Genomic DNA, 113,427 nt, shown 5'->3' with positions numbered 1-113,427 from the left:
GAGAGGGAGAAGATCTTGTGAGGGGGGACTCAAGGGAGTGTGGAGGGGGTTCCATACGGTTGCTCCGGCGAACTCGCACCTTAGTCCATCCGGATTTAAGGCTTGTCTCGAGGTAAGTTCACCAAAGAAGAAGTCTCTTTGGTGTCAAAGGACCCGGCGACTCCGCCGCACCGGGGAAGGTGGAAGTGATTTTGTAAGGGATTCTCCGCCTAGCCATGGGGGATAAAGGAGAGACACTAGTTTAGTGCAATACTTGGGGGGTGCCTCCAAGGAGTGGACGTAGGTCAAGGTTTGACCGAACCACTATAAATCCGGTGTGTTCTTTCTTTTTACTATTTCTGCGTTTTAATTTCCGCGCTTTGATTGTGGTGATTTGGATTGTGTTTTGGTTTTAAAGTTTTCCAATTCACCTCTCTCTTTAATTAGCTTGGGATTAAGTTCAAGAGGGCCTAACATCCCTAACGATCTTTCAATGCATGTATGAGTGATGGGAGAATTTTATGGGGATTATTATTAAATATGGAAGTTGCATGTGGAGATAATTGACAATCCTTTTGATATGATGAACTTTATATTTTAATAGGTTTTACAAACTTTCTATGACGTTCTCTCACTTTCAAATTTCTTTTAACTATATACTTATATACTCATCTTCTTTTAATAACTCTACTTTTGCTTTCTCGGAATAACACCTTTCATAGTTATAAGAAATTCCTTCTTAGACTATCTGAAGTTGGAAGCACATTTACAGACCAATCCTTTCAACATACATTTAAATTTCTTTTTCTACTTAAATAAAGATGGGACAGTAGGTTTTTGATCAAATATAAGTAGTGGGGAGTTCATAATTTTTTGGACATTTTCCTCTCCAATAGTAGCAAATAAGGGATGGAAATGACTTCCTCCTAATAGAGGTGATGTAAAGGAAATTTCTCCTACTATGTATTTTGAAATCTAAGATCCCAAGCACAAGATTTTGATAATAACAAACATTATTGAATTTTACTTTATTTCTTCTAGCATTATTGTTACTTAGTTTCTTTGCATATGTCAACATTTCAAAAACATCGTACACCATAAATCAACAAAGGATCAAGACTCAAGACTGGGTATAATAGGTTTGATTTTTGCAAAACTCTATATTTTTGTTTATTTATTTGTATCTTTCTTTAGTTAAAAGTTTGTAAAAGGTGTAATCTAGCTTGACAACCATGCACACATACATGGAGTAGTGAAATTTAAAATTTTAATTTTTTTGAAGATCATACTATTTTTTCTCAATAGTGATATAAAATATATTCATCAAAAAATAATTAAAATGGATAATTAAGAGATTCAAATTGTTAAACTAATAATTTTCAATGAACTCAATCATGCAAGATGGTCAGTTTACATCTGAGCATTAAACCTAAATCAAATTTAAACAAGTCATTTGAAATTTAAGTTTTGAACTAATAGTATTGTACAAATAAGTTCATATTGTTTGAACAAATTCGTACTGTACAATATTGGAAATCATGTCTAAATTAAATCATGTTATTATTCAGTCAATTCAATTAATGAATATGATCATACAAAACGATCATAATCATACGGGTTAATTAGCAGTGTTAATTTTTTTTCATTCTAGGAATTATATTTGATTAACCATGTTTGAATTGAATTATTCATACAATATAATATTAATCATATTGAATGATTGGTAGATATGATTTTTTATCATAGATCATCTTAAAAAAGCATAAAAATATACTTATTGCATTTTACAATCAATTATTCATATTATATGATTAGTTCAAGATTCTTGAATTGATCATACTATTGTTCGTTCATCATATAGAATGAACAAAGATTTTTAAACTAATTATATTGTATGATTCACAAATCACACTCTATGAACACAGTTAGCTGTATTAAAAAATAAGGGTATTTTATTTAAACACCTCTTATTTCATTTAAGAGTGTCTTTGGCCAATTTTTTATGAGGGCTTCTCTTTAAGTTAGGGTTAGAAGAGAGAGCAATGGTCTTGAGAGAGAGAGAGAGTGGTGAGGTTTTCATAGAGAAGAACCTTATGAGGTCAAGGGAGTGTGTGAGAGAGGTTTAATGGTTGGTACATAAACATTCACTTTTTTCCTCTAAGAGTGATTATTTTGCTTAAGGGTAACTCTGAAAAGAGGCTCGTGGCATAAAAGGATCCATCTACTCTGTCAAACTTGGTTGGTAGAAGGGATTCAGGCTTCTCTACCACACTGGGAGGGTAAAAGGGATTCAAGTTCTCTACCTCACTAGGAGGGTGAAAGGATTTTAGCTTCCTCGCCACACTATGGAAGGGTGGAAGTGATTTTGTAAGAGCTTCTCCATATTACTGTGGGATTTAAGGAGGGTCACTAAAGGATTGATGTAAAATTTAGAGATGACTCTAGAGATTGGACGTAGGACAAGGTTTGGCTAAACCACTATAAAATTTCTGATGTGCTTGATTCATTTTTATTTAACACTTTTATCTTTTACATTGTTAATTTCCTGCATATTATATTCTTGGAAATCTAGCTTAAAAGTATTTTGATTGCTCAAGATTGATTTTTTTTAGTAAACAAAAATAGAAAAAGCTAAAAATAAAAAAGAATAAAATTGTCTTTATGTTTAATTTTGTACCAAGGAAAAAATACCAAATTTATTTGGTTGTTTATTGTTTGCTTCTACTAGTGTATTTGGTTAATTATTTTTTAAGGAAATATTTTTGAAAAAAAAACTTTAAAAACATAATTTACCCCCCCTCTTTGTGTGCCCTAGATAGTTTAATAAGGTTTAACAACCTCATCTGAACTTTTAATTTGTATTAGAGAAGGTTTGAGAATTAGTGATTTAAAAATCCTTGAGAAAAGATCTAAGGCACATTTTGGGAATATAAATACTATAAAGAGTTATTCAATAACTTGTCCACCATTATTAGATAATATTCCATTTGATTTTTAGAAAGTAAGAATATTTACCATTTTACAGTCTATAGATTTTAGAATGTGGCACATTATTTGATTTGGTTCTTCTATGCCATCATGTATAGTTAATGGGATAAAACACTAGATATAGTTTAGAAGATCAAAACTTAGCTCAACTTAATGTCAAATGCTTGAAATACTTCTTTTGTGTACTTAAAAATGAGGATAACATGATAGTCTCTAGTTGTATAACTGGGAAAGATATTTAGGATAAATAGTGCATCTCTTATAAAGGAACCAACAAAGTCAAACAATCTGCATGAATATGAACTCTTTCACATGAAATCTATAGAATTAATTTCTAACATGTATACTAGGTTCACAAAAATTATGACATCATTGCACGCTCTGGGGGTAGAATTATTAAACTCAACAAAGGTTAATAAAAAACTTTATTATATTCTTGATAGTTTTGATACAGAAGTAACTACCATCTATTAATCAAAAAACTTAAATATATATTCTATTGATAATCTACTTGGTTCACTCATTACTTATAAGTAAAATGTGAGTTAAAGATTGCTTGATGTAATTGATAGGAGGAAGTAGAGGACAATGGCGCTAAAGGCCAAAATTTTATATAAGAATAGCTCTATAGCTTATGGAGATGATGATATAGCATTAATCACCTGAGTATTTGAAATTTTTCTAAAGTAAAAAAAAGATGCCATCAAGACTGGAGCAACATAAAATATATTATAGCTAATAAAGTTTCTTCTAACATTATCTACTTTAAAAGCAAGAAGCCCAAACATCTGAGGTCTGACTATCCTAATTTAAGATGTCACCCTAGTAAAAGAAATATTCACTAATCATTTTTATCATGAAAGTATATTAATGAATAACTAACTATGGATCCAGTTCTCTTAAAGCTAGTGCGATAGAGTCTGGGATTTCAAAAAAAATTTAGTTAGTTTGTTTTTGAATTCGACGGGCCTCCTTTTTCGCGACTAGTTTGGCCGGAGATCAGCCGACACTCCAGCGACCTCAGGTGGCGCGGATGGAAGGTAAACAATTTTCATCTACAAAAGCTTGGGCTAATTACAGGAAGGGCCTTTCGATTTCGGTGTGGCAAGCTTCAGATGTCTTCAATGGAGGTTCTAGAGCTATGGATATGTTCAACAGGATTATCAAAGGTTTTAAAGAAAAACCTTTGATCATCAATGAGGGTGGATTATTATTAAAGAAGAAGAATCCCATTTCTGTTCTGGGAAAAGGGAAGGAGGTTATCATGAAGGATGGATTCGCCAGTCCGAAAGCTTTTAAAATCATTAAGGGAGATAAGAAGGTGATCAAAAATCTAAATCTGGAAGCTTCATCTTCAGTCGGGATGAGGATCTACTCAAACAGATGTTTTAATTCAGATTCTCTACCGACTTCACCAATCCTGTGTGATTCAATTGTGTCTCCACAGTTGGAAGGGAATATCCTTAATGGAGACAAGGTGGAAGAGGTATTGTTGCAACAAAAGGATGGTGATGACTCAAGAAGCGCACCAGAGGAGAACATTTCCAATAATAATAAGGCAACTCAACCTACAGATAAAGGGAATAATGTGGTGATTCAATCTATCTAGAATGAAAAATAGAACATTAAGGTTGATAACTTCAAACTAGGGTCATTCTTATCTGAAGATAGAAAGGTTGTTATGTTACATGATGAGAAGGAGATGGAGAATGCAAGAAGACTAGAGAAAGTTATAGTAGTGAAGGTTTTTGGCAATTACATTCCATTTCAATTGGTGAGTGCTGAATTAAGGATGCAGTGGAGTAGATTTGTGAACTTCCACATTACAGGATTGGGGCTAGGCTGGATGCTCTATTCAATTGAAGATGCAAATGCCTTGGAGAACATTTTAATTGGTGGTCTTTGGTTGGTTAGAGGCCAAGTTATGGGCTTGGACAAATGGTCGACTTCATTCAGTCCAACTTCTCTTAAAGGAATTTCAGCTCCTTTATGGATAAGGCTGCCTAATTTACCTCTTCAATGCTGGGACGAGGTGAATATATGTAGATTTGCTTCTCTAGTTGGCAAACCTTACCTCCTCGAAGGGAATATGTTGCAATGGAGTAGACGGGAGTTTGTAAGGGTATGCGTGCGTATTCCCTTTGATATGAAGTTACCATCTGGTATTTGGGTTGAAGGCTTGGCTGGAAAATTTTATCAAAGAATTGAGTATGAAGGAGTTTCAAAAATCTACTTTGAGTGTGGCAAGATAGGCCATACTTTAATAGATTATGCTGATTCAAACTCTAAAAAGGAAGCTGGATCAGGATCTGTTGAAGCAGTCAATAAAAGTTCGTTAGGGATGTTAGGCCCTTATGAACTGGCCCAAGGCTAACCAAGAGGGGGGGGGGGTTGAATTGGTATTTTAAAAAATCTTTAAACCAAATACTAGCAAAGCTCAAACCAAAATCACCACATTAAAAAAAAGTCGGAAAAATTAAGTGCGAAAGCAAGAAAAAGAACAAGGGCTTATAGTGGTTTGGTCAACTTGACCTACGTCCAATCCCCGGAGGCGCCCTCCGAGTATTGCACTACCAAAGTAACTCTCCTTTTGCTCCCACAGCAAGGCGGAGAAGCCCTTACAAAAACCTCCTTTTTGCCACCCCCGGCAAGGCAGAGAACCCAACTTCTTTTGCTTCCTCCTGAAGCAGACAGAGAACCTCGATCAATCGCAGAAGCTTACCTCTCCAAACCCTTCCAAGGATAAGAGAATCTAGTGCAAGAAGAAGTGGAATGATGCTTGGAGTAACCCTTGTGAATCTCCCTCAAGCTCCCCCTTACAAGATCCTCTCTCTCTCTCCCTCTCTCTCTCCTCTAGGCTTTCTCAAGTCAAGACAGCAGTAAAAGATTGTTCAAAATGTTGAACAATAGCCCTTAAATAGAAGAGCTTCAAAATAGCTCATTAATTGCAAGTTGTCGACATTATCGTCCAGGATGATAGTAATATCGTCCTGTACGGTCAGTGCAACTTGAGCCTAACCAGCTGGGATGATATGGGACGAATAGAAGAAAGTTGTTCCTATCGTCCAGGACGATCATACATCATCATGTATGATTAGTTCAAATCACAGACTATCGGCTAGAAAACTACGCTGAAAAGAGTTCTAAACGATTCCAAAATAGCTTGATCGTCCGGGCTGATCTCACGATCGTCCCAGACGATTAGTTCAAATCAGAGGAAAATCGTCTATAGCATCGCTCGAAATTTGAGCTGGCCAATCCTGATCATCCAGACCATCACCCGGAATATGAGTTGTCTGATATTGATTATCCTAGAGAAACTTAAGGTTTTTGAATGGATAATCCTGGCTGATCTTGCGATTGTCCAGGACAATGTGATCCTATCAATCATCTTAATTACTTTCCTTAATTACCTGATCAATTTAGGAAAAATTGTATCAAATCGTCCAGGCCGATACACGATCGTCCTGGCCTATTTCCAAAAATAAAGAATGCCTAAATAGATCATGGCGGCTGATTCTTTCTATTTTGAGTCTATCGTCCAGGCCGATCGACTAATGACGGCTACCTTAACAATATGTCCTGATTAAGGATTTCTATTTTGAACCTGATCATCCAGGATGATATAAATATCGTCTGGGAGGATGTGAGTAAAAATAGAAATTCTTTATCAGATAGAAAAATCACTCAAGTGTGTGTGTGTGTAGGGTTACTTAGGATCAGAACACTATAATGGTTACAATTGACTCAAGAAAGGGAAAAAGAAAATTACAGACTGACTCAGACCTAGTCTACCCAATCTTGAGCTGGTTCTAATTTTTTTCCGATCTTGTGGATCTGAAATGTAAGTAGAAAATTCAGTCATAGAGAAACAAGAGTGTTTGCTAGCATCAAAATCATAATCCATGAACAACAGATTTGTAACAATCTCCCCCTTTTTTATTATGGCAAACACTTCGACGATTAAAAATAGTTGTTCAAATTATTCAGAATAAACCAGTGAAAAATAAAACAGTGCAAACACCAATATACTACTCCCCCTTTTGACATCTCAAAAAGGAGGAGGAAACTAAAAAACAAAGTAAGCAACCCTAAATTTTTTTTTAAAAACCAAGGCATGAACATGAAGTAGTCTTCCATGTGATTGATTTTAAAGATTTGTAAGTTAATGATTTACTAATATCAAAAATCCAAAAAATGGTAGAATATCCGATCATGTTAATCCCTAAGTTCGGACTTCTTTCAGGGTAAAATAGTCTTTTGAAATAAATGAACTAACTCAAAAATTTCAATTGGATATGAAAAAGGATCCTTTCACCACTTGATTTCAGAAAAAATATCTTATAGAATAATGTATCAAAGTAATTATGTCACAACCGCAAAAAGTCGAAATCAAACCTTTGATTTTATCAAGTGATATATGAATTCTTCCAAGTTTTAATAGTTTTTTTTTTGAAAGGAGAGGAGATCTTGCTTTTCGTGGGTTCATTTTATGCATCTTGTCAATTTGAATGGTGCTTTGCGCTTCTTTTTTATAAACTTTGTGTATATATTTGTTTTCAATTTGGCGTCATTACGAATCTTTTGATTTTGGCATCATTGACCACTTTTTTTTTTTTTGCAAGCTACATTCTCTTCCAAAAAAAACTCTTAAATAATCTTAGTTGTGAGTATATCTTCTAGATATTAGAGAAGAAGAACTCACTCTCTAATATAGAGAAGAACAATCCACAAAACAAAATCAATAATCGTATGAATAAATGCAATGACAAGAGTAACGAGGAATTCTTGATGTGACAAAAAAACTTTTGATCATTATACATATAAGATATTATACATACAAGATAGATTTGCTGTAGCAAGGTTAGAAAAGATCTTAATTGCATACTCCAATTGTTAATTTGAGATAGAATATTGATTAGAAAAGAAAATTGTGCAACTAAAATAGGTTAGAGAAAGAGACACAATCAACGGTATATTTTTACCCTTTAATGGATTAAGAGATGTAAAACATTGACTACAAATTTTTAAAAATAAGAATAAGACATACGATATTATTTCAGTGATGATTAAAAAGGCATAAAAAAAATAAAGCAGCAAACAAAAACATAAGGAAATAAATGAAGAAGAGAATAAGAAAGAAGAAATAAAGCAAAGAAAAAGAAGGAAAAAGAAAAGCAAATAAAAATCAAGTCCATGCATTTATGTCAATCACACCCAATCTGGTCCTTAAAGAGCTGAAAGTGTAAAAGGCCAGTGGTTTAGTAAAGATGTCATCCAGTTGATTCTCAGTTGTCACATGGTGTATCTCAATGTCCCCCTTTGTCACATGGTCTCTAATAAAGTGATGTCTAATGTCAATGTGCTTAGTCCTTGAATGTTGGATAGGATTCTTAGAGATACAGATGGCACTAGTATTGTCACAAAAAAATTGATATGGTGTCTACAAGTAATCCTAAATCCAATACCTGCTATTTTAACCAAAGGACTTGGGCCACACAACCTCCTAAAGCAATGTACTCAGCTTCAGCAGTGGAAAGTGCAACAGAGTTTTTCTTTCTACTAGAACATGAGACCAAAGATTGTCCAATGAATTGGCAAGTTCTAGAAGTGCTTTTTTATCCACCTTATATCCTGCAAAATCAAAATCAGAAAATCCAATAATCTCAAAAGAAGTACTGTGCCTAGGGTACCAAATTCCTAAGCTTTGGGTCCCCAAAAGGTATCTAGAAATTCTCTTAACTATAGTTAGGTGGGATTCCTTAGGGCTAGCTTGAAATCTAGCACAAAGGCAAACACTAAACATTATATCAGGTCGGCTAGCAGTCAAGTAAAGTAAGGATCCAATCATGCCTCTATACTTCTTCTAATCAATAGACTTACCACTTGGGTACTTATCCAACGAAACACTAGAAGTCATGGGAGTATTAATTGGCTTGGCTTTATCCATCTCATATTTCTTCAAAATATCCTTTATGTATTTTGATTGATTTAGAAAGGTTCCATCATCTAATTGTTTTATGATAAACCCTAAAAAGTAGGACAACTCTCCCATCATACTCATCTCAAACTGTCTACTCATTGTTTTAGAGAATTCATCACAAAGTTTCTGATCAGAAGATCCAAAGAGTATGTCATCCACATAAATCTAAATGATGAGCAAATCATCTCCAACTTTTCTACGAAAAAGGGTGGTGTCTACGCTCCCCTTAACAAACCCCCTTTCCAGTAAGAATGTGCTAAGCCTCTCATACCAAGCTCTGGGTGCCTGCTTTAAACCATATAAGACCTTTTTTAATTTAAAAACATGACTTGGAAATTGGAAACTCTTAAAACCTGGGGGTTGTTCTACAAATACATCTTTTTTTATTTCCCCATTTAAAAAGGCAATCTTAACATCCATTTGAAAAAGCTTAAATCCTTTATAACATATAAAGTCTAATAGCACTCTAATGGATTCCAATCTAGCTACAGGGGCAAAAGTCTCCTCAAAATCTAACCCTTCTATTTGGTTATACCCCTTAGCCACTAATCTTGCTTTATTCCTAACCACCACTCTAGATTCATTCACCTTGTTCTTAAAGACCCACTTGGTTCCAACTACACTTTGTTCCTTAGGTCTTTCTACAAGCTCCCAAACATCATTCCTAACAAATTGGTTCAACTCCTCCTGCATGGCTAAAATCCAAAACTTGTTAGAAAGGGTATGGTTTATGTTGGTGGGTTCAATCATTGAGATAAAGGCAGAGTGGTTCACCTCCTTCGTAAGTCATGTATAGTCCTAACTCCAATAAAAGGGTCTCCTAAGATCAAATCTTTGGGGTGACTTATAGAGTATCTCCAATCTCTAGGCAAGGTGTGTGAAGGTCCAACCCTTTCCTCCAGATCTATATTTTCTACCCCTTAGGTAACATCTCCTACTCCTTCAGTGTTTTGGTGTTTTACTCCCTTCTCCAAATTTTCTACTCCAGTGGTAATCTCTACAACATCATCATTATCCTCAACTCCAGGCTTTCTAGGATCAGACTTATCAAATACTACATGTGTAGTTTCTTCCACCATCAAAGTTCTCTTATTAAACACCCTAAAAGACTTCCCAACACTAGAATATCCCAAGAACACTCCTTCATCAGATTTTGGATCAAATTTTTCTAAGTGAGACTTCCCATTATTATAAATGAAAACTTTACAACCAAAGACATGAAGGTGGGAAAGATTGGGTGTCCTACCCTTAAGGATCTCATAGGGTATCTTATCTAGCTTGTCTTTAACATTCACCCTATTCAACACATAACAAGATGTGTTAACCGCTTCAGCCCAAAAGTATTTTGGAAGTGAATACTTAGCAAGCATGGCTTTAGCGGCTTCTGCTAAGGTCTGGTTCTTCCTTTCAGCTACCCTGTTCTGCTATGGGGTCCTAGGAGCTGAGAAGTTATGGCTAATCCCCTTGTCCTCACAAAAATCTCCAAATCTTTCATTTTCAAACTCTCCCCCATGGTCACTTTGAATGGTCAAGATATCACAACCTAGCTTTTTTTTAATCCAAGTAAAAAAGGTTCTAAACTCCTCAAAAGATTCATTTTTGTGTGAAAAAAATCTAGTCCGAGTGAACCTCGAGTAGTCATCAACAATTACAAAACCATAGACTTTCCCTCCCAAGCTGGCAGAGCTAATGGGTCCAAACAAATCCATGTGAAGGACTTCTAAAAGTCTAGAGGTGCTAATGTCCTTAATTGGGTGAAAGAGGAGTGGACTTGCTTTCCTAATTGACAAGCATCACAATGGTGGTCTTTAGAAAATTTCAGTTTGGGGACACCTTTAATTAGGTCTTTTTAGATCACTTTCCTAAGGGTTTTCATACTAGCATGATATAATCTTCTGTGCCACAACCATGAATCATCAAACACAGTTTTTAAGAAAAAAGATGCAACTTATTCAATGTTATTTAAATCAAGCATGTACAAATTGTTGATCCTCTTTTCCTGCAAAATAGTGTTGTTATTTAAACTTATAATACATAAATTTGCAAAGAGTTGTATGATGAAGCCCTTGTCGCAAAGCTAACTGATGCTGAACAAGTTGTGTTTTAATCCATCTACAAGCAAAATATTTTCAATCATAAGGTTCTTGGAATTATCAATTATACCTGCACCTACCACCTTCCTGGTGGTGTTGACTCCAAGAATAACCTGGCCTCCTATCCTGATCTCCAGCAAAATGAATTGATTGGCATCGCCAGTCATATGTCGAGAGCATCCACTATCAAGGTACCACATACTCTCACGAGGCCTTTTATGAGAGCTTACCCACAAAATCATCAAATGTCATATTTAGGAACCAAAGTAGGTTTGGGTTCCTTCTTATGAAAAGTAGAATGCAATGCATGTGTGCTATGCTGTGACTCATGCAATTTGGGCCTCAGCACCTAATGTGTACTATGGTGAACGGTGCAAGTGTGTGAGATGTGTCCTAGCATGCCACATGAAAAGCATCTAACTCCGGGAAAAGGATTTCTTAAATGGTTTGGGTAGTGATGCATCTTCCTAGGTTTTGGCTTTTGATCAAGTGTAGGTGTCATCCAATTTCTCTTAAGTATATTTAATTCATTTTTAATCATCAAGTTAGTATCTTTTATAGCATCATTATCAGTTCTCAAATTATGCTCTATCTCTTTAGATTTCCTAAAATCAGATTCAAGTGAGATGTGTGAATCTTTCAATGAATCATGCTCTTTAATTAATTCAGAATACTTTTTTATTTAAATCATTAAATTTGTCAAGTAGAGTCATATGATTTGAATGAATTGTTGAATGATCTTTAATCAAAATTTTATGTTTTTTTTGTAAATTCAAAAGCTCCAATTTCAAGGCAACATGAGTTTTCTTAAGCTTTCTATATAATGTTTGAATTTTTTCAGAAACTTCAAGGAGTTAGTTGTAGGATAGTTCACATACCTCTTCTTGATCAAGATGATCATCTGCCATTAAGCACATTTTTGTTGTCTCATCTTCAAGTTCAATCTCAGATGAATCGGATATAGAGTCCACCCATAATGCCATTTGAAAATTTTTTTTGTCCTTCATAGACTTGGGTTTCTCCTCACCCTTTTCTTTGCTTGAGTGAGACTTGAGTGTAGGGCAATCATCTTTCACATGTCCAAGTTTCCTGCATTCAAAACAAACCATGTCATTAGAGCTCTTAAAATTTTTGTTTCCCTTACCTTTGTTCCACTTTTGATGATACTTTTGTTTCTTCCTTAGAAAGTTTTTGAATTGCCTTGTGATTAAGGCAAATTTATCGCATTCAGACCCGGAAGAGTCAGAGTTTGTGTTGTTGGCCTTCAATGCCACAATTTTCTCCTTTCTTTTCTCACCTGCATCCAAATTTCTTGGGTTCACTCCTTGCTCGTAAGCAATGAGTGAGCTAAGTAAGTTATCAATTGAATAAGTATTCAAATCTTTAGATTTAGTAATGGCAGTGATTTTAGTATCAAAAGAGGAAGGCATGCATCTCAAAATATTGTTTACTTTTTCATAATTTGAAAGTTCTCTTCCTAAGGCATGCAAAGAAGTTATAATTTGAGTAAACTTTGTATACATATCAGAAATTTATTCAGAAGGTTTCATATGAAAAAGTTCGTAATCATGCAAGAGAATATTCAAACGAGATTGCTTAACTTCATTGGTTCCTTCATAAGTAATGCACAACCTATCCTAAATCTCTTTTTCAGTAGAGCAAGTAGAAACACGCAAGTAGTCTTCAAATTTTAAAGCACAGAAAAAATAATTCAAACACTTTGCATTAAGTTGAGCTAAATATCTTTCATCAAAAGTCCATTCAGTAAAAGGCACTTCAGTTTTAATTCCATTAAGTTCACGAGAAGGTAGAGAATATCCTTCTTTAATAAGTATCCACATGCGATAATCAGTTGATTGTAAAAAGTAGACATGCGAGTTTTCCAAAAATCAAAAGGTAGATTGTCAAATAAAGGTGGTCGTGTAATAAAATATCCTTCCGTTGTATTATGATTCCCAAAGTTAGCCATAGATCAAAATTCAAAAAGTTTTCAAACTCAGTTTTTATGAATCCCGCTCTGATACCACTTGAAAGTTCGTGAGGGATATTAGGCCCTTACGAACATCCACTCCCCGGAGGCGCCCTTCGAGTACTGCACTACCAAAGTGACTCTCTTTTTGCTCTCACAGCAAGGCGGAGAAGCCCTTACAAAAACCTCCTTTTTGCCACCCCCGGCAAGGCAGAGAACCCAACTCCTTTTGCTTCCTCTTGAAACAGGTAGAGAACCTCGATCAATCGTTGAAGCTTACCTCTCCCAACCCTTCCAAAGACAAGAGACTCTAATGGAAGAATAAGTGGAACGATGCTTGGAGCAACCCTTGTGAATCTCCCTCACAAGCTCTCCCTTACAAGATCCTCTCTCTCTCTCCCTCTCTCTCTCTCCTAAAGGCTTTCTCACATCAAGATAGCAGCAAAAGATTGTTCAAAACATTCAACAATAGCCCTTAAAATAGAAGATCTTCAAAATAGCTCATTAATTGCAAGTTGTTGACATTATCGTCCAGGACGATAGTAATATCGTCTTGTACGATCAATGCAATTTGAGCCTAATCAGCCGGGACGATCTGGGACAAACAGAAGAAAGTTGTTCCTATCGTCCAGGACGATCATACATTGTCCTGTACGATTAGTTCAAATCACAGACTATCAGCCAGATAACCGCTCTGAAAAGAGTTCTAGACGATTCCAAAATAGCATGATCGTACGAGCCAATCTCACGATCGTCCCAGACGATTAGTTCAAATCAGAGAAAAATTGTCCAGAGCATTGCCAGGAATTTAAGCTGGCTGATCCTGATCTTCAAGACCATCGCCTAGAATATGAGCTGTCCGATATTGATCGTCTAGGAGCAACTTAAGGTTTTTAAATGGATCGTCTCGGCCGATCTTATGATTGTCCAGGATGATGTGATCGTATCAATCATCTTAATTGCTTTCATTAATTGCCTGGTCAATTTAGGCATAATTGTATCAAATCGTCAAGGCCAATACACGATCATCCTGGCCGATTTTCAAAAATAAAGAATGCCTAAATAGATCATGGCGGCTAATTCTTTCTATTTTGAGTCTATTGTCCTGGCCGATATATGTATCGTCCAGGCCGATCGACTAATAACGGCTGCCTTAACAATATGTCCTAATTAAGGATTTCTATTTTGAACCCGATCGTCCTGGACGATATAAATATCATTTGGGATGATTTGAGTAAAAATAGAAATTCTAAATCAGATAGAAAAATCACTCAAGTGTGTGTGTGTAAGGTTACTTAGCATCATAACACTTCAATGGTTACAATTGACTCAAGAAAGAGAAAAAGAAAATTACAGACCGACTCAGACCTAGTCTACCCAATCTTGAGCTGGTTCCGATTTCCGTCCGATCTTGTGGCCCTAAAATATCAATAGAAAAGGCAGTCGTAAAGAAACAAGAGTGTTTGCTAGCATCAAAATCATAATCCATGAGCAATAGATTTGTAATAGTCAAGTTATCAGAATCACGAGACAAATCGGTGGACTCTGATAAAAGAAATGTTGATAGTGGGAAAGCTGACTATGGTCCTTAGATTCATGTGAGATATGGAAAAAGAAAGCATATAATGGTTGTAGAAAAGAGGGGGTTATTCAATAAAAATTCTGTTCCTTCGAAGAAGATCTATGTACCTAAGCTTGGTCCAGTTTCTACAAGGAGAGGAGATGAATTAGAAGGTGACAGTCTTGGTTCTAAGCTGGCTGCTATCAAAGGCAATCTTGAAGATCAGGGAGAAGTTATCAAGGAAGGTTCTGTTGAGGATCTTTCAACTATAATCCTAGATAAACATCATGGGGAGGTAACAAAAGTTGAATCTGCTATTACTTTAAATAATAAATTTGATTTATTATCTTGTTTGGATGGAACAAGACCTACCGAGGTAGTAGGATTATTTGAGGATGGGTGTGCTGAAGAAGGGGAAATTGTAGGCAATAATATGGGTAGTATGGAAGGCATGGATGTTATTTGTAATGGGGAGCCAGTACAAAGCGAGGAGACAGGTAAGGGGCTGTCTACTTTGAATGTTGCTGTGGTAGAAAATTTATCCTCTGGTAAGAAAGTGAAGCTTATTAAAGAGCTTAAATATCTTGGTTCGGGTAACATTATTGCGTATAATAGGAAGATGGATGGTGGAAAAGCTAACAAGAATGGGATTAATATCCCCATTTTTAAGCAATGACTTTCTTGGTTTTCTGGAATTTCAGAGGAGTCAAGAAAGTGGAGGCTGCTCTATATCTGTAGGAGGTGGTAAAAGATAACAATGTTTTATTGTGGGCTTGATGGAAACAAAGATAAGCTCTTTAGAAAATATTCAGATTTTGAAGTTGTTGGGAAATAATTGGGAATCTTATATGGTTCCTGATGATGGTCTCTCTAGAGGATTGATTGTATTATGGAGAAAGGATTTAGCATCTTTCTCAGTAATTGAAGTCTCAGCACAATTAATTATTGGTAAAATGGATGTCCTTAACAATGGATGCTGGATCTTGGCTACTGTGTATGGGAGTACTAATGCTCTTGACAGGAAACTCTTATGGGACTGCTTAGAGAGACATTGCTCTATTGATTGGCCTACGGTAGTGGGAGGAGATTTTAATTGTGTTCTTTCCCAAGATGAGAAAAGAGGTGGGAAAAAATTCATCATGTCTCAAGGCTCAAAGGATATGAAGAATTTCATGATTAACAATGATCTACATGAGATTGGGTCTATGGGACCCAAATTCACTTGGTGCAATAATAAATTAGGAGGGGCTCAAATATTAGAGAAATTGGGCAGGTGTCTAATTAATTCCACTGCATTGAACTCCATTCATCTTACCTTGGTGAAACACTTATCTCGGATAGCTTCGGACCATTGTCCTATTCTTCTAGAAATTTTCAAACCAATGGAGTTTTTTAACAGAGGGATCCGTTATGAAGATATTTGGGAATCTTACCATGGGGCTGCTGCTATTGTGGAGAAAACATGGAAGAAACACAGTTGGAGTGACCCGGCAACATCTTTAAATTTGAAGTTCAAGAGAACTTTAAGAGCTCTATTCTTTTGGTGCAAAGCTAAGTTCGAAAATCTGAACTTATTGAGGGACAAGCTGAAGGAAGAGATTATGGAAATCCAAATGGAGGAGGCAGAAGGATGGATATCATTTGAGAGGCTACAGCTTCTCAGACATAAAATTAATGAGCTCAATATTACCCTTGCCCGGCTCAATACTTGGTGGAAGCAAAGAGAAAAGCAAAATGGATGGAACAAGGGGACTCTAACTCTACATTTTTACATGCACTTGCTAATGCTAGGAGGAACTTAAACTGGATAAGTCATATCAAAACCAATGCAAGCATGGTGACGGAGGATGGTGCTGAAATATAGAAAACATTCTCTGAATTTTTTCAAACAGAATGGCAGCATAGGGAATGTTTACTGGAGGGCTGGCCGAATCCTTCTATAGTTATTGGTGAAGATGATCAAGGCAGACTAGATGCTGACTTGACTTGGGAGGAGCTGCAGGTGGTGGTGGACAAGGCTTGGAGGAATATCTCCCCCAGTGTGGATAGAATTACATTCTCATTTATTAAAGTTTTTTGGAAATTAATTAAGAATGATGTATGGCAAGCTGTGAACCAATTTCTATCTTCGGGAGTAATGCACCATTCGTGGAAGGAGACACTGATTGTCTTAATCCCAAAGATCCATAATCCTCAAGTGGTTTCGAACGTCTGGCCTATTAGTCTTTGTATGACTATATATAAAATCATTATAAAGATGTTGTTGAATAGATTGGAGAAGGTAATTCATAAAATCATATCGTAAGATCAAGCAGTTCATTAGAGGCCGATCCATGTCAGAGCATGTGCTGCTAACTCAAGAAGTCTTGAACAAATTTCAGTATTCTAAAGCAAAAAAAGGTCTTTTGGCTATCAAACTTGACATGGAGCAAGCATATGATAGTATGGGGTGGCAAGCTCTAAGTCAAGTTCTTATTAACTTTAAATTTCCTAGCAAGTTTATGGAGCTATTAATGCAATGTATCTATGATCCTAAATATTGCATTTTGATTAATGGGAGGAAAACTAATTGGATTGAAGGCAAGAGTGGATTTAGGCAAGGGTATCCTTTGTCACCCTATTTGTTTAATTTATGTTCTCAAATTTTATCTGATGCACTAAATCTAAGGAGAAATGCATTTGGAATTTCTATTACTCCTAATGCTCCTAGAGTATCACATGTACTTTATGCCAATGATATCTTGATTTTCTCGGAAGCAAATGTTAAGGAGATTAAGGAGTTGAAGAATATTGTTATCAACTATTGCTAATGGTCGGGTCAAATGGTTAATCAATCCAGGTCTATGATTCTATTTGGCAAGCATATCAACCGAAGGAGGAAGAAGAAAATTAAAAAAGTTCTCAGGTTCAAGGTGGTGAAAGAGATTATTTATCTTGGTGTGAAGATAACTTTAAGAAGGATGGTGGCTTCAAATTTTAAAAATCTTTTTTAGGTAGCTTCTAACAAATTGAACACTTGGGGAAAATTGCATTTCATTGGAAGGGAAGTTGGTTTTAGTAAAATCTGCATTTCTTTCTCTACCAATGTTTTTATCTTCTCTTTCATTAGTACCATTGGGTATACTTAAAGAGTTTGACAAGATATGAAGAGGCTTCTTGTGGAATAAAAAGAATGGAAATGCAGGATTGCATTATGTTTCTTGGGAGTTACTTTACAAACCAAAGAATGAAGGTGGTCGTGGATTGTTCTCGGCGGTCTCCAAGGTAGGACCTCTTCGGGCAAAGTTTGCTTGGGATTTCTTCATGAAGCCTAACTCTTTGCTAAACCAAATTCTTATAGGCAAATATGGAGGTATCTATGGACAGTTCCGGTGAAAAAGTGTGTTCTCCTACATGGAAGATTATTACCATGGGGGCTATGTATCTTAGCTAGAAACATTGTTAGATGGAATGTTTCTAATGGTAATTCAATTAATTGGATGCTTGATTCTTGGATTCTAGATAAATGCTTATCAAAATGGCCGACATTTGTGAATAATCTAGAAACATCAAACTATAATCTAAGCTCATTCATTTTGGAGGGAGAATGGAACATGAATCAGCTCCAGATTTTCTTTGGGAAGCATTTGGTGGATCTTATTACTCAAATTCCTATTGATGCTGGAAGAATAACAAATCACATGGAGCTGAAATCAAAGAATTCAGGTAAATCTATAGTTTCCCTGCCATTTGAAGCGGTAATGGATCACAATGAAGAGATTGCTCACTGGACATGGATGAAAAAATTAAAACTGAGACCGATAATTGATCTCTTTTGGTGGAGACTTTACAATGAAGCAATCCCATCTAATGCTTTTCTATTGAAGAGGAGATTAAGCAACTTTTCTGGTTGCCCGAGAGGAAGAGAATAGCTACCATATTGCTGGGAGATGTGCTAAATTTTGGAAAGTGATTCATCTTCTTAACAGTTGGGGTTTTCAAGTCCCTGTGTTTGAAGACTTTAAAGTTTGCTTGGACGGGTTAGAGAGGTATGCAGGTATAAACTCTATAATTGCAAATATCTATTGTACAACTGCATTCCTTGTTTGGAAAAGCAGATGTAAGCTAGTTCATGGAGGTATAGATGATTCGGACAATGCTATAACAACTAACTCTGTGTCTATGGCTACGGTGAGCAACTTTATCAATCTTTTCCCAGACAACTGGGATGTCAACTAGTGAAAGCTATCTCCTTCTTGGCATCCTCCTCCACCAGGGTGGATAAAGATCAATGTTGATGCTTCACTTAAAAGTAATAACATAGCAGGGATTGGAGGCGTTTTAAGGGATGACAGAGGAAAATTTTTGATAGCATTTGGAGGCCAATATTTGCATTGGGATATAGCTCAAGTGGAGTTGATGGATGTTTATTATTTAAAGAATATTGTGTGGGATTGGATGTGTAAGGCTCAAGGTGTGATTATAGAAGGTGACAACTTTAATATTAACAAAATTCTTCAATTAGCTTTGAAGAATTGGAAGAATACTAGAATAATTGAAGAGAATTTGGCTTTTTTTACAAGATTTCAACCAAATCTTGTTTTCTTTATGCAGTAGAGTTTGTAACAAATTAGCAGATGTTTGTGCTAATCTGGCTTTAGAAAGGTCTTTTATTTGGAATGATCTTAGTGATGTAGAGATTCCTCCTTCTTTCCTATTTTGCTTGAAGGAGGAATGTGATTCTTTAGGATTTATTTGAGTAGGTTGTAATAAAGTTTTTATTTGATTTTTAATGCATAGTAGCATATCTCTTTAAGAAAAGAATTATTTTCATACTCAAACTATATAAGGAATATTCAATTCATTCATAAGAATAAAAGGAATATTTACTTATCATTTAATCATGAAATTATTTCATCTATTTTGTTTTTATCAAATATGTAAAGAACATTCAAATTACCCCTAAGGATAAAAAGAATATTCACTTATCTTTTGATTATAAAATTAAACCAATGTTTAAAGATTTGGTCCATGTCCACATAATTTTCACCTACCTTAGAAAGAAATAAAGATAAAGTTTATTTAACATTGGGCTCTAGACTCCCTAGAGAAGAAATCCTCTATAGTTAATTATATCTCCTAAGAGAATACTCTCGACTAAAGTGAAGACTAAGGATTTTTAAATACATGTAGATTTAAAGAAAGGATTGGGCTAATAAGATTTCAATTTATAGGCTTTAGATTATAAATTCTACAGTTGCATTTAGATTTTAAATTTAGATTTAGATTTTAAAATAAAATAATAGAATAGGAATATACAGAAACTAAGGTGTATACAATATGGACTTACATTTACCTAGAGTGATTTGCTAGCTAATAATCCTAAGCACAATTAATCGCCACACGAATACAAGATTAGATAGGCATTATCCTAGGAATTAAGAAATTATAGTTTAGAAAACTTTATAATCAAGAATTTATAATATGTATATGATCACCAAAGAAATGATGCATGAAATATAATGTAAAAAAATAACTTTTATTCATATATAATTTTAGAGTACAACCAAGGGTCTACTGTAAAAAAAGGTGGCCAAGCTCCACTAACAATAAGTTTAGATTTCTAGTCCTATTTAAAGTAGATTTGAATATGATTGTTTTTTTTTCTTTTTGGGTATTCAATCTTCTGAATGATGGATCTTCTATAGTATTTTAAAAGATAATGATCTTCAAAAGGAAAAGAATCATTACCTCTTCTTAGATGTGATTAACCATAAAGGCTTGCCTTTATGGGAAACTTGTAACTCCAAAATAAAATAAATCATATTTTATTTTCATAAGGTAGGCAAAAAAATATCTAGGAAAGTTGAGAAATTTTTTAAAATCATTTTTGTATTCAAATATACCTCTATAAAATGTCATGATATCCCTCCAAGGTGATATGATATTTTTTTTATTATATTTGCCTACACAAATGATGATTTTTTTAAACCTATTTTTGCATCTAAATACCTTTGTAGAATGTCACATTCACCTTTCAAGGTGATATAATATTCTCCCTGTTGTCCTTATTTGTAGAAAAAATAATTTTGTAAGAAACTCATTTTCATATTTAAATACTATTTTAGAATAGAAGGTTTGAGTGTCTAGGCATCGTGGAGTTGATGTAGAACTTCCTACTTTGTTGTCTTTTCATGAGATTTTTTTCCAAAATTTAAACTAAAATAAACATTTTAATAGGAATTTATGCACAAAATATTAAAATAATTTTTACTTAATAGGGGGGCAAATGACATTCTTAAAACTTTGAAATTCAAGAAACACTTATATAATTAATTTAAGCTTTCTTAAAATATAATGTTTATTGAAAATATTTGTCATCATAAAAAAGGGGAGTTTGTTGGATTCCCTGAGCTTGATGCATACTAGAGTTTTGATGAACACAAATATTATTGGCTATACTAATCAAAAGTCTAATTATATGTGCATGATATTACTTTATATACTAACATTGCAAGTTAAGGAAGGATAGCAGTACTTAGCATATAGGAGATGGAATTAGAATGAGGACCTAAGGAAGCTATAGAATAGAAAATAAGAAGACTATCAAAGATAAGAAGATCAAGAAGTAAAGTGTGGGTTAATTTGTATTTTTTTTCTTGAATCTTTTTGTACTTTAGGTATATAGTGGGTTGAATAGCCAAGGACACACATGAGTTTAAGTAAAAATAAACAACTCAAAAGTTAATTAAAATATTTGATTCTTTAGTTAATCATAAAGTATGATTCCAATCTTATTGTACGATAGATATGCCAATTTTATAAATTTTAATAAACATGTGGTATTAATTAACATAAATTTAAGATTTAATATTTGCATAACTAATATGCTATCGAGTCACATCGTACTTGATGATAAGTCATTTTAAATTAAAACTACCCATATTTTGATATTTACAAACAAAAAAAATAAATTTAAACTAATTATACTGCTAAACCTATTCATACAATACGTTTTCCCTTACTTACTTGTGATAAAATTATTTTTTTCAACAAAGAATCAGTTTATTTAATTCTTTAATATTATATTACTTCCTTTATGTGAGAGCACTTTAGGAAAATATCTTAGGAGATTCTTTATGTGGGAGACACTCATTTTAGTTGAGGAGGCTAGGGTTTGTATGCATCTCTACTATGTTGGGTGTAAAAGGTGGGAGGCTTCTCGGTAGAGAAGTGGTGTAGAGGGAATTCTTTGTTACCTTGTGAAGGAGAAGGGCTTCACCACCTTACGGGGAGAAGATGGAGATTGATAGTGGAATTCCCAAAGAGAGGACTTCAGGAGGGAAAGTTGATCAAGTTAATCAAACCACTATAGAAATTCAGCTTGCATTTTCTTTCTAGTTCTTTTGCTTTGTTACTTTTAGTTTATTTCAATCTCATTACTTGCTTTGCTTTGGTTGATTTTTTGTTTATTAGCATTTATTTTTTAAATAAAAAATATATATTTTCTCTTACTTTCTTGTCATAAAATTATTTTTGTAAACAAAAAATCATTTTTATTTGATTCCTTATAATTATACAGACTTCCATTGGTATTAAAATGCATTAACTAACCCCCTTGTCTTCATGTGTGCCTAAAAGTTTTTTAGGGAGGTGGCTTAGCTTTGATGATTTCCCTAGAGAAAGCATCAGCAAGTTTAGGCTCGCCCCTTCTAACTAGCATAGTCAATAAGTTTTAGTCCTCTTCTCTCGTTAATGTGCGAGTTGGTTCTTATATAGGTGTGAAATGACGTTCTCAACTATCTGGTCTCTTATGGTGAACTGTTAAGTTAGAAGAACCCTTAAGGGGGTTGTCCCCTTCGTAGACATTCTTAGAGCTCACCAAAGGCATCTTGAATCATCCTCAATATCCTTTCTTTCATTTCCATCAAGTCATGGTGAGTTTGTAGTCATTATTCTCTATGTTCATATAAGGTTCTTATAGATTCAGCTCGTTGAGTAGGGCTTATTTTCTCGTCATTGGCATCAATCCATGCTTATCACACCTAAGAGGATGTTGGATCCAAATGTTTTCGTGGGTGACACCCAACCTTAGTGGCAAGCTTACTATGGGGGTGGATGACCTGGGAATCTATGAGTGAATGTAGATAAGAGGGGAGAGGAGAAAAAACCAGAGAGAAAAAAAACTTGAGTGAATTTGTTGAGAACTCAAGAAAGCATTGAATTCCAGAGTAGCATAAAATTCACGAAAATCAATCTAAAGCTTAGGTAAAGTTCCAAAGGGCCTAGTAGGCGAGTAGGCTTGGTGGAGTTTGTGGGGTGAGTGCTGAGATGAGGGGACATGCAACTAGCAGGCTAGCTACTTTTGCCATTGACTTGTGTGAGAGATCCTCAAATGCCTGAGAGGAGAGATGTGAGTAAGATGTTATCGTTGGAAGGGAGAGGCTTCAAGTTGGACGATTGTGATAAGACAAACTGAGGGTCTCGTGAATATGTGACTTCATGTATTAGAGCTTTGGGGGGGGGGGGGGGGGGGGTGGCGGGGTGTTGTTCTTGAATGAGAACTGATCCACTCTAAGAAAGAGCAAGTGGCTAAGATGGTGGTCCAAGTACACAACCGTGTTACTTACTTGACAATAAATCTCCAGTTCACCCTGTAAGAGGTGAGGTCCTTGGTAGGCATGGAAGAGTAGAACTTGTTGATCATGTAGTGCGAGTTTTCCTAATGTGATGCCTCTTCAATTGTTAGATGTGATCTTGCTATGGACTTCCGTTGAGGGCAAAGTCCTATTATGACTTGTAAGATATCTGCTAAATACTTATGAAAATATATGTGAATATTCATACATAAATATATAAATATACTATGTATTTAATCAAGCTTATTTCAAAGAAGTTATTATTAAAATTTAATAATTATTTAATTTATTTTAAATTTCGAACAAAATTAACTCGTACTTTTTTCTCATATATATATATTTGCTGTTAAAATTTCAATGAATAAAACATTAATCGCTTCTTAACGAAGCTTAGTTGTTTTAAAGGCAATCGACCAAAACCAGACCTTCGGCTATCTTTCACATCGCCTTATCGCTTCCTGACCGCAACCGCGGGCCTCTCCCTGGAGTTCATGGCTCTGCTGCTCCCGTCAAGGCTGCAGCAGGCACTTAACTTTAGCGGTGCCGTCGTGACTCGGAGGGCTAGTAGGTTTCGCTGCTCGGCAATCGCTGTAGACGCTTCCTCCCGTCTTGCTGGTGGAGTCTCGGGGATTCGATGGGGGTCGAGCACCCTCCAGGGCCCCCGTTCTGAGATGGAGGATGTCGTCGTCCTCCGATCCGACGGCCTTTCTGGCTTTACCTTCGCCACTGTCTTTGATGGCCACGCCGGCATCTCTTCTGTCGAGTTTCTTAGGTTGGAGAAAAATTCTTCTATAATCTTTTTTGGAGATTAGTTTCCCATGGACACTTCTTCAAATACTTGTAATGAGTACGTTTATGAAGAATCTGGCATTTTGGCGTCTATCTAAAACAATTGGTATCTCAAAGACAGTTGTTTGCAGATGTGACCAATTAATTAAAAAGTAGAAAATATTTTACATCTAGGGTTGTTTGAGCTCTTTAGTTTATGGACTCTTTTACATCTCACCAATATAAACTATGTAATCTTTGAAAAAAAAATTCGTTCAAGACATCCTCATTCACATTAAAAGCTTGCTCATAACGGAATAGAGCTCTTAATGCTTTAGAATATAGTTTTGAAGTTTTTTTTTTTTTTTCAAGACAGCCCTCTTAATTTTGCAACACTAGCAATCTAGACAGTCAAAAGAAAAGTTGTCTTTTAAATTGTCTAAACTATCTTACAAATCATTGACATATTTATGTAAAAAATTCAGAACCGTTTAAGATTCTGAGCATTTTTTTTTGCAATAAAAGCAATTTTATTGGCCTAATCGTGACTTTTATTTATACGTGTTCAAGTTACCAATGGAAATAACAAAAAATCATTAACATTATGCTTTATAATTTTTTATATCTTGTTCGGCTTAGATTATTTGTTGTTATTGCAGGGATGAACTATACAAGGAATGTATGAATGAATTGCGAGGGGGATTATTGTTAGGCAGCAAGGATTTTCATGCTATAAAGGATGCACTTACCAACGCTTTTGAAAATGCTGATGGTAGACTCCTGACTTGGTGAGTGATTATTTATGGGGCTAGAAGCCATTTTAATTTGAGCCATATTCATTATTTTTTTCTTGTTTATTTTTATTTTCTTCTTGAAGGCTTGAACAGATTCAGAATGAAGATGAATCTGGTGCAACAGCTACAGTTATGTTTGTTGGGAATGATGTCTTGATTATTTCGCATGTCGGAGACTCATGTGTGGTATTTTCCTTCTAGTTTTGTTTATGCTAGGCAGTCTTCATATTTACAAAAAGTTTCTTGATTTATTATTTTTTTATGTTTATTGGAACTTGTGTCCTATGTATTGGTATTAGTCTACTCATGCCATTCATGACTAACAACATCTATTATGTGCGAAGTTCCTTGAGCATTTGTCAGATTAATGTTTTTGGGTACCTATGACATGCGAGGTTTATCTCAACCTTATATGTGCACAAAGTACACGTAGGGGCTAGTATTGATTTTGGGGTGACGACTCCTGTCGTGGAGTTCGCGCTGACTTTGCCTTTGGTCGAGCCTATTATTGGCCGTGACTTGGTTCATAAGGAGGCCGAATAGCTGAGGGTAAAAGTTGAAGGTGAGAGGAATTCTTTTTCAATCCTCTAAGGAGTCATGTCTGGAGATCGAGAGTTGTTTGCCTTACATAAGGCTAGTGTCCATTTAACCTTGAGCAAGTTCTTTGGTCACATGTCGAGCGAGTTCGAGGTGTTGGTGTCGACTTAGTGGGCACCTAGGTTATACACAAGGATTGTAAACTTGCATTACACACTTCTAGAGATATTGTTGAGTCTTTTGGACAATGAATTCCCTCCTCCTGATTCTTCCCTCTATTCCTTAGGGGCTACCACTGTGGGCTAGAGCATGCCTCCGGCTACAAAAACTTGGTTTGTGACCAAGGATGTGGAGATCTTGAAGGGAAAGCATGCTAAGGAGTTGGTTTTGCATACTCATCTTAAGAATTGCTTATTTCCCCTCTTGCGATGTCCATGATGATTCTAAACACTCCTCCCTCAACTGGTGACTTAGTTGTTGAAACCCCCATCAAGGGGTACACACGCTCAGTGCACTTGTTGAGCAAGTTAGCTAGATGGAGAAGATGCTTGACATCACCCTTCACCCTACCCCAATCTGAGGGAACACTTGAAGTCCCGGTGAAGGTGAGCGATGACGTATCCCTACTTCATGGGGAGATGTTGGCGTTAATGCCGGTGGTGATGTGACTCATTAGGATGAGGGTGAATCAATTCATAGGTGTTGGCATTTCATCCTACGATAGTTAGGAAAGGGAGGAATGGTGCCTCTCAAGTTATTATTTGACCCTATGTATAGGATATTTTTTGGGGACGAATAGGCTTGCCCCATTATGTAAATTAAAATTGTTATGTAAGTTTTTTTTAAGTAAAATACTTTTGTTTCATGCATACTCTTGTGACAAGCTTGTATGATTTTCTTGTTTAGCTTCCCCTGGCGATAGTATTGTCTTGCATATGGTGAGTATTTTGCTTTATTCTTTACGGTTTTTGTTGAATGGCAAGTCAATACCTTAGGTTTGGTCTTCACTCATTGTTGAGCGAGTCAATAATGACTTGTAATGAGGTGAGTCAAGGTAGACTCTATGTGCGGTGTCAAGGATGTATTTTAGTGAAGCGAGTAGAGGTCGACTATTAGTGAAATGAGTTGAGGGAGGCTCTCTAGCTTTCTTGATTAGTTCGATGTCTACTTTTTCCCATGAGGGCGACCCCCATGTATAACAAATGAAGAAAAAGATATCGAACCTTTTCGATGAAAATTTAGGCAAAATCTATAGCTTTAATGAGATATGTGACTAAAGCCTTAAAATCTAAGTTACTACCCTTTTATAAATACCCTCTCACCTAGAAAGTAGTAGCAATGTAACACCATTCTTGTGTTTTGCACTTGACGCTTTCTCTTCTTCTCTTCTCATCTTGCACTGGCACGTGCTTTCCCTTTTGAGATTGCAACTTTGAAGAAATGTCATAAGGCCTTCATTGAGTCTTTGAGTCAAAGTTCAATCATGTCTCGATGGTGACTAAGAGGTGCTAAATTTCATGGGCCTAAAAGCTTATTTGAGATTTTGATAATCATAAATACTAATTGTTTCGTAGATGCTTGACTAATAATTTTATACGTGCAGGCTTTCTGTCCATGCTAACAATCATATGTATACATTAGAAGAAGGCTGATACGAGATTGGACATAAATATATTAACATATGATGAAGAAGTTGCACTCAATCTTAGCTCAGAATCTGAAACTATCAAGACAAAAGAAGACTGTCAAAGAATATCAAATTTGTAATTTTATTTTGAGCCATCGTTTTTGTACGTGTCAGACACATAATTGATGAAACAACCAAGCATACACACATGAGAGTATAATTAAAATAAAATAATTTTAAGAAAATGCTTTAAAATAGTTAACCAATCCAACTTAGTCTTTGAAAGTCATACTATATAATGATATGATCATACTATATGGTGTACATGGCATTTTTGTTTTTTTGTAAGATCAAGTTATATCTATTCCTTGAACCTTCAATATTGAAAACTATGAACTAATTATACTGTATGATGCCGTCATATGCTCTTTACCTTAATTAGGGAAATTAAAAAATTAAATTAACTTTACTATATGATACTCAACGTACTATATAATGCTTAAGAAATAAAACTTAATTAAATTAACTTAATTAATGCTTAAAAATTAAATTAATTCTCGATTGAATAAATCATAGTGTATAACCTGATTGGACAATATGATTAAATTAAGATAATTTTTCGCAGAAATCACCTTAATTAACTAATCATATTGTATGGCGAGGTTGGAAAATTTTAATACAATTATTTAGGATTTTTAATCGAAGGCACATAATTTAAATATCTTATGCAAGCAAAAATTTGGAAAAGCTCTAAATTTTTGCGAGCAAAAAGAAACACTTCCTAGTTCACCAAAAAGATACAAAGACACTCTTGAAATAACAAAAAAACAACAATTTTATAACATAGTATGACACTTACAAACTTTGACGCTTACACAAAATAAAGACACCTAAAGGAGCTTGCATTCGTCGAGAAGAAAGATACAGGTGGGGTGGACACTTGCGGAGAGAAGAACGAAATAAGAAGTCCGAGACGAAGGAGGAGAAGATCGCAAGCTTTCCTAGAAGAAGAGATGAATAAAATAAGCTCGCAAGCTTTTCCACGATGAAACCAGCAGGTTTAGGCTCCAAAAATCACATCATAATACTCTCTTTTTTATGCCTTAAGACACCTTATATTTATAGGAGAAAAGGGGAAGCCAAACAGCCAAAACAGCCACCCATACTAACCAATCAAAAAATAGGAAACAGAAGACCAAAAGCCACTGCAGGACAGCGCCCAACAGTCACATAACTCTCTAAAAACTCTCTTAACTTCTATTATATATAGGGGAAAAGGCAGCCAAACAGTCCTCTTAAAACCATTAATTAAGCCAATTAAAATAGGGTAATTTGGAAGGCTAGTGGCTGTCCAGAAATAGCCCATAAACAACTCCCAAACAACCAGCTAAAGGCCACAATTAATCCCATAATAGCACCTGAAAAGACAGCACAAGAATCGGGTAAAACATCCATGGGAAAACAACCATGGAAGAAATCGAAAAAATAGCAGCTGGGGAACCGGAACAGTAGCACAAATAACGGGGAAAAGCAATCAAAGGGAATGTGATCATCTTGGCAATTGTACCTAGTTTTTATTTGATTTAATGCAATATGCAGTTCCTCAAAGAGAAGTCTCTGAAGTCCTAACTCAGGCTTTTGAAGGGCAATGGCAAGTGAGTGGTCACTTCCTCGGAGAGTGAGTCTGAGTAGAGTGGCAACAAAGAGTGTGTGAGCTCGAAGGAGAGACCACTAATGCCTCTCACATCTATGAGGAGGAAAAACAAGTCTTCTATCCCTTATGGATGATTTTTGACATGGGAAAGGTGGCATCTCGGTTTTCGTGGAGAAGGATATGCAAGCGATTCCTGAGGATGAGCTCATTTTTTGTCACAATGAACTTATTTGCTTGTAGACTATTTTTTCCATGGCTCATAACCATCGGGAGGCAATGAGGACACTTATTAACGTACTGGAGGAGATAAGGAAGGTGAATGCTTCCTTCTATGATAAGTTCATTGCGTGGCAGGCAGCTGAGACGCTATTGGAGTCCCTGACGGCTGAGCTGGCAAGTGTGAAGGTGGCTCACCAAGTGGTTGAGTTGGCGATGAAGTAACATATTAAAGAGCTTGCTTGACAAGAAACTCAATTCAAAGCTGTTTGGCAATGAAGTAACATATTATAAAATAAATGGGTGTCCTTCACTTCTCCAAAACACTAGGAGTTCCTTAGTAGGAAATACTGTTATGATGATGTATGACGGTGGTGTATTTTTCCTTTAAGTCTTGAGTTTGGCTTCTCTATAAATGACCAAGGTGGACATGGAACATCCTAGAGCTCGCTCTCTTGTAGCTAAGAAACCGTTGAGTTTTAACTCGGCTATCCTTGAGAACTTATTATTATTCATATTAGTCAAAATAAATATGAAGCTTATTGAAGATGCTAATATCTATTTGAATGAGGCTAAGCATTTGACTCAACTAACCTGAACTTGGCAAGTTTTGACTTGGCTAATTTTATTGAACAAATCAACAACAACAACAACAACACAAGCCTTTATCCCACTACATGGGGTCAGCTACATGAATCCTTTTTTTTCCATTGTGTCCGATTAAGAGTCAAATTCTCATTTAGATCTAATAAATAAAGGTCATTTCTAATTTTTTATAACAAAGTTTTTTTAGGTTTACCTCTACCTTTCTTAGCATATGTTAAATCTAATACATCTATTATCCTAACAGGTTCATCAAAAGGCCGCTGTTTTATGTGACCAAACCATCTAAGATGACTTTCTCTAATCTTATCTATCACTGGAGCTATTCCAACCTTTTCATGTATATGGTCATTTCGTATCCTGTCTCTAAGAGTAAAGCCACTCATCCACTTGAGCATCCTCATCTCTGCAACACTTAACTTAATATTATGCTTATCTTTTATTGGCCAATGTTCTGCGCCATAAAGCATTACAGGTCTAACCACCATCTTATAAAATTTTTTCATAAGTTTGAGTGATACTTTTCTATCACACAACAAGCCCGATGCAGTCTTCCACTTCATCCATCAAACTTGAATTCTACTAATAATATCCCCATCTATTTCACCATCACTCTGAACAGTTGACCCAATATATCTAAAATATGTACTCTTATTAATGACTTGATTGTTGAAAGTCACAAATCCTCCACTAGATCTATTACTATTAAAATTACACTCAATGTATTCAGTTTTAGATCTATTCAAACGAAAACCTTTAAACTCTATGGTTGACCTCCATAATTCAAGTTTACCTTCAACTTCCTCTTTAGTCTTAATGTCTTATCAAAAAGAAGAATATCATCAACAAAAAGCATACACCAGGGAACGCACTCTTGCAAATCTCTAGTAAGAACATCCATGACTAAAGCAAAAATTAAGGTTGATCCTTGTTGTAATCCAACTGAAATTGGAAAATACTTGGTCAAACCACCTTGTGTTTGAACACAAGTAAGAGCTCCAACATACATATCCCTAATGACTTGAATATAAGCATTATTAATCTATATCTTTTCTGGAACTCTCCATAGCTCTTCCCTTGGAAATTTATCATATGCTTTCTCTAAATCAATAAATATCATACAAATATCTTCCTTTTTCTCTCAATACTTCTCCATCAAACCTCTCAATAAATGTATGGCTTCCATAGTAGACTTATCTGACATGAAGCCAAATTGATTTTGAGAAACATTAGTATCACATCGTAACCTATGCTCCATAACTCTTTTGCATAGTTTTAAAGTATGACACATCAATTTAATTCCTCTATAATTTGCACCATCTTGTGCATCACCGTTTTTCTTAAAGATAGGAATCAACACACTCATTCTCCACACATCTGACATCTTTTTAGTCTTTAAAATAATATTAAAAATTTTAGTAAGCCAAGAAATTCCTTCATCTCCTTAAGTATTTCCACACCTCTATTGGAATATCATCAGGTGCAACAGTTTTCCCACACTTTATTTTCTTTAAAGCCTCTCTAACTTTAGTTTTAGTAATACGACGACAAAATAAAAAATCTCTATTTTCATTTAGAGTGTTAAAGTTACTAAAGCCATTCATATTTTCACAATCTTCATTGAAAAGCTTAGCAACATATCTCATCCACCTTTGTTGAATATCCTCTTCTAAAAAAGAACAATTTTATGGAATGCATCGTGACTATAAAATAATTATAAATTGATGGATGATGATTTTCCTTGAGAGTACTTGTTGGTTCATCGAATTATCTCCATTTCAACTTCTTGGATTGAATGAGTGAGTAAAATATTGTTTTAATGATATGGAGATGTATATCCATTTATGATTTGACTCATGCTTGATAAGGAAATCCCGAGTCATTGGCTTGGCATTTGACAAGGTAAAACAAAGATCATATTGTCATGCAAGTAGATATCTTTAGCTAACATATGGTCTTCTTAGGCGAGCCTCGCCTTATGTAAGATATTATGTCTTCACAAGATAACCACTTAAATGTTGTTTGACAAAAGTAGGATTTAATTTTACTAGAATTTAGTAAATTTTGTAAATCCAGAATTTAATAAATCCTGGGTATGTTAAATTCTGAAAATTGTTTGGCAAGCTAGTTTTTAAATCATGCTAATTCCTATTAAATAGTTTGGCAACATAATTCAGGATTTAATGTGGTTGGTTCTGTTAAAAATTAAATTTAATGTGGTATGAATATAATTGCATGTAAGTACAAGTTACTTTTTAATTTTAATTATAGTCAAGAAGTTATAATGATAAATAATTTAATTAGAAATTAGCTTAATTATTAAATAATTTAATTACTAATTATAGTATTATTTATTAAATTACTTAGTTAGGTGTTAATTTAATAAGTATTTAATATCTAATTATATCAATGATTATTTAATTAATTAGTTAATTTTTAAAATAACTAATTATTTAGCTAATACTTCTACTAATGATTTAATTAATTTTAAAGTATTATTTAATTAGTTTTAATTATTAATTATATTTTTAATTATCTCATTAATGATTTAAATATTCTAATACTAATTAATTATTTAATTATTATTTATAATATTATATAATAACTATTTCTATTTAGAAGTATATTAATTAGATTATTTAGTTTAATTTTAATTACTAATTAGTTAATTAATCTAGGTTTCTCTTTTCATCTTCTCCATTTCTTTGTTACTAGCTATTATGGCTTTTCCTCATCGCCATTTCTTAGTGCCTGCTTCGACTTCACGTGCTTCATGTAAAGTGAAGTTCGAAGGCTTCACATGAAGTACTATGCCGAAGAGTCGCCAAAGAAACTTCTTCACCTCCTTCGTCGATATTGGGTTGGAAATCACATGGAAGCTCGCTCGTTGCGAAGGTAACCATCTTTATCCCTTACACGCGCTTCTTTAGTAAATCCCCTAAATCCGCCAAACTACAGGATTTATTAAATTCTGGATTACGACAAAAAGAGTGGAATAGATATTTTATTCCGCTGTGAGATTTAGCAGGCGCTCAAATCTCATTTAACAGGATTTAGCATAAATCCTCTTAAATCATGTCACCATACAACCCATAAAACCGTGCTTGGTAACAAGTAGTAATTAACAGAGGTCTGACATCAGGTAGAAGTTCAGTGTTGGGTAGAAATCTGGCAACGAGCGAGGTCCAGCGTCAGGTAGAAATCCGGTGATTAGTGGAGGTCCGACATCGAGTAGAAGTTTGACGTCAGTTGACGGCTGGGCAGAACTCCAGCATCAAATGGCATTCGAGCAGAACTCCAGCATCACTTGAAGGTCGGGTGAATCTCTGACGTCACTTGGAGTTCGTGTGGATGTTATGTGATGAAATGTACCCCTGAAACTTAAGGGAAAATTCTATAAGATGGTAGTGAGGCCTGCAATGCTTTATGGTGCCGAATATTGGCCATTAAAAGAGAAGCATATTACTAAGTTAAGTGTGGCAGAGATGAGGATGCTCAGGTGGATGAGTGACTTTACCCTTAGAGATAGGATACGAAATGAGCATATACGTGAAAAGGTTGGAGTAGCTCCAGTAGAAGATAAGATTAGAGAGAGTCGCCTTAGATGGTTTGGTCACATAAAACGGCGGCCTTCCGATGACCCGGTTAGGAGAGTAGAGGTATTAGATTTGACTTATATTAAGAAAGGTAGGGGTAGACCTAAATAGACTTGGTTAGAAAATATTAGGAATGACCTTTCTTTATTAGATTTAAATGAGAATTTGACTTTTAATAGGACACAATGGAGAAAAAGGATTCATGTAGCCGACCCCACGTAGTGGGATAAAGGCTTGATGTTGGTTGTTGGTTTTGGTATTTAACTTGTAGAGGAAGTTAATTAGAATAGGGAGGTGATCTTGCCAAGTATAAACTAGCATTGTTCCTATTGGCCTCGACTCTCCTGTAGGCTTTATGTTTGGGGGCTTTAGCTTGCCTATAGGGAGTACTCCCACCTCTTTTAGACTTTAACCTGGATTAAGACTAGTTGGCTGACCTCATATAGTGCATTGATCGAGTCGTTCTCACTAGTTAAAACTTCCTGTGGTACGCCGTCGCTCATTAGAGTCTGAAGATGGTTAGGGTCGAATACGACTAGCTAAGATGGGATGTTGTCATGACCTTTATTTCATTAGTAGGTGTTCATTGCTTATGCATGAGTTCACTAAGCACACCTTTTTAGGGTCTCAACAAGTTTGTTTTTCATTACTTTAATGGGCGAGTTCTGTGTGTGTGCTCGAGGAAGCTCAATGAGTTCCTCAAGCGAACACAAGGAATGGGTTGAGTTCCTGAGTGTTATTTCCTTCATTTTTTTATAATTTATTAGCTTTACAATTGATTTGCCAAGATAGGAAGAACACAAAATAGAGTGCTCTATTATTAAAATGGTGGAATGTTCAATTCAAAATATAACCGCTTCCCTTAGGAGTAGAAAATTTTATGGTCATCGATGCTCCAAGTTTTGGATGCTTCTTTGTCCAAATGTGTTTACAATTATTATGATGTTGCGTTAGAATAGTTGCTTTTAATTTATGTATGCATTTTCTATGTAAAACTTACCTAAGTTTATTGTTTGATGCCATAATTTTCTTAATAATTCAAAGTATATAAGAATTACATCAAAGCACCGCGGCGTTAACATATCAACACTGCAAAGCCCCCAGGGATGAATATTGTTTCAAACCAGAGGATGATGCTGCATTGTAAACATTACAATGCCGTAGTGCTACTAGAGGATGAATTTTTGTCTAAAACAAAAGAGTGGTGCCGCAACGCCGATATTTTAACACTGCGGTGTTGTGATGCCAGTCGCAGTGCTGGTATTTCACCGCCGCCGCACTATAGTAGGATAATTTGCTCTAGAAATAGAAAGTATGGCACTACAGTGCCAAAATTCTAAAAACATAGTGCCAGTGCCTCAACGCCCAATTTCGAGCACCACTATGCTGTGATATCACTTCCTCACATGACGAATCAGGGCAGCAATAGTCGTTGGAGCCAAAAAAGATAGAGAGCTTGGCACTATGATGCTATGGCACAATAGTGCCGTAGTGCCTTGTCGAAGTGTTCTGTTGATTTAGGATGTGTAGTTATACTCGAAGTGCCACATTGATTCAGGTAATCATCCTAGTGTTACATATGAGTGCTGTAGTGTTGTGGGTCTGCCAGAGAAATTTAATAGTTATTTATGTATAAATGTGGAGCCTAAATTAAGAGGGGGTTGATTTTTGTCCTTTTTTTCTGCTTCTTTGTCAGTGTGGGAGTGGGAATTAGTGCAAAAGATTTTGCAAGTGAATTTGAGAGCATTTCTTTGGAGGAAGAGAGGACTCTAATACTAGATTGCATGCAATGGTTATATTTTTCTAACTTTTGTTCTCATTTTTTATTTTTAATTATCTATAGAGTGATGTTGTTTGTGTTGTCCAATATGCATTTCCATGGCTAAATCTTTCTGCTGAATTTATTATTTAATGGTAGTGCTTTGTGTAATGCTATAATATGTCTAATTTTTACTTGTGCAAAAATTATTTCCCCGTACTTTATTTAATTGTGTTCCGGCCAATTGAAAATTAAAAATTTAGTATGAACTAATGTTCTTGATGGTGATGTAGTCAACAACTAGAGATTTGAACAAAAACTTCAAAATATAGACATGTATTTTTAAAGTTTTTGGAATCACCAGGAGATGATGTTATTGCATTAAAGTAAGTTTATTAGAATAGACATAGTATTCTTATGGGCTCGATAGAGATCATGAATTAGAATTGCACTGATTCATAATTATATTTTGAAGACCTAATTAACATGCTCATTTTACCTATTAATCATAAATTTAATGTACTAATAAAATATATATATATATATATTTTAAAATATCTTTTGTTTTTTCCTGCTTTAAAATTTCAAGTGTGGTAGGATAATTTAAACAATTAATAAAAACTAATAATTAACTAAAAAAAATTATAATATCTATTCTCGTATCACCAAGTATTACAGTGTAGCATTTGGTCAAGTTTTTTAGTGCCGTTGCCATGATTGATGACATTTTTTTATTAGTTAATATTAATTTTAAAATCGTTGTATTAATCTGTTCTTTAATTTATTTTATTGTGACAACTATGATATTGTGTTATTATTTTATTTGTTGTGTATGTTATTTACAAGTTTCTTTTACAATTTCTATAAATATTAAATTGTTGCAGGAATTGTTTACTATGTTTTAATCAATATGCCTTGTGAGTGATGTCTTATTTGTTGAATTAATTATTGTATGCGTTGTAGAGAATTGTTATCATTAGTACCATTTGATCTTAAAATAGATAAAACCTATGAAAAAAACTAGAAAAACTCGAAAAAGTAAAAAACAATTAGGAGAAATGGTTAATTAACATAATGTAGAAGATCAATCTAGATCTCTTAATGACTTTGCAAATTCTTTAATTGATGTAGTTCATCATAGTATCAATATACTTATCATTCATGCTTAAAACTTTGAACATAAATCGACTATCATTCAAATGGTTCAAAATTCACAATTTGAGAGTTCACCTATAAATGTCACACCCTATTTTTGCCCACCTTAGTTAACCTAAGGTGTAACAGAGATGAAAAATCCGAACATATACATTTCTCACTAGCATAAATTTGCGCTAAATTCTCCAAGATCAAGTATGAAATTAATCTGTTTAGACTATCCCAACATTAATATTTTTTAGCCATAAAATTATATCTCAGGATCTCACGGTGGAAGAATGCACAACATACATAAAAAATAAAGTATAGAGCTTTACTAAAACTACAAATAAAATTTTATATACCCAATAACATAATTTACAGCTTATAGGTCCATCTTCTATCTACACCAAAAAATGAACACCCAAAACGATTATGTACACAAGGCAATCAAATCTCATGCCCAAAGCTCTGCTATCCCTATTCCCCTTCTAATACATCAACTGATGAGCTAAATGCTGAATGTAATACGTAATCTTAATACAAGAACAAGAATCAATTAACATGTATACTGATAATTTGAACTAATATAAGGATCATTAGTATAGTAAATATCAAGGCATAGAATTGTGCAATTTACTGTATGAACTCTTTCAGGTTTCTCCCATATTTCTTATTATATTCATTGTATACTATTTTAGGAAAGTCATGTGATCACTATAAGCTTTAGCGTATTTATGGTCCCTCACTTTAAGGTTGGATCTTAAAACTTCAACTCTTTAGAAGAGAGAGTCAGGTACCTCCTATACGGTTACTTGTCAAGTCTTTCGCCTTTACTTGTGGAGGTCTATCCCACATAATATGACTTTTCTTAATAACTTTCAAACTAGCATAGCAGACGTCAAGAATATTATCTAACATTACACAAAATATTATATTTATAAAATAAATTCATAATGAACCAATAATTATAATACTGAAGTTGTTCTTGTTGCCGAAAATTTCATCTTATGATTAATATAAAAAAATGCTATAAAAGTTTGATTTAAAAATTTGCCACTTTCTATACTATAAATTGGGTTTCTCACCTTGTTTTCCTGTCGAACAGGATGGATTTGATCCCTTAGGATATCCCGACTTCTTTTGTTTCATAAACAACCTAAATAAATCATGATTTTATCAAATTATAAAGTGTCTCTAATTTAGAAATTTAATTTACAATAAAATCTCAAACACAAGATTTTACCTCAGTTAAATTTCTACTCATTCATGTTTCTTGTTCTTACAACGCAAAACGAACACTATAAAACTTTTGCTTTTAATTTTTTTTCTCCCCTTCCCTTTTCTTCCCCCTTTTCTCTTCTCCCTTCCTGCTACTTTCCCTGTTTTCCCCCGCTTTTACAGTACCTGCCACAGTATCTCCCCACAACGGTATTGCTACAGTACCAGATCTAGGTTTTCTTTCTGCTTCACTTCAGCCTTCTTCTCACGCTCTTGGGAGGCTGTTGCTTCGGCTCTAAAGGTTACTGGAGGAAGGAATTAAAAGGGTTTAATGTGTAAGTTTATATAACTAATACTTATTGCCAATTAATTTCGGCCGCTAGATTACCGAAGTACATTAAGTTTTGCTATGGTATTTTTAATTAATGGGTGGTAATTTTCTTATGTTTTGATTTCCTAAAAATATTTATTTGTATATATCTATTAGGCTTATATTTTATATGCACTTAGGTAATTAAACCGTTAAGTAACTTAGGAGCTAGTATTAACTTGATGCCCTTATTTATCTTTAGAAAATTAGACCTGAGAGAGGTTCAACTTGCTATTATGACCCTTCCGTTTCCTGATAGATCTCTTACTTATCCTAGAAGGGTTGTTGAAAATATTTTAGTTAAGATACATAAGTTCATCTTTCCTTTAGACATCATAGTTCTAGATATAAATGAAGGCAAGGAGATTCCAATCATCTTAAGGTTGACCTTTCTTGGCAACTGATAAAGCTATGAATGATATTAAAAAAGGAGAACAGACAACGGGAGCAAGATCAGATAGTTACTTTTAATTTACTTATATCCAGGAAGTTATCTAATTACTCTAGTGATGATTAGTGTTTTAGATAGATTTTGTGGATGGGTGTTTGAAGAACAATTTAGCTAAGACATTGGATTTGGACCTAGTAGAGCAAGCATTGATTGAGAAAGAGATAGAAGAGTCTAAGGAAAGAAATGTAAGTGTTATGGCTATGCTCTTAAAAAGAAGAGAGAAAGTCAACCTAATTTAGAAATGTAAGTGTTATGGCGCGGGAAGTCTTAACATTTCTTTTGAAATTATGCTGATTTGTTTAATTTTTGAAATGTGGAAAGCGGTAATTTTATTCTTCAAAGTTTCATCTTCTATTATTATTATTATTTTGCTTTAACTTTGTTGACCTGCAGGTGTTATCTCGCAAGGGAAAAGCAGAAGTTCTGACCAGTCCTCACAGACCTTTTGGGAGTAATAAAGTTTCCATGGAAGAAGCAAGGCGGATCAGAGCAGCTGGTGGATGGGTGTGTGTTTCTTTTAAAGTTCATTTTCTTGCCATCAAATCTAATTTACATTTATTTTAATGCTCTTGAAGTATTTTTAAAATATGCCAATCCATGCTATCTATCTTTTTTGTGGTTTCCTAAGTTGATCGTAGCTGGCATATAAATAAGAGGTTGATACTCTATGCTAAAATGAACAGAAACTACAAGCTATAAGGTTCAACTTGTATGTTTGATAACTCATTTTCTCTTTTGTATTTTCCATAATTTGTACATTTGTTCTCAGTTGGTACTAGGTATGTATTGTATAATTGTTTTAACTATTTTCTGAATGTGTTTTGCAATATTATATTGATCTAAATTTTATATTTTAGAATCATTTTTTTTGTATTTTATTTGTTTAAAAATTAGTATAATTTTATTATGTATGCGAACTATTGAGCAAAATATTATCTGGAATTAGTATGTGATGTGAATCAAAGAAGGAATTGCGTGCGGAAATTAAAACAAAAGTTAATTAAAATTTGCCAATACAAATTTATTACCAATAAAATAAAGGATTAAATTTATTCTAGGTAATCAACTCGCTTAGGTGAAGATTTGCTTTGAGATAACCAAACAATTCATAACATTTCCAAATAAACGAATTACTTAAATGCTCATAACAAAATCCCACAATTAATAATGAAAAGGTTCACCTTGAGCACCCTCTCACTCGTTCACTCTTGGGCCTTAGCGGAGAAGAAAGAACCACACGAAGATGGAGAGCGCCACTATGGAAAAGGAGACGAAGGACTTCGTTACCGGAGAGGTAGCCGCCGGTGGAGGTGGTGGTGGATGGCGTCCGATGATCGTCCAAGCGTAGTCTTGAAACTGTCGGTCGATGATGCTCATGAGAATCGAGACGACTCGCTACAAGTATTCTTCAACTGTGGCGTCGTCTTCAAATCCTACGTCAAAGCACGGAGATCGTAGGATATTAATGCTTCCGTCGGCATTGAATACTAATCCCCACTCAAATTCAGGATGCGCCATTCAACATTGAAGAAGGGAGGGAAGGAGGTGAGAGAGGGGATTTGGGCCGTGAGCTATAGAGAGGATTGGGGGGAAAATCTGAAATTGAATTTCAGATTTTTTTTGTTGGGGGAGGAGAAGTTATTTGCTCTTAAAATTTCCCTTAAATATGTTGGAGAGAGGGGTGGCTAATGGGGGGAAATTAAGAGGGTAATTAGTGGGTGCTTAGGTGGCAAGTAGAGAGAGAAAAGGCTAGGTGGAGGGGCCGGCCAAGTAAGGAGAAAAAGAGGGGATTTGATTAATTGGTGGGCCCCATGGATATAATTAAAATCTGAAGTTTTAATTTCAGATTTTAATCAATTAGGGAAGTTTCAAATGAGGGGGGAGCGGAATTTGAATTTAAATCCAGGTAATTAATCTTCAATCAATTGCTTACTAATTTGAGGAGCCAAATTAGGAAAGCATTAATAGAGATTTGATGGCTGAATTCAAACTCCAAACCAAACTCCAAACCAGGGGTTCGGCGGGATCTACCAGGGCAAGGAGGGGGTCGGGCTGGCTGAGAGGCGCGGGGGCTGTGCTGGGTAATACTTTTCTATGGTACTTTCCAAGCCATTAAGTTTTGCTATGGTACTTTCCATCTGGTAATACTTTTCAGGTGTCTTCCACCATCTAGCAGGATTTGCCAAGCCTTAGAAGTAACTTTCTTATGTGTACCATTCATAACATCATTCCCATACTTAGCTTTGATTGTTCTATGGAACAAGGTATCCAGCTTCTGTATAAAGTTCCATGCCAATTTCGATCTCAACGAGCCAACTTTCATCACAGGAGATTGCAAACCCAGCCCTCCCATACTTCTCGGTTTACACATATCTCTCCAAGCAACATAATGTATACTACGGCTACCATCAGGTTTATGCCAAATGAAACTTCTACAAAGTTTTTCCAATGTATACAACACTCTTTTGTGAATCAAAGAATGTGTAATTAAAAAATTTGGCATAGATAACAAAGAGCTTGTAATGAGAGTAATCTTACCACCCATTGACAAAGACTTCTTACCCCAAGCATTGAGTCTATCCATGACATTGCTCAATAATTCTTGAAAGTCAGCCATCCTTAACCTGTCAAGAGAAATCTTTATCCCAAGATAACTGATCTCTTTAACCACTTTGAAGCCAAAAACTTTAGCAATCTTCTTCTTCATGGGTATCTGACAACCTGGCGTAAAATAATTTGTGACTTGTTGACATTAATCCTTTGCCCCGTCCATTTGCAAAAGTCTTCAACAATAACCTTCAAAGCTTTAGCTAATGCCATGGAGACATGTGAAAAAATTAGGACATCATCTGCATAAAGAAGATGTGTGATCTTTGGACCTCTAGGAGAGACTTGAATGCCAAGACTTTGTCCCCTCTGCTCTAAAGAGTTAGACAACAGTTGAGAGCACATGATATAAAGGTAAGGGGAGAGTGGACACCCTTGACGGAATCCACTATGAGCATTGATCCACTTGGAATTCTTTCCATTAATAATAATAGAAAATCTCACATCTACAACACACTCCATAAGAAGGTTAGAAAACATAGAAGGAAATCCATACCACTTAAGAATTTGACCAAGAGTTGGCCATCCCATGCTGTCATATGCTTGCTCTATGTCCAGCTTCAAAGCCATCAACCCCTTTTTCGTTTTTTGGAAATTTTGAACTTATGGAAGATCTCCTGAGCTAGAAGACAATGTTCTGAAATTGATCTTCCCGGAATGAAGGCCATTTGCTCTACAGTAATCATTTTGGGAATACAATTCTTTAATCTGTTAACTAGCATTGTAGCCGCAATCTTGTATTTAGTTTGGCATAGGCTAATAGGCCTATAATTAGATGGAATCAAAGGGTTTTTCACCTTAGCAATCAAAACTATAAGAGTATCTTTCCAATCCATTGTCATACGACCAGAAATTAGAAAGCACTTAATAGCATTCCATAAATCTTCCCAAACAATATTCCAATAACATTTGTAAAAAGAGGAAGTGATTCCATCCATACCTAGTGATCTATTACTCCCCTGTTGAAAAACCGACAGCTGCAGTTCATTCACCGAGAACTCAGTATTCAGAGCTGCAACCTCTTCTGAATTCAGTTTCTGGTGTTCATAAACCAATGGCCAGCCCGATAGTTCACGATCTCTAGACTTCCATTTTGCTTCAAAGTACTGAATGAAAACCTTCTCAATTTGGTCATCTTCTACTTGAACCTTATTATGCATATCTTTAATTTGATTCACCCTATTGCCATTCCTTCTCGCCGTAGCAAAACTATGAAACAGTTTTGAGTTTGTCTCCTTCCTCATGCCATCTTGCTTTTGCCCTTTGATTCCACCAAGTGGACAATCTTTTCAAGGTCACATTAAGCTCATGGATTTTGCTCCTGAGTGAAAAAAGATCATCAGCTGGCCAATCTACTCCCACGGCTTCCTTGTTTTGAAGATCCAAAATTTCCCTTTTCAGTTTTTCCTTCAACATATTCAAGTCTTTGCACTTATTTTTACTCAAAAAAAAAATAGTGCTTTTAAAGTTCTACTAATCTTCCTTTGTAGAATCATACCTTCATCTCCAAAGTCATTTTTCTTCCAAGAATGGTACACAATACTCTTGGATGCTGGATAAGATCTCCAAGTATCCTCAAATTTGATGGTTTTCAATTTGAGACGCACCCTTTCATCCAATTTGAAGACAATAAGACTATGATCCGATGCCACTCTTGCTAGATGTCTAATAACGGCTATAAGAAGTTTTTGAAGGGCAACCGAGTTCAATATACATCTATACAGCCTTTCCCAAATCCGAGAGGCTCCTTCCTTGTTATTGCACCAACTAAACCTTGGTCCAATATACCCCACATCATGGAAATTAAAATTCGTCATGAAACACTTCATATCTCTAGGTCCTTTAGAAAAAAGGAACCTCTTACCCCCCTCTCTTTTCCTCTTTGTTCAAAATACAATTGAAATCCCACCTATGATAGAAAGAATAGAATCCTCCATACACATTCCAAGCTGGCTCCAAAGACTCTCCCTCTCCTTACAGCATCTACTTCCATAAACAGTGACAACCTTCCAAATCCCCAAGTTAGGGACAGAAAGATCCCCAACTATCATTTGGGAAGAAGTCTCTTTAACCACAAAAGACAACCTTCTTATTCCAAAGCACCAAGATACCCCCTGAAAGACTAACAACAGGAAAATGGAAATACTCCCAATCATTCCCAATAAGGCCATCAACATTCTTCCTATCAATGCTTGTCATCTTGGTCTCCATTAGCCCAATAAAGAAAACGTCTTGATCTCTAACAACCTCCTTCAAATATAGAGCGGCCTTTTTCTTCCTAGCCCCCCTGCAATTCCAAAATAGTAAAGAAGACATTATATTAGTGCAGGGGATCCCTCCCCAAACATGAAATTTAGCCTTCCATCCCTCTTCTTCTTCTTATAATCTGGATCAAATGGCCCCAAAGATTTCAATTCTTTGGCAAGTTTAATTTTAGTTGCACCACTATGGCAAGCCGTGCCATTATTCACAGCACCTGAGTCAGCTACTTCCAAATCCGTGTCCTTCAAATTATCAGTCTCCTCATGTTTTCCCAAGGAGTCTACTTCACTGTCTTCGAGCAAAACAACATATCTATTACTTAAAGAAATACCTGGCAGCCTGTCTTCAACAACTTTCTCTTTATCTGACCAATTTTTTGGAGCCGAAACAGGATTATCCACAGCAGCAGCAGGCTCCTTCTCCTTTAGTATTTGCTTCTGCATAATAATCTTCTGGTTAATGTTTCCCCTGCTATCAGACCTGACCCCATTATCACCATTCCTTCCTCTACCAGCAGCTATTCCTTTAGTAAATCGTCTGTTCTTAAATTGGACATGTATCCAAGGGCCATACTCGGACTTAATCAAAAAAGGCTTGGCTTCAGCCTCAACTCTCTTTCCTTCCCCTGTTCCAGCTTCTGGTTTTCGCATCATTTGATCTTTAATACCCTGAACTACACCCTCAGGACATTCATTCTCATCATGTTCCGCTCAACCACATTGATAACATAACAGATTAATCTTCTCATATTCCACCCGTTGGAAGAATCTCCCAGCTAATCCATCTATCCACACTCCATTAGGTAGTTTCTTCTCCAGGTCAATCTTGACATAGACACGGGCAAATTCTCTTTTCCCCCATCTGAATGTATTTCCATCGAAATACATTGGTGAGCCAAAACGAGATGCAATTCTCGCTAAATTATCCTCATCCCAGCAGTATAATGGCAAGCACGAGAATCTTATCCAAATAGGAGCGGAAATCCCTTTAAAATAATACGGATCAAGAGCAGGGGACCATCTGTCCATGCCGACAATGTAACCACTAACAAACCACGGCCCACCATTCAGAATCTCTTCCACCGCCTCATCTGACTTGAAAGAACAAAGAATCCAATTCATGCCAATTGATGTCAAGTGGAATCCACCGAACTTACTCCGTTGCCTTCTCAGTTCAATACTGCAAACTGAGAAAGGCACATTGCTTCCCAATACTTTAATCACTAGCGAATGCTTCAACACTTCAGAATTCTTTGCTTCCAATTCTGGATTAAGCCTGACTGCAATCCCGTCTTCTGATAACTCAATTTGCTCTCTGTTAAAAGCAATCTTGATGTGCTTCGGCTTCGACCATGCTCCAATAACCTCACCAGTACCATCCTGTCTAATGTTACCGTCTAAATTGTTCATCAAGATTTCATCATTCACCTGATCCTTCCCAGAAACCTTCCCAACTTCAGTATTCTCATCAGTCTTCATAATTTTTGCAGTTTTCAAATCATTATCCATATGGTGACCTTTATTCACCCCAGAAAATACATTCACCTTCAAAATTAAATCATCCGTCAAGGAAGAATCAAGATTGGCCGAAATATCCGTACCTGCATTCTTTTTTAAATCTGCATTGTTCTTAGCTGCAACACATTCCACCATCGCCTTCTTCCCCTTGCCTTCCACCAGAACAGGACGACTCGGAGGTCTCGCCCCTTCTTTGATAACCACACCATTCATTCCTCTACCAACGGTACGTAGAGAACCGGGAGGTCGCGGAGCATCCATGACATCGGCAAAGAAACACTATTGATCATCCGACGACTGCTTCACCGGCAGCGGAAAAATGCGGGAAACCAAAATTCGAACAAGAAGACGGTGCTTTCTCTCTCTAGAAAACCAGACGTTCTCTCTTTGAATATTAAACTGTTTTCTTTAATGACCTCCTTCAAGGATTTTAAAAGCTAAATTCCATTCATTAAAGGCTTCTCCATCCCCTGTTTTTGAAAGCAAAAAGCCATGCAGCTGAACCAGCAACAAAGTTTGGATAAATCCTATGCTCCTAAGCTCTCTTGTACCAAACCATTAATCTATAAAAATTAACAAAGGGATTAAACATTATAAACTATAATCAATAAGTACTATTAATGAAAACAACGAATGTAAAACCTTTATTTTCTTGATTACATTCAAAAGTTTCATTCAATGAGATTTTTTTTGGAGGTTTAAACCTATGAAAAAAAGTGATTTGATTAGGTTTACATAGCAAAATAAAAATTCAATTATAGAGAAAAATTGAAATCAACATACTAATGTTTTGTATTGGAAGATCCTTGAGTAAGAATTTCCAAAAAGGTTCAATTTGTGGTTGACACTTCAACTGCTCCAAAGGCTAGTTTAGAAAACAACATTGTTAAATGAAAATCATTATTAATGTTAATAAAATTGATGGGATGATATGACTCATCATCTCAATCAATGGTTGAGCAACTTCTTGGACTTTTTCATATCCCTCCTCAGTATGCGTTCTCTTATTACATGTTATGAATTTCAGCACATGATACTCCACTTAACTTCCACTTCCGACAAGAACACGATTCAAGTTAACCTTATACTAACCTCCATGCATGGTACTTATATCGTAATTGTTACATCGGATTTGTAAATAATGCAAGAACTTGCTTCATGCATGTTGTTTTCCAAAATTACCTTAATTTTAGGCATAGCGTTCCATTCTAATTTAATGCTTTCTCCTTGTTCTCCAATATTCTTGACATAACCAGAGCCCTAATACTTTCGAGCATTGACACAATGGGCAATTCTCTAGCATCAATAATGAATGAGTTAAAACATTCACAAATATTATTGAGCGAAGTGTCGCATTTAGGTATAAAACTAAAATGAGACTTGGATCATCAGTTGGAGGCTTCTCACTTAATCATTTATATGTTGCTATATTTAATTTCTCCAACTTTGTTATCCTGAAGATCAATTGCTTAAGAGTGCTTTCCCTTGCTGTTGCACATAATGTATTCTTCAAAGTCATGCTAGTGAAGCCTACCAATTTGAAAATTTGATGCAAATGCATGACATAGAATCTATTGGTAACATCAGGTAAAATGCTTTTAAAAGCAGGTAGTAAACCTTTTTTTTCTTTTTTGAAATGAAGGTATGGTGTTGTTGATTCTCTAAAATCTGCATATCTTTGTCTAAGCAACTCTGAAATTATTCCCAACTGCTTCGACTTTTTGCTTCAAGCACTGCCCATGCAATAAGAAATATGCTATTATTACGATCAAGCCCCGCAGCTGTTAACATCTGACCTCCTTGTTGCCCTTTCATAAAATAACCATCAACACCAACTATTGGCCTATATCCCCTGATATAAAGCCTTTCTTGCATACGTCAAAGCAAACATAAAGTCGTATAAATTTTTTTCTTCCATACAAATCTCGGTCCTTAGTAGTAAGCACAAAAATAGTAGATTCTGGATTACTCCATGATACTTCATGACAATAGTCCCAAATTTTATTAAACTGATCTTCCTCCTTCACGTTGACAAACTAATGTGCCTTCTTTTGTCCTTTTTAGCTTGAGGTTTCTATACATGCAATTTCAAGTCATCCATCACTTTTTTTCTAAATATACTACACGTCATTTGAGGATTGAGTTTGATTTTATTCACATACCTCTTCGCAATAAATGTTGATGTCAAAGTCTTGCTATGGTAATTCCATGTGCATGTATTATCCTGTAAAGATTTAATCTGCCATGATTTGCTGCCTTTATGTATCGAGATTTATATACTAAAAAGGCAATTAGGCCACCTGCAGATAACCTTACAGCTTTAACTTTGCGATCTTCGATTGCGTTAGTCGTAACAATAATGAGTTAGCAAACATGTGTGCTAACTATGCTTTATTTGGTAGTTTTATATGGGATGAGTTCTCTTTCAATAATATTCCTCCTTCATTTTTTAATAAATTGAAGGAGGAATCACCTTTGTAATTGCTTTGATTTCTTCTTTTAATATATAAGCTTTGGCTTTTCTTCAAAAAAAAAGATAACCTTACAGCTTCTTTTATCATTCTTTATATAAATTTAACTATTTTCCTTGTCAAAATAAACCAATTTTCAATTGCTTTTTTGAACTTTTTACCACTAAATAGCAAGCCAATTTTAAAAAGGTTGGGAGAGGAATTTGTCATTGGATTGAAAGATGGTAATTTTCAAATTTCATCTTCATCACTACTATTTAGACTAGCATCATCATCACACTTTCTCCCTTTTAAAAATTTTTGTAGGATTTTCTTCATTGTTTCAATGATTTGTTTTCCTTTATGTTATGTTTTTTCACACTCAAACTAATCATCAACATCGTCGTCATCACCAACATCATCATTATCAAAACTATCATCATTAGCGTCACCATCACCCATCTCTACCTCTACATTACTGTTAATATCATTCTTGGCAGTTAAATCACAAAATAACTATCTAAAATTTGAATCTTTAAGCCACTCAGTTGGTATTTCATTTCTAGGATTTCTGACATAAAAGTAATATATGGCATTTTCATTTTTTTTTTCTTTTTTTTTTTTTTTTTATATATGGCATTTTCATTTGAATTTGAATTGGAACATTAAAAGTAAGTTCACTGAGTAATAATATTTTCAAAGTTTTCACAATTTTTTTTTGCATTTTCATCCTTTTTGTTACCTTGAATTATTCCTATTTTGACATTTACAGAAGTTGTCAAATTCAAAGAAAATGAAACAATCAAATCTGCAATATCAACTAAAAAAAAAAATTCATACCTCTCACTGTCTCCTAGATAATACTCATCTGGGCAACTCTTAGCTCTGGAGAAGTCGACAAGTTATGTGAGTTGAACATGGGAGAATCCATGGCTAAGTGCTCCTTCAAGGTTGCGGTGGGAATATATACTGAAAATTAATAGTAATATTCTAGTGAATAAAAATCATACAACTGCATTCTTTGGAAAGCCCTCCACATTCTTATGACTATATCATACAATATTAGAGTATGGCCATGGGATTGACGCAATATCTACTTCGGGATACGAGATAGATGTCAGGCTCGACTGCGGGATACGGGATAGATGTTGGGATATACTACGGGATCCACGCTCAATGCTTGTGGGGATCGACTGCGTGATCGATGCGATCCACGCTCACTGCTCTGGGTATTGACTGCGGGATCGACGTGACCGATGCTGCAGGACGCTTGGTTGAAACTACGGTCGAAGCACACTGCGGGACGTTGAGTTGAAGCCATGATCAATGCTATGTGAGACGTTGGGGGTCAAGGTCATAGTGGAGGCTGCTGTTTTGCAGGATGTTAGGGTCAAAGAAGGGTTCGATTGCTTGGTTTTTGATGCGCCTGAAGGGTTCGAAAAATGATTTGTTGCTATTAAGATGTTTCTTTGCTTATTCTGATTATACCGTCAAGCCCATCTCAGTTTTCCGTTTAAAATTGACGGCAGGATAAAAAAGATCCAATTTTGGGGGAGTTGAGAAGAATTGGGGATCATTTTGGTCCCTCATAAAGAGTTGAGTGGCCATTTTGATCATTTTCCTTAAAAAAATTGTATTATTGATTTGATAGTAGAGGATAATGTTAAAGCTAAACTTATGTTGTTAGAATTTGCCGTAAACCATTTTGTTGTGATTGAAACACTTTAGTTGAATCTTAAATGGAGTTAAAAAGAATAAAAAAAATTCATATAAAATTTTTTAGATGAGAATACCTGTATTTGAAATAGTTTGATATCCTTATAACATGCATAAGCTAAGGGCAACCTAATGATTGCTTAGTCTTGCTATGGGTTAAAGTTTTATTTTTCAAAGAAAATGAAAATCAAACAATTTTGTGAGAGACAAATTTAATTCAATTGGTTCTATCCGAATTCAAACATCTATCAAACTACCCAAATAATTAAACAAACAATAATCCAACATAAATTTATAAAAAAATCATAATTTAAATTAATCCTAAATCTACTAATCGTATTGCATCATGATTGGTCATCATATCAATAGATAAAATAAACAATTGAATAGAAATAACGGGTTAGATTTTACAAAATGTTGCATTGCAAGAATGTTTGAAATTTCCAAATTATTCTCTCAAGTAAATCATTAATAATCGGGCTGTGAACAAATATGGTAAGAATTATATTAAAGAAATTTATGAGACATTCATAAATTGCAAAACCATAAATTAAGAAATTGTCCGCAAAAAAAAAAAAATCATTATGCTTGTACAATAACCATAACTTTGAGAGGGAAAAAGGCAAAAAGAGTGTTAATTGTAACAAAAGGGAGGGAGATGTTTAAAAAAGTGAAAGATATGAAGAGAAAAAAATATCTTGATTATTTTATTTAAAAATATTTTGTTTCTTTATTATACACTTTATATTATTTATTTGTGACATTAACTAATGAATGCAAAGCATACTAACTTTAAGGTTCAGTTAAAATCTATTTATTCATGTTGTATTGTATCTTTACATTCCAGGTCAAAAATAAATGTCGAAAACACCAAAACTATCAGTAGACTCTTAAGTACATATAAATTAAAGGGGTAACCGGCAAGTAAATCCAAAATAATTTCTTAAATATGAATACTAAAATCTTCCACAGTCCATAAAAAACTCTTAAAAGAAAAAGCTGCTAATACCCTGACGCATATACCCGCGTACATAACCTGACTCTTTACATATAATACTCAAAATAACATGGCAAGGGGAGAGCTATAACCGTTTCTGCTAGTTCAGGCAGCCTGAAGGCTCTTAATAAGATCGGTGTTCTTAACAGTCCTGTTTAGCAATATAATTTAATTGATATTTATGTATGCATTAAAAACATGGTTTTTACTTCAGTTCATATAGAACACTAGGCTTTAATAAATCCAAATTTTAAATGAAAATTTTATTTCCTGCATCCGCATCAGCTTTGGACAACGGGGGAATGATCTTATTTTAAGAGAGGATTTACTTAGAGAGTCAAACTTTATTTAAAATAAAGGACTCGTTAGGTTAGGCTTTTCTCTTTCAGTAGAGGTTGATGAGCTACTGTTGAAAACTTACTTTAACAATCAATTTCATAGGCGCGTTTTAAAAGCACTTATTAAAAAATCAGCCTTTTTTTTCCAAACAAGCTGCTGCAAATCTGATAAAATGCTCAACCCAACAAGCACTTCGGTAGTTCTGTATGATGCATAGTGTTTTCAACCAAGGTTTTAAAAGGTGAAATCGAGAATCGAGGTGTTTTTTCTAAGCGAGACAAGATGTAAGCCTCAAAACTATTAAAGTAAATTAATTTAAAATTATAAATAATGATAAAAAATAATAAAATATTATGTCAACTATGAATTTGAAGATTTGTTTTTAAGATAATATTACTGGAATATAAGATTTAAAATAAACTCACTTAAAAATAAAACATCCCCTTAGGATCAAGACTCAAAGTAGGCTCATCATCACTTTGATTGTCTTTAGAAGAATCTTCATAATTAATGTCAAAATCATCCTCTAACTCTTCTTCATCTATAATATTTTTTCCTTTTATCTCCTATATCAGTTAATATTTCATTATCTCTAAAATGAAACAATAGTAACATACAAAATAATTTATAATATTTAAGAATACCTTTAAATTTTTTTGAAGCTCCAATCTCACTTTGTTTCTTTCTTTTATATACTTGAGTAGTTACTTCATTGTTTTCTTCATTGACATGATTTTCTCCTTCTGCTTCAACTTCAGATACATCAGCATTCTTAGGAGTAACCCATTCATCATCAAATTGTAACTCATCAACAAGCAAATGGTCAATTTCATTTTTAACATTTCCTTGATTTTGCGATTTGAGATGTCTATCTTTCAGTTTTTTGTTAAACATAACATAAACTAGTTTGTTCATTCGATCTGCCGCCAATCGATTTCTTCTCTTTATATGAATTTGATTGAAGATACTCCAATTACGCTTGCATGCAGAAGCCGAACACGTTAGGCTAAGAATTTTAACTGCAAAATCTTTCAATTCAGGAACATCATCTCCAAACTGAGCCCACCAATGTTTTACATGAAGACAAACATAATATTTTATGAATATTGGTTGAAGTAGAAGACTTGAATATAAATATTAACATTAAAATTATAAATACTCAAATTATAAACATACTAGGAGATCGTGTTTTGTAGCATGCTTATGCTGCTCTAAATCCAAACATTCCATTCTTCAAATGAAAATCCTCAAGTTGATCATTCACTTTGAGGTAGTCTTCTTCAGAAATGAATCTGTCCATACATGCATACAAACCAGTTTTCGCCTCTTTGTCAACATGAAAATCCTTATCATAATGAAAATGGGGAATTTAAATAGTACGCAACAGCATGTAAGTGTTGGTGTAATTGTCGATCACACTTTTCATCTATAATATCCCATATTTCTTTGTAGGCACTTTCTTGACCTCCCAATTCTTTTGCAATGTCTTCTTTAGCCCTATTCATTGCTTCATAAATAAGTCCCATAGCCGGGGCCCTCTCACCATCAACCATTCTAAGCGCCTTTACTAATTATCCTGTTGTCTTCAAAGCATGATTTGTACTGCGTCAAAATGAATCGTCTTTCATAACAATCTTTTTAACTTGTTTTCCTTCTTGTTTTTTGGCCCATAAACTTTTATCCCACTCTTCAGAAGCAAACATTGCTTCCAAAGGTTTTCTTAACTCCTTGAATCTCTGCAATGTTAAATATGCAGTAGCAAATCTTGTAATAGCAGGTCTAATAATTTCCTTGTCAGTGAATTTTCTCATCAAGCTGAGTACCCAAGAATGATTGTATATAAACTTACTAACGAATTTGGCTTTCAATATGACTGATTTATGTTGAGGCAACTGTCCCAACCTCTCAAGCATCAAGTCAATACAATGTGCAGTACAAGGAGTCCAGTAAAGGTGAGGCTTCTTCTCCATTAACATTCTTCATGTAGTTTTTTATGCACTTGCATTATCAGTAACAACCTGTACTACTAAGGCATCTTCCACTTCCTCCACAACTTCATTCAACATTTCAAACAATAATTGTGCACCCTTTACAAATCTTGAAGCATCTACTGATTTTAGAAAAATTGTTCCATATGGATTGTTGACCAAAAAATTAATAATACTTCTATGTCGAATATCTGACCAATCATCTGACATTATTGTCACTCCTGTCTCAATCCAAGTCTTCTTAATATCATCCACTATTTTTGAAGTTGTCTTAACCTCCTCATTCAGCATCCAAGTCCCCAGCTCATACATGCTTGGAAGTTGTAATCCTCTTCCATAGCTTCCAACAGATCGTAACATATTGATCCACGACGGACTCCTAACAACATTAAATGGAATCCCATTTTCATAGATGAATCTGGCAATATCCAAACAAACTCTGTTCCTGAGTTCTTTTGTTGCTGTAGGAGGCTGAATATCCTGAGTATTTATGTTTTCCTCGTTATCAATATTTGGTATAAATCTATCCATGGGCCCTCGACTGCCTCGGTTAGAATAAACTAGTTGGCTTCCAATACTGGAACCTTCATGCTGGGATCCATAGTAAGAAGAGTTTCCTATCATCTCTTCCATATTTCTTTGTGTGTTCTCCTTTGTGGTGGCAAACTTTTTTAAATAATTTATATATTCCTTTTTCACCTCATCAGGAACTTTTGCACATGGTCCCACATTGACATGAGTGCAGGCTAGATGATCCTTCAATCTCTTGATGCCACCAGTTATGCGTTTCTCACAGAAGTTGCATTTCATGTAAACATATCCCTTCTTTGCACCTTCGCCTGATACTTCAACTTGAGTTTCATATTTCCATGCAGGATCTTTCCTTCTTGTGCCACTAGTCATGCTAACAATAGGACATATTTTAACAATTATTTGTACTACCAATAATAAAATAACATGAATACAAAAATATACCAGTCTGCTGGGGATCCAAGGGGGCGTTGCCCTGGCAGGGTTCGACCTTGCTCAGTACCGAGCATGTACCGCTAAGTACCGAGCATGTACTTGCTCGGTACCGAGTGGTACTGGCTCGGTATCGAGCATGTACTGAGCGGTACCGAGCATGTACTGAGCGGTACCGAGCTTGTACCTGCTTGGTACCGAGCATGTACTGAGCGGACGAATGAAAGAAAGCCGAATCAGGAGTTATTCAAGCTTTCGTTACTGCACGTCAAAGTCAAGGCCACAACACCGCGTACCTGCTCTTCCGACCTAACCGATGCCTGAACATTTCCTGCACTCACAACTTCGGCTTCATTTCTTTCCCTGCGTCGTCTCCTTCCGACTTCGTCTCCTACACTCACGGCTTCGTCTCCTTCCTTCACGGCTTCGTCTCTTTCCCTCACGGCTTCGCCTCTAGTTCTCCTTTCAATTCTCACAGGAAGCCCTAATCCTATACGCGAATACACGAACACGAATCGGCTGCGTCGTATTTACATATATACCGAAGAAAAAATTTCGAGGCGGTGCCTCATATTGCCTCGAGGCGTTACGCTCTAATGCGTACGCCTCGTGCGAAAAAATCGTAGGCTTTGCTGAATGGTTCGAGGCGTAAGCCCCGATACGCATGACTTCCGCCTCGACTTGAGGAACGACTCAATGCGGACGCCTCGTCCGCCTTTTTAATGGTTGTTTTCAACAATCATATAGCATCACAAACTAACCTGTGGAGTTTCTTCTCTGATAGGCATCTTCTCAGGCTGTCCATAAGTTGCATATATGCTAGAAAATATCAGTGTTTTGGCTTCATGTGCTGCCATAGCTTCAAGCAAGATCAGTGTATTTTCGGTGATGTTGCGATAATACTTGTAGTAGTAATAAAACAGATAATTAAACCTTTAAAGTTGGAGATATTAGTAGGCACTTCAATGACATTAAGACAATAAATTTGTAGTTAAATAAATACTTCCACCGAAAAATCCTAACCACTAAAAATTATCATCAAAAGAAAAATCATTAAATTAAAACTGAATGCTGATAACCTCAACATCATCTTGGCAGTTAACAATTCCAGCAACAATTTCACATCAGTTTTTTCCGATCTCCATTGGGATTCAATTGGTTGCTTGCAGATAGAAACTCCGTTAGGATTCAATTGGTTGCTTGCAGATAGAAACTCCATTAGGATTCAATTGGTTGCTTGCAGATAGAAACGTGCTTTAAAAATTCATGATTCCTAAACTCATTTTGTGTCAAAATGAAATGATGGAATCTATTATTGGTAACTATTTTTCACATTTTCTAATGTGTTTGTAATGGATGAAGAAGTGTAGGAATTTCCCAGAGAAAATTTATGCCTTCAATTCCTTGTATGATTTATATTAAAGGATGAGAGAATAAAATAATTTAATATGATATGTTTAAAATCTTTTTTGAGATTATTTTGTCGATTTTTTATTGATTTGGCTTTAACAAATTAGGTGGCTTTAATGATAGAATAGTTATGGGTTTTCAAATCATTCTATCATTCAAATTCATAGTATGAGTAAAGGTTAGTCGAAATATTTAAGTTTCATAGGTTGGGTTATTTTTGAACGAATTTCAAGAAAGGAAATGGCTTTTAAAATGGTAAAATCAACAAAATAGATAGTACAATGTTATGGTGGAGATCATTCCATAAATTGTTAAGAAAATAAGTTATGTTCTCTCCATGTACATAAATTACAATTTGACAGATGCTTTTTTATGTTCTCTCCATTTTATATTTTTCACGTTCTATATTCATACATTTAGGCATTTAAATATAATGTCTATAATTGTTGGTTTGGTGAGTTGTTAAGCCTCAATCATGGATGAGTATGATATTAGGAAACTATCTATTTTTTTCCATGTAATGCTGTATAGGTTTCGAAAAAGGATTCATGTAGCCGACCCCACGTAGTGGGACAAAGGCTTGATGTTGTTGTTGTTGTTGTAATACTGTATAGGTTTATTGAAGAATATGAATGCTTTCTTAGACAGAAATCTTCTTAGGAAGTTCAAGACTTCTATTAGAAATGAGCTTATATTTCATCTTATGTGTTCCTTCTCTACTACTATGTTGTTTTGTTTTTTGTTGATTAGTTCATATATTACAATTTACAAATGTCTTATGTTCACTCCATATTATATATATACATATACATGTACATACATATACATATACATGTACATACATATACATATATATACCAACCACTTCATACTCTTCTTGTATATTTTTCTACCATCTTCAACAATAATCTCATAAGCCTCTCTCTTTTTGCAGAATTTAATTTTCCTCACGTAACTATTCTTGCCACTTTATGGTACATACATATTTTACTTAAGTCAGCTGCTGAAATATTTTCTAGGGCTCAAATGGATCAATTTTTCAGAATTATATCATTTTTGTGATATGTGAAACTCATGATTTACTATATTTTTAATTGGAACTAAGGATAAAGATCTCTCGGTGTCTACATATTTCTAATATAGTTTGATTAATTGTATATTTTCTTTTAGCAGATTTTTTTAATGCTTGATAATTCGTGGTTAAAATTGCATTTAAAACATTTTGAAAAGAAATGTGAACGAGTATATTACCAAATTGAATTTAAGTTTGCACTATTAATACTTGAAATTGTCATATTAATTAAGGGTACACTACAACAATAATAACATCAAGCCTTTATCCCACTATGCGGCCGGTTGCATGAATTTTTTTTCCTTTATTGTGTCTTATTAAGAATCAAATTCTCATTTAAGTCTAATAAAAAAAAGTTCATTTCTAATATTTTTCAAGTCTTTTTAAGTCTACTTCTACCTTTCTTAACATAGGTCGAATCTAATACATCTACTTTCCTAATCGGGTCATTGGAAGGCTAGCGCTTTATGTGCCCAAACCATCTTTGGAGAATCTCTAATCTTATATGTCACTGGATATGCTTGTTTCGCATTATGTTTCTAAGAGTAAAGTTGCTCGTCCACCCGAGCATCCTCGTCTTTGAAACACTTGATTTAATTTTATGCTTCTCTTTTAATCACCAAAATTCTTTTCCATAAAGCATTGCAGGTCTCACCATCATCTTATTGAATTCTCCCTTAAGTTTGAGTATATTTTTCTATAACATAACAGACTCGATGCATTTCTTCCACTTCAACCATACAACTTGAATTCTACTAATAATATCCTTATCTATTTCACCATCATTTTGGACAATAGATCTGAGATATCTAAAATGTGTACTCTTATAGTCTTATTAATGACTTGATGACCCAAAATCACATTGCTCTCACTAGATCTATTACGACTAAAATTATACTCCATTAATTCTTATTTTAGATCTACTCAAATGAAAACCTCAAGGTTGACCTCCATAATTCAAATTCAACTTTAATTCCCTCTCTAGTCTTATCAACAAGAAAAATATCATAAAAAAAAAACATACACAAGGTTACATTCTCTTTCAAATATCTAGTATGGAAATCCATGACTAAAGTAAAAAGATATGGGCTAAAAGCATATCCTTAACATAATCCAATTGAAATAGGAAAGTACTTGGTCAAACCATCTTGTGTTTGAACACAAGAAACAGCTTCTACATATATTTCTTTAATGACTTGAATATAAGTATTATTAACCACTTTCTTTTTTAGAACTCTCCATAGCTCCTTTCTTGGAACTTTATCATAAGCTTTCTCTAAATCAATAAATATCACATAAGCTTTCTATGCTATCCTTATTCTCTCTATACTTCTCCATCAAACGTCTCAATAAATTTATAACTTCCTTTGTAGACCTATCTAACATGAATCTAAATTGATTTTAAGAAACATTAGTATCATATCGTAACCTATGCTCAGTAACTCTCTTATAGTTTTTAAGTATGACACATTAACTTAATTCCTCTATAATTCACACCTCCTGTGCATCACCTTTATTTTTAAAAATAGGAATTAATACACTCCTCTACTCATCTAGCATCTTTTTTTTCTTCAAAATAATATTAAAAAATTTTATAAGCCAAGAAATTCCTTCCTTCTAAGCATTTTCACACTTCTATTGGAATATCATCAAGTCCACAACTTTTCCAACTTCATTTTCTTTAAAATATTCCTAACTTAGATTTTATTAATATGCCGATAAAATAAAAATCTCTATACTTTCATTTACGGTGCTAAGGTCATTAAAACCAATCGTATTATCATAAATTTTATTGAAAAATTTATCAAAATATATCCACCTTTGTTAAATATTCTCTTATAATATTTTTTTTTATCTCTTCCCTTAATGCAGTTCACTTGAACTAAATTCTTACTTACTCTATCTTTTTGCTTGTCTAATTTGTAAATATATCTTTCGCCCCCTAAGTATCTAATTTATTATATAAATCAATAAAAACAAATTTTTTGCATCGCCGATTGCTTTCTTAGACTCCTTGCGTGTTTTTTATATCTTTCCCAATTTTTTGAGTTTTCACATCTAAGCAAATCTTTATAATAAAGCTTTTTATTTTTGATCTTTTTTTGTACATTTTGATTTTATAAACTATTTTTACTATTAGGATATTTTCATTTTGATATTTCAAGCATATCCTTTACAACATTGGTAATATTACTTGCTACTTTTTTTTTTTCATATAATATTAGCTTTCTTATGTACACTAAAAATATTAAGATTTTGAATTTCTCTTAAAATTTTTTTGTTAGTGTTCTTTAAATGCATCCATCTAATCGTAGGGCATCTTTATTTTTTATATTCTTTCATTTCTTCTTAAAGGATTCATGTCATTATTGTTCGACAAATTTTACTCTGGCTGTCGACTACCTAACGCAACCCTCAACTTTTCTCATCCAGGACTTGGGACCTGGCAACAACAGTGTTAAGTTAATGTGTCATACTTTAAAACTATGGGAGCGAGTTATGGAGAATAGGTTGCGGCGTGATACTAAAGTTTCTCAAAATCAATTTGGATTCTTGCCGGGTAGGTTGACTATGGAAGCCATATATTTATTAAGAGGTTTGATGGAGAAATATAGAGAAAATAAGGAGGATCTACATATGATATTTATTGATTTAGAAAAAGCATATGATAAAGTTTCAAGAGAAGTGCTATGGAGAGTTCTTGAAAAGAAATGAGTTAATAATGCTTATATTCAAATCATTAATGATATGTATGCAGGAGCTATTACTTGTGTTCAAACACAAGGTTGATTGACCAAGTATTTCCCTATTTTGGTTAGGTTACATCAAAGATTAGCATTAAGCCCATATCTTTTTGCTTTAATCATGGATGTTCTCACTAGACATTTGCAAGAGGATGTACCTTGGTGTATGCTTTTTGCTGATGATATTTTTCTTGTTGATAAGACTAGAGAGGGAGTTGAAGGTAAACCTGAATTATGGTGGTCAACCTTAGAGTCTAAAGGTTTTCACTTAAGTAGATCTAAAATGGAATATATTGAGTGTAATTTTAGCAGTAATATACATAGTGAGGGGATTGTGACTTTGGGCGATTAAGTCATTAATAAGAGTACACGTTTTAGATATCTTGGATCTATTGTTCAGAGTGATGGTGAAATAGATGGAGATATTATCAGCAGAATTCAAGTTGGATGGTTGAAGTGGAGGAATGCATCGGGCTTGTTATGTGATAGAAATGTACTCCTCAAACTTAAGGGAAAATTCTATAAGATGGTAGTGAGGCCTGCAATGCTTTATGGTGCCGAATGTTGGCCGTTAAAGAGAAGCATAATACTAAGTTAAGTGTGGCAGAGATGAGGATGCTCAAGTGGATGAGTGGCTTTACCCTTAGAGATAGGATACGAAATTAGCATATACGTGAAAAGGTTGGAGTAGCTCCAGTAGAAGATAAGATTAGAGAGAGTCGCCTCAGATGGTTTGGTCACATAAAACGGCGGCCTTCCGATGATTCGGTTAGGAGAGTAGAGGTATTGGATTTGACTTATGTTAAGAAAGGTAGGGATAGACCTAAATAGACTTGGTTAGAAAATATTAGGAATGACATTTCTTTATTAGATTTAAACGAGAATTTGACTTTTATTAGGACACAATGGAGAAAAAGGATTCAGGTAGCCGACCCCACGTAGTGGGATAAAGGCTTGATGTTGTTGTTGTTGTTGTTGTTTCATTTTTTCTTAAAGTCCAAAACTAATAAGTGATGTTGAGTATATAAACTTTTACTCCGAATAATTTTTTCGTTCTTTGCAATCCAAACTATCTATTTTTCTTATAAGAAAATTTTTAATTTGAGTTATACTATATCAATTCTTATTAGTGATGAGATGCTCTTCTCATTTCTTAAATAAAGTTTTAACAATTATAAAATTATAAGCTAGAGAAAAATTTAATATGGTCCTACCACCTTCATTAGTCGCTCCAAACCCATAGACATTATGAATGTTTTTAAAATCTTATACCTCTCTACCGAACATGTCTATTTAAATCTCCTTCAATAAAAATTTTTCTTCAAGATGTATCTTTTGTATTAATTTTTCTAAATCATTTTAAAATTTTAATTTTGAACATATATCCAAACCTACTTGTGGAGCATAAGTACTTATAATTTTAGTAATTTTAACATCAACAACAATCTTTAAGGCTATAATTTCATCTCAAATTTTACTAATTTCTATAACATTATCCTTCAAGCGCTTATCAATAATCACATTTACACCATTTCTACTATGACTTCTACTTTAATACAATATTTTAAATTCTAAACTGTCAATATCTTTAGCCTTCTCTCCAACCCATTTAGTTTTCTAAATGCATAGAATATTTATCTTCCTATGATCATAATATCTATTAATTCCATTAATTTGTTTGTAAGAGAACCTATATTCTAAATTCCTATCCTAATTTTCCTTTAATATACTAGCTTTTTTGCCCACATCCATCCATGATGTGGGAACCCTTGCTTATTTAACATTATACCCTCACGTTGGTGTAACATCTTTTGCAAACTTCTCACTATATTTCGGCCATGCACTGCATCGTTTGTGGACTGGTTGACCTGGTCCATTCACTAAAACCGACCCAAAACTTAGCCGGCTCAACCCAGTAGGCGGGTGGCTCAGAACAGGGGCGGGAAGGCTAGGCGGTCAAGGATGTGGGCCCAGGTATGGGGGCGGCTGCCTTGTTGGAAATGGAGGGGAATTAAAAGAGGACGTTGGAAAGGGAGGAGAATTAAAGGAGGGGGCTGGAAACATAGGAGAATTTAAGGGGTGGATCACTTATTAAATGAGAATGTGGGGGAAAAACTTGGAGTAAATTTAGGTTTCTGGGCAAAAATAGAGAGTTATATTAGGCCTTTTTGTTGTATTATTTTTTTCTTCATGCAGATTTTGTGTATGTTCTTGTTGTCCACTGTTTTTGTGAGGGATTCTAGCGATTTCTAAAGTTTGGGAGAGAAGGTCCTCCTCTCAAAAAAAGGATCATTTTATCTTGTTTGATCGTGTTTGCTTTCTTATCAATAAAATCTATTTAGTTTGCTGAAATTTACTATTTGTTCACTGATTTTGGTGTTCAAGTTCTAACAATTACTTCTAAGGAATGCCCTAGCATTAGCACACTGTTTTAAAGAAGGAAATGAGGAATATTAATGGGGGCTTTGAAAATGAGAGAAGAATTTGAAAATTCAGAGAAGTGAATTCAATCTTCTTGTGGTTCATTTGGTTACTTAAATTAGTAAGTATATTTTGAAAAATAGGAAAGATTACATCATCTGTTATTTGCCATTAATTGGTTGCTTGTTGTTTGAAATAAACATTATGGTTCATCTTTCAACTTCAGGCCATGGAAAATTTCCTTGACACGTGTTATTTAATTTTTTGTAAAATCTTCGTGCTTGCACTACTTTAAAATGTGATTGAACTTTAAACCTTTTTGGTATTCGTCAATATTTATTTAACTTTCTAACTTTGTTTCAAGGTTTGATGTTCTCTTGGAAGAGATAATATGGTTTTTCCCCTGCCATGAAAAAAATTAATATCTGTTCATTTCAAAAAAAGAGAAAAAAATGGTTGACCGCTGGAAATTCTTTTGAGTATTCTCATTCCTGCACTGTGTAAGTTACAGATCTATGGTTGCATCTTTTTTTTCTGTAGATTGTTGATGGCAGAATTTGTGGTGACTTATCTGTATCCCGTGCTTTTGGAGACCTACGGTTCAAGACAAAGAAGAACGAGTTAGTTTTTTTTTTTTGACTTTGGCAGTTCCTTGGTTACTATGTACTGCTGTATAATTTTATAGCAATATTTGAAATCTTCTTCTTTATGTTACCGAACTTTACAGAATGCTGCTAAAAGGAGTCGAGGAGGGCAAATGGACAGAAAAGTTCATATCAAGGTATATCTGTTAATCTGACTTTACCGGCTTTCGTGATGATGATTATACCATTACACGAAAATCATATGAGTTGATAACATGCTAAGTAAACTGTTTAGACATGCTATATTAAGTTACAGATTTTGGCTATGATGCACAAATACGGACACCGCGATACATATATGACATGAAACAGACATGGGGCATGTCAATTATTTAAAATATAGGACGGATATGGTATTAATTTTTATATCTTAAAAAATGTATAAAATTTGAATAAGTATACTATTAAATATAATTTAGAAATAATAAATTATTTAATTAGAATTTGTGCTTAAAATGATTAATATTATGATGTTGAGAGTTATCAGTCGATGCTGTGTATTAAGCATCGAAAGAGGAGACGACAATGTTGTCGAGAGTCGGACATCAATGTTATGTAGTATCGGACGTCGATGTCAAGAGGGTGTTGGTCGTCAATGTTAAGACGACGTTGGTCAAATATGAGCTTTCAAGTTGTGGGTGTCAATATTACTAGCGTCGAATATCAATGTCAAGAAAATGTTAGACTTTGATGTTGAGATGATTTTGAAATGTTGATGCTATAACAACATTAGACGTCGATGTTGAGATGACATCAGACATGGTTCTGAAATCAAAGTCGCAACCTGCCAAAGAGAAATGAAAATGAAAATATTCAATGAAAGGGGAATTGAGTATGGATGATTGATTTGGTGTTGTGGATAGGAAATAAAAAATTTAGTTTTTATATTTTAAATAAACAAAAAATTTAAATATAAGAAATTATATAAAAAAAATTCATAAAATATTTAAGACACACGCGTGTCGAATTTGTATTTAATATTTTTTTAATTAGACACGTTTTCAGCGTCATGTGAAGGTGTGCCAGATGCGTATCTGTGTCGGATATGCGACGGACACTGCATGCCTCTTTGAGAAGCATTAGTGCATCATAGGATTTTGGCAATATGAAGTGACAAGGCACATGTCAAACAGTGGATTTCCATAAAATTAAAATATGGTTTCTGTGCATGTTTTTGGCATATGTTGGTGCATTTAGTAGTTTTGATTTATTATGTATGACTTTAATATTAAAAGGTGAGTATATTGGAAAGATATTCATATTGTTATAATTGTGGGTATTATTCCAAATTATTTGTTTCCATTTTGTATCCTCTTGTGTGCATTCATAAGTCCTTCAAGTCAATTCTATTGCTGAAAATTTATTTCTATTCAACATAGAAAACTGTAACTGCTTACCTAATTGATTTGTCCATGGTCTTGCTACCCTAGATGCTCCTTCTTGTGCATGTTTAGTCTCGAGCCCATGAATGGTGTTGCTTGCTGCTCGCCATGCACATGATCTCACTTCAAATCCAATGAACCAATTTGAATGCACTTCCGTTGGTCACGACTTTGAATACAATTCTTAGCAAGGATGTGAAAATCGGACGGAACATCGAATAAAAAAAAAAGGTGAGGTTCAAGGTTCACAAGTTCAACTAGGATTAAACCGGATTACATAATAAATATTAAAATTACTTAAATAAGAAAATACAACAACAACAATATTAAGCCTTTATCCCACTTACGTGGGGTAGCTATATGAATACTTTTTTTCCATTGGGTCATGCTAAGAGTCTAATTCTCATTTAATTTTAATAAAAAAGGTTATTTCTAAAATTTTCTTTCCATGTTTTTTAGGTATACCTCTACCTTTCTAACATAAGCCAAATCTAATACATCTACACTTCTAACCGGGTCATTGGATGGCCGACATTTTGTGTCCAAACAATCTAAGATAACTCTCTAATCTTATCAACAATTGGAGCTACTATAACCTTTTCATGTAATTTACTTTTTATTTTTTTTTTTAATTTTGTTTGAATATATATTAATAAATATTAATTTTTATCTATTTATTAATTATAAATAATCTAGCATAAATAATTTATAAATGCAAGTTTATATTGTGAATTTAGAATATAATTTATAGTCATAACTTTTATCTAAATATATAAATAGATTAGCAATAATTTATATCATTGTAATATTGTTCCCATTATAAAAAAATAATTTAATGATTTTTTAAAAATATATAATTTATTTGTTTTGAAGTATATCATTTTAATTGAGTATTTAATTCTATATCTTTTAAATGGTTTGTTTTGTTTTGTTTATATAACTTTTTTTTGCTTGCATTAGTAACTTGTATGGGGTGGTGGAACCATGTGAGTATGTTTTGTTATTGTTTGGTTGATAAATGATCATTATAGATTATTATAATTTTAAATATAATATATTTAAATTAATTTATGGAATTTAATGTTTCATTTAATATTTAAATTAATTTAATTTTTTAAATAGAAAATCAATTGAACTGATCGGTTCTTAAAAAACCTGAACCGGTTTAACAGTTTGCCAGTTGAACTGCCTGTTTGGGCGAGTTCACACTAGTTCCATGCTGAGCCTATTTTTCTTATGGACCGAACCGGCTATATGACTGGTTCACGATTGAGCTGGCCGGTCCAATCCGATTGTCAAAACCATGATTCTTAGATTCTCGATACCTTTCTCCAAAGTGTCATGGCTTTTATCACTTTTATATTAAGATAAAACTTTCATCCACAATTAATACTACCATCAGATTTAGTGGTACTATCTTCTATGGTTGAGAGCCTTTTATTTTCATGTTGATTCTAACAATAAACTTCTTTATCATAACACGTCTCATCTGAAAAACAATGATACCAACAAATTTTCTAGAAGACAAACTTCTGTTTATTTTATCCTTATTGGTAATCAGTAGTCTTGAACCTTCATTTTTCTCAAATGTCAAGCTTTCTAATTAAGCTAAGATGTGATATTTTCTTTATTTCGCATTTTTTCAAGAGAATAATATTTCTTTTGATTGTATTTTTTACTATGATATATTCTCTCTGTAGCAAAATGATATGTAGATCCATGAATATTTTGGCATTATATAAAAAAAATTGGATGAGTTACATCAATACTATCCTTTCATGGAGGCAAAACAAAAATATTCATTCTTCCTAAATTATCTTTGGTTTGCACCTTTTCCTTCAAGCTTTAAAATCTTCATTAATAAGAGAGTCCATAGTCCTTAATATTGTGACCGTTCTCCCTTGGTTTCTTCGCATCACTTAGCTCTTCACCTCTCAATCTTTGGTTTTCGATCAATAAATTTTGATGGTTATCTGCAGAGGTGGCAAGGGTAGTCGTGGGCATGGTTTAAAGAGTAATGGTGGCCATGGTGGTAGTCATAATACCTATTCCTGTTGCCCCTATTACAACCATACCATTTATCATATTGAATGTCATTAAGAGAAATTTTGTTACCTCTCCACTACTCAATATGTATCCTATCTAATCCTACTCTATCTACCACTCCTAGTGCCTCCTCTTCTGAATTGGTTACAATCTCTCAGTAAGACTATGATTGACTACTTAATAATCAGAGACATCAATCTTTGCCTCTCTCGTTGTCTCTTCTTTTGATCCATCATAGGTGTCTTTATTAATAGATCATGGATATTTTATTCAAGTCCCTTTTTTCATATGACAGTTGATCTTCACTTATTTTCATCTCTTTACTATCCTCTAGACCTTCTGTCATTACTTTTAATGGTTCCCTTTCTCTCATTTGTTATAGGGCATTATCTATACCTCTAAATCTCTTTATTTTAGAGGTTCTATATGCTTCTTAATTTCTCATCACTGAATGATCTAATGACTATAACATCGAAATTCATTAACTATTTCATAACATTTTCATTCCTCTTATTTTGTCTTTCAGGATCATAGCTTGAGAAAAATTCTTGGTGGGGGTATTGATGCTAGGGACATTTATTACATAGCTACTAATACTTTTTTGGCTCTCTATTTACTATTAATCCATATCATTTAGCTGTTAGTATGGTCTTGTGTTAAACCGGTCCATTTTTAGCTCTTTCGGACTTCAACCCAATTTTTGTAGTGGAGACTGATGCGTTAGGATGTGGTTTGGGGGCAGTGCTGACGCAAAACCACAGACCTATAGCATACTTCAGTCAAGTACTATTAACTAGGGCTAGATTGAAGTCAGTGTATGAAAGGGAGCTGATGACCATTGTTCTGGCTATTCAAAAATGGCGCCCGTACCTTTTGGGGAGGTATTTCATTGTTCGAAGAGCTGATGATCATTGTTCTAGCTATTCAAAATACCGTCTTTCAAAAAGCAGCCCATAGAACTTCCAAATAGAGTATGAGAGGAAGTATCTATGGATTTCATAGATGATCTGTCCTGTTCAGAACCATACCAGCTGTTGACCTGTAATGTGATATAAAAAAAATGCCAAAATCCCGTACATGTCCGAATCGCACGTCGTCGCCATCTCGCGCACGTTTGACGTCGCGTCTGGTCTCTTCTTCGCACGTTTTCGCTCGTGGTTAAATGCCGAAGAGGTGACGGCCGTTGGGTAGAGCTCTTCCATTCGGTCCCCTCTCCTACTCCTGTGTGGCCGCTCAACTCAGCACCTTCGACGACTTCCAATTCCTGGCAGATAGGAAGTTACGCCATTTCGATCGGAAGCAAGAACTGGGGCTCGCCGGCAGTGGTTTGTTCGATCCCGCTCCCTCGACGACTTTCTCCTGCCGAACCGAAAGTCACGACATTGCGATCGGAAGCCAAAACGGGAGCTCGCTTGCTCTGACGTGAACTTTCTCCCTCTTGAATCCCTCTCCGGCTCCATTGCAGTTCGACCGAACCCTTTGACGACGTTCCCTGCCTGCTGGAGCGGAAGCTACAACATTTTGATCGGACAGAAGAACAGGTGCTTGTTGGCCGTGAAGGTCACTTTCTCCCGATCGTGCGCTTCTTTGGCCCCCTAGTTGCCGTCCGCATGTGTTCGTCCACTTTCCCTTCCTATTTGATCAGAATAGGGGGAGCTCGCCGGCTGTGCAGGTGACTTTCTCCTTGCACATGCTTTTCGGCCAAATCCTGTAGGTCTGCCGAATTACAGAGAGAGGGGAGGGAGAGATGTAATTAGTGTTAATTAATTTTCTTTAATTATAAATATTTTTAATTAATTATATTTATTATTATTAATTATATTTGATTTTAATTAAATAATTATAATTAATTTTAATTAAAATTAATTTTAATTAATAATTTTTAATAATTTTTAATTATTTTAATTAATTATCATTTAGTAAAATTAATTAATATGAATTAATTATAATTTAATTATAATTAATTATAATTAATTAATGTCTAAATAGCATATAAAGTAAAAAAATACATGCCTTCTCCCGCCTCGATTCACGAGCCTCCACCATCGGTCCACCTCACAGAGCCCCAAGGTATAAATTTCTAAGTTAAATCCCGCCCTCGACGTGCTTGACGCGCCGGTGGATACCATATACGACTCTTGTAGCACGGTGGGGGAGAGTCCGATGCGATAGGCGTGACGAGGCGGGTAAGCCCTATACACGCTCTTGTAGCGTGGTGGGCACGGTCCTCGACCTCGACATCATCTCTAACGACTGTTACGCAAAGGTATGATGTTCCAAATCCCACTCTCGTTGTTTGTAGCGGATCGAGGAACCACCTATACGTGCTCTTGTAGCACGGTAGGAGGGAGCCCGGTGTGACGCATACGACTAGGTGGGTAAGCTCTATACACGCTCTTGTAGCGTGGTGGGGAGGGCTACTGGTGTTCTCGTACGGGTACTGTTGAAGGCCCCATACACGCTCGAGTAGCGTGGTGGGATGAAAATTTGTACGGCCGTGGTGTCTAAGGACACCTACCATACACGCTCGAGTAGCATGGTGGGAAGGCTCAGCTCCCATACATTTCCCCCAAACAAGGGATATGCTGAGGTACTGCCGAAATTTTCATTGAAATGCACAAGACTTGAACAATTTGAAGATATCATTTGAGCAGCAATACGAAGGACAACAGAGGATCCGTACTTGAACTGAAAGCATAGAACTTGGACTCAAACGAACAGTGGACTTGAGGACTTGTACTAGAACACAAATCAAAATGAATTCAATTCAAACTTGAACAAAATACAATTTGGAATTCAACATAATACAAGGACTTGACTCAAACTCAAGTGAACTCAAACTCAATTTGAAAATGAAATGAATTAAATCAGACTACTTGAACTTGCATTCTGGACTCAAATTGAACACTAATGGTCTAGACAATTTGAACTTGAGCGAGTTCTTGAATTGAACCAAGACTTGAACTTGAATGGAGTATGAACTCAAGAAGGCCACAAGGAATCCAAGCGTGGGTTGGACTCGAACAAGAATTTCAATTCGCACTTGAACTCATGCTATACAACATTAAATGGGAGTTGCAGACTCGATGAACCCGAGTCTAAGTGAAACTTAACTCAGACTCAAACATATACAAGGGACAAAGCTTGAATCATGTGCAAGGGAGCTCAAATTACAAGAGCATTCGTACGGTCAGAAGTGACTCAAACTACGTTACAAGGCCTCAATGCATGGATTCCTACAACAATCCCTACAAGTGCCTGTAGATTGAGAAGGTAACACTGCAAATGATAATAGAAGACCCGTCCCCTGTAAACAAGTACAATAAGCAAAACCACCTGAAATTGGTAAAAGGTGGATAAGATGCAAGAACAATGAGTCTTTTACAAACACTTCCAGGAGGTCGTAGTGTATTCAACAATTCTCTGCAAATGAATACTTTTGGGTAACAACAGTGGGTGTATCGTAAGTACATCAAACCACTGTGGACACAAGTACGAATATCTCCTACGACAATGGTGATCAAGATCTTCAAGTACGCCGAGTACGAGGGCAACTCGATGTATGGAGAAGGACACCCCTGGCAGAATGGAAGGGAAGTTTGAACAAATTAGAACTAAATTTCCTGGTTTTCCAAAGTTTCTTCTTAGTCTTATACTTAAGAAGAAAATCGTTTTGATGTCCACAAACATCGGAAGTAATAAGCCTACGACATTAAAGAGCTTGAAAAAAGTTCTCTTCAAAGCAATGATCATTAATTCCAAAGCCTAAAAAGACCACCCCGGTGAATGAGAAAGAGGGGAGTCAACATCAAGATAAGGAGATGCCTCATAACATTAAGACCATAACGCCACCGGATTCGCAACATTCGTACTAGCGGACAGAAGGCGTGTATAAGCTCTCAAATGAAAGGTTGTGTGCATCCAAATGGTAGTTACTTGCACAACTACAATTATTTCGAAGTACCCCTGCACGTGCACTATAAATTGTATACACATAGGTACACTAAAGGGGAAAATACAATCTCGCCCCGCATGGGCCCCGACAAGCGTGTTATTGGTACACATGTGACGTCTAGGGATGCTACAGGGTCGATAAGTGAATTCAGGTTCGAACCTGATCCTTCTATACGGATCAATAGGAGTTGACAGGGATCGAATCTTCAAACAAAATACACAGTTGAAGTGACCGGTGTATTTGTTTAAATACATTCATATTAGGCCTTCAAGGCCTATAATCAAAAGAATTCACTAATAAAGACATGAAGCCTACGAAACCCGATCATTCTATTTGAATCAATAGGAATCGACAGGGTTCGAACCTTCATACAAAATATACGGTTGTGGCGACCGTTGTGTTTGTTTAAATACATTCATATTAGGCCTTCAAGGCCTATAATAAAAAAAGTCATAAACAAAGGCATAAAGCCTACGAGAAACCCGATCCTCGAGCAACATCTTGGTCGAGTTGACATGGTTCAATCAATAAAAGGAAATGACCCCAAACACCCCGATGATGGCCGTGTTGAATGTTTATCTCAACCGGAGGGGCCCATTCAAATTCTAAAACTCCAAAAATGCCACTCAAAATCCCAAAATTCTAAGATATTTAAAATTGAAATCAAACCATCAATCACTCAAAGCAAAATCCATCCAACATCCGCAACAGTTTGCCGAGGTGGACAAATCTAAAAATTACTTTAGCTCATAATGAGCCAAATGTCTAGTCGAAAATATCTCTAGGATCCATTCTCAAACAATCTCCTGCCAACAAGGACGTGGTACGTGTCCTCTAACCGGCGATTTTGCCGTCAAATGTGGCACCGCAGAATAAACGGTTATGACGACCCGGGGCCCTCTGAACCGGGTGGTTTTACCGCTAAATGGCACCACGAAATATTGGTTATGGACAGCGTCGATACGCTCCTTATTGGTATCAAGTCCTTGAGATATGAATCAATAGGATATGATCGATAGAGCATAAAGCCCTCTGTTAGCTAAGGTGAATTTAAATTTGTCTCCTTATGTAAACATTCACCGTAGATCTATAAGGTCCTCTTGGACGAAGCAACCCATGGCTGCCGACATTTGAAAATTTCTACTTTTAAATATCAAACTTTTCAAATTCTCAACCATTTTCAAATCCTAATTCCATTGTTGCTACTATATGCCAGATAACACGTATCTCTACGCATCTGATTGACGACTAGCCTTAATCGAAAGTTCTCTCTTGTGATCGGGAGGGGTAGTTAACTATAGGGGCTTACGCCTATAGGAAACCAGAACTCAGATCATTAAGTCCTCACAAAATGAGGGCGAAATCTCTGGTAGTGTCTTATCTACAAACTCATCTGCCTTCCCAAAATTTACCCCAGAACTTAATTCCGTTAAAACTCCCTCGTCGAAAAGCAACACAAATCAGCGCGGCGGGGAGGCCGGGGCCGAATTTTCAGAGCCCACACCGGCAGAAGACTGTCGCCAGCAGGAGGAATGAGAAGCTTGCTCCAAGGTATTTTTGAAGTTTTGGAAAAGATTGGAAAGGTAGCATATAAACTAAAATTGCTAGCCACAACAAACATACATCCTATCTTTCATGATTCATAACTTAGAAGGGTAATTGGGGAGCAAGCCACTAGTTTTGAGATACTAGTAACTATAACAGAGGACTTGGAGGTGATATTAGAACTCTTTGAGTTACAAAGAGTATACCAGGGAGGAGTAAAAGAGCTATTAATCAAATGGAAGGATCTTCCAGAGTATGAGGCAACCTGGGAGCTTTATGAGAGGTTAACACATCAGTTTCCCTCTTTCCACCTTGAGGACAAGATGGTTCTTTGGAAAAACGGTATTGTTAGGTCAGTTCCTGAACCGACCCAGCCGGCCCAACATGGGCTGGCCTTAGTCTACAGGAGGCAAGTCTCCCATGTTGCCACCCAAGCAATAGGGGACCATGCCCTATTTGATTGCCACCCATTAATAGTGGGGTCCACGATTTGATTTAATCTATTTTTTGCTAGAGGATTAATCTATTTGATTTAATCTATGATGTAAGCAAAAATTTGGGAGAGGGCCCCAAATTTTTGCTAGAAAAATACTAACCTTTCTAGAAAATATAAAAAGCATAAAAAGAAGACAAATTAAACAAAAAACAGACTTTACTTATATAAATAAAGACTTACAAACTTTGACTCTTACAAACGACACAAACACAAATTAAAGACATAAACTCCTAAAGTTGCTTTCCTTGAGAAGAAGGATACAAGTGGGGTGGATACTTGCGACGAGAATAAAGAGGTTAGAAACCAAGACGAAGTGGAGACAAGCTTGCAAGCTTTCTCAAAGAGGGAAGGAAAGAGGGAAGTTGGACAAAGCTCGCAAACTTTTCCAAACAACAAACCCGCAGGTTTTATTTCCAAAAATCACATTATATATCATATTCTAAAACATCCCAAAACAACTCTATATATAGACATGAGAGGGGAAAACAAACAGCCCCACAACATTAATTTAAACTTATTTAAATAGGGAATATGAAAAGCCAACAGTCAACTCCAGGAAACAAAACACCATAAGCCACGGGAAAAGCCCCCCAAAAGTCACTGAAAAGCAACCTAGGCGGAATCCGAAGAGGCAGCCGTGGGAACGAAGGAGCTAAGGCATGGGAACCTAAGAGCCATCCACGGGAAACGAATAGACAAAGGGGAAGGAGAAGTGACAAAATTAATGAGCTACTAATAAATTAATAAGTAAAATAAAATATAGCTCATAATGAGCTAACTCTTAGTTCAATAAATGAACTAAAAACCAGCTCATAATGAGCTAAATCTTAGCTAAAAAATTAATGAGCTAGCAAGCTCAAGGGAAGTTAAAACCAAATTTCTTTGGGTTTGATTTGACACCCCCACCCCCCCACACCCCCCCCCCACACCACCCCCCCCCCCTTGTCTACATCAGACTCCCCTACTTGAGAACTCATCTCCCGATAAGTTAGCTTTGTTCTGAAGGCGTTGCATCAGAAGACACCAAGGCTTGAGATTGCTCACTTGACACCAAGACTCAAATGACAACATGACTCAAAACAAAACTTACATGATAACTAACATGACATCATGACACACACACGACAACCTGACTCATAAACCTAGGATTTCCTAACTTGCTCTGATACCAAATGATGTAAGCAAAAATTTGGGAGAGGGCCCCAAATTTTTGCTAGAAAAATACTAACCTTTCTAGAAAATATAAAAAGCATAAAAATAAGACAAATTAAACAAAAAAACAAACTTTACTTATATAAATTAAAAGACTTACAAACTTTGACTCTTACAAACGACACAAACACAAATTAAAGACATAAACTCCTAAAGTTGCTTTTCTTGAGAAGAAGGATACAGGTGGGGTGGATATTTGTGACGAGAAGAAAAATGTTAGAAGCCAAGACGAAGTGGAGACAAGCTCGCAAGCTTTCTCAAAGAGGGAAGGAAAGAGGGAAGTTGGACAAAGCTCGCAAACTTTTCCAAACAACAAACCCCCAGGTTTTATTTCAAAAAATCACGTCATAAATCATATTCTAAAACATCCCAAAACAACTCTATATATAGACATGAGAGGGGAATGCAAACAGCCCCACAACATTTATTTAAACTTATTTAAATAGGGAATATGAAAAGCCAACAGTCAACTCCAGTAAACAAAGCACCATAAGCCACGGGAAAAGCCCCCCAAAAGTCACGGAAAAGCAGCCCAGGCGGAATCCGAAGAGGCAACCGTGGGAACCAAGGAGGCAGCCATGGGAACCAAGAAGCCAAAGCACGGGAACCCAAGAGCCATCCACGAGAAACGAATAGACAAGGGGAAGAAGAAGAGAATTAATGAGCTACTAATAAATTAATAAGTGAACTAAAACATAGCTCATAATGAGCTAACTCTTAGTTCAATAAATGAACTAAAAACCAGCTCATAATGAGCTAAATCTTAGCTCAAAAATTAATGAGCTAGCAAGCTTAAAGGAAGTCAAAACCAAATTTTTTTGGGTTTGATTTGACCCCTCCTTTGTCTAGATCAATCTATTTTTGGTAAGGGGAATATTCTATTTGATTTATTCTATTTTTGGTAAGGGGATTAATCTATTTGATTTAATCTATTTTTGGCAAAGGGCGGGGGCGTGGGCGGCTAGGCTACAAATAGGCATTGAGGAGGAGGATAGAGCATGCTGAAATATTATTTTCTCTTGCGAGTATCTCGGGTGCCTTTGCTCTAGACTTGTCTAGAGATTTGTGAGAGAAACGATTCATTCTCTCGATAAGGTTCAAAAATTGTATCTTTTCTTTTGTTTGCTTTGCTTTTTAGTATTAATAAAAATCTACGCCTTATTTTGGGATGTTTCATATCGTTCTTATTTCTCTCACTGTTTTAACAATTCTTTATTAGGGTTACTGCGAATCTCAAAGTACACCCTATAGATTACTTTGAACTCAAGTATTTCCTATTGGCTATTATATAATATTTGATTGAAGTTCTGAATATTAAGCATGCTGTCTGTGCTGATTATGTGCTGTGCGTTCCGTTGATGATAGAAATCTATTATCAATATATTATATTTTTGTGGGAGTAATTTTGATTCTGCCTTCAACAAAGTAAAGAAAGAAAATATTTCTTATCAGATCCAATAAGCATTATAAATGTAGAATACAATCATTTCAACATGTGTGAAAAAAATTTTAGCAAAATCATATAGAGGTTTGTACCTTATTTTGTTAATTCTACCCATGAAACTATTCGAAAATTGTCATTATTAATTGCAAACAAACAATCCTATTTCTGCATGTTGAAATAAACATATTTTAAGTTGATTTCTATTTTTATGAGATTGCACTTCTTCTAAAGATTGTTTCTCATGTCTATATATAGAATAATAAATATAATATAATATTCAATATATATTATATATATATTCATGAGTGAGATTGTTTGCATTCTATGTTGCCACCCGATACGAACCGCAACGGGATTACGACACTAGGTACAGATACGACATTGCCAATTCTCTAAAAAATATAATTACGGTTTCGGCGCGCACATTGTCATTATAAGTTATAAATCATACATAAAAATTAAGAAAGCAATCAAAGCATAATATTTGAAATTACAAAAAAAAAAAAGACAAAAACATCATTTGTAACCTTGTAGCTTATAATATCAAAATATAAGTAAGCATTAAATGTCTAGTACAACAATAAGAGCATAAACATAACTTATCTAGCACATGAAGTTTTAATTATTCAATCGAAGGAATGATATGATTAGCTTCTTATGTGGTTTGTTTTTGAACTTCTATATCATCTTTAATAAATGTCATAACTTCTAATTTAGGCTCATCAAGCGAAATATTAGTAATTTCTAATATTCCTATATCATCAAGAGACTCAAATCCATCTAAAAAATGAGAGAAACTTGCCGTAGCCGTGGAAGTAAAAACTTTTTTCTGATTTCTTTTTGTTTTTCAACGAACACGCGTATTAGATACGCGTGTCCTTTTGAAATTAAATACTATTTTAATTGGATACGGCTTTGGCGTATCCGACATGTTTCGGTGGCATATCGGAGGCGTATCCGTGTATCAATGTATCGGATACAACACGCCTTCATACATAGGTGTATCGGTGCAACATAGGTTTGCATATTTTGTAGTATTAATTTATTAGGCAGCCTTTCTAATTTTAGGGGAGTATATTGGAAACATATCCTATTCTTTCCAATTATTTATAGTCATATTACTTCTTCTCTTGTGCCTATATCTACATTCTTTTAAGTCAAGAATATAAAATTCCTTTTTTGTTAATATATATGATCACCAATCTTCGTGGCACTTGGTTAAGAATTAATTCATAAATATCATACTTGATAAGTTATATTTCATAATGCGTCCCTATATTGTGTATTTAGAACATTTGATTGCTGTCATAAATTTTATAGTCTCGGCACAAGAAAATCTGTCTTATATTTGTTTAAAGGTTTGGTAAATTGACTCTAAATTTGAAATTTTTTGAAGCAATTCTACTTCAATGATTTGTATTTTCAAAGAGACGCGATACTTGGATAAGCAGTAAATTGACTCATCATATGTTTTTTGGTCAATTGACTCATCATATGTTGTTTTTTGTTAGTATTTTCAGGTGGACTTTTGTATTATTGATTACAACAACAAAAATAACATCAAGCCTTTGTGTATCAAAGGATTCATTTCATTATTATTCCACAAGTTTTATGCTGGCTATTGAGTACCTATACAATCCTATGTTTTTCTCATCTTGGGATTGAGACCTGACAATGATAGTGTTAAATTGATGTTATTGATAAAATAAAAATATAAAATGAAAAATGGGTGTTGCCATATATTGTGGTGGTTGGACCGCTGGTTCCTTGGATTGATTTTTGCTAGATTTGTGTTGATTGTGCATTGGAATATCCTTACTAGTACTATATATGGAATTCTTGATGATTGGCGGGTCCTGCATTGGGATGATTTGAGGTTTTAGCATGTGATTTCTATGGGCTTCCATGGTTTCTGAGTGAATCTGGCAGGCTGTGCTAAACTAGGCTATGGTATAATATTTTTGGGGAATTTGTTAAAATTGGGATTAATTTAAATCAAAATTGAGACTAATCATGTGCTAACATTGTTTACTAAACTAGGCTGTGAGCTGCTTGTAAATAGTGATGTGCGATATTTAATTAATAATTTTTTAATTGAATAAAATGTTTATTTTCTAATTCAATCATATGTGTGCTAGTTTCAGGTTTCAATTGTAGTACAATTGTGATTATCTAATTTTGAGGGAAGTAATTCATTGTACGAACATGAAGCTTTATTTTTCCTTAATTTGGTAATTCGCACACTCTTGTAGAGGAATTAAGTTAATATGTCATACATTAAAATTTTGGGAGAGTGTAATTCAACATATGTTATGTTGTTATACTAATGTTTCTTAAAATCAATTTTTGATTCATGCCGTGTAGGTCTATTATGGAAGATATACATTTGTTGAGAGGTTTGATGGAGAAGTATAGAGAGAGAGGCTTTGCATATGATATTTATTGATTTAGAGAAAGCATATGATAAAATTCCAACATAAGAGCTTTGGAGAGTTCTAAAAAGGAATGCAGTTACTAATGCTATATTCAAGACATTAATGATCTGTTTGCAGGAGCTGTTACTTGTATTCAAACACTTGGTAGTTTCCCAAAATATTTTCCTGTTTTAGTTAGATTACATCAAGGATTAGCTCTAAGCCCATATCTTATTGCTTTAGTCATTGTTGTTTTTACAATACATTTGCAAGAGGATGTACCATGGTGTATGCTTTTTGCTGATGAGTGATGATATTCTTTTTGTTGATAAGATTTTAGATAAGGAGAAGGAAAACTTGAATTATGGATGTCAACCTTCGAGTGTAAATGTTTTTGTTTGAGTAGTCTAAAACTGAATACATGGAGTATAATTTTAGTAGTATTGGATCCAGTGGTGGAATACGACTTTGGATGATCAAGTCATTAAAAAGAGCACTCATTTTAGATATCTCGGGTTTATTGTTCAAATTGATTGTGAAATATATAGGGATATTATTAATATAACTCAAGTTGGATGTTTGTAGTGGAGGAATGCATTGTACAACTCAAACTTAAGGGAAAATTTTATAAGATGGTGGTGAGACTTGCAATGCTTTACGGCGTAGAATATTAGCCATTATAAGAGAAATATAAAATTAAGTGTTACATAGATAGAAGAATCTTTGGTGGATGAGTGGCTTTACACTTAGAGACAGAATACAAAATAAGTATATATGTGAACAATTTAGAAGCTTCAGTGGAAGACAACATTAGAGAGAGTCTCCTCAGATGGTTTGGTCACATAAAATGTTGTCCTTTCGATGACCTGGTTAGGAGAGTAGATGTATTAGATTATACCTATGTTAAGAAAGGTAGAGATAGACCTAAAAGCTTTGGTTTGAAAGTATTTGAAATTTATTTTATTTTTAATATTTAAATGAGAATTTGGCCCTTAATAGGACACAATGGAGAAAAAGAATTCATGTAGCCAATCCGATGTAGTAGGATAAAGGCTTTTATGTTGTTGTTATTGGTAATTATATTTCTTGTCTAGTTTTCCTAAATTTTTTATTGGTTTTTTAATTTTCTTGATTTGACTCAAAAAGTGATAATTGTAGACCCGATTTGAAAAAAATATTTCCTTTTTTTTGGATTTTTTTTTTATAAATTCTTGTTGAAATTTTTAGATATTTATGTCCATTTTACTATTAGTTGGACTTGAACTCTAATATCATTGTATTTTCATCTAAAAAGAGATTTTGGATTATTTGGTAACTTTTAATATGTGATTATTCAATTTTCTTTTGTATGAAAGCATAATACACATCATATTAGTTGCGAGAAAAGGACCAAAATGGTTGCTTGACTCATTATGAAAGATCAAAATAATTCTCAATTATATTAAATGACCATTTTGATCCCTCAACTCCCAAAAGAGGAATTGAAATAGTCCCACCATGTGACTATTTTGATCTTTTTTAAAGATTTGTGAGATCAAAATTGTCCTTTAATATAGTGGAGGTTATTTTTATCCTTCATAAATAGTTAAGAGTCCATTTTATCGTTTTTCCCCTATTAGTTGCATTAAAAACTCTAATTATGAGTCATGGTGCATTAAATTGGCTTTTAGATCTAATGATTGCGTAATTTTAATGATAAAATGTTAGACATATTAATTAGATCAATAAAAAACTAAATGATGTTGCAATTCATTCATGGTTGAGTAAGTAATGGTTTTTGCCAAAAATATTATAATTATTATCTGGTTCAAAATTATATTTTTATATTCTACAGGGGTATTATCTTATAATTAATAATTTAGAGTTGTTTTTTTTAATTTTTTTTTATATTCTTTAAGATGAAGGGGTAAAAAATTACAAATAAAGTAAATCATTGTTCTAGGATTTGATGAGAAATTTAAAAAATATTTTACAAAAATATATTTGAGAGTAACATTTTAGATCTTAAGATTTTATCTTGTGTATGAGGAAGCTAATATTATGTGGGAAAAAGTAGCTATTGATATTAAGAATATTGCAAAAGATGTGTTTGGAATATCAAAGGGAAACTCTACTAATAGTAAAATATAGTTGGTGGTGGATTCAAAATATGCAAGAAAAGATAAAAAATAAGCATATTTGTTATAAAAATTAATTTTGTAGTAAAAATTCTGATAATTAGAGAAGATATAAAGAGGCCCGTAAGTAGTCTAAGAAAGCAGTTTGCAATGCAAAGATTTTAGCTTTTAATGAGTTATATAATAAATTAGATGCTAAGGAGGGCGAAAGATATATGCATAAGTTAGCTAAATAAAGAGATATGAGTAGTAAGGATTTAGTTCAAGTGAAATGTATTAAGGATGAAAATCAAAAAGTGTTTTTATTAAAAGAGGATATTCAACAAAGGTGAATGTGATATTTTGCTAAACTTTTCAATGAAAGTTATGAGAATGCGATTGACTTTAGTGACCTTAACACCCTAAATGAAAATAAAGATATTTGTTTTTGTCGACATATTAGTAAAACTGAAGTTAATGAGGCTTTAAATAAAATGAAGTGTGGAAAAGCTATTGGACATGATGATATATTTAAATAGAGGTGTGGAAATGCTTGGGAGATGAAGGAATTTCTTGGCTTTCTAAACTTTTAATATTATTTTGAAGACTAAAAGGATGCCAGATGAGTGGAAAATGATTGTGTTGATTCTCATTTTTAAGAATAAAGGTGATGCACAGGATTGTGCGAATTATAGAGAAATTAAGTTAATATGTGAGGTAGTTATGGAGCATAGGTTGCGGTGTGGCACTAATATTTCTTAAAATCAATTTGGATTCATGCCATGTAGGTCTACTGTGGAAGCTATACATTTATTTAGAGGTTTGATGTAGAAGTATAGAGAGAATAAAGAGGATCTATTTATGATTTTTATTGGCGAAAACATATGATAAATTTATGAGAGAAGTGATATGGGGAGTTCTACATAAGAAAGGGCTTAATAATGCTTTTAATCAAGTCATTAAGGATATGTATGCAGGAGCTGTTACTTATGTTCAAACACAAGGTGGTTTGACCAAGTATTTTCCTATTTCATTTGGATTACATCAAGGATCAAACTTAAGCCCATATCTTTTTGCTTCATTGATGGATTTTCTCTTGAGACATTTGCAAGAGATTGCACCCTAGTGTATGTTTTTTGCTGATGATATTCTTCTTGTTGATAAGACTAGAGATGGAGTTGAAGATAAACTTGAATTATGGAGGTCAACCTTAGAGTCTAAAGGATTTCGTTTGAGTGGATCTAAAACTGAATATATGGAGTGTAATTTTAGTAATGATAGATCTAGTGGGGGGATTGTGACTTAGGGTGATCAAGTCATTAATAAGAGAATACATTTAAGATATCTTGGGTATATTGTTTAGAGTGATGTTGAAATAGATGGGGATATTATTAGTAGAATTCAAGATGGATAATTGAAGTGGAGGAATGCATCGGGCTTGTTGTGTGATAGAAAAGTCACTTTCAAACTTAAGAAAAAATTTCTATAAGATGATAGTGAGACCTGCATTGATTTATGGTGTAGAATGTTGGCCATTAAAAGAGAAATATAGTATTAAGTGTTTCAGAGATGAGGATGCTTAGGCGGATAAGTGGCTTTACTCTTAGAGACGTGATACACAATGAGTATATACGTGAAAAAGGTTGAAGTTGTTCCAGTGGAAGATAATATTAGAGAGAGTCGACTTAGATGGTTTGATCACAAAACAACGGCCTTTTGATGACCTGTTAGAAAAGTAGGGGTATTAGATTTGACTTATGTTAAGAAAGGTCGAGGTAGACCTATAAAGACTTGGTTAGAAAATATTAGAAATGACCTTTCTTTTTAAAATTTAAATGAGAATTTGACTCTTGACCAGATACAATGGAGAAAAAAGATTCATATAGCCGACCCCACATAATGGGTTAAAGGCTTATTGTTGTTATTGTTGTTTAATTTTGAGAAAGCTAAGATTCCTAAAATAAATTTAGCGGGACATGCTATTTTTCTTTTTCGCCAAGTGTTTAACAGTAATGAACTTAGCATAGGCTGGTATTGAACATAAGCTTAAAGAGTACCATCTACCATCTGGTTAACGTAATGATTTATTGCACAATCAATTTTAGAGCTATAAATAAAGATTCGGTGTGCTTGAATGTTATGCAATATTTATATTTAACAATTATATATGATTCACGTTTGAACTATTTTGTTAAAAGTACTTAGCTTTATTAAAGGTCCAATGCGAGATTTAGGAATCAACTAAGCTATAATTTACAAAAACATATTATCTAAGGCTATTTGTAGTCCTTTGAGTATTGAGGCATGTAGTGAGGATTATGTTAGAAATGTTGCATTTATGCCAATTTCTATGGAAACTTCTAAAACATCTCTTCAAAATTTATCGAAAATCTACTAATGCAAGAATCATGTATGGTTGAAATTGATATAATTAAAAAAAAATGTAGTTTTGAATATTCATTTGAGGATTTATTAGATACAAAATGTGATTTTTAAATTTTTCATGGTGGATGATTAGACTAATTTCAGGTGAAGTGCATTAAGGATGAAGAAAAAAAATGTTTTTATTAGAAAATGATATTCAACAAAGGTGTATCAGATATTTTGCTAAACTTTTTAATGATGATTATGATAATACAATTGACTTTAGTGACCTTAGCATGCTAAATGAAAATAAAGATTTTGGTTTTTATTAGCATATTAGTAAAACCGAAATTAAAGAGGCTTAAAAGAAAATGAAGTGTGGAAAAGTTGTTGGACTTGATGATATTCCAATAGAGGTGTGGAAATGCTTAGGAGATGAAGGAATTTCTTAGCTTACTAAAGTTTTTAATATTATTTTGAAGGCAAAAGATGCCAGATGTGTGGAGAATGAGTGTGTTGATTACTATTTTTAAGAATAAAAGTGATGCACAAGATTGTGCGAATTATAGAGGAATTAATTAATGTATCATACTTTAAAACTATGTGAGAGAGTTATGGAGCATAGTTTGCGGCGTGACACTAATATATCTCAAAATCAATTTGGATACATGCCAGATAGGTCTACTATGGAAGCTATACATTTATTAAGAAGTTTGATGGAGAAGTATAGAGAGAAAAAGGAAGATCTACATGATTTTTATTGATTTAGAGAATGCATATAATAAAGTTCCAAGAGAAGTGCTATAGAGAGTTCTACATAAGAAAGGGGTTAATAATGCTTATATTCAATTCATTAAGGATATGTATGCAGGAGCTGTTACTTATGTTCTAACAGAAGGTGGTTTGACACTTTGACCAAGTAATTTCCTATTTTAGTTGGATTACATCAAGGATCAACCTTAAGCCTGTATCTTTTTGCTTTAGTCATGGATGTTCTCACTAGACATTTGCAAGAGATTGTACCCTGGTATATACTTTTTGTTGATAATATTCTTCTTGCTGAAAAGACTAAAGAAGACGTTAAATGTAAACTTGAATTATGGAGGTCAATCTTAGAGTCTGAAGGTTTTCGTTTGAGTGGATCTAAAACTGAATATATGGAGTGTAATTTTAGTAATAATAGATTTAGTGGGGAGATTGTGACTTATGGTGATCAAGTCATTAATGAGAGAACATATTTCAGATTTCTTGGGCATACAAAGTGATGTTAAAATAGATGGGGATATTATTAGTAGAATTCAAGTTGGATAATTGAAGTGGAGGAATGCATCGGGCTTGTTGTGTGATAGCAAGTCACTGTCAAACTTAAGGGAAAGTTCTATAAGATGATAGTAAGACCTGCATTGATTTATGGTGCAGAATGTTGGCTATTAAAAGAGAAGCATAATTTTAAGTGTTGCAGAGATGAGGATGCTTAGGTGGATAAGTGGCTTTACTCTTAGAGACGTGATACAAAATGAGCATATATGTGAAAAAGGTTGAAGTTGCTCCAATGGAAGATAGTATTAGAGAGAGTCGACTTAGATGGTTTGATCACAAAACAACGTCCTTTCGATGGCCGGTTAGGAAAGTAAATGTATTAGATTTGACTTATGTTAAGAAAGGTCGAGGTAGACCTAAAAAGACTTGGTTAGAAAATATTAGAAATGATGTTTCTTTTTTAGATTTAGATTAGAGTTTGATAATTAATGAGACACAATGGAGAAAAAAGATTCATGTTGCCGACCCACATAATGGGATAAAAGTTTGTTATTGTTGGATGATTAGACTTATTAAGAGGTTCACTATTTAGTGACATAAATTCATAAAATAAGCCTTGGAATAAGAACTAAGTGGTATCTATTTCATTAAATTTGTTAAGAATAAATTTTTTAAAACAAACTTGAAATTTAAAACTTAATCTTTTTGGTTAATTCTAAAGGTTCATAATTTACCAAAATAGAAATTTCAATTATTTGTGTTTGCTTTCTTTTAAGGAGGTTAGTTTTCCATATAGTCATATCTTAAATGTGTGGTTTGTTTGCATGTAATTATATTAACATTACACACAATAGGATTTCTTATAGGTATTTATTAGTATTCTGATGCACCTCGGTATAAAAACGGCAACAAACTTAAAGAGATTCAACACCAAAAATATATTTTTTTTGATAGAAAATCAAATACGAATAAAGCAAGATACAATGGTTCTATTTCGAGAGGACATTTTCTCCGAAATCCTAGACGCCGCTAGGATCCCTCACAAAAAGAAAATCATAGCACTCTCAAATCAAATTCTTCATACAAACATAATATTCATCCTACTACTTATAGCAAACAATAAAACAACAAATTCCAAAGTAGCCCTCCCCCAATTTCCTTTAAAATCAGCATTTAAATCAGCCCCCAAATCAGTCCTCTAATTACAAAATATCTCCTAATTAATCTCCTCCAATTCAACCCTCAAATCAGTCTTTTTTAATTAGGAAATATCTCCTAATTAATCTCCTTCAAATCAACCCCCTAATCAACCTTTTTTAATTAGGAAATATCTCATAATTAATCCCGTCCTTGATTTCTCTTCTCATATATGTAATGATTTAATGGGCCCCACAAGGGGAGCTGAATTGCCCTCTCCTGTTTTAAAACTCGCCTCCCAAAATGCATCTTGTCCTCAATGTGCAAGATAGGGAACTATATCCTAATTGCCTTGTATGGCTCCTATGCGACATCATGCTTTGGCAAATATTTCCATTTGCTTAGCACCTCTTGTGCCATTGTCTCCCTTTTGAGCACATCCGCTACTTCCAGGGGCTCCAAAATGACCTCCATGTTCTCTCTCTAAGTCCGGGGTAGAGATGATGGTGTATGCTCTCCTATTGCCTTCCTAAATTATGAGACATGAAAGATCGGGTGCAAAGCTGATTTAGGTGGTAACCTCAATCAATAAGCTACTACTCCATGATCTCATTCAGTCCAAAGTACCATGAGGTTAATTTCTCATTCCTTCTTCTGGCTAGTATTTTTTTTCTGTAGGGCCTCAATTTTAAGTAAACCATATCTCATGGCGTGAAGTTTACTTCTCTCCTGTGCTCATCATCCTTTATTTTCATGATTATGGGGCTCTGAACAAATGTCCCTTTATCTCAAATAATTCCTTGTCTCGCTCTTCTAAGTATTGCTCGATGTTGGACATGGGTGTAGCGCTCTGCCCATAATGAATTAGATGTGATGGATCTCTCCCATAGAGAATCCTGAAAGGAATAGTTTTTGCTGTTGATTGGTACGAGGTGTTGTACTAATATTTTTCCCACGCAATCCACCTTGCCCAACTCTTCGACTTGTCCGATACAAAGCACCTCAAATAGATCTCTATTCTTCTGTTAACCACTTCTATCTGACTATCTGCTGTGCTTCTCTTTAGGACTATCCTCTGCAAACAAAACAACTCCTTCCAAAAGTGGCTAAGGAACACTTTATCCCTATCTGACATAATGGACTCTATAAATCCATGCAAGTGTACCACCTCGTGTAAAATAATAGCCATAGAGACTGCAGTGCAAGGGTGCTTCATAGGGATTAAGTGTGCATACTTGCTCAGACGATCCACTACTATCAGTATCATTAAAAATCTCTTTGAAAGCGGAAATCCCCTCAATAAAATCCATCATCTTTTCCTCCCACACCCTCTCCGGCAGGGCTAGAGGCTGTAATAACCCTGCTGGTGTCATAGCTTAGTACTTGTGCCTTTGGCATACATCACATATGGCTACCCGATCCTCTACATCACGGCGCATCCCCACCTTGTTTAATTATGTTGATTATCGACTTTAGGTTTTCTGAGCTCTTAAATGTCCTCCAACTGCACTGCCATGAAACTCCTGTAATAGTGTGGGAATATATCCCATTCCTCTTGGTTGAACGAATCTCCCCTGATGTAGCAGCTGGACTCTTCTCAACGTGTAACTAGGATTACTATCCGGGTTCTGCAACAAATCAGTTTTGATCTTCCTCAGCCCTTCATCTCGTTCATTCTATTGTTTCAAAGCTTCCCAATCTCGATCATGGGTACTGATGAAGCTGCTAATTGAGGCTCTTCTCCTTTCATGGATAAGGCGTATGCTGCCGTGTTTTGTAAGCCCAGTCGATATTGTATCTCAAAGTCATATCCAAGCAATTTGGATAATCACTGCTGATGCTCCTCCGTGACCATCCGTTGTTCAAAAAAATACTTCAGGCTCCTCTGATCTGTCCTGACTAGAAAATGTCTCCCCAACAAATAGGGTCGTCATTTTTGAATAGCTAAGACAATAGCCATTGGCTCCCTCTCATACACAGACTTGAGTCTCGCCCTAGCTGTGAGCACTTGATTTAAATAAGCGATAGGTCACTGATCCTGCATGAGCACTGCCCCCAGGCTATATCTTGACGCATCTATCTCCACCACAAATGGCTTGTTCTAGTCGCGAAGTGCTAACGGTGGTACACTGGTCATCGCCTTCTTCAGCTGCTCGAAAGCCTCCGTAGCTGCCTCTCCCCATTTGAAAATATCATTCAGTTGCAAAGTAATGGCCATGCTATCATGCCATACCTTTGCACAAACTTTTGGTAGTATTCGGCGAGGCCTAAGAACCCTCTCAGCTCCCTCAGCTCCCTCAGCTTCTTAGATTAAGGGCAATCCAGCATAGCCTCAATCATCGACTGGTCTGCTGCTTCCCCTGCTTTGCTCATCACATTCCCAGGTACTCCACATGTGGTTGTGCAAACGAACTTTTCTTCAGGTTGGCATATAACTAGTTCTCCTTCAATGTCTCTAGTATCGTCTTCATTTGATCCATATGCTCTACCTCTGTATGACTATAGATCAGAATGCCATAAAAAAAAACCAAGACAAACTTTCTCAGGTAGGGCTAAAAAACCTGATTCATGAGAGGTTGAAAAGTGGCTGGGGCATTGTTGAGGACGAAATGCATCACCAAAAACTCGTAATGACCTTCATGAGTCCTGAAAGCTATCTTGTGTATATCCCCTTCCTTCATTCTGATATGATGGTATCCCTTCATGAAATTTCCCTCTAATACTGCCTCCTAAATTCCTCTCAACCTCCCCAACAACATCTTAAGCCTCTCCTTATACTCCATGACAGTCCCCTCCTATGTTAAGGCAATGAATTGCTTGTGCAAGTCTCCTTGTTGAATGGCTCGGAAACATTCCAACAAGCAATCCTTAAACTCCTCCTATGAACGGATTGGGTATCTAGCCTCTCTCCACTGGAACCAAGCGAGAGCTTTACCCTCCCTCTCCGATTGTCCACTCCCCTTGCCCAAATGGCTTCCCATAGTGGTCGGTCGCCCTATCACCTCTTTCACAAATCACACCATAGCACTCTCTTCCTGTTGTCCTTTCATCTGAAAACTAATCCGCTCCTTCTTGGAGCTCTGGGGGGTGGTTCTTGATGGAAGAAACTCGCCTTGTCAAACTCCTCCTGTTCGATCTCCTTTTCCTTAGATTCAGCCAATGGAACCCTGGCCAAATCGCATTGAGGATTAGCAATCAGAACCATTGGTGGGGCTTAGGATTGCATCTCTATGAGCTTCATTATTATCTCTTCCATCCCTCTCAATCAACTCTCCATATGATTTTCCAGAGTTGAAAATCTTTCCTCCATCCCAAATTTGATTTGCTCCACTTATCCTTCTAACGCATCAATCTTTTTTGCTGCCATTCACAAATTTAAGTTTGAAACCACAAAAAAAAATCAACGACTATGGTCTTTAAACAGCAAGAATCAGCCACTGGGAAGAGGTATGCAGGAAAAAGAAGTGAAGAGAATTGAGATTTTTGTTTAGGACATGGCTGTGATACCAATTTGATGCTCTTTTGTATCAAAAACAACAACAAACTCCAAGACATTTAACACCAAATACTTATTTTTATTGATAAAAAATCAAATACGTATAAAGCAAGATATAATGATCCTCTTTCAAGAGGATGACCTTCTCTCCCAAACCCTAGGTACTGCTGGGATCCCTCATAAAAAGAAAACTATAGCACTCTCAAATCAAATTCTCCAGACAAACATAACATAAATCCTGTTACTTATAGCAAACAATAAAATAACAAATTACAAAACAACCCTCTCCCAAGTTCTTCTCAATTCAGGCCCCAAATTTTCCCTTTTTAATTAGGAAATATCGCCTAATTAATCTCTTTCAAATAAGCCCTTTTTAATTAAAAAATATCTCCTAATTAATCCCTTTCTTAAATCTCTCCTAAAAAATGTGATGATATGTTTGATGGGCCCCTCAAAGGGGGCTGAATTGCCCTCTCCTGTATCATATTCCTTAGGATATATCTTATCATTGTTGTATTTTCATTACTTGCCTCTTATCATATTGACTATGGCATAGTTTGCATGCCATGTATGAGGATATTTGCATAACATTAGTTACTAACTATGATGCACCAACACTTCTCCTTAAAGAGGCGTGCAGTGTCCGATATGTATTCGACACGACACGCGTCCGACACTCCTCTGACATGTGTCAGACACGCCGAAAACGTGTCCAATTAAAAAAATATTAAATACAAATTGGACACACTTGTCTGACACGCGTATCCTAAATATTTTATGAATTTTTTTAAATATAATTTATTGTATTTAAAAATTTTATTTATTTAAAATATAAAAACTAAATTTCTTATTTCTTATTCACAACATCAAATCAATCGTCCGCACTTGATACCCCATTCATCGAATATTTTCATTTTCATTTCTCTTTGGCGGGTTACCACCACTTTGATTTCACAACAATGTCCGATATCATCTCAACATCGACGTCTGGCGTCGTTACAACATCAACATTTCAAAACGATCTTCATATCAAAGTCTGACGCTGTCTTTATATTGATGCTCGATGCTAGCAATTTCTACACCCACAACTTGACATCTCATCTTTGTCCAACGCCTTCTCAACATCGACGACCAACGCTCTCTCAACATCGACGATAAGCGCCCTTTAACATTGACGATCAATATTTACTGCATAACATCAATGCTCAAGTCTCGACGGCATTGTCATCTCTTCTCTCGATGACTGATAAATGACATTGACGCCCGACTCATGACATCCTAATATTAATAATTTTAAGCATAAATTATAGTTAAATTACTTATTATTTCTAAATTATTTTTAAAATTATACTTATTTAATTTTTATACACTATTTTAAAATATAAAAACTGTAATACCGTGTCCAACCCGTGTCCGTGTCCTATATTTTCAATAATTGACTTGTCCCGTGTCCGTGTCGTGTCGTGTCCGTGTCGCCGTGTCCGTGTCTGTGCATCATAGGTTACTAAGTGTGATAATTACTAATTTTCTACTAATATAAACATGACATGTGTGAAGCCTATTGACAAGGTTATGGTGCATTTAAATCCAAAAGCTTCAATCTAGCACTTCTAAGAAATTTAAAGCAAAGAAAGGTGAGATAATTTAAAATTGTGTAGCACATTAGAACTAGTTTCTAAAAATTTAAAATTTCAAAAAATTATGTCATCAGCCTACTGTCAATTTCTTAAATTCTATTCTCTTTCCTTTTTCTTGTGAGTCCACATCCAAATCTTTACCAATACTTTTATGCAGCTCATTCATTAATGTAATTCTGGATGACGGGATGAGTTCACCGTCGATTGTGGATTTTAATAGTATTTTATTCATTGGTGAGACACTTCCAACTGTGATGACTTATGGGTTGCTCTGTAGAATGATACCAAATTAAGAAGAGCTACCTTTGTCGAAGCCAAACAAATTTGTTAGAGTTCTTTGTGTTTATTCTCACCTGAAGCATCAAATCAAACATTAATTTATATATAGTTTATGTATTTTCTTTTTATTTTTTGCTTCATTATATTTGTTATTTCTATTTTGAGGACATACTAGTGATATGACTAAAAATGATTGTTTTTGCTGAAAATTTTTGTATTTTATTTCTTTTCTTTGGTTTGCTTATTTATTGGCATAAATTTATTTTTTATTTAGTTTAGCTTAATTTCGATGAAATATTGAGGGATTATGGTCGATTTTTGTTGGGTTTTATATCATAAGTTAGTGGGAGCCAATTTTTTTTAAGCCAGCTAAATTGATGCTGTTAAGATGGCAGTTGTCTTTGACATCTTGTGTTGCCGCTGTTAGTATTATGTAGTGGACTTTAGTGTTATTGATTAGTTGATAAAAAAAAAGAAGATAAAGTTAAAAAAAATGGAGTTGTGGTGTATGGAAATGGATGGACGCGTGGTTTCTTAAAAGGGTTGTGCAATTTTAGTTGATTGTGCATGGACTTATCCTTGATACTGTGTGGAATTGTGGATGGTTGGTGGATCCTGTTCATGCGTTCAACAGGTTGATTTTGTTGCCCAAAAAGTTTGTTTTTGTGGGTTTTTGCAGCCTACGAGTGAATCTTAAGGTAGTGCAGGTCCTACTATTTTATGAATTTAAAATTAAAATCAGGATTAATTTAAATCTAAATTGAGATCAGACAAATTTTAGCTTTTTCTACTAACATAGTTTTTGAAGAATAAATAGACATATGAGGCATGTAATTCATAACTATGTTTTATTTTTTTTTCTTTTCTTGTGTATTTTGTTTTCTTTCTATTCTTTTACTCAATTCGTTATTGGTTTGTTTACTATTCTTATGATAAAAAATCTGATTGTTTGGAAATTAAGTTTATTTTCTCTCTAATTTAATATTTTCCAGCTTTTTGCTGCAAATTTTGGATATTTACGATTATTTCATTAGAAGTTGGACATACTCTACTATCTTATGTTTTCCTTAAGAAAATTAGTTGATTAATTGAGAAGTTGAGATTTGTGAATACCCAATTTTCTTTTGCATGAAAAAGATCATAACATCATATTTAGTAGCATTAGAAAATTCTAAACCTGATTTCAATTCGTGTTGCATTATCAAGAGACAACAATGCTTGCATCTTTATGCCAAGCATCTTTCATGTGGCATCACTTCAATCACGCACAAGCATTCCATCCTCAATTTCTGAGAAAACTTACGATCATGTTTTTTATTAATTGTCAAAGTCAAAGACTGCACTTAGCGATTGAGACCTTTAACTTAAATTAAGAACTCTGTTATTCAAATAAAATGCAGTTGAGTTTTCTAGGGTAGATCAGTGGTAACTTGCGCAGAAGTTATTTAAAAAATAAATAAATTGAGCACAGTTGGTTTCATTTCTCATATAACACTGAAGAACAACAAATGGAGAATGAAGGTTCTTGTTATAGCTGACTCAAAATAGTTAAGAGTAAGCTTAATGATAAGATGATATTGTTGATGGAATTTCACTGTTTTGATTCCCGAGGGCATAATTAGCCTTTAGATGCAGCTGTTAAGTTGGAACCAGTTAGTTGAGGCAATGTTTCATAAATGGGTTTCTCGTCTGAAATTTCTCGTGTCCTGTTGCCAGAATAAATTTTAAGGACGACTTGGTAACTCCTACTCCAGATATCACTCACATATATCTTGGATCTGATGTGGAATTTATCTTGCTAGCTTCTGATGGCTTATGGGACTACATAAAAAGGTTCACATGCCATATCTCTAACGAGTGAATTTTCATTAGCATGATATTCTAATCAATATTCTCTATTTCAAATATTTCTGGAGCAAATACTTACACTTCCCTGGTTCAATATCAGCTCTGATGCTGTAAACTTTGTGAGGAATCATCTTCGTCAACATGGTGATGTTCAGGTACATGCTTTATCAAAATTCATTCGCAGGACTATTTTCTGAAGATGGAAGTTGCAAATTTTTTATGTTTATTATTTTTGTGTTTCAGCTCGCTTGTGAAGCACTTGCGCAGGCCGCATTGGTACTTGCTCAATAAAATTAGGTCCTAATGTTTAGAAGTCTTTACACATTCGTCTTTGGCTTTCTGTGGAACTCATGTATTCGTTATTCTTTTAGGACCGGAGATCACAAGACAACATCAGCGTCGTGATTGCTGACTTAAGGTGTTAATTATCAACAACTCCTTGATTCTCTTTGTTTTTGTCTTAACTTGAAGTTAATAGCATCCAAGTTTGTCTTCTAATTTGTGTACAATTGAGGAGACTCGGACCTTTGCATTTCCTGATATGTTTTTTTGGTGTAAGCATCATGATACCTTTTGATTCTCTTCGTTAATACAGGACAGATTGGCAAAACCTGCCAGATCAAAGGCCCAACATGTTTTTTGAAGCAGGACAAGCATTTGTTACTGTCGGCATTGTTTCATTAGGAATATGGGTGGCATATTTTCTTTTTCTGTAAATTCGTCTCTGATGTGTAGTGGAATTCCACCCCTTCCTGCTCCCGTGTACATACAAGAAATGTTTAAGATACATCTGTTAATTGTCTTGCTAATTAGATTGTGCTTTCTTGGTTATATCTCATGTATTTTGTGCTGTAAGGGTTATGGTGATGATATATATATATATATATATATATATATATTAAATGCTTAATAGGTTAAAGTCCAAGTCATGAAAAAAATGTAAGGGCTGGCCATATTAGACTGTGGGAGAGTAGGTGGTTATAAGTTGTTGCTAGTGGACCCAATTATTAGGTCAGGTGACCGGACATAGAGCTACATTCGGTAAACACCGAGTTACCCGGTATTGGCTCGGTATTGCTAGGTATTGCTTGGCAATAACGAGAAATACTGCTCTGTGAAGACCAAGACTGAGTAATACCGAGCAATACTGAGTTTTTCTAGAAAAAACTCGGTATTGCTCGGTGTTGTTCGGTATTGCTCGGTATTTTTCTTCACATAATAGTATTTCTCGTTATTGCCGAGCAAAATAGACAAATACATGATTTTGTGCCTGCTACGTGGCGCGATCTAGTGCCGGCCAAAGGTAGCTCTACGTCCGGTCACCGGACCTAATAATTGTTCCAAGCAAGGGGTCTGCACCTCTCTCCTTCTCTCCATTGTTTTAATTTTAAATTGAATTGATGTGTATTTTATTTGTGTTTTCAGTTGTATAAAACGTTCTAAAATTGAAATGAAGTATTTTTTGGTTTGTTTACATATTTTTTGATAGAATTTCAAGGCTAGGAGACTTGGTTGCCTACAAACTAAAGGAGATTAGGTTATCTCTTCGAAACTCTACTTTTATGAGTAAGTTTATTATTTTATCCATTTTCTTTATTACAATTTTGTATTTTTTTTATTCTAGTGTGTAATCCATTTAAAAAAAATTCAATTATCTTCCTTAAATTTTAAGTCTAATCAAACCAATTAGAAACAGCCAATGAATTTGCCTTCGTTTCATCAATCTTATTCCTCTTATTATTTGATGTACAAAACTCTAAAATTTCACCAAATTCATTAGATCATTAGTCCAAAGCCCATAATACAATTATACTAAATTTATTTGGTGTTCTATTTAAATTATTGGTGAATAAATCAATCGTAGTTCGATGTCTTGTCTGTTAATTTGTCTGCAATTGTTTTTTAGTCATTTGTAAAATATTAAATAAATATTGAAACACAAAAAAAAAAAAAATCTAAAATCTGTAAGATAACATATATAGAGTTTTCATGATTATTTTCAATTGAAATTATTGAATTCCCCTCAATCTATAGAAAATCATAACATAAATCTTAATATTGATTTGTTTTGGATAGAACTAATCATCACTCATTCTAAAGTACGTTTTGATCATGTAAGCATACCTAATTATTACCAAATTTTGTAGAAATAAATGAGAACATTTCCGTCAAAGTAAGCTCATGTTTGTTGGATTTAGATACTTATAGAGGAGAATCATTTGGTAAGAGTAGGGGTGTTAATTTAGGGCCACAGGTTGGGTTCGGGTCGAACTCTGAACTTGCCTGGCATTATTCGGATCAATTTGAACCTAATTTGATTTTTGAATTTGGTTGATTTGTTGAATTTGAATCCGATCTGTTTCGTGTCCGAGTTGATCCTAACTCGAAATTTTCGGTTTGTTTTCGACTCAGATTTTCGGGTCGTGTCATATTTTGACATTGCTAGGTAAGAAGTTGAATTTGCCTTATATGGACTATCATGGACATAATTTTAAAATATTAAACAGCTTAATTTCTTAAATATAATTTAAGGGCATTTTATTTCTTATAGAAATATTTTCTACTCTTTGATATTGATCACACTTTTTAACATATTTATTAATATATTTAAATATTGTGTGCTAATAAAATCTTGATTGTAGCATCTTAGAAGTAGTTCTAAAATTTTCAAAATGCCCTCCGTAATGTAAGTCATGGCATTCCTTAATTATTGATTGTACTTCATTCTCATAGACACATCTTCTAATTATTTGGTCATTATAAATTTGAAATAGATGCAGCTCATCCCAAAAACAGTTTTTGATATCCTGAAAATTTTTATTTTTTTTGAGTTGAAATAAATCAAGATGAAGCAGATGACTTATAATAAAATTAATAATATTATTATACGAAGGCAATCTACGTGGATGCAAAGCAAAGAGTTGTTCATCATGAAAAAATTCATTGATATCAGTGTCATTAAATATATGTTCTTTTTTAATTTAAGTTTTAAAAGATGACAAAAAAATTTGATTTTCAGTACATTTTCTATAAAGAATTGTGACATCAAATTCTTGCAATAATAGAATCCACTAATCAATCTAGGTTTGGTATCTTTCATTGTCATAAAAAAAATTGATTGTGGAATGATCAGTATACATGATCACTTTTTTGCCAATCAAATAAGATCAAAATTTATCAAAAGCAAGTCAATTGCTAGCAATTCTTTTTTAGTGGTAGTATAATTACATTGTGGAGACAATGTTCTACTAGTATAAAAAATGACATTAAATTTTTTAACTTACTTTTGTCCAAGAACAACACCTACAATAAAATAACTTGCATCACATATGACTATAAAAGGAAAAAAAAAAAGACCAATTAGGTGCAATAACAACAGGAGCAGCGATTAAATGTTGTTTCAAAGTGTTAAAGGGATCATGACATGTAGTGTCAAAAATAAAATAGACTTCTTTTCCAAATAATAAAATATAATAGTTTAGAATTTTGTTTTTTGAAAAAAAATACTTTATGAATCTTCTATAAAATACTGCATGCCCTAAAATGCTCCTAATCCCCTTAACTGAAGTGGGAGGTTGTAGCTTTTCTATCACTTAAACCTTGGCTTTGTCCACCTCTAATTCTTTCTTAGAAATTTTATGTTCTAAAATAATCCCTTTGCTCACCATAAATTGATATTTTTTCAATTTTGCACTAAATTCATTTCTACGTATTTTTTAAGTAAAGAAGTTAAATGATCAAGACAAGAATCAAAAGTAGGGCCAAAAATAAAAACTTTATTGTAAAAATTTCAATGTCTTGCTCAATTAAGTTTGAAAAAATTGACATCATATATCTTTGAAAAGTAGGAGTATTGCAAAGATCAAAAGACATTTTTCTAAAAGTAAAAGCGTCATAGGGATTAGTGAAGGTGGGTTTGTTCCGATCCTCATGTGTTATAAGAATCTAGTGGTATCCTTAAAATTCATCCATAAAATAGTAAAAAGAGTATCCTATCAACATGTCTAACATTTGGTAAAGGGAATGTAAGGGAAAATGATCTTTTGAAGTGGCTTTATTCTGCTTCTTGTAGTCTACACAAAATTTTCAACAAGTGACCATTCTAATAAAATAATGCTCATTATGTTCATGGGATACTTTAGTCAAATCATCCTTCTTAGGAACACAATGAATATGACTCATCCAAGCACTGCCTGAAATGTAGTCAATTTCAACATATTGCCATTTAAGTATATCTTTTTTAACAATTTTTTTTCATAGAGGGATTTAGTTTTCTTTGAGGGTTAGCTTTGCGTCCAAGATTTTCTTCCATTAGGATCCTATGCATACATAATGAGGGGAAAATTACTTTGGTATTAATAATAGATAACCCAAAAGCTTTTTTATAATCTTAAAAAATCTCGCCTTCTTGTTCCTTTTTCAAATTAGTAGAGATTATAACAGGCACAAAGGAACTTAATATGATTGGGTAAAACTTTAAGTTCAAGAATAGTTGGTTCCTCAACAATTGATTTTAAAGTTCTACCCATAGATGAGGTATTTAAGTCTCAAGTCTCTCTTTGAATAACCTAACAATATCTCCAATAATCTGAACTAATTCTCCTAAATCCTCGTCACTTTTCTCCAATTATTTCTCCAATGAATTTTTCTTAAATGATCTTCCTTGAAGTTTTCGATAACATTTTCTTCCAAATTAGCTCTAAAATAATATTTATTCTTTTAATTAGAGAATTTTATAGATTTGAGTACATTAATTGACACTCTTATAGTTAATTGTACTTTATGAACATCAACCATAGCCTTCCTCGCTGTGAAGGTCTTCCTAAGATAATATGTATCCCCCTATCATCTTACATGTTGAAAATAGTGATGTGAACATGAAAAATAAATTTAGCAACATTAACAAGAACATCCTCTATCACCCCCCTAAGATAAATTAATGATCTATTAACAAGCTGAAGGTTGAGAGAGGTAGGTTGAACCTCTCCTACATCTAATATTTTGAAAATGGATAGGGGCATAAAATTAATACTATATCCAAAATAAAACAAGGATTTACCACATATTTTTATCTTTTATAATTATGGGAATTGGTGAAGATACCATGATTTTTTTAATTTTTTGGAAGTTTCTTTTGAATAATTGTACTACACTTCTCAATTGAAGTTATAGTTTCAAACTCTCCTAACTTTTTTTCTTTTTCAGAATATCCTTCATGAACTTAGCATAAGTAGGCATCTACTATAAGGCTTCAAAGAAAGGAATGTTTATAGTTAACTTTTTAAATACTACTAAGAACCTAAAGAATTTCTTATTCAAGTTTTTCTTGATTATCTTTGAGGAAAGGGTGGCGGTGTTCTCTCTATAACCTTCCTAATAAGTCTATTTATTTCTTTGCTTAATTCAGGTTGTTAGGTAGGTGATTGATCTTCTACAGGCTCTTCTACCCCATTATCATTTTGAAGTTGATCGTTATCCTTGTAAGGGGTAACCAAATATTTTCCATTCCTCAGCTGGATATTATTGAATTACTATTCATATTATGCTTGTTGATCAAACTAATGAGCAACCTATCTGATTTTTTATTTTTCTAAGGGTTGTAACTTGATCATGTAATTAAATTCGCATTTGAATTACTATCTCTTCCAATGGCATTTTTTTATTTTTGAACTGATTGGGTTGATCAAAACCTAAGGGAAAAAAAGGTCTAGAATTTACTATAAGTTGCTAAGGATTATTTCTATTTCCTTCTTGATTTAATTGACCTACATTTTACTTATTATTATCACCGACATTATTATTATTAAACAAGCTGAACTTAGGGTGGTTCCTCAAATTTGTATTGTTAGTATTGGAATGGGGATTATTTTATTTTCTAATGACATTCACATTCTCAATTCCTTGAATATAATTCTCTCCTACAAAATTTAAATCATGCTTTTCTAATTGCACATGTGATCTTCATCATGAACTAACTCTAATATCATCTTACTTTTAGAAATAAAAGCTACATGAGCAATAATAATTAACAAATCATTTGATTCATAAACTCCAACTACTCTCTTAAGATTCACCCTATTAGAAGGCCACTGAAAATTATTTGCAACTATTTCCTTAATTATTGCATAAGCTTTATCTGGCTTAGACATTAAAGATCCTCTAGCTGGAATTAACTAAAGGGATCCTGCTAGTCCTTTTAAAAAAGTTTGAACAACCAACCAATTGGGTAAATCTTAGCACGGGCATTTCTTTAAATCTCTCTCAACTTTTATGAATTGAACTTCCTTCAAACTGGATAAAAGATGTGACATCATTCATAAGCTTGGTTATTTTGAAAGGTGGGAAATGCTTATCTAGGAATTTGTGTGCTAACTCATTCCAAGTGATTATAGAGCTTACGTCAACAAATTCAATCACATCTTAGCTTTTTCCTAACGAAAATGAAAATAAACAAAGCCTAATACATCATTGTTGACACCATTATTTTTGAATGTTTCACATATTTCTAAGAAGCTAGTTAAGTATTGATTGGGATTCTCAGCATGAGTTGTTTTAAACTAAAAAATTTGAATCATATGAATTATGGTGGGTTTCAATTTAAAGTTATTAGATTGGATAGTAAATCCATTGATACTCTAGTGGATTCCATCTACTTTAGGATTGACATAAACCCTAAGAGGTTTAGGACGGTCCTGATCTTATACTGGTTCAATCATCTTTAAAACTAAAATCTATTTGATTTTTTGGATTTTGTAAGGGTTCTTTCTATTTAATAATCAAACAATATGGCCACCTTACTATATCTAATATATCTACAATAAAAATTCACTTAAAAGTAAAAAAAATAAAAAATAACAAATTTTTTTCTTTTTCAAAAACTTAAAAAAATATAAAATAAAGATAAATGGTACAAGTAGGTCTAAATTTACAATTAGTTAAACAATATAGTTTAAAATTATAATTCACACGTTATTTTTCCTACAACAATGCCAAAACTGATGTACGACGTGGAAAGTGTAATGTGTTTATGAAATAGAATATGACTTAGTATCAATTAATGAATAGATTTTTTTTTTGATATAGATTTCTCACTGGATACAAAAGTATACATATCGATCAAGTAATAAAGTGACTGAGAGAGTATCCATCCCATGAGAAAGTATATTTCTAGATTGGAATTAAACTACTACTGTCTACTATAGATATAAGATTTATTCTACTGAATGAAAATCATGAAATTTTTATTTTTCCACTTATACAAAAAAAAAATAAAAATAAAAATGACATATGGAATATTAAAAATATTTTGAATTAATGTATGTAAAATAATAAAGCTTTTCTAATGAGACTCATAAATTTTAATGTGGACTATGACATATACATCTCTAGATCTCTATCGAACTTGTAGGGAGTGAAAAAAGAGGTTTATATACTTCTTACAATTCTAATGTCTCTATAGAATTTAGAAGTTTTAACATCCTATGTTTAGGCTTGCCAACATTTAATTCCAATACTCATATTTATTTCAATATATTTCCATTAGATAATATATCACACTATATATTAATTACACATATGAAAATGATGCATTAAATTAAGAATAAGAGATATTGAAAACATTCATAATTTTATTCAAGGCATAAGAGTTTATATTAGAACTTTTAATGTGTTCCTAATATTGGTCCAAAACTCAGATATTGGCCAGACATTATAGAGATAGAAAGCAAGCATATATTCATTTCTTGCATAAAAGAGAAGATATAGGAGAAAAAGTACAGTAAAAAGTCACTTGAATAGCACAAACGTACTCTCCACACTCATTTCTCCTGCAAATGTGTGATTACACACAACAAGTTAGGATAAGATATTCAAAGAAAATATTTTGTTCATCCTTAGCCTTTCTTTGACTTGAATTTAAGGGGGCACTATAATAAAGTATAACTATACACTAATTATGGTAGATACCTTACAAACTTCAAATTAAAATCTATTTATACTAAGTAAAAAAAAAGGCTTAGGCGGTGTGACAGTTGAATACTAGCACTGTAGTGTTTTAATTTGAACTAGCTTCTTAACCCTTGTGGGCTTGCTCTGCTGCTGTTCTAGGTTGATTTGATGTGTCTTTTTGCTGAACCAATGAATCATTTGGATGATTCAACGTAGCTCCAACTTTTATCAACATCTTCACCATGGTGATGCAAAAGTTTAGCATTGTTATGCATGACACTTATAGTTGGAGCACTACGCATTTGTTCAACACTTGTTAATTTTTCTTCTTTTCTTGAATATTTCTTTCATAACAACTAGAACACAACATTTTCATTAATTTATAAGATGATAAAATATTTTAAAATTTACACTTAACACTAACCACTTAGATCTATTCATTTGGGAACTATGTTTTATTTGATTATCTAGTAACCTGCTTATTCGAGATAGAACTCTCATTAACATATAAATTCTTGAATTTAAAGATCCATGAATTCTCACTTTTATGAAATCTATTTTGTATTAAATTTATCTTTAAGTCTAAGTCCACTCTTACTGCAGGTTATTGGCTTCTGGTGTAAGCTTACTTTTATGATAGTTATCCTACTTTAATTTTAGACTTTATGTCTAAGACTGCTCTTACAGCATCATATTGACTTCTAGCATAAGTCTACTTTTATGACAACCATCCTATTTTAAGCAGTCTTTAGGTTTAAGTTTACTCTTATGGTAGCCTATTGACTTTTGGTGTAAGCCCACTTTTATGGAATCTATCTTATTTTAAATCAATCTTTAGGTATAAGTACACACTTACGATATCTATTGACTTCAAGCATATGTTTTCTTTTACAATAACCATTCTTTTTAAAAATAATCATTAAGTCTAAGTCTATCCTTAACGACATTCTGTTGACTTGTAGCATAAGATCACTTTTATTGCAGCCATATTGCTTAAAAATAATTGTTAGGATTAAGTTCACTCTTATGACATCCTATTAACATCTTGCATAAGTCTACTTTTACACAACAATTCTAATAAAAAATAGTCATTAGGTCTAAGTATACAATTATGACATCTTGCAAAATTCAGATATAAGTCCACTTTTATATCATCCCTCTTTGGAGTTAGGAGTAAGTTTCCCAAATGATATCCTATCTTTACTAAATGTCATTCTTCAGGTTAAGTGTCAATTTCCATACTTAAACATCATTTCCTTTAATGCATGTATGAAATAAAATATTTCTTGGGGTTAACTAATGCTTAGATTTTCTAGATTACTCGCTAGATATGCAAGTATAGATATTAATCAAGTAATAAAGTAATTGAGAGAGTGTCGATCCCATGAAAAATATTATGCTAGATTGAAATTAAATTATCACTTTCTACTACAGATATATGATTTATTCTATAAAAAAATGGATTTTGGATTATGCCATTTATAAAACAAAAAATAAAAAGATAAATGATATACTATATATTAAAAATATTTTGGACTAATTTATGTAGAACAATAAAGTTTTTTGAATGATACTCTTAAATATTGACGTGGATTAGAGCATATAAATCCCTAAATTTCTATTCAGCTTGTAGGGGGTGAAAAAAGAGGTTTATATCCTTCTTAGAATTATTAATTTTTTACTTTGGATATTTTGTTAATAATAGGAGATTTTACCTTTGCTTGAGGATAAGAAAGAGTTAAAGAGGGAAAAAATTTGTTAAGTATAATTTGTGTACATTTTATTTTTTTATAATTAAAGAAAATATGTTGTTTTAGATGTGTTTGTGTAAATAATATTAAGGAGAAAGTAAAAATTTATAAGAATTGAATGAGAATTGGAACATATTGATTTTGTGTAGTAGCTGCTTTGCCATATACAACACCATAGTGTATAATTTAGACATTGTAGTGCTGGATGCTCTAAAATGTAATAAAAATTAGGGTTACAATGGAGCTAAGGTAAGTTCCGCAGTGCATCTCAATGCAGAAATGTTAGAAATTAAGACGACGTCACTTCAATCTCAAGAAGTTGAATGCCAGAGTGCCAAGCTTCACAATGTTGTAGTGTCTTATTGCATTTTCAAGTGCCACAATGTTATATTTTTTAATTCTATGGTGGAGTAGTTACCAAAATGAGGAGGAACACTGACTTAGTCAAAAGACATGCTAATTCAATCATTAACTGTGCCAGGTCAGCATAGTGCTGCATTGGAGCAAGCATAATAACACCGAGTTGCTAATTCATCATATAACACTATGGCGCCAATACTTCGAGCATCATGGCACCTGAGGCTTTTTCTGTACTTGTTATAAATGGTCTTTTAATACTTTTGTTAGAGAGTTCTATCTTTTTTAGTGGAGTCTTATACTTTTGAGTGCCTTCTTTAATTTGCCCTTAATGTAACTTTTAAGGTAGGCTATGGATGGGCATGAAACTTTCACTTAGAGATTTCAACTTGTATTATATAAGTAATTCTGTTGGAGGAAGGAGAGGAGAATAATAATTGATCCATTCAAGTGGTATTTATCTTTATTAATTATCTTGTAACTTTTTCTTATATGAATAAGATAAACATGAGTTTGCATTTTTTTCTATCCATGTTTGACTAAATCTATAATTTTTAGGCTAATAAAGTAAAATCATATTAGGTACTAATATAGAATCTTGTGCCTTAAATTAGTTTATAGATATTTTTAATATTGCTCATTCTTAATTTAATGAATAATAATCATATGTGTAGTTAATATCTAGTATGATATGCTATTTCGAAGGAGGAATATTAGAATAAGTAACATTATTGAAATAAAATATCAATATACCTAGACATAAGATATTAAATCTTCTTGGTTCTTTGGAGATATTATAATTGTAGGAAGGTCATGAACCTCCCTTTTTGCCCCTACAAGATTGATAGAGATCTAGAGATATATATACTCTAATCCATATCTAAAATTAAGATCTCATTAGGAAAACTATGTTGTTTTGCTTTCATTAGTTTAAAATACATCTTTACATTAATATCTTTTTTTTTTCTGCGTCTATTAGTGAAAAAAAAACTAAAAAATAAGCTCTTTTCTTTCAATAGGATAAGTCATGTATCTATATTAGATAATAGTATAATTGCAATTAACCAGAATACTTCCTCAAGGGATTGATACTCTTCCCTACCATTTTATTACTTGATCAACATGCATACTTGCATATCTAGTTATGTTTCAATTTTTTTATGTCAAAAAAATCTTCATATTGTACTCTAGCTTTGTGTGTAGCTCACACCGATCAGGGCCACTCAACATCACTTCCCATGCTATTATTTGACCTAGTTTAGCTAGTTCAAACTAGTCCAATTGATCAAAACTCTATATTTAGGTTCTTCATGAAACTATATTAAACAAAATTAAATATAACTCCTGATAATTTGCTCATGTTTTGTCCACATACTTTGTTCAAATGTCGACTTTGTTAACTTAATCTGAAATTGGTCAAACTAAACTAGTATGTATCAAATCATTACATATAGCTAATTATAGTCCTCTTAATTTACAAGCTCACTTTAATTGATATCCTAAACATGCCTAATGTAGGAGTGTGTCAAACTCATAGGGAGTTAACTTGGTCAATTCACCTAAACTAGTCAAACTGATGCATATAGGGTTTCCCTTTCAAATCCTAACACAATTATTTAAGCTCCATGGACTTGACCCAAATAACACCTAGAACTCCCCAAAGGCTTACCTACTTAGTTTTACCCTTGTTGACTAGTCAAATTAGTCAACCTCATCAAATATACAAAAATGGTCAAACCATTCAACACCTTTTCTTCTAGCCCATGCCACTTAGCTAAGCCTTCTCAAAATAATTCTAGAACATTCCTAGACAACTCTTACCATATCACTTTCAAGTTTTTTAGAACACCTCCATGCCCCCCTAATAGACTAGAATAGATGGAAAACATCTAGGAAACCACTATGAATAATCCTTGCCCTTGGACAACATTCAAGACATGGAATACGGAAAACATAACAAAGGCATGATACTAAAAATATTCCCAATATAGTGCTTCAAAAAGGGAGATTTCCTTTCATTCTCACTTCATGGTGATTCTTATATGGAAAATTTGAAAGGCCCACAAGAATTTTGGTTTTAATATTTCTTTATTCAAATATACATTGTATAACATCTAGTACCTCAAAAGATAAACTGATACTTGTCAATGAATTCAAAAAAAGAAATAGGCATATTTTCAAATTCAAACATAGTATAAGAAATGTTAAATTCATCTAAAAAATAAAATAAATATTTACCTATTATTTTAATAATAAAATAACTAATGTATAAAGTAAAGTGTGCATACATAGGATTCTTTACCTACCTTAGAGAACTAAGATAGGGTTAATTTTTTTAATGGGTTTTATAATCCCTATATATATGTAATCTTCTATAGTTAATTATATATCAAGAAAAATCTTAATACAACTCTTAATAACAATTTAAGGCTATGTTTGGATTTAAATGATCTAAAAAAAAGATTTAGAATTTAGATTTAGATTTTTTAACTTTAGATTTTTGATGATTGGATAACCCTCCCACTGTAGGAGCAACTGAGGGGTATACAATTTGGAGTTACGTCTACCTAGAGTGAACTATTAGCTAACATTTTTAGCACCAACCAACCTTATGAATGTAAGAGAAGATGGTTCTATGCCCTAGGAATCAATGAGATTTAGTTTGGAAATTCTAATCAGGATTCATCAATATACAAATGCATCAAAATAGTGTAATGATATATGAAATAGATGTATAAATAAAACTTTATTCATTTATACTATAAGTAAAGTACAATCTAAGGTCTTCTATAACATAAATGTGACTAACCTCTATCACATTAGGCATTTCTACTCATATACAATGTATTATTAAATATGATTTCTTACTTTAGTCTTTAAATATTTAAGGCTCCTAAATCTTCTATAAGATTCAAAAAGACAATGATCATCAAAGGAAAAGGAATCATTTCTTTTTGGAACTTCAAAATGAATATAAGATACCATATTTAAAATTTTCTACAACTCTTTATAATTACATCTCAATCTATCTATATAAGAATTCTATAACTTTAAATCAATAAGTTTACATTTATATTTACACCTAGGTACATTCAATTTTATGTAGGAACATAGAAGAGTAATATATAAAGAATGCAAAAGTGTAATGTAATTGTATAAAGTATAACATTACCTAATGCCTAATGCTACCAGGAGAGCCTAGGGTGCACCAACATAATTAATAAACATGACATCCATATTATAGAAATTAAACAAATTAAATATGAATACCCTCTTGGTAAGGCAACCCAAACAATCCAAAGCAAACTACTAGCCTAGACTAAGCTAAAGTTAGTTGCCTTATCAAACCATCTACAGTGTGTGTAGAAAAATGTGTGATTTGGATACGTCCCAAGTTTATTTTATTTAAAGTTTTCTACCCTTTTATTTTAACTTATTTAAGATCAAAGGTTTTTTTATTTAATTTATGTTTTAAGTTTTTTAATATTATGATATATTTAAAGAACATATTTTTATGGTTTGAATTATTTATTTAAAATTTTAAGGAACTTAGTGCTCCATAACTCTTTATTACTAATAATCTTTCATTAATAAGTCCTAGCTCATATTTTTAATGCATTTGATTTCCTATAAGAGAACAAATCTAATGCATATAATCTTGTCAATCATTTATTTTATTTAAGTATTTTAATGATTTATGTTCTTAAAAATCTTGACAATCAATTACTTCAAAATTTGAAGCTCCAAATTTAAAGAACATAGGCTCATAATTGTAATGCATTTGTTTCCTTCTAAAGGATCAAATCTCTAGCATAGAGTCCTTCATTTAATTTGTATTGTTTATCGAAGTTAACTCAATTTATATTTTTATTTAATTAAAAGTTTAATTTATGTTTAAAAATCATAAAATAAAATTGATTGTATGATTCTCTAATATTACTTCATTGATTTAATCTTGAGTTTTTAAAATTTATTTAAAATTTTAATGAATTTTGTTTAATTACTTAATTTAGTTTTTGATTTAATTTTAAATCAAAATTTAAAATGATTTATTTTATTTTATTTTGTATTTAATCATTTATTTGTATTTTTTTTAATTTTATTTATTTTTCATTTATTTGTTTTATATTTATATATTTTAATAAATTAATTATTTATAGAGTAAATATAATTTTTATTTTAAACTTTATGCCTAGACTTTTATTTTTCATTAAAACTATAGAATTTATGATAGATTAAGTTTTACTTTTTTTTTAGATTTATTTTAAATTTATTATGATTTATTAAAGATCCTTTTTTTGGAAGGCCCAAAGAGGGGCATACGCTTTAATTATGAAAAATATTACAAGGTCCTTAAGAGGGATCTTGAGCTCTCCACTCCTCATAAGAGCTACAAAATTAAACCAAAAAGGACCTATGAGTTCATGTTTCCTACTAAGAACTTGTACAAAAAAATCCTATGTAAATTCTAGGGTGGCAAGCAGCCAACACCAAAAAAAGAAAGATCCAAAGATATACTTTCAGTCCCATCTTTCTAGCAAAAAATTCAAAATCCAAAAAATCTGCACTAAATAACTCCTATAAAATAAAGTGAGCAGCTGAAGAAAAATAACATAGAAAAGACAGATAGCTACAAATATCATTCAAAATAATACTATAACATTTTTTTATCAAATTCCATTAGATAAACATTGGTGGTGGTAGTATACCAATTGAAGTGCCATATTACCATATTAAAACCATGAAGAAAATATAAGTTACAATAAATAACATAAAAGATAAAGTCTTTCTACTCATTGCTTCTCAAGAGAAACTAGGATGTATAAGGCAACCATCTAATCAAGAATATTCATTGCTACATCAATTTGAAGAAAGAATCCTTCCAAACAAAAAAATTAAAGCAACCAGCTAGCATAAAGGTATTTGTACTTATCAAAAGTAGCAGCATTTAGACAACTTTACGCTAAAAACATAATGAGATACACCATATCAATCTTATAAGAATACAAAGAAATCCAGAACAACATACCCACATTATCAGTGACTAAATAAGGGATGCTGGAAAGAATAGAATCCAGCCCCACATTTCTGTCCATGGCCTTTCTAAGGCCAAAACCATGATAAAGAATGACCCTACTGTATAAACACATAAAACATACCACTATAACTGTGATGGGTAGTAAGCTAAGGCTAAACAAATTAATCGTACCATAAAGAAAATAAAATTGAAAGCCTTCAGCAATACTATTCCATTCACCCGCATTGAACATGAAAAAATAACAATAATTTGCATTATAACTATAAATATTCAACCAATATTATTGATCCAAAACATCCAACCCAAACAAAATAACAAGATAAACATAGTAAAGGATAGTAATAAACCCAAAACTAGTATACACCATATCAATCCTTTTTACTAAAAACACTAACACAACTTCAATATAATATAAAAACTACTCAGAAAATCCAAAAAATAGATAGATTCTAGCTTAGGCGTGTAGTATGCTAAATATCATGAAGCCTATAGACATATTGCCACTAAAATCTGGTCCATATCTAAATCAAGTAGAGCAAATTATCACAAACAATTATGCAAGAGAGGATACCAAAGTCACCACCTCACCAACAAAAATTCAAAAAACCAACACTCATACAACCATAAAGAAGAATAATTAACTTAATACAACTCCAATGCTGAGATAAAGAAAGACAACTTATGTCAGTACATTCCATATAAGGCCAAAATAACCAATGAATTTTCCAACACAGATAGAGGATATCCTGAAGTAAGCCAATAAGCACAATTTGACAACCCCTTCTGCCACCTATGATAGGAGATGCACAAGATGATCAACAAATGAGACTAAGGACATAATTCAAAGATTTCCTGTCATTTCTAAAAAAAACCCCACCATCCCTATAGACAACACCTCTGAACAGATGACTTAAAAACACCAGCTGAAGATTAGATGTCATTATAAGGAAGGGACCACCAAAATAGGTATACAATAACCAAGCCAAACTAAACCATAAATTGTGTTCTAACATAAGGAAAACCAAGCTTGTGTAATCTAATGAGGCCTTTATAAAAGTAGGAAAGTAGTTATAAAAGATATTAGTAAGAAAGTCAAGTTTATAACCATGGTTAGCTAACTAATCAGTACAAGTATTACCTTCCCTATGAATATGAGTCAACTTAACATAAAAAAGCGCCAGACGTTGCTTAATTTCCTTAAGAATGTTGAATAATTCAACATTACAAACCATATCATCATTATCTTTTAAGCAAAAATGCATGTGCTTAGCATAAACCTCGATCCATTTGTTGACAATACCAAGAGAAAGACATAATTTTAAACCATATAATATGCCAGATAGCTAATCAAAGCTAATAGAGCATTTTTGTAAAGGGCTAACATAAGCCATAATAAAATTACCATAAGAATCTATAATGATACCACCACAGCCCCAAGAGTTATCTTTAACAAAACCATCAATTTCAAGCTTAAACACATTTTGAGGAGGACTAGACCAATAAATTAGCTTAGGAAAATTAGTGCTTTAGTTTTCTTAAAGAACAATACAAAATTCCTTAAAAAAAATAAAGGAGAAAAAAAAACCCTTTAAAATTCTTAGTAGTATAAAGATTCTCATTTAACAATTTACTAACTTTGTCTTTAATGTTCCCAATAATATGATCATGGTTCATTTGTTAAAAAGAAAATAATTCCTAGTAAGCCAGAGGTACCACATAATAAGAGAAGGGATGAGATTAGTAATATGGCTTCTCAAATTAGGGAACCATAGATTGAGGATATCCTTGATAGAAATATTAGCATGAAAATAATTAATTTTAAAATGTTTCCTCAAAGTAAATCAAAATCTTAGCAGCAATGGGACCATAAATATACACGTGGTGCATATTTTAAACAGTGTAACAACATTAAAATTTAGAAGGAAAGAAAAAACCACTTTTTAAGAAATTCTCATAAGTAGGAACATGTTTATGCATAATTCTCCAAATAAAAGTAGCAATGGTAATAAGAATGCTTTTATGCCAAATCATTTTAAAAACATTATTGACAATATTCATAGTTTTAATAATAGTCCATGCATCCTTAAGCCTGAAAATGCAATGACTAGCCATATTCTATAATATGAAATCATCAGCTTCAGTGTTTAAAGGAATTTGCAAAATCTTACTAATGATAATTTCAGGAACAACCTCAACTATTTTATTATAGTCCCCAATAATTATTATCAATAAATGAGTTAACTTTAATATCAGTAGTAGAAAAAGTATTGAGCGTATGATCTTGTCAACCAATGATCATGCTAAAAAAATAAATTAGCACTGCCAATACCCCAACTAATATGAAGTTCAACTTCCTATTTGATATTGCACAATCTTTTCTAAACTCTAGAATCCCCACTTATTATAAGAGAAAATAGTCAGATGTTTTCCAACATAATACTTAGTAGTCATGAATTTAAACCAAAGGCTAGTTTTTGTTCAAAAATTAATCCATAATTTAAAATAGAATCCATGTGCTAAATCCACCAAATTCTTGCACCCCAAAGCACCATCATCCAAAACACCATAATAATTTCTATAAGAAGTACAAATAATTTTATAATTACCACTTTTATCCTTAAAAAAATTTATTGAACAATTTTTCAATTTTGTTACATACAGTAAGAGTTGGTTGTATAATTTGAAAAATATAAATAGGTAAAGAGCATAAGACACTCTTGATCAAAATTAATCTCATTAAAAAATTAAACTCCTTAGAGTTAAACTTCTTTTGCATAGTAGTGATATGATCATAAAGAAGATATCATTTCTTACACCATTTAAAGACTGGAACACCTAGTTATTTTAAAGGTAAAGAGACTTGCATAAAACCAGTGTTTCCTTAATAGCATTAATGTGGTCACTAGACAAATTCTTACGGGTGACAAAGCAACACTTACTTTTATTAAGGTTTAGACAATTAAGAATCTCAAAATTGTTCAAAAGTATGAAAAGAATATTAATCATATTCATAGAGCCATTAGAAAAAATAATAACATCATTAGCCAAGCATAAGTGAGATATAGGAAAATAACCTAAAGTTTTGTACCTAAGGTTAGCATGACTTTAAAAAAGGTAAGCAAAACCTATAAAAAAAGTAATAAGAAGAGAAGGAGAGATAAGAACCCTTGCTTGATACCATAAGAAGCCTTAAAGAAGAACCATTCTTTTACCATTGACAACAGTAGAGAAAAAGTAGCCTTCAATGCAATTATTGATCAAATTAATAAAGTAGGAGTTAGAACCAAGTAATTGTAGGATGGAATACATATATTTCTAGTTAATGTTGTCATATGCTTTAGCAATATCTTATTTGAAAATAATTTTACCACATATCACTTTGAGATATAGATCATGAGTAAGATCTTAAGCCAATAAAATGTTATCAGATATAGTTCTCCCTCTCACCAATCACTCTTGGTTATGAGAAATTATTTAGTGAGCAAGGGGGAGAGATATTCCTTAAAAATTTTAGAAATTACTTTGCTAAGAAAAGAGCAAAGAGTAATAGGATGAAAATCATCCCACTTCTTAATAGCCACCTTCTTTGGAATAAGCATACTGAAGGTACTAAAAAAATTTAGGAATAGGATAGCCTTTAAAAAATCCAAAACCATAGCAAATAAATCATCACAAATATTATTCCAGGCTTTTTGAAAAAAAATTGTAGTAAACCCATCAGGGATAGCAATAGAGTTAACATTCATATCAAAAAAAAAATTCTTGATTTCCTCGAAAGAATGAAGCATAGCAAGGACAATTTTATCCTCCTCATTAATGATAATAGGAATGAGGTCATGATGGTCAATAGGGTTAGCTCAAATTTTTAATTAAAAAAATTGGTGAAATGATCCACAACAGACCTAGCAATACCCTCCTCATCCTCTATAGAGGACCAATCCTATAGAAAAATTTTATGGAAAATTTTTTACCTCTATTCTTCTTAACTATTTCAAGAAAATACTTAGTAGTGTTATCCCCTTCAATTAGGTGTTTAGAGGTAGATTTCAATTTCCTGTAAGTTTCCTCTTGTTCTTGATGTTTAAAAAGGGATTTTTTAGCTTCTTGAAAACTTATAAATTATCATCAGATGGATTAAATTGGCATATGAGCTTATTAGAATTGACTTTATCTTCAACAACAAGAATATTGCTAAAAATATTTTTGAAAATATTTCAATTCCATCAATTAATTTTGAACTTAAGTTTTCTTGGCTTAACCTTAGTGTTTTAATACCCATCAAAGAATTAACAAGATGTAGAGAAGCATTCCAATTATCCCCAACCATATTTAAAAATGATTTCTCTAAAAGACACATATTTTTAAATCTCAAACTAGAAGAGATACCATCCTACCTCAACTTTAAAATAATAAGAAGGGGTGAATGATTAGAGAAGGTTTTACTCAAAAGCTCTACAATGGTACCACGATTTAGACATTTTAAAACTCTCAAACATTGAAGTACCTTTCAAATACTCCTCTTTTACTTAAATTAACTCAATTGGGAATTAATCTGTAATTCAAGTATCCATCTTTGTTTGGTTATCTATCTCCCATTCAAATTTCAAATATTCATGTGCAACAATTGATTTCTAAAATAGGTTTTAATTTCACTCATGTGGGAATCAATCTCCCATTTGATTATCCTCCTTTATTTTGGTAGTGATCTCCCATTCAATATTTAAATCTTTCTATTTGAGAATTAATCTCCTGGTTAGGTCTTAAATTCTCTTATTTATGAATTATTCTAGCATTTCGATAAACACCTTTTTTGGTAATCAATCTCCCATTTAAAGTTTAAATCTTTCTATCTGAGAATCAATCTCTTGCTCAAGTTTTAAATTTGCTCATTTATGATTCAATCTCCCATTCAGGTACCCATCATTTTTAGGGAATTCACTCCCATTTAAAGTTTAAATTTTCCTATCCGAGAATCGATCTCTTAGTCAAATTTTAATTTCTATCATTTGGGGATCAAATCTCCCATTCAAAGTTTAAACCTTCCTGCTCGAGAATCGATCTGTCGGTCAGGTCTTAAATTCACTATTTTTTGAATTGATTTCCCATTCGAGTATATATCTTTGCTTGGAAATTTATCTCCAATTCTAAATTTAAATTTCCCTCTTTGAGCATAAATATCTCAATTAGGCCCAACATTTTCTTATTTGAAAAATCATTCATTCAATCAAGTCTTCACCTACATCCTTCTATTTGGGAATCAATCTCTCATTCATATTAATATCAAAATCAAATCTCTACGATCACTCATCCTTGTATATAGTTGCTATGTTAAATGTGCTAATTTGCTTAGTTACTACTTAGTAGTTCCTCTAATTTTTAAATCAAATTTTAAATACTAAATTGCTTTTTGAATTCAATTACTCACTTAGTCAACAATAACACATGTAATTTACTCTTTGTGTTCATCACACATGCTGGTGCCCATTTGATGAACTCATTTTTTATGAGGTCATCTTGATATTCAAGCTCGTGATTGTCAATCTTATGGTTGACAATCACCCAATTATGAATCATCTAGCCTATAACTACTTGTTCTATAGCTCTTTGATTCATATTCAATCAAACTTCAATCACCAACTACAATCAATAATCTTTGGTTACAATAACTAAACTATAATCATTTGAGCAATTATAACCTAGCATTGTGATCAACTGACCCATCTGGCCTAGTTGAGCTAACTCAAGTTAGCCCAATTAGTCATGTAGACAAATTTTAAGTCCAAATATAAATATGATACCCGAGATTTGCATAAAATTAATATTTTGGAGTTTCTTTAATCAAATATGCATGGATTGACATTATACCATACCTAAGAATAGAATAATATTTCACTATAGATTAGAGAAGAGAAACTTTCCATTCTTAATTAAACACATCATAGGAAATATTCAATTAGCCCAAAGTATAAAAGAAATATTTACCTATCATTTTAATTATGAAATTAATCCATTTTTTAAAGTTTAGGTATGCATTTCATAAATCTTTCCCTTATCTTAGAAAGAAACATAGATAGGGTTTATTTTATTATGGGTTTGATAAGTGTAAATAATGTGTTATATTTTTAGTGAAATGTGTTATTTTAGTTTTATGTGTAGAAAAAAATGGAAAAGGCATAAAATTCTAACTTTCATATAGCTCCAAGGTGTTAGAATAATCAAGGTCGTAGCATCATCAAAGACATGGTTGGAGTACCAAAATATCAACATTGCAAAGCCAACTTCTTTGTCAGATAGCTCTATAATAGTTAAATATCAACTTCATAGTGTCGAGTGTTCTATTGTCGAACATTGTGGTATCACAATCAATAAAACCTCGATGCATAAATTATCCTATCAGTGCCTCAACATCCAAAAGTCAGCAGCATCGCAATATAGTAGTTGTAACTTCCCAAGGACACAATCTATTAGGGAAGTTACTTGGCTGTTCATTAAGTAATTGATCCATGTTAGAAAGCACCATGATGAAACAAGAAAATGGCCCAACAACATTAGTTCATTTATTGGATGCAATGGTGCTAATATTTATTGTACCACAGTGCAATATGTATATTTGTGTTTTTCTATAAATAGGCATTTTAAATAGGCATTGAGTTATATTTGTAGGAGAGTTCGATCACTTAGTTAATTTTAGTTGAATTTAGAGTGCTTCTTTAAATTTTCCTTAAGGTGACAACTCAGGGATATTAGGGAAGTACTTGATGCCATCTTTAGAATGTTTGGCTTGTGTTTAGGGAAATAACTCTGTAAATAAAAAAGGGAATGTAGAAGATATCAATTGAATCTATCTGGTGATATCTATCTCTTATATGTTCTTTCTATCTAGCTATTAATACTCAATTTTTCTTCAGGTCTGGTTAAATTCTTTATTTTTGGATTGATGAAGTATATATCATATGAAGTATTAATAAGTTCTTTTATTCCATAAATAATAAAAATAATATTTTTGATATTACCAAATCTTATTTTAATGCACATAGTGGCTAGATGTGTAGTTAAAATTAGGTGTAATGTGGAGGCTTGATGGAGGAAAGTAGGCAAAACCTAAAATATTGAAGTAGTATATGTCATGCCTACACATAAGATATGAAACATACTGAATTCATATGGAGATGAAATAACCATAGAAAGTTATAGACATCCTTTGTTTCTACAAGCTCGATAGAGATCTAGGAATGCATATACTCTGAATAGCATCATTAATTCAAAATATTATATCCATATAGAGCATTCATTATCTTTATCTAATTTTCTTTAAGTGATTGAATCTCTATGACAAATTGTTTTATTTTGAGTAGGACAATTATCATAATTTTAGTAAACAATACTAGTAAATTACAAATAAGCATATCTTCCTTATGGGATCAATACTCTACTCTATTAGTATATTACATGATTTGGCACACATACTTGTCTATATTAAGTGGGGTTTTATAATATTTATATTAAAGTAAACCTAAGAATTATTAGGGATTGATATAGCCCTAATGGATTTCATAATTATATAGGTTACTCCACAACCCCCATTAGAATTATAGACTCCTTATAGGGCCAAGCCCTTATAGTGAATTACATCTGCTAAGATAATACTCTCGATTAATATGAAGACTGAAGATTTTCAAAGATATATGTACCTAAAGAAATATTTGGGTTAATAATATTAAATGTATAAGCTTTAGATTATAAATTCTTTAGTTTTCCTCAAAATTTAAATTTAGACATTTTGAATTTTAAGAGATTTGAATAAAAAAGTTAAAAGACAAAAGATGTGTTCACAGTCTAGAGTTATATTGGCTTGGAGTAAGTTGCTTGATGAAAATCCTATTAAAAAATCTATCACCTTAGATGTTACGCATGATAAGTTAATCTATATCCTTAGAGATCAAATAATGAATCAGACTTTAAAATTTATAACTCATGATGAGTAATTTTAACTTTATGTTCAAACAATACTAGTGAGAAGACTTACTAAGAACTCTAAATTTTATCTTATTTAATTTACTTAATAGAATTTTTTAACCATTATAATTTCTAAAAAAATTCAGCAGCATAATAGCTCTAAACCAAAAGAAAAAGTGTAGCATCCACTGAGTATAAAGAGGACCTCACTACCTTGACTGCATTGGGCATAAGTCCATAACTTAACGTACGTTGCAGAAATAGAATGAATGCATTTATGAATGGAATGGTAAAGAGATCAGTTATATGGTATCCCGTATTGTATTGTCCAAAAACTAATATACATGTTCTTACAAAGCCCACAACATATGCACCAAAAGAAAACTAAAAAAGTTTCTACCCAATAATGCAAAGTACCACCCATATAAATGCAATGCATGAAGCACTAAAATAAATAAAAGATTGAATATATAAAAAAGAATTTATTTATTCATTTATTTTATAATTTGCAATAGACTCAAACTCTATAGAAAGAAAAAAAGGTGGCAAGGCTCCACTGCAATAAACCTTGATTTTAAATCCTACTATATATATATATATACTTACTTATGATCTTCAAGTTCTAAGCTACAAGTCTTGTATAGAATTCCAAAAGAGAGTATCCTCCAAAGGAAAGGATATCTGTTGAGTCTAGTAATTAGGTTGTTAAGCCTAAG

At 33.6% G+C, this 113,427-nt stretch overlaps 2 protein-coding genes across 4 annotated transcripts; both read left to right on the top strand.

The window, feature by feature from the left end:
* The first annotated feature begins 4,648 nt into the window (after positions 1–4,648).
* On the top strand, positions 4,649–6,345 carry LOC110097053. The gene is made up of 2 exons (XM_020823271.1): positions 4,649–5,310; positions 6,336–6,345. Exons 1-2 carry the CDS (start codon positions 4,649–4,651, stop codon positions 6,343–6,345), a joined length of 672 nt encoding a protein of 223 aa, XP_020678930.1.
* Positions 6,346–23,588: 17,243 nt separating this feature from the next.
* On the top strand, positions 23,589–90,498 carry LOC110097041 (probable protein phosphatase 2C 5). 3 transcript variants are annotated; one of them, XR_002303158.2, is made up of 11 exons: positions 23,589–23,963; positions 24,619–24,747; positions 24,837–24,939; positions 38,315–38,425; positions 60,948–61,027; positions 61,135–61,188; positions 89,531–89,647; positions 89,763–89,817; positions 89,906–89,959; positions 90,034–90,080; positions 90,258–90,351. XR_002303158.2 is itself a non-coding variant. In XM_020823261.2 (11 exons), the coding sequence occupies exons 1-11, from the start codon at positions 23,683–23,685 to the stop codon at positions 90,303–90,305; spliced, it is 1,053 nt and encodes a 350-aa protein (XP_020678920.1). In that variant the 5' UTR covers positions 23,589–23,682; the 3' UTR covers positions 90,306–90,498. The 3 variants fall into 3 exon arrangements, 2 of the variants coding, with proteins under 2 accessions (XP_020678920.1, XP_020678915.1); XM_020823261.2 differs by having other exon boundaries at positions 89,906–89,938; positions 90,263–90,498; XM_020823256.2 differs by having other exon boundaries at positions 89,906–89,938; positions 90,258–90,493.
* Positions 90,499–113,427: the final 22,929 nt, after the last annotated feature.

The sequence above is a fragment of the Dendrobium catenatum genome, unplaced genomic scaffold, assembly GCF_001605985.2.
Source record: "Dendrobium catenatum unplaced genomic scaffold, ASM160598v2 original_scaffold_126610, whole genome shotgun sequence".
In the NCBI taxonomy this organism is placed as follows: domain Eukaryota; kingdom Viridiplantae; phylum Streptophyta; class Magnoliopsida; order Asparagales; family Orchidaceae; genus Dendrobium; species Dendrobium catenatum.
Note: the sequence above shows the minus strand (reverse complement) of the source record. Positions and strands in the feature narration are given on the sequence as shown.

Bases quoted from the DNA above. Each gene is read 5' to 3' on its own strand.
- LOC110097053 (XM_020823271.1), top strand. From the start codon at position 4,649: ATGTTACATGATGAGAAGGAGATGGAGAATGCAAGAAGACTAGAGAAA.
- LOC110097041 (XM_020823256.2), top strand. From the start codon at position 23,683: ATGGCTCTGCTGCTCCCGTCAAGGCTGCAGCAGGCACTTAACTTTAGC. The intron at 61,028-61,134 runs GTTAGTTTTTTT...CGAACTTTACAG, and splicing joins TTCAAGACAAAGAAGAACGA to AATGCTGCTAAAAGGAGTCG. The intron at 89,939-90,033 runs GTACTTGCTCAA...TTATTCTTTTAG, and splicing joins CACTTGCGCAGGCCGCATTG to GACCGGAGATCACAAGACAA.